Source organism: Phocoena phocoena, chromosome 6 (assembly GCF_963924675.1).
Source record: "Phocoena phocoena chromosome 6, mPhoPho1.1, whole genome shotgun sequence".
Taxonomy (NCBI): Eukaryota; Metazoa; Chordata; class Mammalia; order Artiodactyla; family Phocoenidae; genus Phocoena; species Phocoena phocoena.
In genome coordinates, this window is record NC_089224.1 from 10737850 (window position 1) to 10873137 (window position 135288).

Here is a 135288-nt window from a genome sequence, read left to right on the forward strand (position 1 = left end):
GCAGGTCAAATTTCACTTAGCCTTGGGCATGTGTGTTGCGAAAGGGTAGTGGATGGTGGGAGGAGACTACCGAAGCTGCCGAGTGAGGGTGGATTTACAGAAAAGGCGAAAGATGGGCTCAAGGCCTTTGGGTCGGCAGACTTAGCCTTGGTCAGGCAGCCGGACGGAAGGAAAATCGAGGTAGAAAGACAGCCAAGGCCAAAAAGGTGAGGGGACAGACTGAGGACAAGCCACACGCTGCCTTAAAACCTCGTCTGGTGCCTAGGACTGAGCGGGCCTTAACGATCGGTCTGGTGGAAAGCCCGCAGGACCAGACGGCGGGGCGCGGGCGGGGAGAAGCCAGCCACCCCGGCGCAGAAGCGCGTGCACGGCCCGGGGACGCGATTCCCATCCGCGGGCCGAGCACGACTCGGGGACCAAGAGGCCGTGCAGGCCGCGGGGAAGGCAGCGCGTCCGGGTTGCGGGGCTGCCCGGCCTCCACGCTCCTCCTCGCGTCCCCTCCGCTCTCCCCGCCCGCCGGCCTCGCGCCCCGAGCGGCGCAGGGAGGCCTCCGTGGGCCGAGGCACGTCCGCGCCGCCGCCCTCCTGGCCCCGCGCGCCCGGAGGCTGAGCTGGCGGGGAGGGGCCTCGCGCTGCCCCCGGGCCCGGGCGCTTCCGCCGGCCGCAGCCGGGGCTTAGGCGTTGTGCCCGGGCAGAGACGGAGCGGGGACGCCGAGCGGCTCAGGGCCTTGGCAGCCGTCGCCCCGCGTGGTCTGGGGGCGTCCCGGGCGCAGCTCCTCCGAGCGCTGACGAGCCGGGAAGCACGAGGCAGGACGCCCCGGCGGTGCTCGCATCTGGGAAGGAACGTGCAGAAGCCCGCCCTCCCCCGACGCCGCCCTCCCCGCTTCGCCTCGGCCTCTCGAATCTTCTTTCTCCAGCCTCGCTGGGCTCGCCTGAAGGACCCTGCTGGGGGCTTCAACACTTTTAAGAGGGGGAAATTAACCTGGAGGAAATTAACCTGATTCAAAGAATTGGGAAGGAAACTGAGAGGATTTGAGGTCGGTTTCAACCTCAGCCTGCCACCATAGTTACAGAAGTGTAACTTAATTTGACCAAAAAGAAAAAAAACAAACTAAAAAAACAGGAGCACCCATCGTTCCACTAACCACAAGAAACACTTGACATATGGGGATATTTCTTCATATGAGGCTATGTATATTTTTCTTTACATAATTGATAATTCTGTGCAAATTATTTATCTTCTTGTGCTTAATAGCCTTACAAACATTTCCCATTTCCTTGAACACATTTTCTGTGCTAACGTAAAATGTAACCATTTTCATTTTTTAAAATGAAATGTAACCATTTTCATTTTTTAAAGGTCCAAAGGATAAAAATATTTTTAAAGTTCCTGATTCTTTAATACTAAATTGTTCTCCACAAAGACTGTACTAATTTATTTTTCCAGTCGCACTGAATGAATGGCCAGTCTTAGTACACCGGTATGTGTTGATCAGAGAAAGACACCAGGGCCTTGATCAGGTAACCCCATCTCTCCTCCACCCAAAACCTCTGCTCTACCTGCCTCCTTTCGTTAAAAATGTAAAGAAAAATTCAAAGACTTTTAGACTCAGACATTGACTATTGGGGACTTTGGCCAGTTCTTGTTTTTCAGTTTCCCCCATCATTTTCTATTCCCCTAAAGCTTTGAAACGATACCACCCAATCAGTATCTTAAAGATGGAAGGGAAATCAGCCAGAAGGCTCTCTTCTAGAACCCTGCCCTCCTGCCTCCAAGTGAGGTTACTTCAGTGTGTTTCCTCAGGGTCTCAGCCTGCTAACGGATGCAGTGGCTCCCATGGGATCAGGCCAATAAGAAGTCAAAGCTCAGGTGTTAAGTAATTATTCCTATTAAGAATTCTCAGAATCCCTGAGAAACAACCTAAGTACCAGTAGAGGGATGAATGGCTAAAGAAGATGTGGGATATATGTATCACATAGAAAACAGATATATATAATTGGACCTTGAGGGCATTATGCTAGGGGGGATAAGTCAGACAGAGAAAGACAAATACTGTATGATATCACTCACATGCGGAATCTATAAAAAGCTGAACTGGTAAAAACAGAGTAGAATGGTGCTTACCAGGGGCTGGGGGCTGGGGGAGTAGGGGAGATGTCATTTAAGGGTACTAAATGACCCATACTTGGAACTAGCAGACTGGGGATCTAATAAGTCCTGGGGATATAATGCTCAATACAGGGATCATAGACAACAATATTGTATTATAAACTTGTTAAGAGACTAGATCTTACTTCGTCCCGCCACAAAAATGAAATGATAGTTTTGTGATGTGATATGATCAAAGTGCTAGCTAATGCTACAGTGGTAATCATACTGCAAATGTATCAAATCAACAAGCTGTGCACTTTAAACGTACACAATGTTATATGTCAAATGTATTTCAATTAAAAAAAAAGTCCCCATACAGCGGGAGACCTTAGAGAATAAAGTAGAGAGAAAAGAAGCAACCTTGTGCACAGAAATGACCTCACTCTCACCTCATCCCACGAAGAATTAAAATCTAAATGGACAAGTGCTATAATAAAGGTGAATGCAAAATGCCAAGAGGGGAGAAAAAAAATCTTGAAAACTGAGTGCCTCTCCCTTCAGGACTGCTGAAGGGACTCTGGGTGACTTTCTGGAGCTTTGGCATTGCATAATGTATAATAATAGAATAAATAATAATAGCCACTCTATTGAGTATGAGTTTGCATGCTCTGAGTGTTAGGTCATAGTCACCCTTTGAGGAAGGTAGTATTATGGCCCTCATTTCACAGATGAGGAAACTGAAGTCAGAGTGGTTCTTCCGATTCCTTGATACTCTGTAACTGATAGCATATGTTGCTTTCTCTTTTACCCCTTTGCAAAGGGGTAGAGAGAGAGTGAATATGAACAAGATCTGCACTTTTTCTTAACTTCTAAACCCTTTTGTACCATGTCAACCCAATCATAGTACAGCACTGATGGGATCAAACCACAAAGCTGCAGCAACCACTTTTCATGTTTACTTCTATTTGGCTGCAAATTTGTCACCACGTGGTTTTACCATATTCTATCCACTAAGTTGGCCTGCATTCCCAGCCCCATAAATTCAGCTCACTCCTGCACCCAGAGCCTCCTGTTCTGGCCTTACCTTTGAAGTTAGTTATATTCAGGTATTTGCCTTGCATCTCCCATCTGGGCCACTGGCCTTGTGATGTTCTTTTTTTTAATAAATTATTTATTTTTGGCTGCATTGGGTCTTCATTGCTGCACACGGGCTTTCTCTAGTTGCAGCTAGCGGGGTCTACTTCGCTGTGGCACACAGGCTTCTCATTGCGGTAGCTTCTCTTGTTGCGGAGCATGGGCTCTAGGCGCCCGGGCTTCAGTAGTTGTGGCACGTGGGCTCAGTAGTTATGGCCCGCGGGCTCTAGAGTGCAGGCTCAGCAGTTGTGGCACACGGGCTTAGTTGCTTTGCCGCATATGGGATCTTCGCGGACCAGGGCTCGAACCCGTGTCCCCTGCATTGGCAGGCGGATTCTTAACAACTGCGCCACCAGGGAAGCCCCCTTGTGATGTTTTTAAAGACTGCTTTAACTATTCTTTCCAGAGTGGATGTGTTGCTTACTTCTTCTCTGGGGTCTCCTTAAGACAATTAACCATTCTCTTAGCATCACTAACTCACAAAATGATTGAATCTTCAAGCTAGAAGAGACCTTATCCAGTGTCTACTCATCATTTTCAAGAGGAGGTACTCTCTGGCCACTCTGCTAGTTGAGTCACCAAGGCTAGGACACAGGCATCCCATGCTCTTTCCTGCAGCCTCTGATCACTGACTGTTTCCTTGGATTCAGGCTGTCCTGAACTAGCTTCACAATGAAAACAGGTAACCCATCAACGCCCTTAGATTGAGCAGAGGCCTCTGTCTCTTGGCTACTCGAGATGATTGCTTAGCCAATCCTGAATTCTTGAGCAATGTGGATTTTGCCTATATTAACTCTGCAGAATATCCTGATAAACTTTTTCTTCTTTTTTTTGCTGTGCCACGAGTCTTATGGGATCTTAGTTCCCCGACCAGGGTTTGAACCCAGGCCCTCAGCAGTGAAAGCGCAGAGTCCTAACCACTGGACCACCAGGGAATTCCCATAATGGGTCTGCACTGGACTGGCTCAGCATCTGACCCTCAGTAGTATGACAGGAAAAAGAACAGGGAAAAAAGAGGACCTTTCAAAAATCCCACTCTTTCATGCAGAAGGAAAGGAGCATCCCTACTCCTGGCCCAAGGCTTAAAGCTTCCTTGGAGCTGGCAAGACTTTTATTTTATTTTGTTTTTCAAATGCTTTAAAATTTATTTTGAAACCTTAACACAAACATACAGCATACTAACACGTTTACAATTTATTGTCAGGTTTTATTTTGTTTTTGTTTTTAATTTTAAAAGCATTGTTTGGGGACTTCCTTGGTGGTCCAGTGGTAAAGAATCCACCTTCCCACGCAGGGGACGCTGGTTCGATCCCTGGTCGGGAAACTAAGATCCCACATGCTGTGGGCCAACTAAGCCTCGCACTACAACTCCTGAGCCTGTGCACCTCAACTAGAGAGAGAAAACCCGCACAACACAACGAGAGAGAAGTCTGTACACCGCAACGAGAGATCCCGCATGCCACAACGAAGATCCCGTGTGCTGCAACTAAGACCCGACACAGCCAAAAAATAGAAAATAAATAATGAATAAATATTTTTTTAAAAAGCATTGTTTGTGTTATATTTTTATGTTTATGTAAGTTATATATCACTTCAATTCTGCGATTTGCTTTCCTCCCTTTTTGTAATTTATTTATTTATTTATTTGTACAGAGAGATGCAAATATCAAAAGTCTATAGCTTGATGAACTTTCCCAAACTGAACACACCCAGTTACTTGTATTCAGATCAAGAAACAACATTTCCTTCACCCCAGAAGCCCCCCTGTATAGAGCTTCTTGTTGTTCTTTCTTCCCTCTTTTCATAAATTTGCCTGACATGAAAACGGATTTTTATCTGATTTAAAGATGGCACATTCCCCAGCTTCCTTGCATGCAGCATGTGTGGAAAGAGAGCTACTTCTTTCCTTCCTAGTCTTGAGGCCAAGTTAAAATCAAGTGTATTAGAAACTTTGGCTTCTCGGGAGAAAGACTGAGGGTACATTCATAGATTCATACATACTTAAATCTGGAAGGGACTTTGGAAAGAGGAGGTTATGGTCAAGGTGTTGGACCTCTCAAGGGGCAGATCTAGAACTGGAGCTCAGGACTCCCAACAAACCACCATCATTCCTTGCATTGTTAATGTCATGTAAATAGCCACAAGGCAGAGTGGAGAGGCAGCAGGAAGGGCAACTTCTGGAAAATTCCCTGTGGATAGCTGAGTAATAACACTGTGGCAAAACTTGAATAAGGGTATAAGTGAGTCCCCCCTCCCCCATTCTCTGGGAGAGAACTCTGCTGCCCTCTGGCGGCTTCCTTAAACAGTCTCTAACAACAGTCCTCAGTCCCAGGTTCCCAAACTGTGTGCCATCTCACCCCAGGGTGCTGCAGAAAATTCACAGGGGCACCTTGGGATATTTTTACGTTGTTGAGGGAAACACACTGATGGGTAACACCGGTTCCACACTGTATGCATTACCGGTTAAAGGAAATCCACAATTTCAACATAAGGTTGCATGACAGTTTCGATGACATCCCGCGTTTATGGAGTTGGGTTTTTTGCGGCTGCTGTGTTAAAAAGTAAATTGATGGGGAAAAGAAAAAGAGGGTGGCTGTGCACATTCTGATTCCAAGGTCTGAGAAGTTTGCAGAGCCCCACAGGTGCACAAATTTCATGAGTACGTGATTGTAGCTGGGGAACTAACATCCTGCATTCGAACGGTGTGGCCTGAAAAAAATGAAATAAAATAGATAGGCCAGAGTCTAGGATGATTTTTTATATAGACAAGGAAATTAAGTCTCAGAAAGTCACTTGATGGAGGTCATCCAGATGGGGCAGATCCAGGTTTCACAGGACCTGAAGCTTATACAATTGTTGAAGTTCTCTGTACAGACAGTAATGCGTGATTAGGGGTTCAGAACTGGGTAGAGGGCTTGCCAGGGGCCTATGCAAGGAGGGGTCCTGATGCTTAAGATAAGAATAAGACTAGAAACGATAAGAATAGGAAGATAAGAATGGAAAGATAAAAATAGAAAACCAGGGATGTGAAAGCACTCCTAGAAATGTGAGCCTGGCTGGGTCATCTCCACACTTGACCCTCTGTAAGAAGGAACCTGAGAGTGGGAAGGCAATGTCTGTATCCTCTCACTGGAAAGTTGTGACAGGGGGACTGGAAAGGGCTTTGCCATCAAAGCTGAGTTTGAATTCCGGCCCCACCACTTCCAACTCTGTGATCTGGGCAATCATCTCTGGTGTTACTGGAGCAATAAAACCCACACCCCACAAGATTGTGAGGGTTACATGAGATATCACAGATGAAAGTCCCTGGTCTGCAGCAGGCACAGGCACTCAATCTCCCTCTCTTTCCTCTGCTCCCACACAGATATCATGTATATTTGGAGACAAAACAAATATAGACAAGCTGGTTGGTGGCGTTTCCCTTCTTGTGTGGGTAAATTAAGTAAATGCACATATATGGCAAGCAACTGTCTACGAAAGATGCAAATCAGACCAAGTTGGCAGATATTTGTCTGGTGTCTTGCCTTGGTGCAGCGCCTAGCTCAGTGTCTATTTTCAGGGGTTCCCGATCATCCACAGAGCAAGGCTGAAACTCCTTATCCTGGTATTTGAAATTTCCCCACATCTCAAGTTAACCTTCTGGGAATTCCCTGGCCGTCCAGTGGTCAGGACTCCGCCCTTTGGCTGCTGAGGGCCCAGGTTCAATTCCTGCAGGGGGCTGGGGGGGAACAAAGATCCCGCAAGCAGTGCGGCCAAAAAAAGGATTCAACTTAACCTTTTAGCATCCCCCGCTCCCCCCCACCGCCTTAACCCAACCCAAACCTGTCTTCTAACCAGACTGGTTTCTTCACTGACCTTTAAATATCCACCAGGGCCTCAGGGAAAGCCAGGAATTGTCTCTCCTCTCCACAGTCCTGAATCCTACCCATTCTTTAGGACCGGTCCCCTCTCTTGGAGTGAGCATTTTCTGACTGATCCCAGGCCCTGGGCATTGCAGTCCTCCCAACTCCTACCACTCCTCCCATTTGACCCCTGCATTCAGGAATTAACCACACACTGCCTTATTTTGTTTTATAGCTTTTAGGGAGTTTGTTTTTCCTTCCAATTGCGTTGTAAGTCCAGTGCAATGTCATGGAAATAACATCAGACGGAAAGCAGAGACTTGGCTTCTGTTTCTAACTTTCTGTATAACCCCGGGGCAAATTAACTCAGAAGTGAGGGGGTTGGATAGGGAAACTCCAAGATTCCTTTTCTTAAAATCAGGACCCTTCGGCCGAGGCCCAACTCAGTGACAGGCATGTTATACTTTCATTTAAAAACATTCAAACATTTGTTGATCACTTATTTCCAAAGCACTGAAATAGGTGCTAAAGGATGAAAAAAGGAGACCAAAACACAGAGCTTGCCCTCAAGAAATTTACAAGGGAGGATTAGATGCACATATTCACTTGCGGAATTTATTGAATGAGGGGTCAGGAGCTAAAAGGTCAGCAACCAGTGGAGTATCTATCTGACATTCTCTCTGGGAGTGGCCTTTGTCTCCCCACTGCACTGTTTGAATCCCCCCTCTGAATCCCAGCTTTCCCCCAATTCCAGCACCCCACCATGTACACCCTACAAGGGCAGAGCTCAGAAGCTCCCTGCCTCTGTCCTCACTCTGCCACACATCCTGTTCCCCTCCTCAGAAGTCAGCTGTGCTGCTCTCAACCTGGGGAGGCCCCAGCCAACATGGCTCCCCTGCCTCTGCCCTTCCAGTCGCTATCTGCTGGAGCCTGAAGTCACTCCTCTAAAGCTGAGCCTGGCCTGAGAGATTAATCTGCCTGCAATACACAGAGGGAGGCATCAGGAAAGAGAGCTAGGACGTAAAGAAACCCAGCACAGTGGCTAGCCCAGAGTGATTTCTTTGATGGCTTTATTATATGACAGGTGCTGTCCTAACTCTACTTATAGTAACTCATTTAATCCTCACAGCAACTCTAGGAGGTAGGTAGTGTCATTATCCTCGATTTTCAAGTGAGGAACTAGAGGCAGAGAGCAGTCACATGGCTTGCCCAAGATACCTAGTAGGGGGAAGAGCTAGGACTGGAATTTAGGCCGACTGGTTCCAAGTCCACGCTCCCAACCTCGAGATGAAACTGTCTCTCGGTAAAGGTTTTCTTTTCTGCCAGCTCTGATCTATTTCCTGAGCTACCCTGAGACGGACAGAAGGTAGAGGGCGGGTACATTTTCCCTGGGGGATGTGTGCGTGGGGAGATCTAGAGGGTATTAACTGATAACCAAGGCTGGAACTACCGGTTCAGGGTAGTCAGTTTGACCCTGAATTGCAGGAAAGGATCAGGGCAGAGAAGGCCCTGGCCACGGGAGGTCTGGTCTTGGTTCCGGATCTAGGAAATCTTTTCACTTTCTTGAACCTCAGTTTTCCCCACCTTCAAAGTACGAGAAAGGAAAGGGAGCTGGGCCGGGATAGGTAATGAATGGAGAGGTGTCGGAAGGCGGTACAACACAGCTCTGTGTGTGCAGGAGGACTTCTCTGCGGGTGCAAGCAGGAAGGCGATGTGTCTGTGCAGCAGGGGGCTTGTGAGTACGCAAGGCGCTGCAGACCGGGCAGGAAACTTCAGAGGCTCTGCCGAGTGGGGACTTGGGGGCGAGGAGTCGGGAGCGAGCCCAGCGGCCGGGCTGCAGGGGGAGACTGCGCGAGGAGGAGTAGTCACAGTGGCAAAGTCACTGGGAGGCCTAAGCGCTCGCCGGGCGAGGGGCCAGAGCGGGGCCCCAGCCCGGCCGGAGGAGGGGCTGGCGGCAGTCCGCGGCCCAGGCGGGCTCGCGGGAGTGAGAGAGGCGAGGCCGGACCCGCCCTCCCGGCCCCCGCGGCCCTCGCCGCCCGGGCCCACGCAGGCTCCGCCCACAACACGAGTCACGTGTGCGCCACGCACCCTCCCTCGGCGCGGGCTGGGGGCTCGCGGGCGGGCGGGGTGCGGGGTCCTGAGGGAGGCGGCTCCGGGGGCGGGCCGGGGACTGGGCCGGCTGCCCGGACCCGGCCGAGGCCGACGGACGCGGAGAGGTGGTGGGCTGGCGGTACGGGGCGGGGCCTGTCGCGAAGGGCAGGGCCTGTTGCTGGGGCTGGCGCAGGAAACGGGGAGAGGGGGCCGGTCCTACCGGCTGCCTGTCGGGCTGCTTGTTTACTCCTGGCGGGGGAGCTTTAACCCGAAGGGCGGGAGGGCGGCTGGGAAAACACGGAGCTGGATCTGCGAGCTCCCGGACCGGCAGTGGGGCGGAGGAGGGGCGGAAGGCGGGACGGCAACGAAGGTGCCAAGGCTGCTGCGTTCCTGGAAGGGTCCAGCTAAAGACGCCCAGGACAGTTTTGTTTTTTGTTGTTTTTTTTGGTGTGTGGGGTTTTTAAATCTAGCCTGTACAGCGCCCGCCGCCCCCCCCCCCCCCCGCCTACACACACATACACACACGCACACACACTAGTTGGTGAAGGGTGCTCGCCCGCAAGCCTTTCGGCCCTGAAATTCCTTAAACCTAGAATGGGCTCCCCTCCCCGGAGGAAAGGGCTGTGCAGACGTGCTCGTAGGGACTCCTGCCTCACGAGGTGGATGTCTGCGTGCGTGTTGTCTCGGAGTGGGTCTCTGCCACATTTCTTAATCCAGGAAATGATTCAGTTGCAGGATCGTCATATATTTTTGCGTGTCTGCGTATGGCTACAGTTACACAAATAAGTTAGTTTATATGCTAGGCATTCCAGCCTCTTGAACTTCATTTTCCAATTTGCACGGTAGATGAAAAAGCTTTTGGTAAAATGCTCCATAATGTATTCGTAAAAAATGCCCTCCTCAATTAAGTCAGTTTTCCATTATCTGAAAAATCACCTGGTACCATACAGAGATATTGTCATATATAATTTGATATTGTACTAGTAACTACCATGTAACCATTTTATACCTGAGGAACTGAGGCTCAGAAAGACGAAGTGGCATGTCCGAAATCACCCAGCTGGTAAAAGAGCACAGGAACATGAGTCCTTTGACCCCTAGATGCTCTCCTTCCTTTCCTCCCTCCCGTTTGCGTAGCGGACATATGTGATGTCTCTCTCCAGCGTTCATTCCTCTGGGACATCAGTCCTCTATTCCCTGTGGTTTTACTTAGGCTCAAAATCATAGTAACCCATCCGTCTGGCAACAGTAGTCCAAAGTGGGGCATTTTAACTAAGCAGAATCAATTAGAGTCTCTCCCTGGAACTAATATGTGAATAGTGAGAGAGAGAATTTTGTTTTCTGCTGGTGTTGCTAAATCGGGATGTCATAGTTGGTAGTTGCCAGCAACAGGCTTCCCAAATGTATGAAGGAAGCTCTTTTTTTTGCGCGGGGTGGGGGGTGGTTCTTTTGAAATAGGAGAGAAGGGGACTCACAAAAGGGGGCAAAGCAGAAAGGAGAGATTTAGAGCACAAACCCTGACAACTTTGTTTAAACCTGAGGTCTGGCTGTGTCTGTGGCCAGTATAAACTCCTGGATTTCCCAGTTAAGTGAGCCAACAAATTCATTTTTTTGCTTAAGTTAGCATGAATTCAGTTCCTGTCACTTGTCTCCAAAGAGAGGGCTGACTAATAAGTTTGGCACAGAATTATTTCTTTATCCCTCAGAAAATAATGGAAGTTGGGTGCTGGCCACAACTATCACTTCTTAAGTATTCTAGTTCCCATGAGTCATACCAAGTGTCCCATGGATATGGGTAGACAGAAGAAAATAGAATTCTTCCTCAGTAGTATTGTATGGTAAACAGGACACCAGCCAACAAACTCAAATTAGAAGTTGGATAGATAACATTTAACCTTGGGCTATTGTAATAGTCTGAATCACGAAGAGGATAAGACTGAGATTTTTTTTTTTTTTTTTTGCGGTACGCAGGCCTCTCACTGTTGTGGCCTCTCCTGTTGCGGAGCACAGGCTCCGGATGCACAGGCTCAGCGGCCATGGCTCACGGGCCCAGCCGCTCCGTGGCACATGGGATCTTCCCGGACCGGGGCACGAACCTGTGTCCCCTGCATCAGCAGGCGGACTCTCAACCACTGCGCCACCAGGGAAGCCCAAGATTGAGATTTTTGAAATGAGATTATTAGAAGGCTTTTAGTGAAAGGATAAAGAAAGAGGGTCCAGTAATGACTACTCTATTAGTGGATTCCAGCTGAAGCATGGGAAGGGGACCAGTCAGTTTCAGAGATGCAATGAAAAATGACACTGAACTACAAGGGGCAGTGGCCTTAGGCATCACGGGATCTTAGAGGCAGATGGAGTCCCTGACAGATCATTCTTCTTCTTCCTGAATGATTCTGGTGATGGACAGCTAGGTAGGCCATTGGGCAAAAGGTGGTCAGTGGTCCAAGGAGAGCAGGGAAAGATGAGCAGGTCCTTCACATACTTTTTCAGCTACTCTAAGGGTCTGGGGATAAAACTATAGAGGAACCTGAGAGACTGGAACTGGTCTGATACTGATACTGTTGTCATGAGAAGCAGAAAAGAAAAACATTAAAATTCCAATATATATGATACCAATCCCTTGCCACTCCCTGGCTTCCATGGGGAGGATTCTTGGCTGGCTCAGTCAGCTGCTAGGTCTTTGACAAAGTTCAGAGACAGAAGTCAGGGGCAGGCTATTTATCCATTTGAAGAAGGAGCAGAAAAAGGGAAAGGGGTAGTAAGGAGACAAAGAGAACAAGGTGAGGACAGTGGAAGACAGAAGGAGGAGGAGGGGAGAGAGACAGCTGCGTATGGGGGTAGGATTTGGGGGGACAGAAGCTTGAAAAGAGGATTTTTGGAAGCTTTGTTATGTGTAGTGAGATGAAATTCCTTCTTGGCTTTCCTCCTAAAGAAAATGTCAACAAAGACATATTATTTTTAAGGCTTTTATTGAACTGAATTGGTTTTTCTCCTGGCTGTGTCACCCAGATATCACAAGTCTGCTATCAGCATTTCATCACCCCTCTAACTCACTAAAGGTGCGATAGCATCTCACCTCCTGCACCTTTCCCAATGCATAGAAGAAATCACTGAGGATGATAACTTTCATTTATCAAGTGGTGGGTTAGCGTGTTGGCCGTGGGACCAGTGGATGCCAAAGTATGTGATAGTAATGATTTCCCAGCCATTTTGGCTTTTAGTATTCATGTCAAAGAAGCTTGGCAGGTTATTGGCTAGTGAATTTTCTCTTTCGGCGATTAGTTTGGATTGGGAGGACAGCCATGAAGGAAGAAGAGAAATATCGACAAATAACAACCTAGGGTGGTCTGGGACTAGATAGAAATCTGGTTCCTATATATGGCAGATCTTCACTCCCACGTTTGGATGCTAAATGGCTGAAAACCTAGGTGAGGTGCTAGCCACTTCTCTTGCCCTCAGGAATCATTGAAAGCTTATCAGGGGTGATCTGAGACGCAATCAATTATACTGTCAGATGGAGAAAGTTGGGATTTGGTGATTCGACAATTTATAAGTGAGAAGATTGTGAGTGGCCATGTCGAAAACAAGTATTGGCAAATCGGAGTGCTCCCAGGTGGGTAATGCAAAAGGATAATTGAACAGGATTTTGTTAACTCACAGGATTTCTACTGTAATGTATTTCTTTTTAATATTTATTTACTTATTTATTTTTGGCTGCGCTGGGTCTTCATTGCTGCGCGCGGGCTTTCTCCAGTTGTGGTGAGCGGGGGCTACTCTTTGTTGCGGTGCTCAGGCTTCTCATTGCAGTGGCTTCTCTTGTTGAGGAGCATGGGCTCTAGGTGCGAGGCTTCAGTAGTTGCAGCACTTTGGGCTCAATAGTTGCGGCTCGCGGGCTCTGGAGCACAGGCTCAGTAGTTGTGGTGCACTTGGTTAGTGGCTCCGCGGCATGTGGGATCTTCCTGGACCAGGACTCGAACCCGAATCCCCTGCATTGGCAGGCGGATTCTTAACCACTGCACCACTAGGGAAGCCCCTACTCTAATGTATTATAAGAATTCTTAAGGCAGGATGTGGCCTAAAGCTAGATGAATTGTAGAGAATCACCGTGAAAAAGAATCCCCATGGTGACTATATGGATATATTATCAAGGTAAGATTATGGGTTTCCTGGGCAAGTATTTGACTGACTTTCTTCAGAAAACCAAAGATCAGGAAGGCTCACCCTTTTCATCTAAATTAGTTTAGGCAGGTCTATGGAAAGAGGAGAAATTTTTTGTCACTAAATGATTTCAATTTGAAAAAATTAAATTTGAAGGAGAAGCTAAGTTTCAGACTTTATGTAGGGCTAGTATTTGAGGGGGTTAACAGCTTGGCAAAATGAAACTCTGGCAAGTTCTCCAGAGAAAAGGCCTCCAGCCCCGTCTCTGGGAAGCTGTGGAGTGGGGAGAGTACTACTGCCATGGGAGGGAAAACAAAAATAGAAGGCTTAAGAGCAAAATCACATGACAAAAAACACAGGGCAGGAAAGTAATTATTGTTTTTGTGGGGTTTTTTGGCCATGCCACATGTGGGATCTTAGTTCCCTGACCAGGGATCCAACTCTTGCCCCCTGCGCTGGAAGCACGGAGTCTTAACCACTGGACCGCCAGGAAAGTTCCAGAAAAGTAATTATTGTTGATTGGAACCTAAGAAACTAAAATAAGGGGTGGCACGGAGGTGCATTCACAATGCACACTTTTCTGGGACTGCTTTGCTTCTTACTGGTTGTTTTGCCTTTACTTATCTCTCTTTTCTCCCAATCTGCTTTTCTCATCACAGTTGTTACCTCGGGGGTGAGATGACTTCAGCCCCCAACCCCACTGGGGTGTGACCCAGTCCTCTTCAGTTTCACAGTCTAAGTTTTCCTGTCTTTTTCCACCTTATTTAATGTTGCTTATCTCTGAAACAGCTCTGTGTTATCTCCTGGAGTGGGAAAGCTGGCTGCTTCAGCCCATTTTAAGGACTTTCTATGAGAAGACTGTTTTTACAAAGGTTACACTGGGGAAGGCGAATGGAGAAGGACTCCCAGTGAAATTGGGAGCGGTTCCAATAGTATTTGTTGAGTTGACGGAACTGGTATTTTCACCACGTGATATTTTCCCGTACCTGGTATGCTTCAGCGTGAGAGCCATGCCTAGATAGTCTGAAGCCTGGGCAGAAAGTTTTTCCTAGGCCTCTCATTCCTGTGTCTCAGTTACTAGCATCTCCCCTGGGGCACCATGGAGGATGAAGTTGGAGCTGGTCCACCCTCAAATTGGTACTGTTCTGGATTTTATCTGCCTGCCCTGAACAGTGAGATGAACATACTTTTAATCCTCATTTTTTATGTCCTCACTAGAAAGCAGACAGGGTTGTTCCAGAATGGATTTCCTGTGTCATAGAAATCACAGAAGCATAAAAGGAAAAACCAGATGTGCACAGAGAGCCTGCCTGGGCTTACACATTCTTTCATACCCAGAGTTATAGGGCTTTATGGTCTGTCTTCCCAAAGTCAGCTCATTTTTTCCCCTTGTGAATATGCACTGTTTCTTGTATTCCCAGTTTCAGAGCTAGGAAGAAGTAAGCAAGGATCTGGGTGTTTATGCGCTGGGGTGTGTCTGTGAGTATCCTTACACATGTGGGAGCTTGTTTGTTAAAAAGTATGGCTGTGCAGATGTAAGCAGCTACTCCAGGGATACCCTTAAGCTTTGAACAGCCTACTTGCAACCTGTCAATCCTATCTCTTCAATGAAATGCAAAGCCCACCTTCTCCTGGAAAGCCTTATAGATTGGGTAGATCAGAGAGAAGATGCCAGTTGCCTCAGGCATAACTGCAACAGACTTTCTCTTTATTATTATTAAAAAATTTTTTTTCTGTTTGGCTGCGTTGGGTCTTCGTTGCTGCGCGCGGGCTTTCTCTGGTTGCGGCGAGTGGGGGCCACTCTTCTTTGCGGTGCACAGGCTTCTCATCCTGGTGGTTTCTCTTGTTGAGGAGCTTGGGCTCTAGGCGCACGGGCTTCAGTAGTTGCAGCACGTGGGCTCAGTAGTTGTGGTGCACGGGCTTAGTTGCTCCGCAGCATGGGGGATCTTCCCAGACCAGGGATCGAACCCGTGTCCCCTGCATTGGCAGGAGGATTGTTAACCACTGCGCCACCAGGGAAGTCCCTGATTTTCTCTTTTGAGTTCCTGAGTCTTGTGCCTTTTAGAATGAAAAGCTTAAACTAGGTGTTGGGTCTGTTTTGGTCACTAGGACACATTGTACTTTTTCTAAATCAAAAGAAAAGGATAAAGTCTGCTACAAATGCAAAATTTGCAGTATTATCCTTTTCATTTGAAACTCATAGCCTGGTTTGAGGTTGTGATATGGAAGCTGTGTTTCAAACTGTGTATCACTGAGGTAATAGATGTCCCTGGTCTAAGTGGATGAGAAGTAGAGTGGCAGGCGATTGGGCTGCTGGTATCCTGATGCCCTAATGTAGGAGAGCTAAATTCTGGAGGGACTAGTTGGGATTAAAGCAGTGGATAGGAACCTGTTCAGGGATAACGTTTTGGTAGTCTAACCAGATCCTTGATTCGTGATTCTTTCTTTCTTCTTTTAAAATATTTATTCATTTGGCTGCACCAGGTCTTAGTTGCGGCTCTCAGGCTCCTTAGTTGCAGGAGCTCCTTGGTTGTGGCATGCAAATCTTAGTTGCAGCACGCATGTGGGATCTAGTTCCCTGACCAGGGATCAAACCCGGGCCCCCTGCATTGCGAGCGTGCAGTTCTATCCACTGAGCCACCAGGGAAGTCCCTCGTGATTATTTCTTGAATGTTTACCATATACTAGACACTGTTCTAGAAGCTGGGGATACACAGTAAACAAAACTACAGTCTCTACTATCCTTGAACTTATAGTCGAGTGGGTGGAAACAGGCTGTCAGGTGGTGATAAATGCTAAGGGAAATAAAGCTGGGCCAAGGGATGGTTGGGTGGTGCTATCTAGATAGGTTAGTGAGGGAATGTCTTTCTCATAAGAGTGCTTTTGAGCAGGGACCTGAGTCAAGTGACGGAGCTGGCCATGTGGATATCTGGAGGAAGATCATTCCAGCCCAAAGGGACAGCCTTGAAAAGACTGAATTGGAAGTGGGTCTGAGGAAGAGCAAGGGGGCCAGTGTGGCTGGCACTGGGGGACCCAGGGAAGAGTGGTGGGTGGTGGGACCAGAGAGTTGACTGGGGGGCCTTGCAGTGAGGGAGGTGGGAAGCAGTTGAAGGTTTTGAACAGAATGGTAATGTGATCTGACTTAGGTTTTAAAAGGATCACTCTGGCCACTACGGTGTTGTGCAGAGTGTAAGGAGGCAACAGAAAAAGCAGGGAGAGCCGGTAGAAGTCTATTGCGGAAATGCAGCTCAGAGAGATGGTGGTCCACCTAGTGATGGAGGGCTGGAAATGGAGGGATGTCACTGATTCTGGATATATTTCCTAGATGGAATCAACAGGATTTTCTGGTGGATTCGATGTGTAGTAAAAGAAAAAGAAAGGAGTTAAGGATTAAAGAAAGGACTCCAAGATTTTCTTGTTTCTTTGTTTCCTGAGCAACTAGAAAAATGGAATTGCCACTTACCGAGATAGGGAGAAGCCGATTTGGGAGGGAAATCAAACTCTGGTTTTGGACGTGGACATTTGAGATCCAATCTGATATCCAAGTGGAGGTGTTAGGTAGATCATTGGTGTTCAAGAAGCCAGGTTAGGTATAGAGTGAGGCTCTGGTGGAACCTGAAAACTCAGTTCATTCTATAGGCTGTGTCCCGTTCTAAATAAGTGGTTAGAAAGTCTTCACCAGCCCTGACATCTTCTCAGCATGAGGCACGCTTCCAGCTAGGGATTGCCTGGACCGTGGATGGAAAAGCTCTAGTCACTCCCCAGGTTTCAACCAGCAATTCATTACTCACCAGTGTTTATCAAGTGCCTACCCCACGCCCAGCACTCTGCCAAATGTTGGGTATTCCATGGAGACAAGACACACTCCTTGTCCTCCTAGGATGTTCAGTGTTGTGGGAAATTAGGACAAGGGAAGGGAGATTTCGGTCCAATGCACTGGGCGGGGGAGTGAGTATAGGTCCTACTGGACTTAAAGGAGAGGCACCTAATCCAGCCTTGGAGGCGAGAGAAAGTGCTATCTAAGCTGACTCTGAAGGATAGCCAGATAAAGACATGAGAGAGGGGTCGGAGGGTGTTCGGGCGGAGAGAAGAGCATGGGTCAAGCAACGAAAACGTCTGTTCAGGCAAAGGACAGAAGTTCAGTTTAGCATGTATGGAGTGCAGAGTGAAGGGGCTGGAGGCGGAGAGCCGCAAGTAGTGGCTGGAGAACTAATTAAGAGCCCCACCATGAAGGATCTTAATGAGCAATGCTGGGACTTTATTATAAAAGCTACAGGAAGCCTTGGAGGAGTTTGAAGCAGAGGAAAGAGGCTGGTGTAAAGCATGGATTGGAGGGAGGCAAGCCTGGAAAGTGTTACATCAGGGGATGGGAGACTGTGACAATTTCAGACTCACAGTGCCCTGAAAATCTCCTCTAAATGTGTCCATATCACATGAGACGAGGCCTGGGTCTGCTTTGCTGAACCCCAGCTTAATGGGAGATGCTCTCTGAGAAGCTAATGACTTTGATGGAAAGGAGGTACCAGATGCCTACATTTTAACAGGGGGCCAAGGTAAGGGGCAGTTCTAGGATGGGACAGCCTCCAGGGAGGGCGAGCTCTACTCTGGGGGGTGGGGCTGGAGCCAAGATTGGAAACCAACCAGTTAGAGTTTTCTAAGCACCTCCTGCTTTATGTCCTGTGTGCTGTGCAGTATGTGTTTAGGACAGGGCCTGGAGTCCCTGTGGAGGTTCTGAGCGCTGGGTGTGTGTTTGGGAATGGATGCTTGTGAAGGAAAGTTCTCAGTCTGTTTTAATGTGCAAAACTGTGGAATGCATACTGACAAGTACATACCTGCAGTCAAAGGGGATATTCATTCAATATATGCTGTAAGAGAGCACATGCGTTTTGATGGCCTGTCTCAGACAGAACAAGCTCTGGGTTCTGTTCAAATTTAGAGACTCTTTTGGTTCACGCTGCACACAGCAGGCACTCACATAGTTGTCAAACGAATGATTGTTTCCATTTTATTAAAGTTTGATCGTTTTAGGAAATATACAGGTTGGGTTACAAGTTTGAACTGGATGTTTTAAGAAAAATAAACTCACAGCCAGGCACCAACATCCATTTACAGAGTCTAGCAGTTTAAATCCTGGAATGGAATTATATACTAGCTGGAGTCCTATCTCATGTCAAAAGCTTTTGCTATTTCATTTAATTCAACAAACATTTACAGAACACCTCAGCCAGGCGGCACTGGGTGTTGTTGCTGGAACTCATTTCCCTTGCCTCTGTGCCACCTTAGTCTGGGTGCTGCAATTAAAGCTTAATTATACGCTATCTTGTATTGTTCCTTAATTGTTGCATGTGCATTCATCTACTTCCACCTAGGCTGGATATTCCTTGGGGGCAGAGACTATGTTATAAACTTCAGGATAGGTGAGGGACTTAGCAGAGAGCTGAATCTGCGGAAGTGAGTAAACACCCACTGCTTGAGGAGAAAGGGAAACAGAACCAAAAGCTATTTGTGACTTGTAGTAATACATAATATATCATAAGATACCTTAATAATTAGGGCACATACATCGGTTGTTAATTAGGTAAAATATTCCTTTAATAATAAAATGTAAAATTCGAATCTGCATTTTCATGTTAAGGGCAGGCTTTGCATATTAATATAATTGCTGTGGTCCCCCAAATGCTTTCATTCTTGTGCTCTCGAATGCAAAACAAGAATGTTTCCTTGAGGATGAGAATTAAAAGGTAGAACCAGTCTTTGGTGAATTATTCGATGGCGGAATTAGCCTATAGCAGGATTTCTCAACGATGTCACTATTGACAATTCAGACCAGGTAATTCTTTGTTGTATGGGGCTGTCCTCTGCAATGCCAGACGTTTAGCAGCATCATTGGCCTATACCTATTAGATGCTAGGAGCACCACTACCCCCAGTTGTGACAATCAAAAATGTCTCCAGACATTACCAAATGTCTCCTGGGGGCAAAATCATCCCCAGTTGAGAACTAATGTCCTATAGGAATTTCTTTTTTAGATTTTTTTCTTTTGTAACAAACGGTGGACGGTGGGGGAAGGGAAATAATATCTTGTGTTTATTTGGTGTGAGCTAGGCACTATACCTATGTTTTTTATTTCATCTTACAGATAAAGATGCTGAGGTTCAGAGAGATAAAAGAACCTGCTGAAGATCATAAAACTAGTTCAGCAGTAAAATCAGGATTGCAAACCAGGCTTGTCTGACTGCAAAGCCTTTAGTCCTTTCCTACACACTCCCCACTGCCTCTCTGCAGGAAAAACAGCATACCTCAGATTGAAGGTGAACTGACTGCAAACTCAACAAGTATGTCCAAAAATATTTTGAAACTTCTGGGGGGAGGGGATTTATTTCTTTTATCCATTAAACTTATTTGAATATGACTCTATATGCTCACACATATCGGTACTGGGGCTTCTCACTACCGTGTGGCTCTGGTCTTATCTCTGAAAAACACAGAGCAACACAATGGCTCAGCTTCAATTCTCCTTGTTACAAATTATACAAAAGCCAGAGCCTAACGGTGCCAAAAGCAACTGGCATTGTTTACATAAGGGCTGAAGGCTAATAGTTAACTTTCTCTCACGTTAATTCCAGAAACAGCAAATAACGCCTCACTTTACAACTACAAACGAGTGAGATCGAGTAAAATGTCATAAAATGGAGAAGACAACATTAAAGCAAAGGAAGATGGAAAGGTTGGTTCCAGCGTTCCCTCCCTCTCGCCTTTCGCTCACGCTCGGCGGGTCGGGGCGGCGCGGCCTGGGTCTCGATCGCCCCCGCCAAGCGCCCGTCGGAGGTGCCCGGAGCCCGCTGGCGGCATTTCCCGCCTTGGGGCGAGCTCGGCCTCTCTCGGAGAAGCCCGTCCCGGAGCCCGGCCTGGAAAAACAACAGCAAGAAACTTTGGCTCGGTGGCCGGTTCAGTGAAAACAGGCTAAGACTCAAGTTTGGTTCGGGGCTGCAGCCGCCGGGTCCGATTTGGGGGTGGGGGCGGGGGCGTCACCACTCGGTCAGGTTCAAGTGCGCATGTGCGCGAGGAGTCGCTCGGGCACTTATTGAGCGCCCACTGTCTACGAGCGGCCGGGGGTGTGTACGCCGGGCGCGCGCTGGGGGGGTGTTGGGGCGGGGGCGCGGGCGCGCGTGACCGGCGAGGCGCGCGCAGGCGGCGTGCGCGCGCGGCGCCGGGGGAGGGGGCGGGGGACGGAGGGCGGTGGGGGGGCAACGGAGGGAGGGCGGCGAGGGGGTGTGTCCCCCGCCTCGCCCCGGCGCTCGCTGGCTGGCGCGCGCCTCCGCTCCCTTCCCGGGCGGGGAATCCGGGCCGGGTTGTGGCCGCGGCCGCGTACGTGAGCGCAGTGTGCCGGAGAGGGAGGGCAGGCCGGCCAGGTGGGCGCGAACGGAGCCTCGGCGGGCGGGCGGGCGGCCGGAGCGGAGCCGGGCGGTGGGCCGCGCCGGGCGGGCGGGGGCCGCGGCAGCCGCAGCCCCGAGCCGAGCCGAGCTGTCCGAGCGGGAGCTGCCCGGCCCGCGCCACCGCTCGTGGCGGGGCGAGGTGAGCTGCGCGGGGACCTCGCGGCGCTGCAGCCCGGGGACGGGGGCGGCCCGGGAACTTCCCACGCTCCGCACGCCCGTGGGGGCCGGGCCGGCGACAGGAGGGCCCGGGAGGCGGGCGCCGCCGGGGCAGCGGCCGGTAGGGGCGCGAGGGCGCTGCGGCAGTGGCCGCGCCGGCCGGGAGAGGGTGGCCGTCCGCCCTCCCGTGCGCCGCCTTGTTTATCTCGCCCGCCGCCGGCGCTCGCCGAGGAATCCCCTCCCCAACTTTGAGCGCTGGCCGGGAGTCGCCTCTCCGCCGGAGGGTGACCTGCCCCCTCCCTGACCCTTTCCGGCCGGGCCGCCGGCCCAGTTCTCCCGGCGCCCCGCGCGTTCCTGCCCGCTCCGCCGAGCGGCCGGACGGGCGAGTGCCGCGCTCCGGGACGCGCGGCGCGACACACCCTCCACCTCGGGGACTGGCCCCCACCCTCCCGGTCCCCTTCTGCCCTTCTGTCCACCCCCGCTTGCTTCTGCGCGTCTTCACCCTGCCTCTCCTCGCCGGCGGCCCCGACCCTCCTCAGTACTGGCACTGTGGGCATGTGCGGTGCCCGGGTGGGGGCCTGGACTGGGAGTTTGTCATGTGCAATCTCAAAGGCAGCATTTTCTTTTCTGCCTGGGAATTCAGGGCTCAGCGCCTTCACTTTGGGACGGACGCAGTAACCTAAAGAAGCCCACCTGCCAGGCGGCGAGGGGTCCCGCTGCCTCCTTGATTGCAGGCAGCCTGGGCCAATGCTCGGTGGCTTTGGAGCGCTTCTCGCAGGCCGGCGTTCTCATGCCAGGCGGCCAGGTGCAGGGGTTACCTACAGGCCACCAGTCCGTTCTTTACACCCCCTTTTCTAGAAAAGTGTATTTGGTGCATTTTGCCTGGAAGTGAGTGATCAACAGGTATTGAAGGCCTTTTCGACAACCTCCTAAGATGTTGTGTAAACAGAGGTTCTGGGTCTCAGGGAACGTGAAACACCAGGAAACATAGCAATTAAGTTCAACTCCACAGGTACCTCTGGGGGGCTGCTGCGTTCTCAGCACCATGCCAGGTTCTCTGGGAGATAAAAGACACTCAAGAAATCTAAGGCCTCAGAAAGCCTACTGACCAGGTAGAAGTGATTTGAGAGCTCAAGTTCAAGTTAATGTGCACAGACTGCGTAAGTGATTGCAAACGCTGGGGGACAGGGGGACTGTCAAAGGCAAGGTCAGGGTTGGGGAATGGACTTAGAGTCCCAAGTTAGGAAATAAGTTATGCACGTGAAGGATAACCGGCAAAGGCCAAAGGCACGGGAGGAAGAAGTAACCGGTGTGAGAGGTCAGAAAGGGACTATGGAGGAGAAGAGGTTCAAACAGTTATCTCAGTGAGGAGGATGCAAAAGGTACATGAGATGATTCCCTCCAGGGTTTATAACCTCAGGGGGCGGGGGGACAGAAAGACTTGAGCACGGGAAATAAGACCTCAAGATAGGGCACAATGACATGGCAAACTGCGAGGTGTAGAATAGGTGCTGTTGGCGTTCAGAGAAGGAATACGGTAGGAATCACCAAAACTGTATTTCTGGAGTGTGAGACCTTTGAGATGGGCCATGAGGTGCAAATGAACATGACTTTTCCTGAGAGACAAGGAGATGGCCTTGGCCAGACCAGGGGATGTTTCCTGAACAGTAGGAGATAAAGATAGAGAGGAACAATGGCTGAGGTTGTGAACGTCCTAGAAAGCCAGACTGGGGGATTGCATTTTACCTTGTGTGTACTGGGGAGATAGTAAAGGTTTCTGAGCCAGAGACTGATGTAACGAAAGGGTATTTGGGAAGATTTTTAAAAGTAATGGTAGGAGACAAATCAGTTAGTAGGCTGTTACAGTTGTGGAGTGTCCAGGGCTTGGACTGGGATAACTGGAAATGGAAGACAGGGTGGATTTTAGAAGCATTACTGTTGAAATAATCTGTTGACAGGGGCAGGGTGAAGGAAGGAGATGAATGGAAATTAATTCTTTGTGGAAATTGATTACACGCCAGGGCCTTGGAGCTGCTGTAGTTGGTAACTTGAGAAATCGGAAATGTGTGTTTTGGAGAGAAGTAATTGACACTCAGGCTGCAGGGAAGTTTCTTGTGTTTGCCAAGAAGTCGAAACATAGGTGTCCTGCTAGCAGCTGTGGCTCTGAGGTTGGTGGGAAACCAGGGTGTGTAGGGTGGAAAAGGCTGCCAAAGCCGGGGAGGGAAGGCACTCTGAGGAGTGTCTTCTTGGTCATGGGGTGGGGGGCAGTAGAGGATGCTTGTGAGGGGGACTGGGGGTCTGAGTTGGAAGGCTCTGTTCTGTCTTGCCATTCAGAAGATACCACCTGGTCCTGAACATGAATTTGGTAAAGCAACTCGGAGGAAATGAGGCTCCAAGGAGGATGGGCCACTTCTTCCGCTAACCAGGAGGGTGGGATTGGAGGTTGGAGGGAAGTAGAATAGAATTCACTAAGCACATACATTGCTGGGCTTTGAAATGACGTTGAATTTTGCTCTCCACCGAGACCTTCAGTCTAGTGCTGTTGTCCCCTTGTAGATGTGCATGGGGGAAGCAACAAGATGAGGGGGCAGCAAGATGATCTAAAAGAGGAAGGAGATTTTGGGCCTAGGGATTGTGCCTTTCCCAGGGCCAGGTCCCTCCTAACCAGGGAGAGCCCTTGCTAGTTCCCAGGAAGCCAGCGACCAGCCCGCAGAGTGGGAGCTGGGGTTTCTCCTGAGCTCTGAATTCTGCTCTCCTGTTGCAAGGGTGACTTAGGGTGATTTGCTGAACAAATTCCCTAAGCCTCAACTTGCAGCATCCGAGGGCTGGTGAATTTGAAGGGTGATTGCAAAAAGTTGCAGAATGAGCGAGAATGTAATTGCAGTTACTTAGCCTCCCTGTTTCTCTGAGATGCAGGATCAGTGAACTGGCAGGGGAAGCCGACTCCTGTGGGGAGAGGTAGCAGTCAGATATTTTTTTCTTTTTAGAGAATATATGACTGTCAAAAAAAAAAAAGACGTTGCGTGAAGCACTGGTGGAGCTAATCTACTCGTTAGAGAGCACTGTTTTCTACACTGTTTCGACCATGACCTACATTAGGAAATAAAATTTACATCATGACCTAGTATACTCAATCATGTATGTAAAAATCTAATTTGAGTTCATGAGTACTACCTCTTTTGCTTGGTGCAGTCTCCTCTGGTACTTTTATTTTCTATTCCATTATTTTTCATTTAAAAATGCTTATTGTTTCCCACTAAGTCGATGTAACCAGTCTGTAATGGATCGTAACTCACAGTTGGAAAAACAGCTATAGAGCATTTTCATATCTAGGAAGTACTTAGGAAGCTGCACCTGGGCAGAGCTACCCTTAGTCGTGCTGGAGGGGGAAGGAAGCATGAGGAAGGGACTGAAGGATAGGAGAGAGAGGATCCACCTGTGATTAAGGAGCAAGGCGAGATGACGAAAGGCCAAGATGAAAAATAAGTAGCGGTAGGGCTCAGGCGAAGGAGCCATACTTGTTTGGCTTGGAAAAACTTTCTGGAATAGGGAAGGAAGTCTGGGAAGAACCCTTTGGGGTGTCTCATGGTGCCACACAGGTGGGGTGTGTATCACGGGCCACAGCTTGGAGTTAGGGGTGTACATAGTGTGCGGAAGAGTGAAGAACAGAGGTCCTTGGGAGAGGAGGGAGCCGTCAGGCTGGAAAGGTCGGTTAGTATCAAAGGGCAGTGGAAGGGTTGTAAACGGGAGGCCCGAAGAATGTGTTCAAACCTTCAGATGAGTTGTCATTGGGACCACGCAAAGGTCTTCAAAAATTAGGAGCAATCCAGAAAACCTCTGGAGTTGGGGCTCTGGTAAAGAGAGCAGGCAGGTCTGCAGCTGAGTGACGGCTGCCCGCTGTGGGCGGGAGATGGCCCGGGGACCCCAGCCGTCCCAGTTCCCGTTCTCTCTGTTGCCTCAGTCCAGTCGAAGTCAATTCCCTGCTCAGCCCTGCAGGCCTTTGGGTTTGTGACCTGAGTTTTCAAGAGACTCGAAGGCCAAATAGGGACTTTGGGATCGCGTCCCTGGCTCTGGGTGGCCACCGCAGGGATTCGGGTAGGAGTGTGACATGGAATCTTAGAGCCTTGTGTGCAAATGATTTGTTTTGGGCAGGTGGGCAGGTGAGGAGCACTTTCTGAGTTGCTGCCGGCTGGCACTGTGAAATATTTTTCTGATGACTGGCATGGTACTAATTAGAGACGGCTTTGGGCTGTATTCTCTATGGTGAAGCCAATTTCTAGCGACCCCAAGATCTCTCAGGCCTTGCCATTTTCCACTTCAGGCTGACCTGGTTAGCTGGTGGCTCCTGGCACGTATCCTCTGAGAACGATGTCGGGGTAATAACTTGGTGAGATGTGAGTCATGGCTGCCAAATGCCGCAAGACATTAGATTCTCAGGAGCTTTGGTTCTGTGAGTCAGTAATAAAGGAACGGCAAGGAGAGGGGCTGTGTCACTTCTTATTTCCTTCTTCCTAGGATGGGCCCGGGGGTAGGCTTCCAGGATCCAGAGATTGAGAAGCCAGGATTCGTAGTGACCAGGGGATAATTGGTTCAAGGTGTGAATGCAAATCACTCCTGGAAAACTGGGCTGATTTGGGACCAGCTGAAATGAATAAGTTCAGATCTCTGTGGTTGGAGACAGTTTGGTTTACCCTGGGGGTCCATAACTACCTGTGATTCAGAGCCCTTCCCTGGGGGAGCCACAGGTGACAGGGACTGAATAAGAGCCACCCTGCTTTATACAGGTACGCAGTCTGATTATTTTAAAATACAGGTTTGGGGGGAAAAAAACGTAGAAACTGAAATGCTTTTTGCTTAATTGCTTGAAAAAGTGTGCCCTTAGGATGCGGGGATAATCAGAAGTCAGCCGGATCGTATCAAATTGAACCCATTTCCTGTTTTTTTTTTTTTTTTTTTTTTGCGGTACGCGGGCCTCTCACTGTTGTGGCCTCTCCCATTGTGGAGCACAGGCTCCGGACGCGCAGGCTCAGCGGCCATGACTCACGGGCCCAGCCGCTCCGCGGCATGTGGGATCCTCCCGAACCGGGGCACGAACCCGTGTCCCCTGCATCGGCAGGCGGACTCTCAACCACTGCGCCACCAGGGAAGCCCCATTTCCTGTTTTATATGATGGTTACTGGGTCAGAGAAATGGTGTAGCAGCTATAGTACACTTTGTCTTTAGTTAAGTACTTAACAATTTCTGAAGATATGAAGGTCCATATTAAATAAGTGGTAGAATGTGGGCTGAATGGTGTTATTAATTTAATTTGATAGTCATATGCAAAAACTGTTAATTAGTGGCACCGAGTCAGCCTGGAAAGGGGTCTGCAAATGAGTGCCATAGGGTTCTATTCTTGGCCTTGAGCTGTTCAACATTTATTCCAGTGTCATGGATCAAGATACAGAAGGTATGTTTGTCAGCTTTGTTGATGGCGTAGAGGTGGGAGGAATTGCTTATTTAGTAGATAAACCAAGGTTCAAAGACATCCAGAATGAGGGCCCAAATTTAAAAAAAGAAATTCAGTAAGGGATAAATGTAAAGTCTGATTTAGTTTTTAAAATTTGAATTGTAATGTTCATACATTCCGGTAGGATAATTCCACTTCTGGAGACCACATCCAAAATGTAGATGATGCTTTGTGCGCAGGGATTATTTAGAGGTTGTTTTTTTTTTCCTTAAACTATAATGGAAAATTGGAAACAACCTAAATATCCAATGGTGTGACTGGGCTGGAAGTAATCCGAAAGTGATTCCACTAATATTCCGTAATAGTGGAATATTATGGCCATTAAAAATAATGTTTAGGAATAATTTTAAAATAACATGGACAGATGTTTCTGCTAAAAGTTAAGGTGCATCTACAATATGATTTCAAATCTTAAAGAAACAAAGTGCATAGGAAATGGAAGGAAATACACTGAAAATTCTAATACCAAAATACTAATATTGGTTACTTCTAAATGGATGAGTTGAGTGACTTTCTTTTTTTACATTTTAAATTTACTATTTGTATTTCTTATAGTGTGTATGTATATCACAGTGGAAAAAACACTACCATATATGTAAGTATATCTTTTAAAATATACTTTATTTTTTAGACCAGTTTTATGTTCACAGCAAAACTGAGAGGAAGGTGCAGAGTTCCCACACACCCCCTGCCCCCCTCACATGCACATCCCCCCACCATCAACATCCCTCACCTGATGGTACATTTGTTGTAATTAATGAACCTATACTGACACGACATAATCACCCAAAGTCCATAGGTGACATTAGGGTTCACTCTTTGTATTGTACATTCTGAGTTTGGACAAATGTACCCACCATTATAGTATCATATAGAGTACTTTCACGGCCCTAAAATCCTCTGTGCTCTGCCTATTCATCCCTCCCTCCCCACAACCTTTGGTAACCAGTAATCCTTTTACTGCCTCCACAGTTTTGCTTTTTCTAGAATGTTATATAGTTGGAATCATACAGTATATAGTCTTTGCAGATTGGCTTCTGTCACTCGGTAATAGGCATCTAATCTTCTTCCATGTCTTTTCGTGGCTTGATAGCTCATTTCTTTTTAGCACTGAATAATATTCCATTATCTGGATGTCCCACAGTGTAGTTATCCATTCACCTACTGAAGGACATCCTGGTTGCTTCCAAGTTTTGGCAGTCATTATGAATGAAGCTGCTATAGACACCCGTATGCAGGTTTTTGTGTGGACGTAAATTTGCAACTCCTTTGGATAAATCCCAAGGAGGGCAGTTGCTGGGTCATATGGTAAGACTGTGTTTAGTTTTGTAAGAAAGCACCAAACTGTCTTCCAAAGCGCCTGCACCATTTTGCATTCCCACCAGCAAAGAATGAGAGTTCCTGTTGCTCTATATCCTCACCTGCATTTGGTGTTGTCAGTTATCTGGATTTTGGCCATTCTCTTAAGTGTGTAGTGGTATCTCATTTTAATTTGCATTTCCCTAATGATTTGTGATGACATCTTCTGTGCTGTTTTTGTTATCTGTATGTCTTCTTTGGTGAGGTATCTGTTAAGGTCTTTGGCTCCCTTTTTAAAATTGAGTGGTTTGTTTTCTTATTGTTGAGTTTTAAGAGTTCTTTGTATATTATGGATAACAGTCCTTTATCAGATGTGTCTTTTGCAAATATTTTCTCCCAGCCTGTGGTTTGTCTCTTCATTCTCTTGAACACTGCTATTTTAAAAACATTTTATCGTTCAAGGACAGGATGGGTAAAGGTAGATGATTCATTTAGTGACTAATCTTGAGTATTTACCTGCATGTGTCAAGCACTGACTAGGTACTGGAGTCAAAAAAAGAAGACTCAGTCCCTGACCTGAAGTTGATGATCTGATTGAAAGAGGGAGACTGACAGGTAAACAGACAAGCACAGTGTAACCCTGGTGGTCCTCCAGGTGCTGAGGAGGGGGCAGATCATGTGGGAAAAAGGTTTTTTTTTTGTTTGTTTTTGTTTTTCGGTACACGGGCCTCTCACTGTTGTGGCCTCTCCCGTTGCGGAGCACAGGCTCCGGACGCGCAGGCTCAGCGGCCATGGCTCACGGGCCCAGCCGCTCCGCGGCACGTGGGATCTTCCCGGACCGCGGCACGAACCTGTGTCCCCTGCATCGGCAGGCGGACTCTCAACCACTGCGCCACCAGAGAAGCCCGGGAAAAAAGTTTTGAGATTGTTCTATTCATGAGTTAAATGTGAGCCCTGAGTGGGATGAGGCTTTTTAGAAATTGAATCCCATTCATAATTGGATCAGAAATTCATCAGTCCAATCACAGGGTCTAGTTTTAATGACCTCTGCTGGTCATGTGACATTCAGACCACTGGGGAGCCATGATTTAAAAGAAACATGAACAAACAAGACTTCACCCACAGGAAGGAGACTAGGATGCTGTGGGGTCAGGAATGACCGGAGTACATTCATGGGGTGGGTACACAATAGCACTTTTCAAATATTTTCGTGGTTATGAGGTATAGGAAAGAGTCGACTTGTTCATTTCTGCTCTGGTGTTGGAGTATGACCAATGGATGGAACAACTGCTTTATCCTCTCTAGCTTCAGATTCTTCTCCTGTAGAATGATTGCATTACATGATTCCTTATCCCCTGAATGATTACACGAAGGTGATGAGCTTTAAGGTTCCTTTTAACCCTAAAGACTGGGAGAGCAGATTTCAGTTCTATCAGAAAAGGAATTTTCTAGCTGGCAGGCCTGACCAACAGTGGAAATGTCTTCCCATGGAGGAGTGAGCTCCCCATCATTGAAGGTATTCAGGTTGGACTGAATGCTGTGGATTCGGGGTGCTGTCGAAGAGAACAGGAATTAGGCTGGCTTCCAGAGTCCTTTCTAATTCTTGGGTTATTGTGTGACTTGTCAAGGCTGAAAGATAATGTGGAATATGGAATATACCTCTAGTGTGTAGTACTGGGGTCAAATCATCATTTTAAGCTCTTTAAAAAAATGTTAATAAGTGGGTCCTAACATTTTCAAGAGATCTTCTGGGGTTATTTTAGAAAGGAGGAAGAGAACTATTCCAAGATGGGTCAGGACTCAGTCTGTGGCCCCAGGGCTGCTGAAAATGGAATTTTGTCTTTAGGACAAGCAAGAAGGTGGGTGTAGGGTGGAAAATGGCAAATAACAATAAATAAAACAGATGGACATATGGAAGACTAATATGTTTATTGGCTGGTTGTATTCAGTATAACGAATGAATCAAGATGGGGACCTTTAACTGACTTTGGGTCCTCTGCTTGGCTGTGGAGGATCGAGGAGTGTCCTTGACCATCTCCTCCTTCATTTTCTCCACTGCAGATTTATATCACCAGGTGCAGCACGTTAAAAACCATCCCAACATCAGGGACGAGTCTGAACCTTGTGATTGCTCTGTAGGCTTAGTGACAGAGGGAACAAGAGACAGATTTAAAGAAACTTTTGTGTGGGATTTTCCAGGAATGCACATGTTTAGTTGCTATCCGACAGTAAATTTGTGGTTTGAATGAAAAATTCTTTTGTTTTTGCACTTTTATTATTTGTAGCTTACACGTGGAAGTTTAATTTTGCCTAAATTTTACTTACATATATGGTTTATTTAGAATCCACCCTGATTATTTAAAAATTTTAGATTTTCTTCCTGATATTTTTGGATTACTTCTTTTCCTGCTGGGGACACTGCAAGGGCTAAGTCACTTAGCAAACATTTCTTGGAGAAACTCCACAAGGAGAACAGAGGTTTATCTCATCTTTTGGAGAAGAACACAAGATTTCTGTCGCCAAGTGATTCATGCCTACATTTTGGCATTTGAAAAAAGTCAGTATTGGGCAAGAAAGTGCTCTCTTCATGTGGAGTAATTTCAGGGTGCACACCTAGGGGGCGTCAGTTTTCGATGTATGTAAAAAATGTAGGCAGAACTTGGTAATTGGAACTAAAGTTGGAAGTCTTTGTGCACTCGATAAAGGGCCCAGGCCGCCTTTATCTCAGTATCATTTGGACCTCACACAGTGTATATGGCACATCATCTGTGCTTTGTCGCATTGCTGTGAATCGGCTCCCTGGGCCACAGAACAGTGGGTATGGGAAAAACTTTTAGGGTATCATACTTTTTTTTTTTTTAAGGCAAAATATGATAAGAAGTAACAGCTCTCAGCCTTTTTTGTCCTTTGAGTACTGGGAAACCATAAAACTCTTTTAGTAAAAACAACCACACTCAATGGTTGTTTTTCAAAGTGCAGGGGGAATGAAAAACTCCCTGTCCTCTATTTTTCTTCTGCCGAAAACGAATTGCTCCTGGTGCGCCGTTCTTAAATTCCTGTGTCCTCTATCCATTTTAATCTTGTTATCTATTTTTATGGTGACTGTCGCCATGGTACTTGTGCTCTTTACATAGCACAACAGAGATTTCAGATGTCTGATACGACAGCTCGAAGTCCTGCTGCAGCTAGCTGAGAAACTGTACTGGGGTAGTTTGTTTTTTTTTTTTTTTAAATTGAGGTGTAATTTGCATACAGTGGAATGCTCAGGTCTGCAATGTGCTGTTTGAACAGTTCTGACAAATGCATTTTGAGACAGAACATTTCCGTCACCTCCGAAGTGTTCCATGGGACCTTTTCCAGTGAATCTTCCCCCCCCCCCCCCGCCCCCGATTGGAAGGACCACAGCTCTGATGTCTATCACCCTAGGTTAGTTTTGCCTACCCTAGGTCCTTAATATTAGAATTTTGTGTTTCTAAGGACTTTTCACGTGGTGTCTTGACGAGGTGGAGTCCTGGAGGAGTGTCTGTGTTGAAAAGTCAGCATTCTGTGTGGTTAGGTGGCCCTGGGGGAGTAAATGATATTTTGGAGCTTTTCTAATGTGGTGGTCAGAGTCTTCCTTCGCATTAGCCCACAGGATCTGAATGTATGTTAGAAATCCTGATTCCCGGATGGAAGAGTCTGAGGCACAGCCGGCTAGGCCTGGTGTGGATTACGTGTGGTTGGGCGAGGGCTGCCATTATTGGCAAGTCCGCGTGCGTGTGCATGTGCGTGCGTGCGTGGTGTTGGAGAGCTGGAATGCTCAACTAGAACTGAAATCGCTCCTAGGACATCCCTTTGAATTACCCAGAAGTCCCCTGACAGGCCTTTCTCTTTTTTCTTGCCTCTTCCTTGAGCTAGTGTATAAGTTGAACGGTCCACAGAGTCACAGAGTTGGGTTTCTAATATTGAAACAAGATCTGTGTTGCAGAGCCCACTGCTTTGCACTGCTGAGCGCTCAGCTTCCCAGGAAGCGTGTGTGAGATTGGAGTAGAAATTGCCCCCAAACACGTGACTGAAATGTACGGAGCAGGGTCAGTTTCTTTCTTTTTTAAAAAAAATCACATGGTGAAATGAAATTTTCATTACACAAGTACTACTTGAACACATTCTCTGTAGGGGAAAACAAAAAAATGCAAACCTTCCAGAGCAAACAAAATCTTCCTTGATAACCACTCCTAATCCCAGCCCTTCCCCAGAGGTTAACCACTGTTACGAGTTTGTTGGTATTCTCCAAATGCTTAACATACTTGCATTTATACCTAAAGAACTTAAAAGAAGCTAAGTGCACCGGGAGTAGTAAGTAGTGTGCTGGCCCCTTCCACCCCACTACATCTCAGGGATCGCTTCCTGTCAATATGTATAGGTCTTATTGATTTTGTTTAACTCCTGCATAGCCTTCCTTAGAATCAGAAGGCTAAACTGTTGGTTGATTTGGCCTAATTGACGGCCATTTAAGTTATTTCCAAATCCTCTGCTGTTACAAACGCTGTTACAATAAACATGGCCGTACGTGCCTCTTTGCCACACACGTCAGTGTTTCTCTAGGGTAGATCCTGATAAAGGGGACTTGCTAGGGAACAGGGTACATTAATTTTAAATCTTAATGAAAACCCATTGCAAGGTCAATTCCAAGCTTAGATTTAACGCAGGCCGGGCATACATGAGGTGGGCTCAGACACGAAGCAATTGTTTTCTAAGAATGGGGCAGGCTTTAGGGTGTGCGAGTGTGTGGCCCCATGCTTCAACACGGTTTGGCTGGAAGGGTGGGTGTTGGGAAGGGCTCCGCTTAGCCCCATAGTCAATTCTGTCTGGCCCCCTGAGGACTTTGGCCTGCGTGTTGGAAAAGAATCACTGGATGGATGAGCAGCCGTGGTGGACTCTGGATGGTAAATTCTAAACCCAGTTCATTCCCTAGCTGGAGATCTCCAACGCGTCTGATTCTTCTCCGTCCGTCCTTAGAATACAAAGTGTGGCCTCACACTAATTATACAGCACAGATCTATGAATGTCACTCTGGAGCGTATTAAGTGCCTTAATAAACAAGTGCTGGGTGTTTGATGCAGGAGAAGCTCAGCGAGGCCTAAAGTTCTCTAAAGTCAGGGTCTGAAGCTGAGGCTCCGTCATTCTTCTGTTCAGTTCATCGGCAAGAGCCTGCACATGTGTCGAGTACCGGCAGATCATTTAGAACGCTGGTGTTTTGGTTCTGCGGCTCCCCTTGCCCTGGGTTTCTGGTGAGTCGGTGCTGCCCTGTGTGCTGTGTAGGTCTGCACGGGTGAGTGTGGATCCAGATCTGGGACAGCTGGAACCCGGGACTGAGCGTCAGATTTGGGGAGTTCTCGCAGAGGCTGGTCATGCTCCGCCTCGGGGAGGCCTGCCAGTGGGCCTGGAGCCACCCTGGGCAGGGCACCAAGATGGAGATTTCGGCTGGAAGAGGAGGGCAGGGTTGGGACCTGTGTGCTGAGAGCAAGGTGAGCGGCCGGGTCACGTGGGCTCTGCTTTGAGCCACAGGGCAGAGCCGGCCGGCTGGGTGTTGAGCTCTCGAAGCAGGGAGCCCTGCGGTTGGTTCACCGTGGCCAGCTGGCCTCTAAATGGAATATGCTGGATTTCTCGGTTCCCCTGTCTTGCCGAAATCAGTTCTGTTGAGATTTCAGTTAATCAGCGGCTCACCCGTGGTCAACTTCTTGATTCCCTTTAGAGTCAGTTGTGTTACTGGTTCGGGTTGAATATCCTTTTGCAGCCTCAGTTTCCAGGTGCCAGCGGGCCAGTGGCTCCTAAGCTCTCCGAGTGGCCCACCGTGTCATTTAGCTGTCTAGTGCTGGTCTGAAATCGGGGAACAGGGGAGGCAACACATCTGTTGAGATCCTTTCACATGCTGGGCACTGTTCTCATTTTTCATGGCAAGGCAGGAAACTGAGGCCCCGAGGTGGTGGCTTGTTGCCGAAAGTCACACAGGTCAAGGTGATGGGCTGCCACGAGCCCTTTTCCTGGAGAGGCGTCCTCGGCAGTGTGCCCGGGGTTAGCTTCTCTTGCACATTCTGTTTCCATTTTGAGGAGCCAGTTTTAGTTGCTCAGGTGTATCCAGACTTTTTTTTCCCCTCAGCCACAGCATTCCTGGGGGATGGGAAGCATTCCCGCTGGTACTGGGGGAGATGCTCCAATCCCAGGAGATCAGAGCAGTCTCCCGGGAGAAGGTGATAGAGTGACAGCCTGAGGAGCCACTGCCATCCTGAAACAGAAAGCCTGTACAGTCAGCCGGGAAGTCAGAAGGGAGGGAAAAGTTGGATTAAAAGTTGATCTGTGGAAGCCTGTTATCGCCCTTCTGGCTAGACACATCTATTCCCTTGGCTGGTCAGCCATCCTGGTCTTGGAACGAATTCTGGCACCCAGCTCTTATTTCAGGTTTTTAAATGTTATCAGCCACTAGAATGTTCTGTCATCCCGACAGCACGTGTTTCTTATCTTGTGACTTATAACTGCCAAGATTACACTTTTATTTCCCACTGGCTGGTTTGGCACCGGTGGCTCCCAGATGAGACTTGGATTCTGGAGGGGTATTTTGGGCACCTTGATCCCTTCCCGTACCTGTTTCTCTCTTCTGGCTTGGTGTCTCGAGTTGGCCCATCCTGTCTGTGTGTGCATGGTTTCTCATCTATAATTTTGCATCTCCCACTCCTGGCCCGGCCCCCGGACCAGGTGGTTCCTTTCTTGGGCACCTGCAGCCCTGTGTGCTCTGATTATCCACCCCTGTAGAGGGCTGCTGCCTTTTTATTACCTATTGATTCCAGCCGGGAAAGTCACCAGGTGGCTCTCACCTTCCCTACAACTGCCACCCCCCCCCCCCACCGTCTGTTTATTTAGCATAGTCAGGGAATGTGATTATTCATTCAAATGACTGTTGAGTTCCGAAAAGTTTTTCTGCTTTAACCACTTCAGTGAAAAAACAGAGAGCGCCTGCATTTCTCTGCCTTCAAAGTGGGGAGAACATCAGGGGCCCTTTTCTTGTATCTCGGGGTGGGCGCCTCAGGCATCATGATCACAGAGCTTTTCTGGCGTGTCCACCACTCAGGGCCTTACCCTAATGGGCCCTGGACTGTTAGGCGTTTTAAATTCTCCCCTCTGTGTTTTATATTTTGGGGGGTGGTTCTTTTATTGCCAGCTTTCTCTTTTCATTATTGTAAGTGCCTCTAATAGATCCCTTCTTCCCAATGAAACTCACGCTTTCTCCCTCACAGCGTTCATTGTGAGGATGAGACAAGGCCATGTGAAGGCATTGGGGCTGGGAACTCTGGAGCCCTTCCAGCCCGAGCCCCTGTCCTGCTGCTGGGTCTCCCCTTGAGGGGAAGAGAGAATGAGTCCAGGGAGGGGCCGGGAAAGCTGCAGACACCCCAGCTGGCTAGCTCGGGCAAATCAGTGGCCTTCTGGAGGACCCTCAGTTTTCTGAGCTGTAAAATTGGGATGAAATTGTCCCTCCCTGTTTCCGTGAGTTGCCAGGAGGTCAGAAAAAAAAAGGAAGCCTCGAATGTGTGTATCAAAGTGACTGTAAACCCAAATGCCATTCAGGCATTCGTTGGCGGTTAACGTTCAGGTTGGAAGCTTACCCTGCAAACTGCTGCAGGGAACTGTCAGTTCTCGGAGGCTTGTTCTTGCGGAGATACTCAGCTCCTGGCTGGCTCCCTCCTTCCTGCTGGCTCTGGGTAGGATGCTGAGTCAGCAGTCATGCATCTCCGTGCCTCCTGCGTCTCACATAGTTTTGGTACAGCCAAATCAGGTTTAACCACAGTGCAGGCACCCACATGTATACACATGCACACGTGCCCCGTGCATGTACGAAAACAGTGCTGGATCATCTCTCCCTCTCACGTGGCACGTTTGTGGGCATGCTTTTACTTATCCCTGCTTCCTTATAAAGCATTCTCTACCTGTTTTCAAGAAAACACTGCTATCTTAGAAGCGAGTCTGAAACACTGAAGCGCCACTGAGACGCTATGACTGTTCTTCATTATTAGGTGAGCAGCAGGTCTTATTTCTTACAACACATTATTTTTTAAATCTGGGGCTCTCCTCACCTGTGGGAATAGCATCTCTTCAAAATCATAAATTTGATGGGATAAGCAAGGGCTTGCCGTCTAAGGGAGATGCAGTCCGTCGGAACTAATAGAAGTAGTTACAGATCACTGAGCCCTGTGTGCCCAGTACTGTGCTAAGAATTGTCTTGTTTCATACGGAGCAGTGTATGCACAGCAAAGCAATGAATAAAGGGCACTGGTGGTTTTGAAAGCAAATGGGGAGCTAGGTGTGAAGGAAGGGGAAGTGTAGTTCTGGGCTGAACTGTGAAAATGCTTTCCTTCCCTGCCGGCAGTGCAAACAGAATGGTCTCTTTTACTTGATTGATTGGCTGTTGTGCAGTCAGACCGACAAAAGTATTTGTTGATCAGGGTCATTTGTTATTTGCTGGAGAAAATTCAGTGTAACCAGATCAGGTGACCTATTTCTGTGGCCCATCTGCTGGGATATGAAAATAGCACGGCTCTTTGGGGCCCTTATTTTCTCCTTCCATTTTTCTGTTACATCTATTACTCAGATGATGGTAGTCTAAACTATTATACATCGAGGCAGTGTAATCCAGTTTTTTGGTTTTTTTTTTTTTGCGGTACGTGGGCCTCTCACTGTTGTGGCCTCTCCCGTTGTGGAGCACAGGCTCCGGACGCGCAGACTCGGCGGCCATGGCTCACGGACCCAGCCGCTCAGCGGCATGTAGGATCCTCCTGGACCGGGGCACGAACCCGTGTCCCCTGCATTGGCAGGTGGACTCTCAACCACTGCGCCACCAGGGAAGCCCTGTAATCCAGTTTTTAAAAACCTTCAGACGTGCCACAACTAAAGATCCTGCACGTGGCAACGAAGATCCTGCATGTTGCAACTAAGACCCGGCACAGCCAAATAAATAAATAAGTAAATAGATATTAAAAAAAAAAAAAAACCTTCAGAAGTAGACAACAGTTAGAATGACCTGAGAATCCAAATGGTCATTCTCTGAACAGCTGATTTAGAAATCTTGGTATTGAATCAATTACTAATGTGCTCAGTGCTGTGATCTTAAGCTCATATCATGAAAACCTAAAAGGCATACCACACATTTAAAAAATGGTGTAACAGGACCTGATGTATAACTTGAGAGACCTAGATGTTTTAGTGCAGGCCCTTGGCTACCCTTGGAGGTCTTTCTGTCCAAAGCCAGGCTGGGAAGAAAATCCTCTGGGAAGAAACGGTCAATATATGCTCAGTGAAGTGAATTTTTTTTTTTTTTTTTACTTTTTCTGGAGAAGACACCCCAGAAGAAAATAAGGCTTAAGAAACTATCAGGCAGCATTTGGGTGATGATGGTGGAGTATGACAGCTTACCTCTTTCTGCCAAGGTTCAGATAACAAGGACCACAGACGCATTTGCATATAGTCATCAATATGCTGTGGACAGACATGGCATCTCTCAACAGAGATCGTCCCTGGCCAAGAATTGCTAAAAAAGAATTGTTTTGGACAAATGAATTGTCCTATTCTCCACTGAGTTCTGTTATAAAATAAAAGATGTGGTGTGCTGTAACATTTTGACCTTTGCCTGAGCTTAGAATGTCACACTGAAAAAGAAATGAAGTTAAAACTTTACAGATTTAAAAGAAAATATTAGGGACTTCCCTGGTAGCGCAGTGGTTAAGAATCCGCCTGCCAGTGCAGGGGACACGGATTCGAGCCCTGGTCAGGGAAGATCCCACATGCCGTGGAACCACTAAGCCTGTGCGCCACAACTGCTGAAGCCCGTGCGCCTAGAGCCCGTGCTCTGCAATAAGAGAAGCCACTGCAATGAGAAGTCCACATGCCGCAACTAGAGGAAGCCCGCACACAGCAACGAAGACCCAACGCAGACATAAGTAAATAAGTTAATTAATTAAATTAAAAAGAAAACATTAGCCACTTTCTGATAAAAGATTAAGAATGATATGCAAAATATTAGCCAAAGAACCCAAAACTCAAATCGATGTTCTGTGCGGTGGTTACCAGGGGAGATCATAGAGTAGAAAGCTTAAGGTTAGTGGAGAACCTGAAACTCTTGGAAGAGGAGTAATGCCCGGCACCTTGGTCCCTAAATGGTTCATTAGAGAGGCAGCAAAGCTCCCATGTTTCGGCAAAGGGGAGTCTTACCCCAAACTTCACCCACCACCAAAACCCCCATTAGTTGTGTAATGAATCAGTTTGACTTTATGACCTGTGTCCTGGAAGTGCTACTCGGTGACGTCATGGCCCGATGCCACGGGAGGTAGGAGAGAGCACCCGTCGAGCGTGAGTGCATGCGCGCGCGCGCACACACATGGACGTGCTGAGACCTGGGATTCTCCGGCAACAGTGACATGTCAAATGGCAATTTGCAACTTAGAACCACAGAGAGGGTTTGTTTTCCTATGCTGTCGGTCCCAGTTATTTAACTGATGGCAGATGTCCTCATTAAGGGCTATTAGCGCATCAGAAGATGTTTGCTGAGCCTGGAGAAGGTCTAACCTCTTTTACATGGACCAAAATACATCTTCTCGGGTAGCCAACCCCTCCCTGTGGGTGACAGTGGTGGGGTGAGAAGCAAAGAGGACTCAGGATATCTTAAAACTATACATCAGCCAGGAAGTCTTTTTTAGCATGAGTTTATGTTTCGGTCAAGGACTTCCATAAGTCGAGAATGTAACGTTGTAAAGCTGGATTTGACTGTGTGTTGAAACACTGTTATTGTTACCCTGAAAAAGATGTTTCTTGATTTCTCTTTGCCGAACCTGAACCATATGGCAAGTTAGGGGCTGGCTGGTTATTATGGACCATCAGTAGCTCCCAAGAAAGAAACCAATAGGGGGATGAGTTGAAAGTAGAGATCAGGGAAGAAAGATTTGAAGGAAGCGGTGGTTACATTGGTAGAAACATGCTGGGAGGGGGTTGGGACCCTCAAGCTAAGGTATAAAGTAACAGGCCGTCCTGGAAAGTCCCTCCAGAGTCTACATTAACCTGGATCCTCTTCCTGCCTGCATGGCAGACCTCTGTAGGTGCTTGAATTCACTTCCAAATCCCCGAAGGACTTGAGGGATGGTGTTATCTGTTGAGCCTTGTTCCTAATGTAATGCTGATCAACGCACCTGGCCATCCTGCCCAGCCTACATTTAATCTAGATTCATGTTTTTTCACTCCCATGCTATCAATCCTCAGTGTAAATTTGGCTAAGATTTCCCTTAACTTTTGGGATTGATTACATTATCTCTCTGCACCCTCTCAGAGGGCAATATTGTGTATAAAGGTCTTCCCAAACTGCTAAATGATTAACAGTGACCTGGACTGTTGAACAAGGTTGGAGGAAAGCATTGGCCTTTATTTTGTAGGTGGGAGGCTAAGATGCAAGTGGAGAATGGGTTTTCAAGGAAAGAAAAAGCGCACAAGGAGACTTGCAGGATTGGGAGCTGTTTTTTTGTTTTGCTTTTGCTTCTTTTTTTTTATTTCCTGTAGAGGTTCACTGACATAGGGGAAAAAAATACAATGTAGCTGAAAAGCAACTTGAGTGTTTTATTTTGAGAGATCTCACACCTATTGGAATAATGGTAGGATCAGGCCCTTTGACACCAGATAGACATGAGTTCAGTCCCTAGTGGCTGCCTTTCCTGGTTGTGTAGCCTTGGCAACCTAACCTCTCAGTGGCTCAGTTTCCTCATCAGACATGAAAGACCGTATGTTTATCTTAAGTCGCTCTGAGGATTAAATTAGATACAATTTGCGAAAGCTGGTGCTATTAGGCATTTAATAAAGGCAGTTTCCCTTCCTTCTTTCTCTTCTGCTTTTAAAAATTAAGATTTGGGCGCACTATAAATAAAACAGATAATAAAAGGTATTTCAGGGTGGAATTCAGGCCAGTTAAAGGTGAAAGGCCAGAGAATGCATGTGGGAAGAAACCGGAAGTGGGCAGGTTCACCAACTGTGCAAATCCAGCAGGCTTTGGAAGGTGCAGCTTCACAAAGCAAATAAAAAGCGTTCTTTACATTTAAAAAAAAAACAGACTTAACAAAAACATCGTCAGAGTCTGTTAGCCAAATATTTCAGGCTCCGTCTGGAAGCCCAGGAATTTTGGAAATACTACCCTTTCTTCATTTCAGTGGTAGAAACCTCAAACTTCCTGCTGTGGAAAGTGGGGGTGGCCACTGTGTTTTTTTCTTTCTTTCTTTTTTTTTTTTTTTTTTGGGTCAAGATCAGGATTGTTTCTTTCTCTGGATGGATGCTGCCATCTGATGTCTCTAAGTGGCACTGTGGCTTCACTTCTAGCTCAGCGACATTAAACTGAGGGTTTGAGATTCTTGTTTCTGGCTTGAGGCTTCGAGGATGGTGGTAGGTGACTGAGTTTTTAAAACCAAATTAGCACCAAATCAGCTTGGACATTTTTTTTGGTAGTGGTAAAGAATTTACTCCTTACGTTTTTATTCCTTTTGATGACATACATAGTAAAGCTTTCCAATAGAGTGTTACTAAATATAAAGTCACCAGACACCTAGAGAGGAACTCTGTAGGATGCTGCGATTTTGACCTTTTTCTTATCTCTTTGCTTTCTAGGGAATTCATGGTGGAGATGCCATACTCTCTGATTCTAGCCCTTGAAGCTCTGAGTAAAACACTGATAAAAATGTACCAAACCCTTTTCCTCTGTATTTGCGACTTTATTCTTACCTTTTAAACTTATTTTTACCCTTCACGTTTTGTTATTGTGGAGATGTTTGCTGAGCATACTTTGCTGGGATGGTTGGGAAGGAGGCCAGGAATCGGGAGACGAGAAGATGGCATGGGACCCAAACGAAGCCCCGAGGTACTTCTGGACAAGGGTGAAAAGTAAAGAAGGTTTATGGAACTATTCAAAGAAAGTTTGAACCCGTAGCTGTGGTGCAGTTTTCTCCTGGCGTGGGTGCGGCCAGGGGCAGAGGGGTGGGAGGGAGGAGAAAGGCCGCTGGAACAGTCTCTGGAAATGCCAAGCTTAATGGACAGGGGTGGAGTTAGCCTGATGGGAATTCCAGGTAGGCAAACAGTGTTGGTATTGAGTCCATGAAAATCCTAGTATTTCACACCTGCCACAGTACCGGGGTTATGCTCTGTACAAATCAGTTCCTCGACTAAATACTGACTGGAGAAGTGAGTTACGAGGGAACAGAGCGCATGGGGCAGCAGAGATTCGGAGTGTGCTAGGGTGCCGAGAGGGAATGAGCCGCAGGGTGGCTGAGGAGCTCCGAGCGCTCTGGAGAAGGGGCAGCGTGAGTTTGCAGGGTGCCAGGTCTGATTCTTCCCCTTCCGCCAGCAGACCCAGCAGGCCTGGGAGCAGCTGTGCCCCCTGGTAGCGATCCACCCCTCGAGCCCTGTGCGGATTCGAGGGATTCTGGTTTCTGGGGGTGAAGGGACTGCAGAGTTCTGACCTGTTGTTGGGTGACCAGTGGAAGTCAGTTCTTGGAGAGGAGTTGGTGGGAATGAAGCTGCTGACAAGGGCAACCGGTAGCCTGAGGACCGGGGGAGGGAACCAGGGAGGAGGGTATGCCTGGGGTTGTGAGCACAGAGATTGACCCTCTGGTGCTGGGCAGTACCTTGTGACCCAGGTCGTGACATGCACAGCAGAGATGGAAGTCAGTGGAGTCCAAGGAGGTGAGAATAGGGAAGTAGAGGCCATAGGTCATGGGCCCCAGGCAGAGGGTGTTTGGAAAGAGGAGGGGGAGCATGGTGTCGTCCTAAAAAGACACAGACTTTGAAGTCAGTAGGTCCTGAGGGGCCCGGATTTGGCCTTTTACCCTGACCTTGGTCAAGTCTTTTAATCTCTCTGGGTCTTTGTTTTTTTTGAGAACAGAATAAGGATGGACACTAATGGTACCTGTGGAATGAGAGAATGCCAGTACCGCACTTAGAGTCTAGCACATAGGAAATGCTCTTCAGCGTTAGGTATGAATACAATGTCTACACATAAATGAGGTGTTAAGAGGTGAGCTGTCCAGTTAACCTGGGGGTTATATCTTATTACCTAACGGGGGAGGGGGGGAAGGGATTATTCATCATCTTTAAGAACATGAAAGGTTAGTCTAATACAGAATTATTTAGAAGCCTGTGTCCAGAGGGCTTCTACTGGAACGTTCTCATTGCTCCTTGAAGGTTGATGAGGGGAGTATTAGCATTGTGACTTACAGATGAGGAAACAGGCTCTGAGTGGGGTCCACAGTGCAGCCTGAGGGAGATCTGCTGTGTTTTCCCCGCATCCTGCTTAGCGGGGAGGCTGTGGATCAGGGGTGGGATTTCCCAAGAGCAAGCTCGTTGACTGTTTTGAATCTCTGGGGTCCCATAAGATTGACTTCCTCTTTTCTGGAATGGTATAGGCACCTGAAGGTCAAGGGGTGTCCCCCCACCCCCACGCCTGCCCTGGGGCTCAGAGAGTGCCGGCTCGTTAGAGCCCCGCCTCTCAGGCAGGAGGATTTTGACTAAAGGAGCATCACACCAAGCTTTCTGGTGTTGTCTCCTTCCTAGCTCTTCTTCCCTATAAAATGCAGAGGACAGCGCTCCCCAGTGCCCTGCTTTCTGGAATATTATGCGTGGGGGTGAGCTGATGCCTCTGAGCACGCAGAAATGATGGGTGCGGTTTCCAGAGCAGCTCCTGTCCATCGTGGGGTGACCGTGCAGAGGCCTGGAATGGTTCTCCTTGGTCCATGTCAGGGCTGTGGCCCTGCGTTTCCGTCAGCCCTGAATGCTCGAGTGGCCTGAGCCCGGAGCCTGTCGAGGGCAGGGTGCAGGCAGTTGGGAGGCGCTGAGAAGACCTGGGTTTGGAGTCAGGAGACCAGATCTCGTTCAGGCTCTGACACCAACTACCTGTACCGCCAGGAATAAGTCGCTTAAGCTCCCCCACATTAGTTCCCTCGAGTGGAAAACAAGGAATGGTTAGCACGGCTCCCTTCTGTGGCTGTTGGCAACTTTGAAGCCAGCTGAGCTTGAGAATCAGTGTCTGACAGACCCCCTCCCGCTCTGACTTAGTGCTGTTGTAATAGCATCCTGACCCGGGAAGCGGACGTTGGTGTGTGTGCTGAGATGCTCCCTGTGGGCAGAGCAGTTTCGGCAACACAGCCCTGGGTACAGCCCTCAGGAAGAAGAATAAGGAATCTGTTAAATTTGCAGTGATGCATCCGCCTAAGAAAACACTGTGTGACTTATAAAAGTATGATTGTAGGATAACATGTAATGATACAGTATAACCCACACAGGATAAGTGTAAATTCAGTTTACCAAACCATGATCCCATTTTTGTAGAAATAGAAATGTATAAACCTGTGTGTAGAAGAAAGCTTGGAATGCTTTAGGAACGTGGGTATCTGTGGGAGGCGGCTTCTTGAAGGATTTGTTTTTCTTTGTGCTTATCAGTATATTCTAAATGTCCTACTAGTAACAGGTGTTACTTATGTAAAAAGAAAAAAGTTGTAAAAGTTACTTTTAAATGTTTCATCCTTTTTAACGGACACTCACGGGTTCCGGCTGCGTGTAGGGCCTCCTGATGCCTCCAGATATGGGATAAAGGACTCTGTGTCCCCTTTGCCTCCCAGGAAAGGCAGCAGCATGGCCAGCGTTCTGTCCCGGCGCCTTGGCAAGAGGTCCCTCCTGGGCGCCCGGGTGTTGGGACCACCCGGGGCTGCCCCACCCTTGGAGCCTCAGGCAGAGCTGCTTGAGGGGGCGGCTCCCCAGCCCTTCCTTGCCTCTAAGGACACGTCCTGCCAGGAGCAGCCCAAGGAACTCCTCAAGGCTCCAGGCACCTCAGGCCTCCAGCAGGTGGCCTTTCAGCTCGGGCAGAAGGTAGGTTGATCCCCGTGTGGACAAATGTCTGATCTCTCCAGGCTTGCGTCTGGCGGCCCAGTGGTGCCCTGAGTGAAACTCTCTGGGCACGGGCTTTAGCACAGACCTTTTCCCTGCAGCCATATGAGCCCTTGGGCAGCAGGCTTCCCAAGGGAATGAGCAGCCCCAGGGCTTCTCCACGACAGTTCTGGGCTCAGGCCTGTTCAGAACCTCAGTTCAAAGCACGGCCAGAGCTGTTTCTCTTAATCTGTCTCAGTTTGCAACTTTACAAAAACAAGGGAAAGAATCTCAGACTTACAGGAGACAGATAAGATTGCATCTTTGAATTACCTTTAGATGTTTGCAAGAGATGAAGGTGTTTGTTTAGTTGGAATGCCATTTGGAGTCCCTTTTCCAGTGTTTCCTCCCCTGTGGCAGGGCTCAGGCATCACCTGTGCCTGATGTTGTCACTAGATCCAGATGCATGGGCTTCTCCTTCATTGCCTTCTCAAGAGCCTCTATGGCTCTGCTTTCTGCCTCTGTTTCAAGTCTTGTGTCGTCCGGACATCTCTTCCCATGAGGTGAGGCCACCTGGCAACTGCTAGGCACCCTTGAACGTAGTCAGCCTACTTCTTCACCACTACCATCGTGCTCCCAGGTAGACTCAGGATTCTCTGAAGGGAAAAATGCAGGGCGTGAGCAATTCAAGGCGATAGTTGGGGACCAGCAGATATATGGGACTTCAGAGGCTAGTCAGGGCAAGAAATCAGGAGGGAGGGACACAGATTCCAAATTCGTTTGATTTGAGAATTTAATCCGTTTACATTTAAAGTAATTAGTGATAGGTAAGGACTTGGTATTGCTATCTTGTTAACTGTTTTCTGACTGGTTTGTAATTCCTTTGTTTCTTTCTTCTTCTCTTGCTGTCTTTTCTTGTGTGTGATTTGTTAATTTTTTTTTTTTTTTGGAGTCCTGTGCGTTGATTTCTTTATCTTTTGTGTATCTCCTAGAGGTTTTTTCTTTGTGGTTACCATGAGGCTCACAGAAAACATCCTATAGTTATAACAGTCTCTTTTAAGATGATAACAACTTAACTTTAATTGCGTATAGACTCCAAGTTAAAAAAAAAAAAATCCCAGAAACTGACACCTTTGCTCTCTCCATCTAGAGAATTTATAAGGATTTGTTTTGGGAAGAACCAATCCACTGTGGCTAGTCTGGGTGTTCAGGTGGGAAGCGGGTACCTGGGAGCATCTGCTTGAATTAAAGATGAGTCGGAGAATGCAGTTTGTGGCATACGGCTCCCGGCTCCCAGAACTGGGGACACATGGAGTGAGAATTCCCAAGTGCTGACCACTGGCTGCTGCTCTTCTCTCCCCAGGTTTGTGTGTGGTATGGAGGTCAAGAGTGTACAGGACTGGTGGAGCGGCATAGCTGGGCAGAGGATAAGGTGACTGTCTGGCTGTTGGACCAGAAGTTACAAATCTGCTGCAAAGTGGAGGAGGTGTGGCCGGCCGAGCTGCAGAGCCCCATCCCCCAGGCTCCACCTCCCGAGCAGGGAACCCAGGCACCAGCCTACAGGCCTGTCTCCAGGAACATTGATGTCCCAAAGAGGTTTGTGTGACAGAACCTGGGCTCTGAAAGACACATGGGTGGTGAGGTATGGGGTTTTGGGATGTCTTGTGTTGGGGAAGGAATGTGGAACAACCAGGTGTCTAGTAGTCAAGATATCGGACAAATGGGATACAGTGAGAGGGCATCCTTTTGAAAAGACCCAGAAGGGCGTCTTTTCTTCCCTGTAACTCTATTATGGGTGATATAGCTTTGTCTGGCTAAGGGCTATTTTTTTCTCCTTTCATGCTCAAACTAAAATTAGGTCTTAGTTTTTCATGATGAGAGAGAAAAAAATGGCTTAGATCAGGAGTCAGCAAACGTGTTCAGAATGGGCCAGAGAGTAAATAACGTAGGCTTTGTGGGCCAAATGGTCTCTGTCACAGCTGCTCTGCTTGGCTGTGGTCACGTGAAATCAGCCACAGATAGTATGTAAACAGGCGGGCATGTCGTGCCCCAGTAAAACCTTACTTACGGACACTCAGATTTCAATTTCACGTCATCTCCATGTGTCATGTCAAGAAGGAATATTCTTCTTTTGATTTTTAAAACCATTTAAAAATTGTTAAGCCACTCTTAGCTTGTGAGCCAGGCTGGAACAGGCGGAAGGCTCAGTCTAGAGATGGCAGAGCCCTGGCTAGATATTTAAAACTATCGATGCTGAATGAAGTATGCTTACTTTGCTTTAGAATTTTTTTTTTAAATTATTTTTACTTTTCTGGCCACACCGCACAGTATGCAGGATCTTAGCTCCCGACCAGGGAATTGAACCCGCGCCCCCTGCAGTGGAAGCGCGGCCTTAACCACTGGACCCGCCAGGGAAGTCCCTACTTTAGAATTTTATGACATGATTTTTTTCCCCTGAGAATATGTATATTCTAATTTCTATGTTATATACTTTATGCACATTGATATTTTAAGATTAAAAAAGAAAATCTGCCAATGAGATTCTTTTCTTTGTTTAAAAAATAAATTTATTTATTTTTATTTATTATTTATCACTGTGTCGGGTCTTCGTTGCTGCATGCGGGCTTTCTCTAGTTGCAGCGAGCAGGCTCTACCCTGTTGTGGTGCGCGGGCTTCTTATTGCGGTGGCGTCTCTTGTTGCGGAGCACGGGCTCTAGGCATGTGGCCTTCAGTAGTTGTGGCACGTGGGCTCAGTAGCTGTGGCTCGCGGCCTCTAGAGCGCAGGCTCAGTAGTTGTGGCACACGGGCTTAGTTGCTCCACAACGTGTGGGATCTTCCTGGACCAGGGCTCGAACCAGTGTACCGTGCATTGGCAGGTGGATTCTTAACCACTGTGCCACCAGGGAAGCCCCTGCCAATGAGATTCTTATATACAGGATGTGTAAGCAGTTGAGCCCTGCCCCCTGCCCCATCTGTGTTTGTCTGTGAGTATTATTGTTATTGACAGTACACCCCGTGTCTCGAGACCAGACCAGAGCAACAAAATTTGTGATTGTCAATTCAGTGGAATACTGGCAAAGAATTTGTCTTTCCATTCTGTGGAAATAAAAATACAAATAATCATATAAAAAGGGGGATGCTGACACATTTAATACATTACTAGTTTTCGTTTAGCTGCTTCAAGCCCAGTCGTATATTTTAGTGGATCTGAATTGTAAAGAATGCATTGTATAATACAGTCCTTTGAAATAGAGGAGCCACCTAGAAATTTATTTCAGACGGACTTTTCATACTTTAGCATTAACTTATAGATAACTTTAATTTTATTTCCAAATAATGTAACTTTATATGTATTAAAAAAATTATGTGTAAAATTTTATAGAACTCTGCTGTATAAAGCATTGAGATTTTCACTGGAAGATTTATTTTAGTATTTCTGGGTGTTTCGCTCATTGGCTTATGTACCAGGTTCTGTTCACATTCAGAAGCTATCACAATACCTCATCATTAATCTTGGGGGGAAGGGAAGGAATTGGTTAGTGTAATTGTTCCCTCTTAAATTTAAATATAAAACGAGGAAAGGAAGGTAATTTTGGTGATTTTGAATTCTAGCTGGCCGTCTTTTATGCCCATGCTTTATTTCATTGCTTGGACTCATTTTCTTTTCCCCCAAATAAAATTCCTGATTTTAAGCTGCAGACTTAGAGTTAGGAAGGGAATTCAAGGGAGAATGGAACTGCCTCCAGGTGTCAGCAGTGGGATGGGGACCAGCCTGCTTCTGTGGGGGTTGACTGATATTATCAGTGTAGCTCAGAATTGAGTCTTTTTCATGAAGAATGAAGAGAGGTCTGCATGCTTTATTTAACAATATTACTTGAGCACACACTGACTGACTGGAGTCGAGGCGTGGAGGGGACAATCTAGGAATGTAAGATGCTCACGTGACCAGCTGTGTAGGGAAGTAACCTTTGGCTCTCACCTGTCTGAATCCAGGAAGTCGGATGCAGTGGAGATGGACGAGATGATGGCAGCTATGGTGCTGACGTCCCTGTCGTGCAGCCCCGTGGTGCAGAGTCCTCCTGGGGTCGAGACCAACTTCTCTGGTGAGGAACGGGGGCACGGGTGGGTTCTGGGTGCGGCAGAGGCCCACGACCGACCTCTTCTGCTTTGGGCGGATAATTGCCTAAGTCGCTGGCCTGGCAGCAGGGTTTCTGGAGTCTCTTCTCCCTGGCATCCCAGAGTGGCTGAGTGACACGGAGTTAGCCGCTTCCATTCTTTTTCCTCAGTTTCCTCCTCTGGGGAGAAGCTTCCTGGTGCATTGTGAAGATGATTGAGCACGGGACTGAGCCACACTGGCCACTTGAGTAAGTTCTTCAATGGGAGTAAGCGAGCGAGGCACTTGTGGGGCTGAACATGGCCAGTGGAGGAACATTGAGTTCTAAAGGTAGAAACTTACCAAATGGTCCCCTAGTGGCCTCAGCCGATTCACTCCCCCGTTACAAGTGCCTGATTCAGCCTTGTAAATTAGTATGGAACAAATGAGCTGAAGTCTAAAATAAATCTAATTGCGTAATACAAATCGATAGTAATTCACAGTAATCGATAGTTATTCACTATCGATTACTATCGATAGTAAATTGATAGACTTCACAGCAAATTTATAAATTAAAAGAAAATTCTAGCACAACCCCCAAAATACATCACGAGTAATATGGGAGGAAGGAGGGTTGCTGGATATTAGTGGCTTGATAAAACTGGTAGTGAACCTGAAGGGGTTTTGTTTTGAAACTTGTCATCAGGCTGACCTAACTTACTCCCAGGGAATAACTTTTTCATTGGTGAGATCTAACTGAATTGCGAGCTTCTTAAAAGCTTATAGGAAAATACGGAGTCAGCTCTGAACACATACCAGGAGGAAAGTGGCCTTTATAAGCATCCCTCATAAGTAATCTCCCTACATAGAAAATCAGTTGAAGGGGGTGATAAGGCAGACTTACTTGTTTCATCCAAGGCCTGTCGTCAATGGCTAGGCTGCTAGAGGAAGCTGTTGCAGTCTGACGGTACCAGTTGTGAGGTAGAGCATCACACACCTGCTCTGTGAGCACCTGGGGGCCACACAGGCAACGCAGGGAGGAACGGAGTCAATCTTAAGTTCTTAGGAAACTCTACGAGTTTAGGAGATGCAGGAGGTTGGTCAACAGGAAGAAGACCCAGGAAAGTGTCATAAAGGGAAAGAAAATCATTGACTGCAATTCCCATTAGGTTGCGTGTGTGTGTGTGTGTGTGTGTGTGTGTGTGTGTAATCCATCTACATATGTTCATACACACATCCCGACACCAGCATATACATATCTTAACTGATAATATGCCATGATATCTTAAGTCCCCTTTGATAAACATTTTTCATTGTCCATTAAAGACTTTTCTCCCCATTACAATATCTTAAAAAAAAAAAACATTGTGGATTGATTGATTGATTGATTTGGCTGCCCCGGGTCTTAGTTGCCGCTCACAGGATCTTTAGTTGTGGCATGTGGGATCTAGTTCCCTGACCAGGGATCGAACCCGGGCCCCCTGCATTGGGAGTGTGGAGTCTGAACCACTGGACCACCAGGGAAGTTCCAGTATATTTCTGATCTGACGTTGACGTCAGTGGAGAAATAAGGCCCCCTTGGCAGCTAATTATGTTGACGTATTCTGCAAGGTGAGGTCTCTACAACAACCAGAACCTTGCTCTGATCGTGGATACTCTTTGTGCAGAATCCACCCATTCCCTCTGGTCTCTGTATTGTTAGGATGGCTCTGCATGGGCGTGTAGAGAACAGAGGGGATTACAAGGATTTCTTAGAAGTCCACCATGCGTTTGCAGGGGAGCACTTTGCTTTCATGCTCTGTTGACCCTGCCCTAGAAAATCTTATGACCTAAGGTAGAGCAATTTATGTTCCTCTTACAGGGTATAGATTAATTTATGAGATTTATTTTTTGCTTTGTTTTGTATTTGTCCTTGTGTGCCAATGTGCCAGTGTCATTGTTGAGCCATTTGAATGGTTCCTCGGTGGAAGGCTGCTGTACTGTAGGGCGGGCCTGCCGTTTGACCTGCTCTCTTCTTCTGTCCTGATGCTAGATGTAGCACTTCTGCTCCCTTGCCCTTCTCTCCCTGAGAGGTTTCTTGAGTGGACGTGTGCAAACCCTTGACCTGCTGGCGGCTCCTGAGATCTTTCCTGAAGGGCTACCCTATTTTTAGCCCCATGTGTAGATTGTAAACTCTTGGTTTCCAGGAAGTCATTGCTTTGAGACTTGACAGTGACACTTAGGAAGGGCAGAGTTCATCTGTCCCCTTCTGTTTGGGTGGGCTTTTCCTAGCGTGTGAGACTTAATTAAGGAGAGCCTGCGTTGGAAACACGAAATGCTGGGTGTCTAGATCAGCCTAGAAGGGGTTTGGAATATGGAGTGGGATGAGAGAAAAGCGGTGGGATGTTTATCCCGGCCACAGGGGATGTGGTAGACCATCTCAGAATCCAGGGTAAGGAGGCTCCGTGGAATGCTGCCCATGTTGGGAGTTGGGGCTTTTGGGGACAAGGCCACCATACCTGCATGTGTCACAGTTTTCCCCCCTTGCTATTTCCACATATCAAAATTTCAGATTCTCCTATAGTAAAAATTAATACGGATTTATGGTCTCGGCATGGAAGAGTCTGGGTCCGGCCTAAAGCAGCCCGAAGAAAGGCAGCTTACAAACTGAAAATTTGACATGACTCACCTGTGACCTTCCTGTTCAGACGCATTGCTGGGAGCAGGGCAGCGGGTTTAGGCCACGTCGGCTGTGTGGGCCTCCTGTCATCTTGTGATGAGTTTGAACTGCTCTCAGAGCTCGTCTTTCCTTCTCTAAGCGTGTTCCCTGTGGATAACAGAGGAGCCACCTGGGCCACAGCTGGCTCTGGTAAAGGCTACACCTCCTGACAGCTGCGAGAGCTAGCTGGATGGTTTCTTTTCAGATGCCGGTTTTGATGTACTTGCCTGGGTTTAAATGATCAAACAGGCATTTTTCAAGAAAGCCTGGTTAACAGGCCCTTAACCTGGCCTCTCCATCCTACTCTGCTGCAGGGAAAGCTTCCCAAGTGGTACCCAGCCCGCTTGTCTGCGCTTGGGAGGGAGGCAGGAGAGGCTTTGCCCCTCCCCTCTCCCCCCTCTCCCCCTAACTTTAAAGTGACAAGTACATTTTAATTAGGTTATCTTTCCATTAATAATACAGGTTTCCTCTGCTCTCTGAAGGTAGAACGTTTCTGTGAAAGCTGAAATGGTACAAAGCGAAGCAATTACCTTAGGACACATGTTGCTAACAGATGCACAGAATAAATCAAGATAAAGCACGGTTGCTCACAGACACAGTTCAAAGCTATGGTCGCTAGGTGCTGAGGTGCCGAGTGTGGTTCCCAGGAAGGAGCTCAGTGGGGCCACTCTTACTGCTTGGGGTGCGCCCTGCCTCTGTCACAGCTCGCGGCAAAACCAACATCGAACGCTATTTTCACCTTTTTTCATAAAGTGAAAACCCTCCTCAGATTTCTTTCAGTTAATGAAAACAGATACTAATGTATGGTTGTCACTTGGTATTTGTGGAGGATTGGTCCAGGACTCCTGCGGATACCAAAATCCATAGATGCTCAAGTCCCTTGTATAAAATGGCATAGTACTTGCATGTAACCTACGCATATCCTCCTGTATACTTTAAGTCACCTCTAGATTACTTTTAACACCTAAAACAATGTAAATGCTGCGTACCATGTAAATAGCTGTAAATACAATGTAAATGCCTTTTAAATGTTGCTGTTTAAATGTTTAATTGGTGTGTGGCAAATTCAAGTTTTGCTTTGGGGAACTTTCTGGAATTTTTTCTTCCTGAATATTTTCAATCCACGGTTGGTTGAATTCTTGGATGCGGAAACTGCAGATTCGGAGGGCCGACTGTGGGTCTTTCATCAAAGGGGAATGGTGTAAAGCAAACTTCCGAACAGTGGAGGACACCCGCACACAAAATGCAGTTGCAGCGTGTCTGGCGGTCGGATTATCAGCATGGCTGTTGCCAGGAGGTGTCCGCTACAGCAGAGCAGGGCCACCCACAGACAGCGCTGCAATGAATGGACCCATTCCTCATTTTTACCGAAGCTCAGAAAGGGGAGGGGCTTGTTGGGGGGCGGGGCAACATTTTTTTGTCTTTTTGTTTTTCCCCCTTGGAGTGGCAAAGTCAGGCAAGCCAGAGCCAGGAGTTAGATGCGGGAACCCAGACTCCAAACTAGAGTTTCCTGGCCTCCGCCCTGGGCTGTCTGTGCGGAATCCGGAGTGGACCCAGGGACAGGCCCCTGAGCATCCTCTGTCTTGTCTCTGCCTAGCTTCCCGCGCGGCCTGTGACCCGTGGAAGGAGAGCGGCGACGTGTCGGACAGCGGCAGTAGCACCACCAGCGGGCACTGGAGTGGGAGCAGCGGCGTCTCCACCCCCTCGCCCCCCCACCCCCAGGCCAGCCCCAAGTATTTGGGGGACGCCTTTGGCTCTCCCCAAACCGATAACGGATTTGAGACCGACCCAGACGCTTTCCTGTTGGATGAACCAGCTCCCCGCAAAAGAAAGGTACACGGCGTGAGCGGGGAGCTCGGCCGTGGAGGGGACGGGCCCCCGGGTCCTGGGCCTTCTCAGGCTCCATCCCATTTCAGCTTTCCTTTGCCGCTTCTCTTTCCTCCTGGCATTCCCAGGAGCCTGTTCCTCCTCTCCAACGCCACGTCCTTGGCCTTCTCACCTCTGCCCCAGCCCTGCCTTCGTTCCTGCTCTCCTGTAGAGGCCTCTGGCAGGCCTTCCTTCCTCCCCACCAACCATCCCCACTCTAGGCGCCAATGCCGGCCCCCGGGACCAGCTGCCAAGTCCAGGCTCTGTGCCCCTGCTTGTCAGTGTCTCTGGTCCCTGGGAAACCCTTTCCTCGGCCTTCTGCTGGGTTCTGTTCGAAGGCAGCTAAAGCCCCCACTGGGTGAGGCTGGGAGGGGGCTGAAGGGGAGGACACGTCCCCGTTACCCCGTCTTCCTTTCCCCCAGAACTCGGTGAAGGTGATGTACAAGTGCCTGTGGCCCAACTGTGGCAAAGTCCTGCGCTCCATCGTGGGCATCAAGCGCCACGTCAAAGCCCTCCACCTGGGGTAGGTACGAGCCCAGGGCCCCTCTGCCGAGGGTGCCGTTCAGGCGTCCTCCACCTGCCGATTCCCCGAGACCCACAGTCCCGAATGCCTCCGAGAAACTGGCCGGCTGAGGGCGCCACCTGTCCCTGGCCTTGTGCCCTGCCAAACAGTCCCTTGGAAAGAGATCTTTGCCGGGAAGGAGGCCCCTCCTGCAGTAGTGGATGCTGAGGCTGTTGATGGGAAGGGAGCTCTCTCCACCTTGCCGTTGTGTCCTCTCACCTCACCGTAGGAAGGAAGGTGTTTCAGTTCTGGACAGATAGAGGGCGACTGGTGAGAGCTTGTTGCTTCCCCTGGGGAAGCCAGGGCTCCCTTTGCACTGACCCCCTGGAGCTGGGGCAGCTTATGGCCAAGGAAACTGACTCAGAGCCCTTTCCCTGAAGGAGAGCAACTGCGAGTGGGTGGGGCCCGGAGAGGACCCGGGGGTTGGAGATCAGAGTCAGATCTTGCGGGAAGAGAAGCCTTCAGTGATGGGGAAAACAATTCCTGTTGACGGGCCAGCATGTAATCCCCTGTGAGCCCACATCAGGAGCAGGGCTCCTGGGTGTCCTGCTGGCCTTCTTCCCAGACTCGCCAGGTGGCCCTGGGCAACTGCTCCCCTCGCGCCTCGCTCTCCCCTGTGTTTGGACCAAGGCAGCGTGTCCCTGGTCATCAGTGCGTCTCCCTCCCACGCAGGGACACCGTGGACTCCGACCAGTTCAAGCGGGAGGAGGATTTCTACTACACAGAGGTGCAGATGAAGGAGGAAGCTACTGCCGCTGGTGGCTCCACCGTCGACCCGGCTCCCACCCCCAGCGTGACCAGCCCGCCCCTTGCCGTTCTCCCTCCGCCTCCTCCCAAAGCCCAGTCCTCAGGCCCAGATCACCCTGGCCTGGAGTCCTACCTGCCCTCTGGTGCTCTCAGCAAGTCAGCTCCTGGCTCCTTCTGGCACATTCAGGCCGACCATGCATACCAGGTATAGGGTGGGGACCTGCTGGGAGCTTAGTCTGGTGGCCGTGAGGACTTTCAGCGTGTGACTGTCACTGGTCAGCCTGATCACAGGCCACTGACCACCCCGGCTGAAGGCTGAGTCCTTTGGCTGCATTACTAATCTCTGACTTCTACAAAGAAGAAAAGAAAAATGACCTCATACTCGATAAATATGGGGATTCCAGAGTTCTACCTCAGTGGCCGTCTTGAGCGGTTTTGAGAAATCTGGATGGATCCCTGGGTAACCAGTCTGATGGATTTGGGCTGGGGAACTGGTACATCGCTGGCTATAAAAGGGGATAGAAGAGTGTAGTTGGGTTTCCCAAAGCAAATCCCCAGTTCCCAGAATCGTGTTAAGAAATAATCTGGCACTCAGTTTTTCGAATACCTACTAAGCCTCGGGCTAAGCTTTACGGATAGAATAAGACATAGTTCCTGACCTTGTGAGGTGTATGCTTTAGCTGGAGAGAGAAATGAATGGGTAACTATGGTTAATTTTAAGTAATCAAAGTATCTTACTGGAGGCATAAGAAATTGTTGTGGGTACAGAAAGACCGAGCTACTACGCCTGTGGGGTTGGTAAAGCTGTCATGGAGGGAGTGGCATTAGGATGGACTTTACTGGACGTAGTAGGTACTGAACACCCTGCTTGCCACGTGTCGGTTTTCCTTAAAATCCTTGTATGCCTACAGCTTGGTTTTATCCGACTGTAGGCTGATTTGCAAGTTTGTAATTAAAAAGCAGTGTTTTCCATCAGAAAGCCTTTACAGATCGAGCCACCTCTTCTCGTTAGAATGAGTGGCCGCTTAGCTATTTCATGTCGGGCCAACTTCAGGTGGCCCTTCGGGCAGCCGGCCAACTCTGTGAGATGGGGCCTGGAGAGGGCGGCTGGTGTTTTTACAAACAACCCTCAACCTGGACGTGCCGCTTCCACGCGGTTGCCTGGGGACGCCAGACCCTTAGCGCAGCCCCAGAAGCTCCCACTCGGAAGGCTTTTGGACTTCTCGGGGGAAACTGCCTCGAGCGTGTTCTCGGTGGGTGATCCAGCCAAGAAGTTAATCCGTGGAGATGATTAAGTCATGAGGCTGGCGTGTACACCAGCTCCGAGAGAAGGGCTCCAAAAGAAGATTGGAGCCTGAGACTCAGGCGACCCCACAGAGTCGGTACTCTCATATTTCTCTTTGGAAGAGCGTTTCGGGGTGTCCCAGAATTCCCTAGTCCGAGGTGTACCTGCTGCTGCAGCCCGTGAGGTCACGGGGGGAGGGCTGGGCCCCGAAAGCTTCCTGAGCTGCGGCCCAGGCTGACGCTCTCTGATCTCCGGCAGGCCCTGCCGTCCTTCCAGATCCCCGTCTCACCGCACATCTACACCAGTATTAGCTGGGCCGCTGCCCCCTCTACGGCCTCCTCCCTCTCTCCGGTGAGTGTGCTCTGAGCCCGTCACCACTTCCAGGGACCTGGTGCCGGAGGCCGCCTCCCTGCGCACACCTCCTGTGCCCCAGCTTCTCGAAGGTCTTTGTGCCCTCGCCGCCCCCCCCCCGACCCCCTGCGGGTCACAGGCTCCTGTAGAAGGTGGGAGGGGCGCACCTGCAGAGGAGCGCCCAGATCAAGCAAGTTGATTGCCAAGAAGATCACGGGGCCAGGCGGGGTCTGCGCCCTGTTTAGCCGCGAGTGTCTGTGCGTGCTTGGTAAGGTTTTAATGCTGAGAGGAGAAGGGAGAGAACCTGGGAAAGCTGGAGAGGACGAGGGCGGGTGAGAAAGGAGAGAGGAGCTTGTGGGTGGGCTGTGCGGGTGGATCAGAGGTCCCCAGGCCACTGGGGACCAGCGCCTTAGGTGGCTTGCCTCTGAACTAAAGTAAATCGGAAGTCCTTTTGAACCGTGCTTGGTGGGTTCCAGTCTGAAACTTCTCCTGCAGGGAGGCATCACACGCTGTAAAACGTGCCTTGGAGGTGCCATTGAGGCAAGGCCGTGCCTCGTTTTGCCCCACATATGGTGGCTCCATCCAGATCTGCAGGGAGCAGGCCGCAAGGTGGCCACGCCAAGTGGCTCCCCCTTGCCCGTGGCCCCTACTCCCAGCGGGCGTGTGGCTTTCCAGGCCGGCTCGTCCCTCTCCACCTCCCCTCCCTAGCTGGTTTCTGCTCACCTCTGCCTGGAATGTCCTTCCAGAGAAGGCCTCCTGGCACAAGGCGGGTGTGGCCGGCTGTCCCTGGGGACGGTCTTCTCGTCCTCTCGCCTTGCACGTCTGCCCTCATGCTCACGCCCCTCCCCACCCCGTGCCCAGGTCCGGAGCCGGTCGCTCAGCTTCAGCGAGCCCCAGCAGCCTCCACCCGCCATGAAATCTCACCTGATTGTCACTTCTTCACCCCGGGCCCAGAGCAGCACCAGGTGAGACCCTCTGCTCCCGAGGCCTCCCTTCTGGCTTCGGTCCCCGCCCAACCCTCATCTGCAGGGTCAGAGTCCCAGGGAACCACCCTGGGTGCGGGGGAGAGGCAGCTGGTCCTCTGGTCCCGGGGGGTCCCACCCCTTCCCGCCACCGCTTCTGGCTCAGCCTCGGGCCCGGCCGCGCTCCAGCCAGTGCGTGACTGTCCCCTCGTTGCTCCGTCTTGCAGGAAAGCCCGCGGGGAGGCTAAGAAGTGCCGCAAGGTGTACGGCATCGAGCACCGGGACCAGTGGTGCACAGCCTGCCGCTGGAAGAAGGCCTGCCAGCGCTTCCTGGACTGAGCTGTCCAGCAGCCCTGCCCGACGGCCAGAGGACAAAGGCAGACGCCTCCTAAGCCCTCAGCAGAAACCTAAAAGCTAAAGCGTGGACATTGGGAGTTTGGGCTCTATTGGCTAAGGTTTAATACTTAAAACGTTTTTTCCTCCCTCACAGGAACGTTTTATTTAAAAAAAAAAAACAAAAAAAACCCATGAAAATATTTTTTTCCCCCCTAAAATAGAAGAGAGCCAAAACTGACCAAGGGTATTCTGCAGCGAACCAGAGACCAAAGAACTGATTCCGCTCCCCTCCCCCCGGCCCGTCTCCCTAGGGGATTAGTTTGTCCGTAAAGAAAGAAGGAACAGCTCATTCTGTTTCCTGCTGAGGTGGTGAATTCTTTGCTTTCTCCACTCTTCCAGAAGGGACTGTAAGCAAGATGGATTTACTTTTCTTAAAAAAAAAAAAAAAAAAAGAAATTTCTGGCTGATGACTCAGAGAGCAGGGCCTGCTGAGGCTGGTGGGGGGCGGGGAGAGTGGGGGGAATCTGGGGGCTTTGTAAGGTGCAGCCGGCCCTCTTCTCCGCCCGAATGTGGGAGAAGGGAGACCTTGTCCTCACCCGTCAGCTTCCGTGGAAGTCGAAGGAAAACCATTTTCCTGGTGATGACTGTTTGAATCCGGGTTCCCTGACGTTGAATTGCAGCCCAACCGATATCGTATGGCTTCTTCTCCAAGCCCAGACTCGTAGGTTTGTAAAGACTGTCCCCAAATAGCTGAGCCAAAAGGCTCAAAGGAATTCACGTTGCACGGTGTGGCAGTTAAACACTACCTTGATCACTCTTTCCTGTTTCCTTGAGGAGAGACCAGAGAGTACATATAGTATTTGTGAGAGTTCTCCCCTGTTCCCCAAGTGAATCCACTCCCCGCCAGCTCTGGAAGACACCCCAGAAACACTTTGTTTTCTGTTACGGTGTATTCAGAAGCCTCTTTCTGATTAAAGATCCCTTTTGTTTGGCTGAGAGACCCTGCCCTGAGGTGGGTTCCTCTTTGTCTCTGGTTTCACCAGGGATTTTCCCATGTCCCTCCAAGGCCGCAGGGCTGGGCTGGCGGAGAGAACAGACTGAAAGGTAGGTGGCAGCTTCCCCCATTGTGAGAGGGCGTTGAGTGGTCCCCAAAGGGTCCACTGGCTCACCTGCCCCTTTGGGGACCATCTGGTCTCCTTCCTGAGGTGACAAGTAGGACAGGACTCTTCAGTCAGTGCAGGAGACTTCTGGTTGGTCCAGGCAGTGTGATGGGGAGGGTCACTTTGATAACGGTGTCACCTTCCCAGATACCAGCTGAGCGCCGTTTCTGCCTGCCGGCAGGATGCGAGAAGTTAGGATCCTGAGGAGGTCACGTGAGGGGCACCGGGGTTGATTTAGCGGCTGCTGGCGCTTCTGGAGACCTCAGGAATGGAGGGGAGCCCGGACTGCGATGCTTGGGAGGTAAATAAGCCAAGCTATTCTTGTTGAGGAGGAAGGAGAGGGGGGTTCCGCGCCATGCCAGCCAGTGACGGATCAGGGCTGGGTGAGCTGGGCGGAGGGGAGGGCGTGTTTTTGTCTCGAAGCCTCACCTTTGTTCTGAGCGGGACTGGACTGGGGACTCCTCAGGGCCTGCGTCCCAGATGTCAGGGGCTCAGGGAATCCCACCAGGCCACCCCTCTGGGACCTGCACAGCGGTGTCCAGCCCTTGGCTGTGAGCGAGGCTGTCCTCCTGGTCCAGGTGGGATCATCTGGCTGCTGAAGCAGGAACCGTGCAGATGCCTTTCAGTCCGAGACACACCTGCAACCGTGCAGGTTTCCGAGTGTTGCAAACATGAGAATAGGGCTGTGAGGTTGTGAAGGGTGATAGTGACCTGGGTTTGGTGACAGAAGGGAAAGACACTCTTATGCATGAGTGTTTTTGGTGGTGATGGGGTATATTTTTATAATTTAGTCAAAAAAAAAAAAAAGTATGTGGAATTCTGTCCCTTGGTAAAGCTTGAAACCAGGCCAGCAAGAGGTGCCCTGGGTTCTTCCTGCTCCCCCTTCAAGCTCCCTGATTAAAAGCTAATGCAGGGTGTTTCTGTGCTGACGCCTCACTTCCCACCCTGTGCATCTTCAGGTCCTCCCCGAGGGGGGAGGGGCTTCTGAGATGGGGGTGGGGGGAGGCTCAGCCCAGCAGCCTCTTCCCTTCCCTTCTTAATCAGAGCTCTTGCTGGGTCTCGCCTTTAGAAAAGCTGTTTTAATTTCCCCCTCAGTTTGGACCGTGTAGATATAACTGGATATAAAGATTTTCTCTAAGTAAGGCAGGCTTCTTATGTCACTGGTGCACAGGGCAGAAAAGGAAGAGAGAAGAACTTGATGCAACGATTTAAAAACTGAGGTCTTTTTTTCTTTTTTTTTTTTTTCCTTTAATGTTCTGGTGCGGCTTTCCCCATCAGCATTTGCTCCTGCCTCCTTTCTGGTGGTGGCGGCCTCCTCTGGCCGCCCTCCTCCCTCTGCCCCATCTGTGGCTATCGTGTTGGTTCTTGACGTGTGGTCTGTCCTGGGGTTGTCCCATTCGTCTCTTCTCGGGGGTGGGGGTGGGGGTTTGTGAACTGATCCCGCGATCACGCCTGTTTTCTTCATCTCTGTATCTCTCCCTCCTTCCCGGCCCACCCGGGCGGCAGAATCTGATAGGAGGTAAGAGGCCGCAGGTGCGCACTGGAAACTAACAGGACGGATTGGCAAAAGCAGGTGTCTTGGGAAACTATTCCAGGGACGTTTCCCTTATTCAGAATATTTCTGGAAGTACCTTTGGAGTCTGTGGTGCCTGCTCTGAACAGCCTTAATGATACCAAATCTGCACCCGTGCTCGCGCATTCAGTGCAGAGAGAGACCGGCGAATAGTAGCTGTGGGCAAATGAGGTCACAGGTGCAAAGCATAAGGACCAACGTGCTAGTAAAATGGCTTGGATTTAATGATCTGACTTCTAAGCCGGCTGCGAAAGCAATTGTGTAATTTCAGAATGCATTCTGAGCGACGTCCTCATTGTTGCAGTCAGCCCGCGTTGTTGCAGTCGGCACGCGCGGCTGGACTTCTTGGAGGACATAATGAATTTGGTTGTGGAAACTCCGATTTGTTTGAAGAAATCTGTCCTGTTACTTTCTGGTCCTCCCAGGTTCTGACTTTACCAGGGGCAAATAAAAAAAAAAAAAGGAGAAGGGGGAGACAAATCCCATCTGTGAACTTGTCTTCTTGGCGCCTTTTCCCCCAGCTGTCTTCCAAGTATTATTTTTACTGTCAAAAAATTTTTTTAAAAATGTGAAATGTAATGTTTTTACAGCAACAATATGAAATATATTTTATAAGGAATAAAATGGTACATTGTCTGATTTAATGTGTGCCTGTCCCTTTGCCCTCTCCCCCCTACAAAGGATAAGGTTATCATTGTCCTTGGTGTTAAACAAGTGATAGCCCTGGGGGCGAAGGTACACACTCATTTGCTTATAATAACAACAGGCAACATTATCAGGGACCCAGCCAATTGCTTTCATGGATTACCTGAATAACTCACGAAGGAGTTACTATTGTCAGTCCCATTTTTATTTTATTTTATTTTAAAAATTTTTTATTTTTAAAATTTATTTTATTAATTTAATTTTTTTTCATCATTCCCATTTTACAGATGAGGAGATTGAGGCCCAGAGGTTACAAAAACTTGACCAAAGTCATCATCTGGGAAATAATGGCACTAGGATTATAATCTAAGAAGTAACCATTTTCTTTTATTTTTTTCTTTTTAATCTCCAATTTTTATTTTTACAGTTTAATGATTTATCACAAAGCAAACACCAAAGTATCTACCAGTCATTGAAGAAACAGATCATTGCCAGCATTCCAGAAATTGCCTTTGTACCTCAAGCAAAGTGCCACTCCTCTCTTCTGCATAAAAGCAACCACTATTCTTTGACTTTCTATGTCAGTTACTTTCTTGCTTTAGGAAGTAACCATTTTCTCTCCTGCTTGTATTGACAATGGGAGATGTTCCTGGCTGTGTACCTGAGTTTGTTGGGGAGTGGGCAAGTGACTAAGGAGAAAATGAGTCACATTCTGCTTATGGAGTGAGCTCTGACCCTAGGGAGTGACATGGGCTGCTTCCTGAATTCATGGGTTCCGTGTCCTATGATTGCCCACGTAGCTGGTGCAGGGCTGGCGTGGGTAGGAGGGGAGCTGGTGCAGAAAGCTGTGTCTCGTTCTGGTAGCTCAGGGACTGCTCAGAAATTGGAGGCATTTCTGGAACGGTGAGGCATCTCTGGGAGGGGGTTCTAGGGCCCCCTAACAGCACCCAGTGGGGAGGGTGAGGCCACTTGGAGAAGACCCGGGGGACTACATTACCGCCGAAGTCCATCAAGCTCAGCAGCCTGTGGAGGAGGTTGTCCTTGGCCTTTTCCTCACCTTGGGGTAGAACAGAGGGCTCCTTTCTCCCCCTTCCCTTGTCCTTGCCCCACTTCTCTAAGAAAGCCCCAATAGAATCATTGCTCTGTTGCAGTTGACCCCCTTTCCCCATCCCTCCTTTAAATCAGAGTTTACTGTCTTTGGGCTGGACATTGTCCGTTTGCGGCCCTGGGCCCTCCCAGGCCCACCTTTGTGGCTGCATCCGAGGACTCCCTAACTTTCTGGCTTCCAGTTGGGTTTGACCAACTGGAGACAACAGGCTGGAGCTGGAAGGGAAAGGAGGAGAGAGGAGTTGGGGTATTTGAATCTCGCCGACCTCTACTGCCCTGCACAGTGAGTGGCCGTTTCCCTACTGACCGCTAGAGGGAGCTACAGTTCTCACTGGGTTCCAGTAATCCCTCACCAGGGCCCCCCAGTTCCCCAACAGAGCGCCTTATCCTCCCTCCCTTACTGATTTCCCACAGGCCCGTCTACTTCTGTAGATGTTTGACTCTCTGCAGGCACTCCGTTTGGGTGGACCCGAGGTTTCTTGGCTGAATTAATGATTACACATCGTAACATGTTTCGTGTTAATTGCGACCCAATCCGGGGGTCCCAAACCCGCAGGCTCTACATCACCTGGAACTTGTTAAAAATGCAAATTTCTAGTGAGTCAGAAACTGGGGGTGGTGCCCAGCAACCTGGCCTCCGCTATCCCGCCCGGTCCAATCACGCAGCTGTGTGTGGGCTTGCATCTGGGGACCCAGCACAGTCGCGTTGTTTCTGCTCATGTATCTCTCCCGTCACACTTTACATAAAGCAGAGCCTCTCTCTTTTTGCCTCTGCCTCCCAGGAGAGGCAGCTCTGAGCGTGTGTCCGGCGTCTGTGCTTCTCACTTCACTCAACAGCCAACGAGGGCTTCCCTGGTGGTGCAGTGGTTAAGAATCCACCTGCCAACGCAGGGGACTCTGGTTCGAGCCCCGGTAAGGGGAGATCCCACATACCGCCGAGCAACTAAGCCTATGCACCACAACTGCTGAGTCTGCATGCCACAACTACCAAAGCCCAGGCACCTAGAGCCCATGCTCCTCAACAAGGGAAGCCACCGCAATGAGAAGCCCGCGCACCACAACTAGAGAAAGCCTGTGCGCAGCAACGAAGACCCAGTGCAGCCAAAAATAAATAAATAAAATAAAAAATAAACACATTTATAAAAAACAACAAAAAAACAGCCAACCAGTTTCTGCTGTGCAGCGGGGTGATCCGCTTATACATATATATATATTTTTTTTCATATTCGTTTCCATTATGCTTTGTCACAGGATATTGAGTGTATTTCCCTGTGCTATATAGTAGGACCTTGTTTATCCATCCTATATATAATAGTTTGCATCTGCTAATCCCAGCCTCCCACCCCTCCCCCACTTTGCATTTCGGATCATATTCCTGGGTAATTTCTGGATTTAAACATTTCTCTTTGTCTTTTCTTAAAAAAATTATTTATTTTGGCTGTGCCAGGTGTGAGTTGCGGCATGCATGCGGGATCTAATTCCCCCATTAGGGATCAAAACCCAGCCCCCTGCATTGGGACCGCGAGTCTTAACCACTGGATCACCAGGGAAGTCCCTTTTTGTCCCTGTTTTTACTCTCACTAAAGGCTCTTCAGGAATAAAAATGCTCACTCTTTAAGAAAAAAAAACCAGCCAACCAATTTGCTAACCATTTGCTCAGTATAAGTTTAATGGAGAAATATCTGTTTAAAACAATAGGTCAAAAAGAACAGCTCTTTTACAAACAAGTTATGGCAGTGACGAGTCAAAACCCCACTCTTGATTTCCTGTTCCTTGAACCCACCCCTAGAAGAGGGAAGAGGTGGGTGAGAAGGAAAGATGGGGCTGTTTAAATGTTAGCTGGAAGAATTACAAAAATACACTCTGATGTAGTAACAGGGTTGTCATGAAACATGCCATGGGGGGAGGGGCAGGAAGGAGGGGGGAAGGGAAAGACAACCAGATGGGGCTGGGCCCTGTGGGTGGAGGCCTGGAGACAAGGCCTGCCTCAGGGCCTTGGGGAGGAAGGAATCCTGATTCCCAGCCGGCAGGTCTGGGGCTGGAGACATGCTGATTTGTGGATCACCCGGACACCTGGGGAGACAGAAATGATTACAGGGGCAAATCTGACAGTTTTTCTGACCCTTCAGTTCTGTTTTCCCTAGTGCCTGAGACAGGAGGCAAAGAAAAGCTATCATTCACATAATTAGTCCCAAAAGCAACAAGAAGGGTTTCCCGTCTCCCTCTACATACCTGCTTTCCTGTTCCGCCCCCCACCCCCGGGTCTTGTGGCAGGACCAACAGAATGAAGGGAGGTCTGTGGGCTAGGGCTTCAAAGTCAGAAGGGGAGAACTGCCCAGAAGCAGTTCTCTCATCCCTGGAGTTTGGAATCTGTGTGTGGTAATTCATTTCTTCAGGCTAAAGAGAGCCCTCATTTATGGCTCTCTTTTATAATCCAAGTGCTAACTTCACCAATTTCTCACCAGGAGTGAATCTGCTTACTTTCCACTGTCTAGAAGTTCAAGGCCAGGGACAGCAGAAGAGAGGAGGGAAGTATAGGGCCAGGGAAAGGGAAGGTATGTACCACGACCAGTTGTGCACTTTTCACAGGTCTGTCTAGAACTGGTCCTGCACCTCAGTGTCCTTCCTTTCTAGGACATCATTATGTAATAGGGAAGAACTTTTGTATCCTATTACATGTTAATCACTAAAGGGTTGTTGCCTATAAGCTTAAGTTATACGTAAAGGCCCATCTCTGGGAATCCTGCTTCCCAGGTAATGAGCATTAAGCTAAAATACCTTGGTTTAGCTCACAGGAAACATCCTGACCAGGCCCACCTGTGAATGACTGCAGGGAGGAAGAAATGAACACATCCCCTCTGGAGGCTGATGGGAACCAGGAAATGTTGGACCTTACTCCCTCCCCTTTTAGTATAAAAGGAGCCTGAATTCTAACTCAGGCAAGACAGTTTGGTTTACCGTTTTCTCGGTTTGCTGGCTGCCCGCATAAAGTCATTACGCTTTGTCCCAACACCTCATCTCTCAGTTATTGGCCTGTCGTGTGGCCGAGCTTAGACCCAGTGACAATTATACTTTCTGAATAAGGTTTTGGTGTTTTCTTTTTAAATTTTTTGGCCGCACCGTGTGGCATGTGGGAATCTCAGTTCCCCGGCGAGGGATTGAACTCACAACCCCCTGCGTTGGAAGCGCAGAGTCTTAACCACTGAACAGCCAGAGAAGTCCCTGAATAAGGGCTCTTTATCCCGTGTGTTAGGTGGCGCCATTTCCTCCAGCCTTCTAAATATAGGTTGGTGTTGGATGTCTCAGGAGTTCAGAACAGCCCGGCAACAGGAGTCCCCCAGCCGTGGAGAAATCTCAAGCATGTGTGGGGCTGGTTGGAGTATGTATAGGCGAAGAAAGACAGGCTTAAGGGACTCATAAATACACATTTGCACTGGAACTCAGCAACCATGAATGTGTGGAAAAAAGAATGAGTGAGATGGTCACAGAAGGAGAGCAATCAATAACACCCAAATGAGCAGGTTAATATCTGCAGTGTTTCCATCAAGAACTTTACATCTTGAGCAAAGCCACAGACAGAAGCTGGTTACCAGTTATGTTTCAGTGCCGCTCAGTGAAGCTTAATAGATAACTAGAAAAACCAATTACCTGAATAGGGGCTCAACTAGTTTTTGTTTTGTTTTTTTAAATAAATTGATTCTTGCTAATGTGACTGATTCTGAACTGTCTTTAGGTAAAGAAAATGGTTGCAGTTCAGAGTTAGACATGTCTTCAGTGTTCCTTGAGGGTCCCTTTAAAGGAGAATATCTTTAAGATTTGAAAGAATTCAATCCATGCTAGCTCTGAAAGATTTACCGTTAGGTCCTGTGCAGGAATGGCTTAGGAAAAATAGAATGCTTGTTAAGGATCCAAGAATATGACTTCAGAAACAGTGCAGGTTAATTCAGGGCCTTCGGAGATTAGTCATTCTGCTAAAATAAACACGGCGGCCTTCGGCTCACAACTTAATACACATACCCGTATTTGGTAATGGATGTTTTGCAAACAAGCCAGCCTACCTGCAAAGCACTACGTGGGCTGCCTCCCTGCTAAAGTGTGGATGCCAAAGATTCACACGTGTATTCATATACTCTGAAAGAAGATTTTTAACAATCTGGCTACCTTTGACGTACGGGAAGCAAAATAACACAGCACGTGCAGATTTTTTTCCTCTTATGCCTCCGAGTCAGGGAGAAGCCCCCACCTGGGTAACAATGTCTGGGGAGAGTTTTTGACCAACTGATTAGTTCTTTCTGTTAGGGGAAGTCTCTAGACTGTTTAAGGAAAAATATGAGATCCTGCAGATAAATCATATTCCCACACATGAATTAAGGCATATATGCTTGATGGTTGGAATTTTCTTAGATTTCCAGACAATTCCACCGTGCTGGTTCCCTGTGCCACTCAGAGTTACGTATAAATTGATGGGCTGAGGAAAGCTAGTTTGTAATGCCTGGGCAATAAATTAGCATCTCTGATGTTTATCATCTGGTCTGCATTATAGGTACATGTATAAACATGTCTATGGGGGTAAGAACATACCAGAAGGGAGAGAGGAAAAGGACAAACAAACACAAAACAACAATGGCACCTGGAAAGAGGCAAAAACTGAGAAGAGATGATGATCCCTTAGTCCCTCTTCCAAAAGCGACTCAGGTCACTTGGGCCAGATTCTCAAAGCCTTGCTCAGGTTCCATTGGCTGCAAAGAATCAGCCCGTCTCTGGCCAAGTGGTCAGATGGACGAGTGATGTGTGGAAGAAAGAAAAGCAGAAAAGTGTCCTGACAAGAATTGGTCCTAACCAGAACTCCTTGACTGGGGGAGATTGGGAAAGTTTAATGGTTTCCATGGAAGCCAGTCACCTTGAGATACAGGGGGGGAAGGGAAGGGACAGCTAAGCCATCTTTGAAGGTGAAATAGCAACATCACAGCCACAGAAATCAGACTCTCTGCGAATGGCTAAGCGTAGGTCCAGTTCTCCGTTCTTAGTCTCGGAGGAAAGGTGAGTGAATGGTTTCTATGGCAACCAGATAGGAGGATTGGTCCACTTAACTGTCCCCATAGAAACTAAGCTCCTGGAGAGCTACAGAGGAATTAGTTATCTCAACACACTATTATCCCCATGGTAACCAGTCTCTTAATGGCAGTGGTCAGCGTCGAGAGCACTCCCAGGAAAATCTTTGCTCCCAGAGAGAAGGTGGGCAGGTGGTAGAGAGGTGGGTTTACCTCCCAGGCCTCCCAGGAGCTGAACCCCTGGAGGTGGTGTAGGGTGTGTGTATGTGTTTGGGGGCCAGTGTGCTTCCCCAGGCCAGGGAGGATGGCTAAGGCAGGGGTAGAGAAGGTTTCTTTTTGCCCCCAGCTCATTCGGGCCCCACTCACTCATGGGTTGAAGTGGACGGTACAGCTGGGAGGGGCTCCCCTTCCGGCTACGCATTACCATTCTGGTTCAGGGTGCGCCGGCGCTGGCTGGACTGCATGCTCAGGACCAGGTACTGCCTCATAAACTCACTGAACCGCTTCTGGTTGGCCAACTTCCGGGCCGACTTCCGGGCTCCGGTGAAACCCCCGAACCTCTTCTGCAGCTGCCTCTGCTCCATGCCCCCCACCTCCTCCATGCCGGGCTCTGTCCCTTTCTGAGCTTGGAAGAGGCTCCTGACACGGGGCATTCTCTTCAGATGCTGCATCTCAGAGGCTCTTGGCTGGTCAAGAGCAGCTGCCACGTGGTCTGGGTCAGCAGGGCTGAGCTGCCAGGAGCCCCTCGCCATGACCTTGGTGCACGGAGTCCAGAGAGGGCCGGAGAAAACCTTCCCTTCACACTCGAGGATGCACACCTGCAAAGATGGAGGTGGAGGAGGGAGAAAGACGAGGGACAGCTATTGGTCCAAGGCAATGAGGAGATCAAGCCCACGAGGAGATCCAGTCCTTCTGTCGTCTACTTTGGTGCCAACGCAAGTGCTCCTGAAGCACCCATTTATCAAGTACCGTGCAGCAGTTTTACATGCAGTTATTTAAGTTCGTAGAATTTCAGAATTGGAAAGAAGCAGAAAACTAGCCCGGCTCTGTCATTTCACAAAGAAAACTGGGGCTCAGGGAGGTGAGGTTAACTCACCACAGGTGACACAGCAAGTTAACAGAATGAATGCACCAAATCTGCACCGCGTTATAGCCTTCGTCGGGTTTTTGGAGCCAAACACAGTTCATCAGGGTCACCCATAAAGAAGAATTTTATTTTGTTCTCTTATCAAGCTTAGGAGAGGTCAGATCGGTTTAAGAAACTGGGGATTTCTTAAGTATGTAGTATGTAGTATGTAGTCACGTAGTTAAATCTGCATGGTTATTTTAAGGTCACCAGGTAAAGATCAACCTTGGTGTGATTCATTTTTCACCTCACACACACTAGTCGTCACTATCTGTGCATCAGTTACAGAAAATGGGGGTCAAACAGACTTGTGGTTGCCAAGGGGGAGGGAGAGTGGAGGAGGGATGGATTGGGAGTTCGAGGTTAGTAGATGCAAACTATTACGTATAGAATGGATGGATAACAAGGTCCTACTGCATAGCACAGGGAACTGTATTCAAAGTCCTGGGATAAACCATAATGGAAAAGAATATGAAAAAGAATGTATATATGTGTATAACTGAGTCACTTTGCTGTACAGCAGAAATTAACACAACATTGTAAATCAACTATACTTCAATAAAAAAATTTTTTAAAAAAGAAAATGGGGGCCAAGACCTTGGGATGTAGGCAGGTTGGGCATTCGGGGAACATCGGACACAATCCAGTAGACCTGCCAGCCCCCGAGGAACTCCTGCTGCTTCTCTGTCTCTCCAGGCCTCTCCATTTCTCATCTAGACTACCAACCTGACCATGATATCTCCCACCCTCCTGACTGGTCCTGGCCTTGGCCCTTTCCTCCCACGTTCCGGTCTCCGATTAGGTCTCCTGGAAGCCTCTGCCTCCAACTTTTTTTTTTTTCCTATTTGCTGTTTTGACTTCACCCTGAATGCTCCTCTTTGTGTTTCTGGCCTTAGCCAGATGGAAACCGCCTTTCAACCTGACCTTGACATCATGGTCAGCAGGAAGCGGCAGAGCCCTTCGTCAGACCTCGGAGTCTTTGCTTGGCTTACAGGGCATCAAGAGTTACTGCTCTGCCTGGGCAGGTGTGGGACGTGAGAAGATGTGTGTGTGCCTCATTGGCCTTACCTGGGGAGCAAAAACATCCACCCAGGGCTTCCCTGGTGGCGCAGTGGTTGAGAGTCCGCCTGCCGTGTCTTCTATCTCCATCAAAATGTCTGACCAACACATTAAGTACACTTTGTTAAGAATAAAGCCCACCTTCTCTTCTGGGGCAGAGGCTACCACCTGCCCATTCTGTACCCATCTCCCCTCTTCCTTACTAAGAGAGCACTTCTGGGACTTCTCTGGTGGCGCAGAGGTTAAGACTCTGCTCTCCCAATACAGAGGGCATGAGTTCGATCCCTGGTCGGGGAGCTAAGATCCCACATGCATGCCGCAACTAAGAGTTCGCATGCCGCAACAAAGGAGCCTGCCTGCTGCAACTAAGACCAGGTGCAACCAAATAAATAAATAAATATTTTCTTTTAAAAAAGAGAGAGAACACTTGTTTTCTTCCTGAAGGCCACATATATGTTTCCCAACCTCCTTTGTAGCTGCAGAGTGCTAACCACTGGACCACCAGGGAAGTCCCTCAGTCTTATTTCTGAATCTTCCTCTCAACACCCCTCATTGCTTCAGGCATATGAGGTTGCTCTTAGTGCCTCAAACACAGCGAGCTCCCTCGCCTTCCCCACATGTCTTTTCTCACTCTGTTCCTTCTGATGGAATAACCTCCTTCCATCTATCCTTTGGGGCCAGCCAGGCTCCAGAGCTACTCCTCAATGACACCTGCTTCTGGCTCCCCGGCTGGAATTGCTCTCTCCTGCTTCTGTGCTCCCACAGAACTTTGTTCTCCACTTGTGGAAATTTGAATGCTTCGTATAATCGTAGCACCTTACAAGACAGAATATGACAAGTTAGGGACCACATCTTACTCATGGAGGAATCTTCTCCATCCAGTAAATAGGAGGGTTTCAAGTAGAGGTTTGTTACCCTGAGCTGTATTAATAAAGAATTCACTTTATATTTAGCTAAGCGTGACAAAGGGAAAACTTTAAAAAAAAAAGAAAAGAGAAAAGATGAGAAAGGGAGTCCCTGGAAGAACAGGAGCTGTAGCTAGTTGCAGCCAGACTCGAACTCCTCTGGCATTTAGCACATGCTTCTGATGTAGTGCTCGTCACCCTGTTGCAGCTCTTTGTTTCGTCTGTCCCATTAGACCAGGGTTTTTCGCCTTTTTTTGGGTCATGGGCTCTTCTGAGAATCTAATTATTCTCCATAAGGGATTCCCTCCCTTTCACTGTATAACTGCACATTCATGTCACATTTGCGTATAATTTTAGGGGGTTCATACATCTTCTAAAGCCTAGCCATGGACAGGCATCCGTGAACTCCAGGCTTAGGACCTCTTCACTTGGCTGCTAGCTGTGCTGTAGGGAGAACGTGTATGCATTCCGGGCATCTCATAGCTGGAGTACAAAGTGGAGTCCATAGTGAGGATGTGAAATGAAGAGAAACAAGAGGAGGAAGAGGGGTTCTGCAGCTGAGGTCGCCCAATGGTCACACCGGGAGATGCCTCAACTCTTCCTGTGTGCATCACCAAGGCATTGCATAGACTCCTTGGGCACCACCTGGTCCAATGGGTCCTACACCTGGGTGTGAATCTGAACCATCTGTAGAACTTTTTAAAACACAGAATTTCACAACCCAGTTAAACCTCTGAGGAATAGAACCAGGGTTTAAAGCTTATTTTTACAAGGCTCAGGTAACTGTGAGATTTGTCCTGGTTTGGAAACGACCAGTGTGGTCCATGTTCGTATGTTATAATGAGGTTCAGTAATGGGTCCAAAACTACATGGTGAAATAACAGTATAACCTGAACAGAACTCCAATGTTTCAAGTCCCAATCCAGGACACCTCCTAGTCAGCGACTTCTCTGTGCTTGCAATATGAATTGGTGGAAACTAATGGGAAAATAAGGATTCTATGAGACCAAAAAGTAAGGTTCTGATGGGGAAATTGCTCATTTTCTGCTGGAACAGAGAGAAGAAAGAGGTGGTATCCAGTGGGAGTGTTACTCTCACTCTCCTTCGCTGGTAAGGTTTCCAAGGAACACGTTTGCCCAGACCACCTGCTGGCCAGAGGTGGTGAGATTGGCCCCTACTGATACACAAGATTTTTTCGAGTATGTCTCTTCCATTTAGAGTTTCCTCAGAGATGCTGACAACTCAGTGAGATACATAGAGAAACCAGTTTTTCACACCCACAAACTCACTGGGGAAGAAAGAATGATGGGCAAATTCCATAGATGGGGAGGGTGGACTCTAGAACAATGGAGCTGCAGACCTGAGCGGTCTTTATGAACCCCTACTGGGGTTTTTTAGAGTGCAAATTCTCAATCTATACCCCTGGAGATTCTGATGCAGTAAACTGAGGGTGGGGTCCAGGAATTTGCATTTTCAAGCATCCCAGGTGATTCTGAGGCTGGATTACACTTTGAGAAACCCTGCTTTGGAGCTGGCTCTGAGGAGGAAGAAACCATCATGGAACATGGTGGTTGGGGACTCCTTCAGAGAGTCACTCGGGTCTGCACTACGCCTGCTCCTGAAACACTTTGAAGGAAACTGAGTAGAACCAATTTGTACTTTGTTCTTTTAGATCACCATCCTATTGGGTTATTGCTCTACAGCAGTGGGTCTCAATTGGGAGCCATTTTGCCCCCCAGGGGACATTTGGCAATGTCTGGAGACACATTTTGTTGTCACACAGTGGGTGGGAGCAGGGATGCTACTGCTATCCAGTGAGTAGAGGCCAGCTGTTACTGAACACAAGGTTGTGTGCCCGACGCACAGTGACGCCAGACAAACCGAAACACTGGAGTCTGGAACAGAGAAAGGTTTATTGCAGGGCCAAGCAAGGAGAACAGGTGGCTCATGTTCAAAAATCCCAAACCCCCTGATGGTTTTCGGGGAGAAGTTTTTAATAGGCAAGATTTGGGGTGAAGGCTGCAGGGTGTGTGACTTTGTTCTGATGTGTTGGTGGTGAGGTTTTTAATAGGCAAGATTTGGGGTGAAGGCTGCAGGGTGTGTGACGTGTTGGTGGTGAGGTAACAGGTGCTCCAGGAATCTTGTGCTCAGCCTGGAGTTACCATCCTCCTAAGGATGAGGGCCTTAGTTCCCACAGAAGAACACAGAGGTGTTGTTATATGTATCCCTTGAGGAGGAACCCTGCCCCAAGTCTGCACTATTGTTTGATTGCTCCCCCCTTGCCCCTGATTAACAACTGTTTGAACCTACCCTTTGGAACTCAGGGAAAGTTCTGGAGGCTGGATGAAGCCTATTTCCCACAAAAAAAGAAATGGGGGACACAGAAGGATTTGTACCCAGGAGGGTCCCACAGAGTCCTGCTCTGTTCCACAGGGACACTAGCAAACATCCTACAATGCATAGGACAGCCCTCTCCTCCCCAACAAATAATTATCCAGCCTAATATATCTACGGTGATGAGTCTGAGAAACCCTATACTACAGAGTCAAGGAGATAACAGGAAAGCATAGGTAGCACTGGGAAAGCCAGTAGAAGTGAAACAGGAGGGAAGGGAGCAGGGCATAACCTCTCAAAGAATGACATAGCCCTAGAAGATATGACATAAACAGGTTAGAACCAACTAGGTCCAAGACGGTGGAAGATTCGACTTCCAGTGGAACGTTGAGCCTCATTACACACTCACTGTAATACATTAACATCTAAATGACACACCTACAGGTGCCATGACAGTTCCAGGGCTGACCGTAAAAGGTCAAGGAGTGGGTGGTGGTCCAATTCCTGGACGTCTCCTCCCTCTCTGCAAAAATAGTTGGAATAATCCTCCCATTCATTAGCCTGTGAAATTACCCAGCCCATAAAAACTAACCACCCCATATTTCGGGGCCTCTCTCCTTATGAGATGGCTCACCATCTGTCGGTGGAGTGTGTTTCTCCCAGGGCCGTTCTCACCTTTTGAGACGGACGGCATTCTGTCTATGGAATGTGTATCTCTCGAAATAAATCCACTTCCTACCTTTCACTTTGTCTTTTACTGAATTCTTTCTGTGATGAGACATAAAGAATCTGAGTTTCATTAAGTCCTGAGACCAGGTGTGTGATCTCAATTAAAAGACCGTGGGTTCCAGTCCCAGCCCCCAGCCCCAGTGTTTCAAGTCCCAATCTGAGTTGTGCGGTTTCAGAAGTGTAGAAGTGTAGAGGTGAAATGGACCTTTGGAGCACACTCGGTGGGATCCTCGCAGAAGAGGAGCCTCAAAGTGCTTGCTGTATGGTTCTGCTCCTTCCATTTACAGAAACAGGTGGGAGCTGTTAAGCCCAGAGGCTATCAGATCTCCTGTGAGCCCCTGAGTTTCTCAGCCCAGATGGTAATTAGGTTGTGTGTCAATCAGAGAAAATGAAATGCTACCATCAAACCAGATGCAGAGCCCACACCGAGACTCAACATACTATTAGATGAATTAGGTACTAACAAAATGGTCTCAATTCTTGATTTAGGAGAAGGTTTTGGGCAAAAATGAGGAATCCAAATTTGCGACAGCTTTTGTAGCACCAGATGGGCCTATGAGCTTAATGCCTAAACTCTCTGGTCTGAGGGACCCACCAGCTTCTTTCCAGAGATGGGTTAATGGCCCGTTAAGTGAGCTGGACACATTTTCACAGCCCACACTGATGACATTGCTATATTAAGCCACAGTGCCCAGGAGCATCTGGAAAGTCCCAGATTGGTGCCAAATTGATCTGTAAAGCTGGGCTTGGGAGGAAACTGAGCAAAAGGCCGTTTGGAGGTCTGGGATCGAAGATTACGGAAACAGGCCCACGAGCCCATTGGAAGGAAAAGAAGCAGCTCATTGAGTTTGTCACGTTTCTGCCACTAAGGAATCCAACCACTTCTGACAGAGAGACATTTGAGATCTATTTGCTTTAGGAGGTTCTGCCAGAATATGAGGGCCAATGCAAGCGGGCCAGCAGAGGAATAGTACAAAAGAAAAACGTATTGGGAACTCCGACTGCAAGTCAACGATTAAGAATTTTCATGTAATGAAGACAAACTACTAGCAGAAGGTAGTTTCTTCTGCTTTTAATAGAGTTTTAGGGAATTTAAATAAATTTCCCCAGACCTTTCTTGGGAGTCACCTTCTTCTTTGTCTCTGAAACAACTCAGTGAATCTAGTTTTTTTCTTCTTCAGCTGAGGGTGTAAGTACCGTTCACAGTTTAGCTGAAAGCCCAGGACATTGTAATGGTTTGGGGGGGTGTGAATCATTTACTGACCAAAATGATAGTCTACCAAAAAGACAACCATACTTGGACCATTGCCCTGGAATGAGAAATAAAGAAATTTTTGATGAAGCCAAGGGTCCTGGGAATAGCTCAGGATTACACCATTTGGTGGAGGGATTGGGGAGCTGACCCTTGCCTAAATATCTGAGTCCCCCATCATTCACAGAGTGGACATACTCAAGGGTTGAAAGATTTGGAAATGAGATGTGGTTGCCTCAATTCTAGACATCTCATAAAACTTTAAAAAAAATAGGTTAAAAGTGAATACAAGCTAGAAACCAAACAGGCAGCCAGGTCCTCTGGGGGTCAGCAGGCACTGGTAGGGATTATCCCTCACTGTGAGGCTAGAACTGGCCATGTTCTAAGTGTTGTCTGGACCCCAGAGATTGAAGATGCTATGAAGAAATGGAAACAGGCTCCAATTTCTTTACTGGCTTTGAAAGACACCAGTGTAAAAACTGTGCAGTGCCTGCACCTATTAGGAGACTAAAGGTCTTGCAATTTTACAATTTCCATGGGACCTCTTAACTGAGTACTGCTCTGTGGCACACACTGCAACATGCTGGGGATACCCAGAATAATCAGCAAAGAAAGCTCATACCCGGTGGTGAGAGACCAGCTGATGCAAGTAATCATCAGAGAGCAAAGGAGCTAGGGGCTGGCTCGATTGGGGCCAGGTGGAGAGTCAGCAAAGATTCTCCTAAGAGGTGAAACCTAACCTGGGTTTTGAAGAATGAGTAGGATTTATTGGCCGGGGGGAGGAGGGAGAGCCATGAGCAAGATAGCAGGTCAGGTTCGTGGAGCCGTGGAAAGGGAAGGGAAGCCTGGATTTCCCGGAAACTATGGAAAGTGATGGAAGCCCAGCAGAGAGGAGGTGAGGGGTGTACCTTTGGGCGTTACCTGCTGTCTGGGGAGAGCGGACGGCCTGGAAAGTGGATGCGGCATCTCAGAAGGAGGTAAGAAGCAGGGAATCTTGGCGATTGCTTATGTTCAGGGGGCAGGAAAAGGAACAGGACCGCAACAGGAGGCAGAAAAGGAAGAGTCATAGTGGGGAAGAGAGCCGGGTTCACCCAGAGGGGACGAGGAGAGGTAAGCCTGCACATCTGCTGGGGGTTCTGTGGTTAGGAGCTGCTGGTGACCTCCGAGAGCAGCTAAGGAGTGAGGCAGAGGCAAGGGGCTGGAAGTCACAAGTGTAGATACTCTTTCAAAAACATGACAACGGAGGGAAGGAAAGAGCAAGTGGGAGAGGGGAAAAAGGAGAAATTCCCAGCAGGAAAATCAGTGGTACAAAGGAAGAAGGAAGCAAGGGCAGGAGGACAGATCCTGAGATGGCAATAAGGAGGCTGGAGAGAATCTGTCCCTGGTGGCCTCTGTTGTCTCAGAACAGGGCTCCCAAGGTCAAGGTGTCCCGGGAGTGGGAGAATCATAGCGCTTCCCAGTCAGGTGCGATGTTTGTTACAAACAAATCCCCTAAATCCATGAATGCTTTACTTCGTAAAAAATAAATTAGAGCAGACTTAGGGTTATCCTTACAGTTGAGGTCCTAACACTTTTTTTTCTATTGTGAAATACACATATCATCAAATTTAGCGTTTGAACCCTTTTCAAGTGTACAGCTCAGTGGTATTAAGTATTGATATATTCACATTGTTGTCCTACCATCACCTCCCCCAACCATCTCTAGAACTTTTTCCTTTCCCCAAACTGAAGCTTTGTACGGGTTAAACACTAACTCCCCTTTCCTCTTTCCCCAGCCCTTGGCAACCCCCATTCTACTTTCTGTTTCTGCGAATCAGACTACTCTAGGAACCTAAGGTAAGTGGAATCATACAGCATTTGTCCTTTTGTGATTGGCTTATTTCACTCAGCATACAACTTCAGGGCTCCTCCATGCCATAACATGTGTCACAATTCCCTTCCTTTTAAAGCTGAATAATATTCAGCTGTATGCATAGACCATATTTTCTTTATCCATTCATCTCTCGATGGTCGGTTGAGTCATTTCTACCTTTTGACTCTTGTGAGTAATGCTGTTACGAACACGGGTGTACAAATATCTGTTCGAGTCCTAATGCTTTTTTGAGTGGGAGATAAAGGGTTGCAGTTAAAGCTCGTGATTCAGGAATTGTTCACAACTTTCAGTCTTGTCTAGGCTGCAACCTCAGAGCCTTAAAAGTGTGGCGATTATGAGATTATTACTTAATCAACTCCTTCACTGGTTTACGTGTAAACTAGTTGTCTGCTCCGTTTACTAAGACCAAGGGAAAGGTTTGGTTTTGGGTGAAATTTTAAGCCTCTCTGGGTTGCACAGAAAAGGCAGGTGGGCCTTCTGTGTTCTAGCCAAACTCAGCTTTTCTCAGTTCCTTAATTGCCACTCCAGTCCCCTGGAAGGCATTTGCACGTGTGCCCCCTCCCCTCCCCCACGCCTCCCTCCATTACCTGGGCACCTGGGGCTCTTCTTCCCTGCCTCTTCACCTCAGATCTTCTTTCGGTTTCCTTAAAGACTTAGTTCCTCCAAAAGCCCCCTCTGCCCCTCTAGACTAGGTTGGGGTCCCCTGTTCTTGCTTCCCCGGGGCTCAGTAATTACACTCATGGAGGGATTGGGGGTTCTTCTCTCCCACCAGTTGCAAAAGCCATCCATCCGCTCACCTCAGGGCCCTTGGCCTAGTTCAGTGCTCAGCACATAGTAGGTGCTCAGGAAACCCATGATGGCTGAATGAGGAGGATGGATGAACTTTGAACGGGTTCTCTGGGGATGCGCTTCATGATTCGGTGGTTATTACTGTTCAGAAAAACAGACTTGGAAACCACTGAGCTGGTACAGGAGGAGCTTGGTGTTTGGGTGCGTCGGGGGCCGTGTCTGCTCACATTAGGGTGTTATCCCAGCGTGAGTACTTGGTTCCTATATTTGTACACTTGCCTTAAGGAACAGTAGGCGAAAGTTTGTTCTTAAAGGTTGAGGAGTTTCAAACATGGCATCTTTTGAAAAGAGTTTACTTGACTACAAAGAAAAAGTAATTGAGTTATATTGGATTTAATAGGAGAGGAATAACTAAACTATAATGAAAGCAGTTGACAGAGCAGCTTACTTAGTAAAAAGAAATTTAGTGCTCAAATCAAAATTTAAAATACGAGAGAGCACTTAGGTGTTCATTGTAGAACTGTCTATAATATCAAAACTGAAGGGCAATATACATGTTCAACAGGAGGGGATTGGTTAAGCAAAGTATACTGTATTCATGGGAAGAAGTAATTTCAAATAATGTTAATAACGGGGGAAAATTATCCTTGTGTAACATAGCAAGTGAAAAAACTAGGATTCTTTCTCTGGTGGGATTAAAGGTGATTTAAATTTTTTTTTTTTAATAGTTTTTGAAATTTTCAAATTCTCTAGAATGAGTATGCATTATTTTTTTATTTTTATTTTTTTGCGGTACGCGGGCCTCTCACTGTTGTGGCCTCTCCTGTTGCGGAGCACAGGCTCCGGACGCGCAGGCTCAGCGGCCATGGCTCATGGGCCCAGCCTCTCCGCGGCATGTGGGATCCTCCCGGACCGGGGCACGAACCCGTGTCCCCCGCATCAGCAGGCGGACTCTCAACCACTGCGCCACCAGGGAAGCCCAGTATGCATTATTTTAATGATGGGAACAAAATGGCAGCATGGGTGGGTCTTTATATGAGCGTGGTAAACTGGAAGGATGACAGGGTTTGCTTTCAGAAGATGCTCAAGTCCACATCTGTTTCCTACAGACCATCTGACACTAGGAGAGTCACGTGACCTTGGGGGGAGGGAGGGGAAGACAGGCCTGCTCCTGGACCTACCTCAAGGTTGAAGCTGTTAAGAGCGGGGCGGAGCTTCTCTCTGCAGGCCATACAGTCCTTCTGACAGCTGCTGGACACGCTGGAGAAGAGGCTGAGAAGCAGGAGGTCACAAAACAGGATTTTCATGGTGCAGGAGCTGGAAGCAGGATGCTAAAACACAAGTGAGGGCGGGTGGCAATTAGCACAGCCCTTCTGTGGGGGCCAGTAGGGGCTGGAGACCCTCACACAGGGGATGCGGGAAACACACTCTTCTGAGGGGACAGTGCAGCTGGGCCTGAGATTCCACCTCCCAGGAGGGAGTGGACTGTTGAGAGCACGGGTGGCCCAGGCCTGTCTGCCAGGCGTAATGTTCATGCAGGGCTGGTGTCTGGGCTCCTGGGGGGAGCACCCCTGCGATTCCTGCCACTCAGCTGACCTCCACGTGCACGAACCCTTCCAGGGAGCTAAAGGCCTCACTTTGCAACTTACCAGTGTACGGCCTGAAGACAACGTCTCCCAGCCTCAGTTTTCATAACTCTAAAAGGGGAATAGTGGTACCCACCTTGTCCCAGGGCTACTGCAAAGATTAGACCCATAAGGGACGTTTTGCAAAGTGTGGTGATGAGTGAGATGTGTGAAATAGATTTACGTGTGACCGATCCTCCCCAGACTCCCCTGCCTCTGCCAGGAATGCCCGAGGCCCAGAATTCACTCTTCCAGGACGGTTCTGCTAGGTTCCTTGTCTGTTTCTCCTGCTAGACGTGAGCCAGCTTCCTGAGCACAGAGCTAATATGTTCACCTTGCTAATCCGTGCGAAGCACAAGACGAGGCTTTGCAGAACCAGGCTTTGAAGTTATCTATTGAAAAATGAACAAAGAGGGACTTCCCTGGTGGTTCAGTGGTTAAGACTTTGCCTTCCAATGCAGGGGATGTGGGTTCGATCCATGGTCGGGGAGTTAAGATCCCACATACCTCACAGCCAAAAAACCAAAACATAAAACAGAAGCAATATTGTAACAACTTCAATAAAGACTTAAAAAATGGTCCACATCAAAAAAATCTTAAAAAAAAATGAACAAAGGGACTATTCTAAGGTAATAGCTCTACTAGTTATTAGTTAGATCAGTTGTTTATATTCTTTATGTAGGATTGTCTCAAAGATGTACAGTTCTTCCTGTTTCCCTTTACATTTTTCCTGTGATCGAGTCTCCTGAATCAGAAAGCTATTTTCTTGGACTACATCGCTTTGGGTCCCTGTAGAACCATCTTTATTTGGAGGATTAAATGGAAAGAGGAACAAGGGAACTTTCTGGAAATGTGAATGTTCTTGATTGAGGTGTAGGTCACAGGGGTGTATACGTTTGCCAAAACCCCACTGAATTGTACATTTAGATTCTACTGAGAGAACGTAAAAGCCTCGCTGTTCAAATGCAGTCCGCAGATAAGCAGCATCCCCTGGGATCTTGTAAGAAATGCAGTATTTCAGGCCCTACCCCAAAACCACTGAATCTGGATCTTTTAGTGAAATGGAGCAAGTTAATTGGAGAAGGAGGGGCATCCAGTGCCAGTGGCCATGTTGGGAGACCACCCCAGCTCTCCTTGGGCATTATCCAAGCATTTCGTACCAAGAGGATGTCGAATGAAAGATGCTCAAACAATGTTAAGTCAATGAGGTGACATTTGAGATGGCTTTTGAATAATGAGGAAGAGTCTGCCAAGAGGACAGAGAAGAGGGCGTCTGAGAGACACAGAACTACCTCGCTTTCAACTAGTGACTCCAACTTTTCAAAGGCTTGTTGGAATCGGGATCACAGCCTTGGGGGTGGGGGTGAGCAGGTGACTTTCCTGGGGCCCCCTCCCTAAGGGAAGCACTTGCTAAGAGAGAAAGGGGCTCGTCTAGATGAAACAGGGTCATGTTGGCCATCCTAAAGGGTCTGACTTTTACCCGACAGATTGGGATGTCTGGGGTTAATGAACAAGGAACTTGAACATCTATTCAGATAAATATGTCTCAAATGCGTTTTCCTCCTATACCCCCAGGGCTAGCGCCTTAGCTGAGATCTATTGCCTTGGTTACTGTGATCTTGCCCTCTAATTAGTCTGCCTAATGATCCGCCTCCCCGACCAAGCCATCTCCACATGTGATGATGTTACTTATGCTTAAAATAATTCTGTAACCCCCAGCGGGAGTCAGCACTGCTCCTGCCCAGCTCTCTGGCTTCAGCTCCTGTCACTCACTCTTGAAGCTCCTCCATTTCTAGTGAATCACGCATAATTCCCAGCTCCATCGGGTCCTTAACGCCTACTGCGCTTTGGCCCTTGCTGTGTCTTCTGCTCAGAATACCCGCCTCCAGCACATACTTCATACACACCTCAGGAATTATCCCCTCTGGGAAGCCTTCTCCAAGCCCTGGTCTGGGTTAGATGAGTCTCGTCTACTCCTGTGGCTTCGCAAAGCAGTACATCACACAGGGAAGCAAGCGAGGCCCAGGGGCCTGTCAAATAGGCACAACAGACCTCCGAGACGGGGTTGTTGGGATTCACGTTTTCTCATCTGCTGATCGCTAAAGACGTGGGTTCAGATCCCACGTCTGCAAGTCACCCTCTCCGGTTCTTATCTGTAAAATTGGGATGATAGTAGTACCTATCTTATTGGACGATTAATGGGTTGATGTTTTTCAGCAGTTAAAATAGCACCTGGCACAGAACAAGTACAACGTAAAAGCTTGTCAGAGAAAGAGCCTAGGACATAGCCTTCACTCTGTGATACTATCATTGTCTTTTGCGCGGCCCTTAGCACTCTACGTGGTAAGCTTGGACTTGTGTATCTATGTCTCCCACTGGCTGTGAGTTCCTGAAGGGCAGAGATCTCTGTTCTATATGGTTCTCTGAATTTCCAGCACCCAGCACAGGGCCAGGCACTTAGGAGGTGCTCAAGAAAGTTTGATAAGTGACAGTGGAGTATCTCAGGAGCCCTCTCCCTTCTCCTTCACAAATGGAGAACTGGGGAGTGTCTGGGAGCACCGGCCCCCCGGGGGCCCGGGATGCTCATGGCACGGGAGCCACTTCAGGACCTGTGTCAGTGACAAAGGGTCTAGTAGCTAACTTGTTCAGCTTGGTGGGGAGGGGGGGGGTGGGGGGTGGGTTGACGGGGAGGAGTGGGAATGAGTTTTGCTCCAGATCAAGGCAAGATGCCATCCTAAGCTGGAACCCCATGCCTGTTCTGGAAGAAGACTGGTTGCCAGTGGCCGGGAGGCATGGTTGTAACGGTTAGCTACGTGCTAAGTTTGCACTGGTGCAACGTGTTGGTAGACAACCCAGGGAAACTCATCACCACTTACAGGCTCTTTTGAAGAGAACACGTATCTTGAGTTCCAGACAGCCACCATATAAGCAAAGGTCTTAAACTGAGGACCGCTTGGCTAGATCTTTTGTTTAATTTGGTGATTGCCTTTACGTTTCTTGTTCTACTCAATTTCATTCTAGGCGGGAGACGGTTTTGTAGGATTTGTCCAGCATGCTATGCTCTCTATGGCCACATGATGGCAGTGTCTGTACTTCACAGAAGACGGAAAGGCGGGGAGAAAAGGGACTGTTTGCTTCCTAATACAAGATTGCAACACATGTTTGCACGGGCTGAGCTGATAAGTTGTGGCAGATGTTAATGAAGTGCTCTCCTGCCGAGGTTTTTCATGAACTTCATTAACCGTGGCAACTTGCACATTCAGGAAATGTTTGATGGATTGACTGCTCCTGTTATCTCAAATTCTGGGTAAATGGGTTTTTAGGATGAGTTGAGGAAAGAAGATGAACTCCTGGGACATTGAGCATGTGTTCCATTTGATACGTTTCCTGCATGTAAAATGTGGGCCTTTGTTGGTCTGGCACTTGGAAAACCTTATCAAATCTACTTGGCATTAGCCTGGCCCTCCTTGCTGGTCCAAGGTACACTTACCTCTCTTCCCATCTCTGACCTCCCTATCCCTCCACGTCCTACCCCGCGCTTCTATCTATTTAAAAATTTAAAATTTAAAGTTGTATTTTTTTCAGAAAGAAGAAAGTCATTTTTATTCAGCCAATTTGCTTATTCCATTCCCCAAGGCTAATCAAGGCATGTGATTAATAATATTCCCTTAAAATTGCATCGTGGGAAGTGTTTTCACTTAGACTTAATGAAAAACACTTGGGAGCAATTGAGTGCTGGGGAGGCATGGCTGGTTATTATCCTTGTTTATGAATTAGCATGAGTTTAAAGAGTATTTGATGCTGAAGGCTGAAGTTTTTATTTCTTTTTCATAACAATGTTCCAGTCACACTGAAACAGAAAGATTGATGAATTTCAGTAGGCATTTAGCCTGTAAAAGAAGCCAGAAGACAGAGATTTCTACCCCTGGCTTTTAACTTGTAACTCCACCTAGTAATTAAAAACCAGTCATTACTCAACGTTATTCATTCTCTTCTGCAATTCAAAGAATCCTTAAAATGGGAATCACCACACAGTCCAACTCAAAGATGGTTTCTCATATTTAAATGAGATGAATATAAATAAAGGCTCAAAATATATATAATAATCCTTATAAAGGGGACGCTTTGTCCTTTTTGGTACTCCTCACAACCCTCGAACAATTGTGTTCTAGATTAAGACTAAACTTTCTTGAAAACTCAATAGAAGTTTTTCATTTTTGAGAAGACTTGACAACATCTGTGTGCTTTGTTGCTCTGTGTATCAGTTAATGTGAAGTAAAATCAAGGTGAGTAATGAGTTAATTCCCGAGTTATGTTTGATCTTTGCACTCTGTGTGACTTTGGGCAAGTTGTTTCACCTCTGAGGGCCTCAGTCTTCTCACCTGCAAAATGGGGGTAACAATAGTTGTTGTTATTGTTCAAAATTGTACAATAGAGACCATCAGTAAATAAAACTACCCTAAGTGTGTTTGAATTTTACATGGCTTGTATTCACTTAGTGAACCAAACTCAGCTAACCCTTCTATGTGGGGATGCTGTGGGTCTGGACATCTTGTATTGAGTAAAGAAATGTTTAATTGCCTTTTATTTCAGTAATAACACCTCATAAATTAATCGTGCCTCACTCTTTATGAAGATAAAATACCACTGTGTTTAGCTTAATCTATTTGCTTGTAATCTTGCTTCCAAGGGCAATGTCATTAGTTGCTTATCTGTTTGGAGGATTACATATGAAGATTTAGCCAAAGCTAAAAGTTAATTGAGTTTTGTCTTATGACCTATGAGAAAGCCTGTAATTTTAGTGCTTCTAGTGGAGAAGAGAAGATGACAGATATGCCTTTCTGCTAGAGGTATATCTGTTCCCGTCCTTCTCATCAACCACATATATAAATATTGTTCTTGTAGGTTACAAAAGAGTTTTATATTCTTATACAATCCTATAACCTGGGGTTAATATTATCGCCCCTTTTGAGATGAACATATGTTCAGAGAGGTTAAGCAACTTGCCTAAGGTCATCCAGCTTATACAAGAACCAGACAAACTCAGGTGTTTTGACTCTAAAACGTGTTCTGGGAAACCGTAAGTTCCACACACTAGTCCTGCTTTGGAAAGGTTGGCAAATTCTGGTGGCATCTCGTTGGGATGGTCTCTGTTTGCATTTAATAGTAATCACATTATTATTATATTTAGCATCTTCTGTGCCAGGCACTGTGCTGATTGCTTTATAAGCATCTACCCTATGGGGTAAATGCTGTTGTCCCCATTTTACAGTTAAGATATTGAGGCTTGAAGAGGAGAAATAACTTGAAGTGGCAGAGCTGAGAACACAACCCATCTGATTTGCAAGCTCACGCTCTCACCAGACCTCTCAGTGATCTCGGCAGGGGAATCCCCTGGTGGTCCAGTGGTTAGGACTCTTCGATCCCTGGACAGGGAACTAAGATCCCACATGCCGCAGCCACAAAAAAAAAAAAAAATAAAGATTTAGGCAGTTTTCTGTGTTCATGTAGATGAATTCATTGTAAGGAGCTCCTTTTGTCCTGAACTCTGGGCTCCCCCTCTCTGATGACACCCTCTTTATTGTTGCCTCTCCCCAGTTCCTGGAGGAGTGTTTCGTTGCCCACCAGTACGGGGGTTTGTCTTCCACACGCCCCATTTCTTTAACGCAGACGTGACTCCTACACTGAGCTTTTGCTTGTTCACCAGCTATGACTGAGGCCCCTTTATTTCTTTTCCTCCTCTGACGAATACACTTGCATCCAAAAAGGTCCCTCTTCTGCTCTAAATTTCCACCTGGGAGGAGAGGATGGGCACAGAGGAGGTGAAGGGCAAAGCACGCCCCCGCCCTGCACAGAGCGGGTGTGCCTGGAGCTGGTGAGCAGTGAATGAACAAAAGCCCTCTGCTTGGAAGCCAGAGGCCTGGCTCTGCCCTCACCTGTGGGATCTTGAACAAGGCCCTTTCTTTCTCTGGGGCTCAGTTTCCCCTTCTCCAAAAAGAGGCAGTTATAATAGATTAGATGGTCAATATTTTTGATATTATAAGTGGCCAGATATTTGTTACAGTAGCCCAGCTGGGGCTCAGGAGAGTGCCACATTTTCTTTCTTTTTTCTTTTTTTTAAGTCTTTGTTTTTATTTTATTTAAAAATTTTATGTTTTTTAATTTTTGCTCCCACCCTCCTCCCCCCGCCCCCTGCTAGGGATTGAACCGGGGCCCCGTCGAGGAGTCCTAACCACTGGACTGCCAGAGAAGTCCCAAGGGACACATTTTCTATCAGGGTTGCCACAAAAGTGGAAAGGTGTCATCGCTCTTAACTTGGATCTTCCTGATTCTGGCCCACGGTTCCACATATACTGTCAAAATAACTTAAATGGATTTTTCAAAGCTTTTATTTACTTTTACAATAAAGCCTCTTAAGGTTCCTTTCAAAAAGATTAGAAAATACAGATAAGCAAAATAGCAATGGATCTAGATCAATAATCTTCAAACTTCTTTAACTTTATACTTCTAGCAATCAGACCGTCTTGAGCTCACCTTCCCAATTTACTTAGAAAAGTTACATACAATATAAATCCCACTAAAGTGCAAATTCAGAAAGATAAGATAACCACATAGAAAATTAAGCCTCAGTTTCCCAAAGCCCAGTGGTCTGTCGGGCACCCACGCCCCTTTTGGAGACCACTTGGCCTAGACTCGTTAACATCTAATGACATTGGCCACAGCTCTGAGGACAGGCTGCCAGGTCTGTTTTCCTGGCACTCGGTACTGCGGGCTCCTATCAGTAAGCGAAGCACGTTTCTCGGCTGAATGAATGAAAGGATGAATGGGGACTTGGTGGGGGAGGAGCACAGGACAAGTGTGAGCTGAGGGGAGGTTGGCTCTGAGCCCTGGTGGCAAGGCAGAGCCCTGGGTGTGTGCTGGTGATGCGCTGACATTTTCACTGAGACCCAGGACTCCTCGGGGGCCAGTTCCACAAGTCACATGCCGAGCCAGGCCCTTCAGAGCTAGCGATGCTGTGTTTCTGCAACACTGAGGCAGCAACCAGTATTTGAACAATCACAGGATCGCGGAAAATCAAGACCGAACGCGATCACTGGCTATCCTCGGGAGATGCCCAGAAAATCGGCTTGCCCCCCAAACTGGTGTGCCCTAAATCTCACAGCCAGTGTGTGGTGAGAAGGAAAGCAGCGGGTGGAGGACCTATAGGTATTTACATAGAAGTGTTTAGAACATCCAGTTTGCCTAATGAACTCCCAGCCATTCGAGCCACCGCAGGCTGTCATCGCTGTGACTCCTGTTCTCTGGGAGGGGCCCATCCCCTCCCTAGGATATCTGATGAGTAGTTCCACCCAGATTCACATCAGGTAGATTTCCTTCATGGGAGCTCTGGGGCTGGGGGCGTGAGGCTAACTGAACCGTGGGGATGAAAGCGTAGAACACTCACCCTAAACCTCCCATCCCTACTGTGCGTGTGTGTGTTAGCATGAAATAGGCATGTAGACAAGTTTAGCTCACTACCTGGCACATAGTAGGTTCCAATAAAGGTTCATTTCTTTGACCTCCTTTTGTGCCCTTGTCCCGGCTGCCACCTCCCTCTCCAAAGCCCTTGGCTCTTCCAGATTCTACCTCCTTCCCTGCCCGGTTCGAATCCCTGGAATCTCTGAGCAAGGACTCCTTCCCCCAAATTCCTCCAGCACTTGCTGTCTGGACCACGCAATCCAGGACTTAATTACACCCAGCCTCGCATCATCCACGAGTTGTTTCACTGTGTGTGTTGCCCCGCGCCCACCCCATTAGTTTGTAAGCACCCCTGGCTCGAAGAGGGGGATGCAAAGGAGCCAGCAAGGCTGAACTGAGTCCCCTCTCTGCCACGTCCTCAACAAATTATTTAACCTCTCAGCTTCAGTTTCTTCAGCTGCAACATGGAGATAATGATACCATCTCTCACGGCTTGTTGCCAGGGCTAGTGGGTGTGAAAGCGCTAAGATGTAAATCGTTGTATGAGTGTAAAGGGCTGTTATTATCACCTCTGTTGGATCCACCCTGCCTGGTGGATACCTGATTGAATACAGAATAGCTTTGTGACAGCTCCTGTCTTGGGCTCCAGAGAGCACCCGTTTGCGCCTAATCCTGCAATTATTCCCTTCATTGACAATGCAAAATCGGCAACCTCTAAATCCCCCAGTACCCTCAGCCTTCAGCTGATAAAGCCAGGGCTGCCGCCCCTGGGAGAACAAAACTGCATCCCCTGAATGACCCCAGGCTGCACCACAGCGCCCTCGATGGGCAGCACAGGGAACGGTGGAAGCTGCTCCTTTTACCAAGATGGTGGTTGGGGGCAGTCTTTCCAGGGACCCTCCCCGGCAGAAGACTCAGCAAGGCCAAAGGAACACGAATGCTTTTTGTGAACGGTATCACAGCAGCGGTGGAAGCGTGCAGACTTTTTCCCTGCCACACTTTATAAATGAGAAAGAGGAGTGTGTCTGCAGTAGCTACCCCCAGGAAGCGAGAGAGCAGCAGTTTCCCTGGGAGGTTTTGATAAGAAGCCAAGCACTTACTTTTCCCCCCCTCTATGTTGAAAACTCCGGTTTAGGCTTGCTGGCGAATGCCATGAAAAGCTCATCTTTTGTTAGTCTGCCAACCAATGTTATTGGTTATAATTGGGACAATTATGGGCTGCTCAAGGAAACGAAACACAGATGTTGAAGCCCAGGATCGGGGTATTCAAGTCCAAAGCTGCTTGCTTTAAATAGTCCATTTCCCGAATCATCCTGCCTTACTTGAAATTCCCCCAGAACTTGTCCATGTTCAGAATGAGATGGGGGAGGATGGGATGGGTAGCGGTGGGAGGGGAAGGCAGACGCGAAGGGAGAGCCGCACAAAGAGAGAAGGAGGAAAAAGGCTGAGCCAGAGAGAGTTTGGATGACTTCTGAACATCGTATTCCACAGGACCCCGGCAGAGACCTTTAGGTGGGAGAGACGGGCAGGAGGAAGAAAGATGCAAAGGAAGAGAAGAGACCTCCAAAGGATTCAGCGTCTGGAGACCAAGGTCAACCTTGCAGAAATCTACGCGGAATTCACACACAGCGACTGCGATCAGCCACTTAACTGGTGGAGCACAAGACAGGGTCTGATTTCCCCCGCATCATTACTAGCGATTTGTATTCAGTGCCTAGGGGAGCAGGGTTCCCTCAGGATTAAAAACCCAAATCTGAATCAAGTTGAGTGACATGCTGAAAACAGCCTGCACGCCCTATCAAAAGAAGTCAGGCGCAGAGAGAAATCACTCACAAGGGTGCTTGGAGGGCTGGGGGCTTCTGGAGGGTTGCCTTGAAATGCAAGCCCTCACTCCCACCCCCAAGTGCCTGCCGCTCCCCTAACCTCACACCTATAACCACCTTTTCGCCACAGACAGCAGCGACAAAGTAGGGGCCACAGCTGGGGAATCAAAACTTTTCCTCATCTCCAAGTTCAGCTCTTCTTCGGCATCTCTCTTCAGGATAAAAGCATCAGCCCTCCCCTCCACCCCCCATCCGAGCCCAGAAAAGAAGACGAATGAAGGGATAATCTCACAGGAGGCCAGCAGCATCCACACTGGACAAAGGAGAGGGGCTGGGGAGAAAGCCCTGCCGCCCGGCTACTTCCCCAGGCTCTCAACAGCGTGTCTTGGGGCTGGGGCTTGCTTGCAGTCACCTACCTGGGAGCTGTCAGTAGCCAGGCTCCTTCGGATGTGAGGCTCCCCGGTATCAGCCACACCAGCATATATACGCTCCCCCCCCCCCCACCGCGCCCCACACAGCCCTCCCCTTCCCTGCCCACCTCGATGACACAGACACACGCTGACCCCCTTAATCAAGCGAGCAGCAGAACCTACCATCCTTCCTGGCTGTTCCCCGCCCCCCTGGCTCTGTGCTCAGACCTGTGACATCCCAACCTCCCCGTCAGTCCATTCCCAAGCCTGCTTTACCTGGGCTCTGCTCAGCCTGGATCCCACAGCTGCCTTCCCTTTGCTTCCAGAGGCGCTGCGAAGACTGATGGGGAGCTCTGGCTAGTCAGGAAGAAAAAAAGCCTCCTGGTGACAGTGACAAGGCAGACCCCAGTCCTGGAGTCTCCTTGAGCAACCTTTGTGCCTGAGGAATGAACAGGGAGTGGGCAGAAAGGGGGGAGCTCCCACCGGCACCGAGAAGCCCAGAGCTGAGCTCAGATGAGCCCCCTCCTGCTGTCACCACCCCACAGGCAGCAACAACTAGGCCACTCAAGGGAGTGGCTCCACCTGCCATGGGCCGGGGCCAGAGATGCCTCACAGGTGCCCACCCCGCAGCACAATGGAAGATGCTGAGATTTTAGACTCAGCATGAAGTGTCTGAAATTCTGGTTAGAGCAAGTTCTCTGTGTGAACCTCAGGTCCTCCTTCTGTAAAGGGGTGAAATATCTCCCAGGACGGTTGTGGGTAGAAAAACGAGATTCTGTTTGTATTTGGAACCTTTGAGACATTTAATAAATGCGAGTTCGGCATCCTCTCCATCCTTTCACATAAATCATTCCGACTGGATCTGAAACTCCTCTCCCAACATCTACCATCACAACAGAGTGTTTTTAAAGCTGCTGCTCTACTTTAGGGTGTCACCACCAAGCACCCACCCCTCAGCGTGGAGCCTCCTTCCCTTCCCTTCCTTTCCCTGTGGGAAGGTAGCCTCAGGGTCAGCCCAGGCAGGGAATGTTTAGATTCTGCAGCGTCCTTGTGGAACCCTCCTTTCCCAGCTGTAGGTGAATTACAACATGACCTCCTCCTTGGCCCTCCCAAGAAGATCCACAAAATATTCTAGAATCCCAGGGTTTGAGCCTAAGTGGTCCAAGGATCTTCAGCGCTCTCTCATGTGGCGAGTCTGGCTCTCTGATGGACCTGAGACTTGGTGGAGAAGGATTAAAGAAAACATCTGCTCTGACTGCTAATGGATATGGGCTTTCTTTTTGGGGTGATGGAAATGTTCTGGAATTAGATAGTGCACATGGTTGCACAACATAGTAAATATACTAAAGCCCCACTGAATTGTATGCTTTAAAATTGTGAATTTTATGGGAAGTCTATCTCAATAAAAGCAAAACAAAACAGGAAGAAAGCAAGGAAGAGAGCAAGCAACACCTGCCCCAGGTTAAGAGCAACACTTTCTAAGAACAAACTTCTCTTCCATCTGTATTCACTACAGAAGGGCCCAGGAGACTGGCACACTCACGATTTTCCACTTAGATGTCTATTGCCCAAATCTTACACTTTGTTACTACAGGGCAAAGCCACCACTATGAACTCTGAGAAGTCAGCATGACATGTGGTCAGTTTTGCAGCCTGATGTATGTTGGGGCCTGGGGCTTGATTTTACACACGCTGCAGCGGATGTCGCCGGCTGCCTACTCAACACCCATTCCCCCGTTCCTCCTTACTACACAGTCTACTTGATTTTATTCTAGGTGGCAATGTGCTCCACTGAAAGGCTACCTTTCCCAGCTTTCCTTGCAGCCAAGGGTAGCCAATAAGAATCAAGCTGCCAGTCATTGGGTGGGGCTTCCAACTCTTTTAAAGGGGAACAGTTCAGCTAGAAGAGGCCTCTTATTTGCCTTTCTTCCTTCCTCCCTGCCTGGAACACAAATGTGATGGCTGGAGCTTCAGCAGCCATGTTGGATCATGAGACAGCTTTGAGCCTGAAAGCCATGAACTAAAGATGGTGGAGCATCAGTATAGAAGGATTCTGGGTCCCGGTTGACTATGGAGCTGCCACACCAATCCTGGATTTGAAACCTCCAACTTTTTTAAGAGAAAAGACTCAAATATTTATTTCAAATGTCAGGATTCAGTTCACTGTTGCTTCATAACAAACCACACCAAAGTCAGAGGCTTTGTTAAACAACAAACCATTTATCTGGCTCTGATCCTTCAGATTGGCGACTCAGGCTGGGATCAGCAGGGACGTCCTGGTCTCAGGCACCTTTGTGAATCTGCAGTCAGCTGCATGTTGGCTGGCTGTCGGTTGGAGGCACCTTGGTTCTCTCCCAAGGGTTTTATCCTTCTTGTGTTTCTCACATCCCCTCAGCAGGCCTGGTCTGGCATGGTCTCATAGCAAGGCTGAGGTGCGAGTGCAAGCAAGTACAATCAAGGTGCCAAGCAGAAGCACATAGAATCCCTGGACGCCGAAGCCTGGCGCTGGCACTCCCTTTGCTTTGGCTGCATTTATTGGCTAAAGGTCATCCCAAGGCCAGTCCAGAGCCAGGTTGGGTGGAGACCACAGGGTCAGAGGACAGAGGGGTGGCTATACCGAGGCTGTTCACTGGAGCCATTGCTAACTTTAACCACCACATTTTGTTTAAACCCTTCTTGGGTTTTCTGTTACTCGCAGTAGAAAAGCATCTTCCATGATCTCCCTGCCCTCGAGCATCTCATCATTCCCTGGGTGTTGGGGGACCAGATGCTTTTCTGTCCTTGCAGTAGAGGGAAAGAAAAAGTAAAAGTGAAAAGCCACTTAACTTCTCTGAACTTTTCTTTGCTCCTTTACCAAATGGAAGCGTTGAACCGAATGAGCCAGACGTTCCTCTTGGGTTGAATGAAGCTGCCTTTTGTGGGGGGTTGTTTCCTGTACCGCCTGGAGGGGAGGGCAAGAATGAGCCCAGAGGGAGTTTACGGCCACAGTTGTGTATGTGTGTGTGTGTGTGTGTGTGTGTGTGTGAGAAGCTTGCCTCTCGGAACAGCAGGAGTGAACTAGCAGGGGTGCCAACTGGGTGCTCAGGGTCACTTAAAGTCTTTCTCTTCTGCACTTGGTGGCTGAATCAAGACACCTTGAGGCCTGTGGGCTTCCCTCGGGGGTGGGACCTGGTCTTGGAAAAGCAAGCTGCCCTCTGCTCTTCTGACTGACAGCACATACTTATTCAAATCATTGGAGAGGAAAGGTCACCTCTGCCCATCCCAGCTCCCCATCCTCTTGCAGTCAAGGGGCCCGAGCCAGGGTGGCTGCAAGCATTAGACTCCATTCAGTTCTTTTTTGAAAAACATTTTAATTTTATTTTGGAGTATAGTTGATTATCAATGTTGTGTTAGTTTCAGGTGTACAGAAAAGTGATTCAGTTATACATATACATGTATCTATTCCATTTTTGTCGTTGTTTTAATTTTTAAAATTTATTTATTTGGCTGCACTGGGTCTTAGTTGCCGCATGCGGGATCTTTAGTTGCGGCATGCAGGATCTTAGTTCCCCGACCAGGGATCGAACCTGGGCCCCCTGCATTGGAAGTGCAGAGTCTTAACCACTGGACAACCAGGGAAGTCCCTATATCTATTGTTCATTCAGTTCTAACAGGTAAGTTTGGAGGCAGATCTAGAAGCTCTTAAAACAGCCGCTGGCAATTTTCGGTGGAGGGAGTGCAGGCGGAAGGGACAGCCAGAGCTGGGCTTCCACCATGAACTCCTCGACCTTCCACCTGCCCAGCACTTGTCGCTCTCAAAGGAAAGAGGCCCTCATCATCGGGGATTTGGCTGCTCAGAATTTAGTGATTAATTACAGCACCTAGGCCAGTTGGTCTCCTTAGTAACCATGCTAGCAGGGTCCCAGCTGGAAAAGCTGCTTCGTATTTTCAAAGAGGGCAAACCCTCTTCACACTGTAAAACACCCTAAATCAGAACACAGATAGATTTTTGAAAATCGAGAGACTCCCCTGTTTCTCCCCAACCTTGCTTCCCCAAATGGATGGGCTTTTGGGGTATCGGGGGCAAGTTGAGTGGTGGTGATGGTTTCAAATGAAGAGTTAGGCAAATCCAATGTCAAGGCAAAGAGCCTGTTGTTATTGTCACAAGGGTAGGTTTTGTGACCCAGAGCATTCAGCCCAGTGCTACGCCAGGTGACAGGAGAGCAAAAGGGAGATGGACTCAGGTGTCCCGCCCTTGAGAAGTGAGCCTGCGGGACAGGACAGCACACACTCCAGTGGCTTAGAAATGAGAGAATGAGAGCGCACGTAATAAGGGGCTAATCACAGATCCGCCTGGAAGTGAGAGAAAAGTTCGGGTGAGACGGGAGAGACAGGATATTTGTCTTTTTTTTTTTTTAAGAAGATGTTGGGGGTAGGAGTTTATAAATTATTTATTTTTGCTGTGTTGCATCTTCGTTTCTGTGCGAGGGCTTTCTCTAGTTGTGGCAAGCGGGGGCCACTCTTCATCGCGGCGCGCGGGCCTCTCACTGTCGCGGCCTCTCTTGTTGCGGAGCACAGGCTCCAGATGCGCAGGCTCAGTCGTTGTGGCTCACGGGCCCAGTTGCTCCGCGGCATGTGGGATCCTCCCAGACCAGGGCTGGAATAATCCCCTGCATCAGCAGGCAGATTCTCAACCACTGCGCCACCAGGGAAGCCCTGTCTTATTTTTTGAACGAAACGTTAAGAAGCTGAGGGTCAGTTGCAGGTTCTGAGTGGGTAGAAAAGGGGCAGCAGGGCTTCAATCTGGGCATCAGGATTGGGGGTATATTGGTCTGCTCAGGCGGCCACAGCAAAGCATCACATACCAAGTGGCTTAACGACAGACATTCATTTTCTCACAGTTCCGGGGGTTGGATATCTGAGGTCAAGGTATCAGCAGGGTTGCATCCTCCAGAGGCCTCTCTCCTTCTGTATTCTCCTCCCTGTGTCTTCACGTGGTCTTCTCTCTCCGTGTGTCTGTGTCCTCATCCCCTCTTCTTATAAGGACACCAGTCATATGGGATCAGGGCCCACCCTGATGATTCTGTTTCACCTTTATCCCCTCCTGTAATGACCCTTTCTCCAAATACAGTCACATTCCGAGGTCCTGGGGATTAGGACTTCCACATACACATTTTGGGGATGTGAGAGCACGATTCAACCTGTAATGGGGGAAATGATACTGTGTCCATCAGATAAAGGGGATAAAGCCCCAGAAAGGGAACTAAAGGTCACCATGGGACACCGGGTGACTCATGTGCACAGTGGGTTCCTTCCCCTGCCCCCCACCCAGGCCCCCAGACCCAGACCCTGGTAGCCCCAGACAGCAACCCCTGACCATACATGTCCTGCTTTGCCGTATCATGGTGCGCCCGGCACCCGTGCCATTCTCAGGGCCGTGTCTTAGAGCCCCATCCTTATAGGGAGGTGTATCCTGAAACTTGGAATGTGAGGATCGTGGAAACGTAAAGGGTGCCACGCTCAGAGGAAAGGCCTCCAGCCACTTCAGGTCAGTATCTGAATGCCGGGGCGTGGCTCCGGCATCCTTATGTTCCATCGTTTCGTGTAAATAAATGCTATGAAACCCCTCTCGAGCTGGTCCCTCTGTTAAATTAGGCACAAGTTTCATCAGTGAGCTTATTTCCTTGACCAACTCGGGGGACCCTTAGGTCTCCCTCAGCCCAAAGCTTCCCTTGGACTTCCGGTGACACGTTGCCAGTGCCTTTAGGAGTTCTCACGAATGTCACCTCGATGCCCACAGGGACGCTGTCCTATCTACTCTAGCCCACCCCCCTCACCTTTCCAGTGTCGCGAACAGCATCCTCACATCCACTCAGCCCTACAACCTGAGTCGTCTTCCACCCCCTTCTTTCCCTAGCCTTTGTAACCAGGGTGTTATCAATTAATCTTTATTGCCATTTGTCAGAGCTCCCAACCGCCCCCCCCTTCAATCTATCCTATACAGAGCAGCTTGCCGAGTATTTTTTATTTTTAAAAATTTATTATTTTTATCACTTTTTATATTGAGGTATAATTGGTTTACAATGCTATGTTAATTTCTGCTGGACCACAAAGTGACTCAGTAATACATACATATCCATTCTTTTTTTTTTTTTTTTTTTTTTGCGGTACACGGGCCTCTCACTGTTGTGGCCTCTCCCATTGCAGAGCACAGGCTCCGGACGCGCAGGCTCAGCGGCCATGGCTCACGGGCCCAGCCGCTCCGCGGCACGTGGGATCTTCCTGGACCGGGGCACGAATCCGTGTCCCCTGCATCGGCAGGCAGACTCCCAACCACTGCGCCACCAGGGAAGCCCCATATCCATTCTTTTTTTTTAAATATTCTTTTCCATTACGGTTTCTCATAGGCTGTGGAATATAGTTCTCTGTGCTACACAGTAGGACCTTGTTGTTTATCCAGTTTATATATAAAAGCTTACATCTGCTAACCCCACCTCCCATCTCCATCCCTCCCCCAACCCCCTCCCACCAGTCTGTTCTTTATGTCCGTGATTCTGTTTCTGCGCCCAATATATATTTTTAAAATTTATTTGTTTTATTTACTTCTGGCTGCGTTGGGTCTTTGTTGCTGTGCATGGGTTTTCTCTAGTTGCCGCGAGCGGGGGCTACTCTTCGTTGTGGTGCGTGGGCTTCTCATTGCGGTGGCTTCTCTTGTTGCAGAGCACGAGCTCTAGGCACGCGGGCTTCAGTAGTTGTGTCACGCGGGCTCAGTAGTTGTGGCTCGCAGGCTCTAGAGCGCAGGCTCAGTAGTTGTGGCACATGGGCTTAGTTGCTCCGCAACATGTGGGATCTTCCAGGACCAGGGCTCGAACCCGTGTTCCCTGCATTGGCAGGCGGATTCTTAACCACTGCGCCACCAGGGAAGCCCCCAATATGTTTTTAAGTGACGTTTTCATTTTGCTTCACTACCTTGTTCCAAAATTTGAATTTAAAGGCAAAGGATGATAGAGTCGGAAGGCAGTGGGGGCCCAGTGAACTTGAACTCCAAAGACCGAGGTTTGAGTCCTAGCTTTGCCCCTACCCTGCCATGTGACTTTGGCCAAATCACTCCTGCTTCCAGGACCTTGTCCTCTTATTCTTTAAAATAGTAATCCCTAACAACAGCGGTGTGACATTTATTCAGCCAGTGTAAGTGAAGGGGCTTTGAAAACACTAAGGTACCACACAAATACTACAAAATATAATTACCCCTCAAGACCATCTCGAGCACAACCACTTCTTACAACTAATTAAAAGCTGGCCTTTTTCTTTCCTGAGCTTCCCTAACCCTTTTCCCCGACAACTGCTTGTGGTATTCAGATTTGCAGTTTGTATTGCATGGTGCGCCCCCTGCTGTTCTCTGCCGGTGTCACATCTTGCCTGTCCAGGAGGATTGTAAACCACTCGAGGGACGCGCTTACATTCTCTCCTGTTCCTCTCCAACTGAGCAGTGTCAAGCACACTGAAGTCAACCAATCCCACGTACATTGACTGAGCATCAGATATTTGATTCACACAAGGCACATATGAATAAGCAAGAGAGTCAGTGAACTATAATAAAAATCTCTGCACTCAAAGAGCTTACAGTCTGGCTTGGAAGATGACCTGTAGGAATGGAAAAAGATGCATAAGACTGTTACAAAAGATACGTGGGTGTTTAGGGGTGATGGATCCCCCTCCAGCTGGGGTGGTGGGAAAGACTTGGCCAAAAGGGAGGATTTGGCTCGGCTCTTGGACGATGGGTGAGATCCGGATAGATGGAGATGCGAGAAAGTGGGTTACAGCGAACAGGCCAGCTCACCTGCAGTGGAGGAGGCTTTGCAGAAGAGGGCGGTCAGAGAAGGGGCTGGACAGGCCGGCTGGGTGAGACAGTCGCAGGCCTGGAATGGTGGCCTCAATGATTTGTGTTCTGTCTTGGCGATCGGAAGACATGGAGAGTTTTTGCTCAGGGGGTGAGAGGCTCAAGGCAGTCTTTGGGGAGCGCTAGGTTAGGGCAGATGGGAAATACTTACTGATTGGGAGAAAGCGGGAGAGTGTCTGGGCCCCTTCTTCCTCCCTCTCCCCAAAGTTCACAGAATGCCATTTCACGAAATTGTATTGTTTTTCACACAAGATGACTATCTTCCCAAAGCTATTTCATGGTTTCGGGAGAGGAGAATTCAAAACAGATATATATATATATATATATATATATATATATATATATATATATATATATATATTCTTTCTTTTTTTAGAAAGGAAATTGTTTTCATTCTTTGCAAAATGAAATAATAGGTCTCTAAGTCCAAGTTTACTGCATCAATTAAAAGACATTTCCTGGGCTTCCCTGGTGGCGCAGTGGTTGAGAGCCCGCCTGCCGATGCAGGGGGACACGGGTTCGTGCCCCGGTCCGGGAGGGTCCCACACGCCGCGGAGCGGCTGGCCCCGTGAGCCATGGCCGCTGAGCCTGCGCGTCCGGAGCCTGTGCTCCGCAACGGGAGAGGCCACAACAGTGAGAGGCCCGCGTACCGCCAAAAAAAAAAAAAAAAAAAAAAGACATTTCCTAAGAACCTCGTCGTGACTGTCTCCCTCCCTCATGTCCTCTACCCGCCCTGGGCCTCTGCCGGCCACACTCCCTTGCACACAGCTGGTACCTTCAGCTCTGTCTGCCATCATTACAATCAAAGAGCTTTTCCCAAGCACCCACATGAGCTGGTGCCATCAGAATTACTCGCAAAATGTATCTCGTTGAATCACACAAGCACAGCGCCTAAAAAAATCCAAACCCTCATGGTCGGTTAAGGTAATGGAATTGTTCCTCTGAGGGAAAGGTAGGAGATTAGCCTCTTGTGTCGTATATAACAAAACCCAGTGCAGACCTCCAGGAGGTGAACTATTCCAGACACTAACTGGGGCTGGCCAAAACTTGGCTCCGTTTTACCCTCCGATGGTGAAGAGTTTCCCAGACCTGGCTCGGGGGGCTCAGGCTCCTGCCCTAATGACAGATAAGACTAAATGAGAATGGCACTCCCTCCTGAGCCGGCATATCTGTATTCTAGGCTGCCACGTGGCCTCCACGGGGCTGCATCCAGGACCTGAATGTTTTATGGAACCATTAATAGTGAATTTTCTGCTTGGATTCCCTGCAGCTTGGAGACAAAAGACACCAGAGGGCTCTGAGTCAGGGCTCAGGATTGGGGTGGAAACGTTCTCATTTGCAATTCCATAGCTTTGCACGTGTGCTTGGTCTAAACACACACAGACCATCCCCTCCCCCGCCAACACAACTGTCCGTATTCCTGTTCATGCATTCGACAAACACCGACTACTACTGACCTCCTCTGTGCTGGCACTGTTCTCGGGGCTGGGCACACAGACAAGAAGGAGACAAAATCCCATCTCTAGCGCACAGTAACTGTCAAAGCTTGAAAAATGCATTTAGAATGAACACAAAGCAGAACATGCTCCAGATGTGAATAGATTCCGGAGGGTTTTAAATGAATGAGTTGATAGATTCTGAAGAGAGAATTAAAAGGAAGGTCAGGTGATTACAACTGGGTAAAATGATACGGACACAGATTGGGTGGGGGGGGGGCACGGTGGGAAACAAGAAAGAAATCAGCGTGGTGATTTTTCCTTCTTTTCAAACTTTTATTTCATGTTCTTACAGTAATATTTATAGCGTAAAATAGGGGGAAACAACATAAGTTTAGATGAGAAAACCTTCAAGATATATCTGGAGTCTTTGCAAGCAATACAATATTCTCTCATACTGAAATGTTTGCTAAATGAATGAATGTTTCATCACACAATTATTCCAGTAATTTTCAGGGATGGAATGACCACTTATGGAACAGAAAATGGTATTTTCCCCCAAAATGAAAATAGTTTTTTTTCCCTGACTATATAAACAATGTGTGTTCATTGTAACAAATAATATTTAGACTATACAAAAAAAGCATAAAAATAAAAGTAAAAATTTATCTGGAGACCCACATAGATATAGTCAACTGATCTTTGACACAGGAGCAAAGACAGTCTTCTCAACAAATGGTGCTGAAACAACTTGACATCCACATGCAAAAAGAAAAAGAAAAAAATCTAGTCACAGACGTTATACTCTTCACAAAAATTAACTCAAAATCCATCATAGACTGAAATGTAAAACACAAAACTCCAAAACTCCAAGAAGATAACATGGGAGAAAACTTAGATGACCTTGAGTATAAAGGTGACATTTTAGATATGATGACACCAAAGGAATGATCCATAAAAGGAAGAATTGATAATCTGGACTTCATTCAAACTAAAAACTTTTCTGCAAAAGACAATGTCAAAGAATGAGAAAACAAGCCACAGACTGAAAGAAAATATTTACAAAAGGCACATCTGATAAAAGACTGTTATCTGTAATATGCAAAGAACTCTTGAAACTCAATAATAGGGCTTCCCTGGTGGCGCAGTGGTTGAGAGTCCGCCTGCCGATGCAGGGGATGCGGGTTCTTGCCCCGGTCCGGGAAGATCCCACATGCCGCGGAGCGGCTGGGCCCGTGAGTCATGGCCGCTGAGCCTGCGCGTCCGGAGCCTGTGCTCCGCAACGGGAAAGGCCACAACAGAGAGAGGCCCACGTACGGCAAAAAAAAAAAAAAACACTCAATAATAAGAAAACAACCAGAATAAAAATTGAGCCAAAGAGTTTAAGAGGCACTTCACTGGTGGGAAAGCAAAATGGTACAGCCACTTTGGAAGTCAGTTTGGTGGTTTCTTATGAAACTAAATACACTCTTACCAAATTATCCAGCAATTGTGCTCCTTGGTATTTATCCAAAGGAGTTGCAAACTTATGTCCACGCAAAAATCTGCACACAGGTGTTTAAGCAGCTTCGTTCATAATAATTGCCAAAACTTGGAAGCAACCAGGATGTCCTTCAGTAGGTGAATAGATAAATACAGTGTGGTATATCCAGGCAATGGAATGTTATTCAGTGCTAAAAAGAAATCGGCTATAAGCCATGAAAAGGCATGGAGGAAGATTAGATGCATATTACCGAGTGACAGAAGCCAATCTGCAAAGGCTATATACTGTATGATTCCAGCTGTATTACATTCTAGAAAAAGCAAAACTGTGGAGGCAGTAAAAGGATTACTGGTTACCAAGGGTTGTGGAGAGGGAGGGGTGAATAGGCAGAGCACAGAGGATTTTAGGGCCGTGAAAGATATCCCTAAGTGCAGAACCCAGCACCCCCTACACATTCCAGCTCATCTTGCTTGGCTTCCACATCAACCAGTGGGGCTCCCAGCCACTCAACGAAAACTCTCATGCAGCATCTCCAGAGACACTCTGGGCTCTAATCATTACCCCAGGCCTTCCAGCCAAAGTTGATTTAAAAATGTGAAAGGGGCTTCCCTGGTGGCGCAGTGGTTGGGAGTCCGCCTGCCAATGCAGGGGACACGGGTTCGTGCCCTGGTCCGGGAAGATCCCACGTGCCACAGAGCGGCAGGGCCCGTGAGCCATGGCCACTGAGCCTGCGCGTCCGGAGCCTGTGCTCCGCAACGGGAGAGGCCACAACAGTGAGAGGCCCGTGTACCGAAACAAAAAAACAAAAAAAACTTTTTTCCCACATGATCTGCCCCCTCCTCAGCACCTGGAGGACCACCAGGGTTACACTGTGCTTGTCTGTTTACCTGTCAGTCTCCCTCTTTCAATCAGATCGTTAACTTCAGGTCAGGGACTGAGTCTTCTTTTTTTAACTCCAGTACCTAGTCAGTGCTTGACACACGCAGGTAAGTACTCAAGATTAGTCACTAAATGAATCATCTACCTTTACCCATCCTGTCCTTGAACGATAAAATGTTTTTAAAATAGCAGTGTTCAAGAGAATGAAGAGACAAACCACAGGCTGGGAGAAAATATTTGCAAAAGACACATCTGATAAAGGACTGTTATCCATAATATACAACGAACTCTTAAAACTCAACAATAAGAAAACAAACCACTCAATTTTAAAAAGGGAGCCAAAGACCTTAACAGATACCTCACCAAAGAAGACATACAGATAACAAAAACAGCACATAAGATGTCATCACAAATCATTAGGGAAATGCAAATTAAAATGAGATACCACTACACACTTAAGAGAATGGCCAAAATCCAGATAACTGACAACACCAAATGCGGGTGAGGATATAGAGCAACAGGAACTCTCATTCTTTGCTGGTGGGAATGCAAAATGGTGCAGGCGCTTTGGAAGACAGTTTGGTGTTTTCTCACAAAACTAAACACAGTCTTACGATATGACCCAGCAACTGCCCTCCTTGGGATTTATCCAAAGGAGTTGCAAATTTACGTCCACACAAAAACCTGCATACGGGTGTCTATAGCAGCTTCATTCATAATGACTGCCAAAACTTGGAAGCAACCAGGATGTCCTTCAGTAGGTGAATGGATAACTACACTGTGGGACATCCAGATAATGGAATATTATTCAGTGCTAAAAAGAAATGAGCTATCAAGCCACGAAAAGACATGGAAGAAGATTAGATGCCTATTACCGAGTGACAGAAGCCAATCTGCAAAGACTATATACTGTATGATTCCAACTATATAACATTCTAGAAAAAGCAAAACTGTGGAGGCAGTAAAAGGATTACTGGTTACCAAAGGTTGTGGGGAGGGAGGGATGAATAGGCAGAGCACAGAGGATTTTAGGGCCGTGAAAGTACTCTATATGATACTATAATGGTGGGTACATTTGTCCAAACTCAGAATGTACAATACAAAGAGTGAACCCTAATGTCACCTATGGACTTTGGGTGATTATGTCGTGTCAGTATATGTTCATTAATTACAACAAATGTACCATCTGGTAGGGGATGTTGATGGTGGGGGGATGTGCATGTGAGGGGGGCAGGGGGTGTGTGGGAACTCTCTACACCTTCCTCTCAATTTTGCCGTGAATCTGAAACTGCTCTAAAAAATAAAATCTTTAAAAAAATGTATCTCTTAGAGATAACTTCTATTAATATTTGATTGTATAGACTACTGAACTTTTCTTTATGCGTGTATCTTTAAAACCCTACACCATGTTCATAGCAGCATTACTCATAATAGCCAAAAGGTAGTCCAGCAACAATGAATAGATAAACAAAATGTGTATATACATCCAATGGAACATTATTCAGCCTTAGAAAGGAAGTAAATGCTGACACAGGCTACAACATGGATGAATCTTGAAGACAGGATACTAAGTGAAATAAGTCAGTCACAAAAGGACATATACTGTAGGATTCCACTTATATGAGATAACTACAGGATTCAAAATCATGGTAACACAAAGCACAGTGGTGGTTGCCTAGGGGGTGCAGGAGGGTAGAATGGGGAGCTGTGGTTTAATGGGTACAGAGTTTCAGTTGGGGAAGATGGAAAAGTTCTGAAGATGGATGGGGGTGAAGGTTGCACAAGGTGAATGTATGTAATGCCACTGAACTGTACACTTAAAAACGGTTAAAATGGTCAATTTTATGTTATGTAGTTATATATGTATTCTTTTCAAATTGAAGTATAGTTACTTTACAATATTGTGTTAGTTTCAGGTGTCCATATTATTTTCTATTATAGGTTATTACAAGATACTGAATATAGTTCCCTGTGCTATACAGTACCTTTTTTTAAAAAAAGTATTTAATTTATTTTATTTTTGGCTGCGTTGGGTCTTCGTTGCTGCGCCGGGGCTTTCTCTGGTTGTGGCGAGCGGGGGCTACTCTTCGTGTGGTGCGTGGGCTTCTCATCGCGGTGGCTTCTCCTGTTGCGGAGCACAGGCTCTAGGTACACAGGCTTCAGTAGTTGTGGCGCACGGGCTCAGTTGCTCCGTGGTATGTGGGATCTTCCCGGACCAGGCTCAAACCCGCGTCCCCTACATTGGCAGGTGGATTCTTAACCACTGTGCCACCAGGGAAGCCCCTATACAGTAGTACCTCGTTGCTTATCTATTTTAGTAGTTTGTACCTGTTAATCCCACAGGCTATGTATATTTTACCACTATAAAAAATGTTCAGTTAAAATAAAACCCTACCACCTTCTCCTCACCACATAACCACCACCCCTACCACCACCACTTGGTTGCAGGTAACAGAAAAACTCACTCAAATTAGTTTCAGCAAAAGGAGGACATGAGATATAGGAATGTGTCCGAGAACCCAAGGGCAGGCATGCGGCTGGCTTTTTAGACTGGGACCAAGAACTAAAGCTTCAGAAACAAGGAGATGCTCTTATCAGTCTCTCTGTCTTTGGGGTTGCCTGGTCGCTCTTTTCTGTAACATTCTGGACGTCTGTTTCTTCCGTTTCTCCATCTGGGCTGTTTTCTCTGTTTTTCCGAGCATGTGGTAGAAGGTGGCTGCCCTTAGTTCCTGGATTTACATACTTGTCTTCTTTGAAAAAACAAAAAAAACCCCGCCCCAAACTCAATTTTTAGGTTGCATTGATCAACCTAGAATGACATTTCTAAATGCGAATCGCAAATTCCCAGGAAGGAGATTATTTGCTCCCAAGTGTATCTTGAAAAATTTCAAACCCATAGAAAAGTTGAACGACTAGAACGATAAACCTTCAATCAATCAGATTCATCAATTAACATTTTGCCATGTTCACACGCTTTCTCTTTCTCACCCTATACACACACACGCGTGCGCTATTTTTTGACTAAACCATTTGAAAGTATGGTAGATACTATGATGCTTCCCCCGAATTCTTCAGCACGGCCTCCTAAGGTAAAGATTTTCTTCTTCTGAGCCACCATACCCTCATCACACCTAAGAAGATTAACCACAATTCAACAATATCATGTAATGTCCAGTATATATTCAAAATTTCACAAGGGTCCCAAATTTCCCTTTATAATTTTTAAAATCGAGGATCCAGTCAAGGGTTGTTTTAAAATTTTTATTTTATATTGGGGTATAGTTGAGTAACAATGTTGTGTTAGTTTCAGGTGTACAGCAAAGTGATTCAGTTATACATATACGTGCATCTTTTCTTTTTCATATTATTTTCCAATTTAGGTTATTACAGAATATTGAGCAGAGTTCCCTGTGCTATGCAGTAGGTCCTTGTGGGTTATCTATTTTAAATATAGCAGTGTGTACATGTCAATCCCAAACTTCGAGACAATCCCTCCCCCCTACCCTTCCACCCAGTAAACCTCAGTCCCGTTCTCTAAGTCTGTGAATCTGTTTCTGTTTTGTAAGTAAGTTCATTTGTATCATTTTTTTTAGATTCCTCATAAAGGGATATTATATGATATTTGTCTTTGTCTGACTTACTTCATTTAGTATGATAATCTCCAGTCAAGGTTATTATGCTGCATCTTTTTGGTCATTTAGAAATCTAGAACAGTCATTCTGCCTTCTTTCATGTTTCACGACGTTGACCATTTTGAAACCTTCTGGCCTGTTGTCTTATAGGATGTCCTTCACTCTGGATTTGTCTGGTGTTTCTTCATGATTTGGTTTAGGTTAAACATTTTTTGGTAAAACAGTGAACTCGGTGATGTTGTATACTTCCTATTTCACACATCAGTAGGCAATTTCTGGTGAGACTAAACTTGATTATTTAGTTAATATAGAAACCGCCAAGTTTTTCTATTGTAACGTTACATTTGGCTTTTCTAATCCATAAGCAGTCTGTGGGGTGATAACTTGGAGGCAGTGTGAATATTCTGTTTCCCTGCAACTTTTACCCAATATTCTTTGATGATCTTTGCCTAAATTAATTACTATGTTGCAGGTTGCAAAATGATTTTCTATCAATCCTTCCTTATTTTTACATGGCAGTCTTATAAAGAAGAGTTTGCCCTATTTTCCTTCTCTTTCCTCCTCTTTCTTTAGGAGCATTATAGAATTTATATCTTTAAAAAAAAAAGACCCTCGGGCTTCCCTGGTGGCTCAGTGGTTGAGGGTCCGCCTGCCGATGAAGGAGACACGGGTTTGTGCCCCGGTATGGGAAGATCCCACATGCCGCGGAGCGGCTGGGCCTGTGAGCCATGGCCGCTGAGCCTGCGCGTCCGGAGCCTGTGCTCCGCAACGGGAGAGGCCACAACAGTGAGAGGCCCGCGTACCGCAAAAAAAAAAAAAAAAAAAAAAAAAAAAGAAAAGACCCTCAATACTTACCGTAATTACTCTTTTTTTGATATATTGCCCCAAATTTGGCCAGTGGGAGTCCTTCAAGTTGGCTCCTGTGTCCTGAGCTAACCCCGTGAATACTTTGTGTTTTCTGGCACAGAATGTTCCAGAATTATCTTGGACTTCCTCACCCCAGATCTGGGACCAACCAAAAGAGAGAATCTGAATGACTTAACACGAATATGTTATCCCTTATCCTCCACCCCAGTGGCTATGTAGGGGGCTGGGGTGTGAGGTGAGGGGCCCATGGAACAAACCTTTCTGCCTGTGTGTGTGTGTGTGTGTGTCTGTGTGTGTGTGTGTGTGTCTGTGTGTTGGCGGGGAGGGGATTCCTTCGGGTACTGGAAAAGTCTGGAAAGTTTAATACTCCAGGACATCAAGACTGAGACCAAGGGCCTAGCCCAAGCCTTCTGCGTGTTACCTTTTTGAGACATGTCCATCCCATTTTTCTACTTCAAACCGACCTCTAATGTTTGTTTGAACCCAGGTTTACCCATATGAAAATGTTGGTGGGAGCAAACAGTTTTATTTATTGGACCCCTTACCTACCTAGGGGTCCATATGCAGACAAACTCTCAAAATTCAGCTAATATTTACTGATCTCCCATTATGTGCCAGGATAGCTAATGTCACAGGCAGTATCTCATTTATTTATTTATTTAAAAATTTATTTATTTATTTTTGGCAGAATTGGGGCTTTGTTGTTGGGTCTTCGTTGCTGCGCACGGGCTTTCTCTAGTTGCGGCGAGCGGGGGCTGCTCTTCGTCGCGGGGCGCGGGCTTCCCGTTGCGGTGGCATCTCTTGTTGCGGAGCATGGGCTCTAGGCACGTGGGCTTCAGTAGTTGTGGCACGCGGGCTCAGTAGTTGGGGCTCATGGGCTCTAGAGCGCAGCCTCAGTAGTTGTGGCGCACGGGCTTAGTTGCTCCGCGACATGTGGGATCTTCCCAGACCAGGGCTTGAACCCCTGTCCCCTGCGTTGGCAGGCGGATTCTTAACCACTGCACCACCAGGGAAGTCCCAGTATCTCATTTAGATTTCAAAACAACCGTGCCAAATAGATACTATTATTCTGTTTTTACAAAGAGGGAAGGAATGTCAGGTTAGGAAACCTGCTCCAGGTCACATGCTAGTAAGTGGCAGAGTCCAGACTTGAACCAGTTCTTCAGACCCCAGAGGTGGCACTTTCTCTCTTGTGCTGTATAACCCTGTACGTGTAAACGACTGGTACCCTGCTACGGTCAATCAAGTACATACCGAGTACCTACTATGTGTACGCCATTGCATCAGGCACGTGCAAGGATGTAGCATTTATTAAGCACTGACTGTGTGTTAAACTCGTTCATGTGCAAATGAATGGAAGACATACTTCCCGTTGTTTAGGACGTTATAATCACACTTGGAAGTGAGGGGAAACACCAGGAAAGACTTATACAGAGGAATAGGTGCATGTTGTCTTGAAGAATGTGAGAAAAAGTGCCATATAAATGTCAAATGAGTCAATTCTGTAACAACTGTGAAATGTCATTTCAACTTGTTTGAAGGACTTTGTGAAAAAAGTATTGACCCAGGAGCTAAAAGACTTTAATGATAATTTATACTTTTAAATTGAGCATCTACTGTGTGCCAGGTATGTTATATATGGTATATGCTCTAATCCTCATAATGTTTTGTTACGGACTGAGTTTTGTCCTCCCAAAATTTATATGTGGAAGCCATAACCCCCCATGTGACTATATTTGGAAATAAGGTCTTTAAGGAGATAATTAAGATTAAATGAGGTCATAAGGGTGGGGCCCTATCCAGTATGAGTGGTGTCCCTATAAGAAGAGGAGGAGACACCAGGGATATGTGTACAGAGGAAGGGCCCTGTGAGGACACAGTGAGAAGTTGGCCGTTGGCAAGGCAGAGAGCGAGGCTGCAGGAGAAACTTTGCCACCACTTTGATCTTGGACTTCCAGCCTTCAGAACTGTGAGAAAATGAATTTCTGTTTTTAAACCCCCCCAGCCTGTGGTATTTTGTTATGGAAGCTCTAGCAAACTAACACACACTTACTCAAGGAAGGAACTAGGACCGCCACTTCTCAGATAAAGAGAACAAGGTTCAGAGAGGCAAAGAAACTTTCCCAAGTTCCTGCAGGTAGGAAGTAGTGATACCAGAATTCAAATCCAGGTCTGTCTCACACTGAAGCTATGACGTTTTTCACTGCACTCCCCCTTGGTCAGTTTCTGGCATTGCCGCAGCTGAAGCAGGCACCACCACGAAGGCAAGGATGATGTGTCATGTGCTTACTGTTGTGTCCCTGTGGCCTGCTGCAGGGCCAGTCCCAGCACTCAAACATTTGTTGGCTGAATATCTTTGCCCTGAAGAGCATTATAATTTGGTTTAGGTAAGAAACCAAGCAAATGTAAAAATCACATGAAACTATTGTTATGGTGGAAGTTTGGGGACAGCAGTTCTGGAAAGGGAATATCAGGGTGAGCTGGAACAGAAGGGAGGTTTCCAGGAGGTAGATGGAAAAAGTAGTCACCACCAGGGTCCAATGGTTTATTTATTTTTCTTTTATATTTTAAGTCCCTCTATGAATACTTTATTGAAGTGAACATAAAGGAATAGTGAAAAACGACTTCATTAGAAATTTTAATAAGAATTCAAACATAGTAAACCTCTTTGTATCAAGTAAATTTTGAGTCACAAACATCATAAAAAATGAAATAGTGCTATCACATGTCGTTTTAGCAAAATGGGATAGACCAGGTGCTTGTAACAATTATCCATCCTTTGACAGACTAACGATGAAAATACCGTATTCCCTTTTGTCCTTAAAAATACACTGTCCACACATTGGTTCATAAATTTGAGAAGGATCATGAGGAGGCCATCGTCTGATGACCTGCCGTCTGAGATTTCGCTTATAGGTCATGATTCTAGTCTAGAGAGCTGCTATCTGTCGCTTTTCATTTCATTTTCTGGTTTGTCTAATAATTTGAAATGTCTTTCTTTGTTCGTTTTCTTTTCTTTGCCTTTAAAGGTAGGAAATTGAAAATTCCAAATTGTCATTTGTGTTTAATGAAGGCTGAGAGCAGACTACGAAGCTTGTGTCCACTGCCTTCTTCTATACCGTCTTAAAAGATGATGTATTTCTTTTGGCAACAAGAAAACAAAAGAATGATGATTTCTTCACTTTGCACCATCTTCCTAGGCAATGCCATCATCCTTCCATTTAAAAATTATTTTCGTCTTTTTTAGCATAGTTGGGAACAGTCGATGAGTAATCATGGGGAAAGATGAGCAACAATATCCCAGGTAATGGAAGAGTAACATGTTTTAAGATGTAGGGAAAATAAGATCATTAAGATCCCACGTTGTATCTTAGACACATTACCCATAGATAAAAGGGTTCATGTGGTAATGGCAAGATAGAAGTTTTTATTTAATTAAAAATATGGGGAAAAAAATATGGGAATTCTCTTTTTGTTCTTTGGAAGACCTCTAAGAAAGAAGATAGTCCTAAAATATCAATCCTTATAAATAGTTAGGACTCAAAAAAGAAATGCAAAAGGGGATTTGGAAAAGTGGGTGAAGATGGACAGACACTCCAGCTTGGAGGCAGGGTTGGCAAACATATGAAGGGGAGAGGCAACGTAGCCCTGTGTGTATGGGAATCAGAAAGTAGATCCTATTTATCACATCTGACCTTTTGTTGAGAAGTAGGGAGCATCCAGTTGGAGGTCCAATTGTGGACACCATCCATTTGAGCAACATAGACTTGATTCTGCAAGGCAAGGCATAGTAACTCTTTTTTTTTTTTTTAACATCTTTATTGGAGTATAATTGCTTTACAATGGTGTGTTAGTTTCTGCTTTATCACAGAGTGAATCAGTTATACATATGTTCTCATATCTCTTCCCTCTTGCGTCTCCCTCCCTCCCACCCTCCCTATCCCACCCCTCTAGGTGGTCTCAAAGCACCGAGCTGATCTCCCTGTGCTATGAGGCTGCTTCCCACTAGCTATCTATTTTACGTTTGGTAGTGTATATATGTCCAAGGGCATAGTAACTCTTAAAGGTTTTGAAAAGAAACAAAAGGAAGGAAAAATGTATTCACAGTCCAACCATTCATAGACAACCTGTTTATATATAAATATTTGTTTATACTTTTCTAAGTTCTTTTCTTTTCCTTTTTTTGTTATACTTTTCTAGACTTAAAGAATACATTTAGTTTCATAAATCGCACGATGGTATTAATAATTATTTTCTAGCCTACTTTAATCAAGTGGTAGTATGTTATGAAGAACTTTCTAAATATCAAGTCACTTTATTTTTCTAAACAAATGAATAACATTTCATATTATGGAAGCACCATAATTTGACCAGTAAATTGAGGGACATCTACATTGTTTTAAATACATTTTGTCAGCGTGGTGACTATAATTAACAATAGTGTATTATGTACTTGAAAGTTTTTAAGAGAGTGGATCTTAAATGTTAGCACCTCACACATAATAATTGTAATTATGTGAAGGGATAAGAGATGTTAACTAAGTTTATTGTGGTAATCACTTTGTGATATATACATATATCTAGTCATCACATTGTACATATGTCAATATATGTACATATGCACATATGTTATATGTCAATAATATCTCAAAGGTGGGAAAAAATGTAAAAAGTCACACACACACAAAAAAAGGTTTTCCGCAGGGGTGGCCTGATGCATGCAAACATTTTCTGGCTGTTTTGTATTATACTATGAATGTGATGCTTTATTCCCAAGGAAAAATTTTAGTTTTTAATGTGTAATAAAAATCACACATAAGAACCTTAGCATTCAGTTCAGAGCATTATACGTTTATTTTCAAGTACTCCAGTATGTATTACCTTCGTTTACACAAATTAAAAACCCGCATGCTGTCTTCAAACTCGATTAAAACCACACACATATTAACAAATAACCTACTAACTCCATTTCATTGGGAGTTTGCACTGACTTCACAGGCCTTGAGTGTTTTAGGTGCCATGTTTGTTTGCCAATGGGGGATGTGATGAAAAACACCAGACTTCTCAGTCTGGAAAGGTTAAATTTGAGAGCGAATGGGAATGTAAGTTCTGAAATGTTTAATTGCAGTACAGAAATTGAGTACACATTTGTTTTTCAACTTCTGGAAGTGTTTCATAGGCAAGAAGCTTATGGAACTATTATCCCAAGAGGTGGTATTGCCTGAAAATGTAATTTCAAAGATTAAGATAAATGTGGAGGTGACAGTCATAATTGGCTATTAAAAAAAAAACTGAATATTTTGAGTGGCCCTCCCCTAAGGCTATTGTCAGGGCCATACATTTCTAGCCGTGTAGGCAATGTCACATTTAGTGTGCTCCTTCTTACATCCTCGGGAAGTAGTCTGTACCAAGAAGAGCATCTTGTTTTCAGAACACATGCCCGTTGACTTCTTCTTTTTAAACAAAATGATCACTTACTGTTGACTGGGCTTAGGAGGTTCTCACTCAGAGTCTCTCCTGAGGTTGCAATCAGATAGTGACTGGAGCTGGAGTCATCTCAAAAGCTGTCTGTTTGTTAGGACCTTGATTGAGGCTGAGGATTGAAAACCCTACACTTGGGCTCTCCATTGTTACCTGGGCTTCCTCACATCATGGCAGCTGAGACTGAAGAGCAGGAATCCCAAGAAAGGGAGAGCTAGGCTAAAGCACCTTTTATAACCTAGCCTTGGAAGTCACACAGTGTCACCTCTGCTGCATTCTCTTCATTAGACGTGAGTCCCTAAGTCCAGCCCAATACACGGGTAGGGGAATTAGACTCTACCTCTTGATGGGAGGCCCTATGACTTTTAGGAAAAAATGCTGGTTTTCATTCCCACATATTGATAATAATCATACCTAACATCTCTCCCTTGCCATTCAATCAGTCAATTAATTATACATTCACTCATTTAGCAACTATTTATTATGTTGGGCATTTTGTTCCTACTTGACATCTGAATAGGGCTTTATAGTTTCAAAGCAACTTTACATCCATTATTCTACTTGATATTCTCAACAACCACGTGTAGAAGGCTGAGTGTACTTTATTCCATTTTTTCAGATAAAGCAAGGGGAGACTCAGGAACTCATCCAAGTCTCTGAGCTGGTGCCTGGTCCAGGGGTTACTCATTCCCAAGTCTGTCCTGGGACCGTGTTCTTTCCACTCACCACCTAGAGCACCACCATCCCTCTCTCTCGGCATGGCCAAGTTTGGGGAGGGGGTTAGACAGACAGAGACTTACTGTGAAGTCACATGGCCTTTATACTGGGTGACCTCGTTATCACCAAACTGGGACGCTTGAGAGTGAAACATCATGCTACTCGCTAATTATACCGTGATGGCAGGCTTAAATCAACAGCTCCAGGTAAACCAGACCTATGGGCACTCTACCCACAAATAGTCAAACTTCGCTGGAACGCAAGTGTTTTTCCACCAAAATCCTGCCTTAATTTTTAAACTTCTCTTTTATTATTTTTTATTTTTTTGTGATTCGCGGGCCTCTCACTGTTGTGGCCTCTCCCGTTGCGGAGCACAGGCTCCGGACGCGCAGGCTCAGCGGCCATGGCTCACGGGCCCAGCTGTTCCGCGGCATGTGGGATCTTCCCGGACCGGGGCACAAACCCGTGTCCCCTGCATCGGCAGGCGGACTCCCAACCACTGCGCCACCAGGGAAGCCCTAAACTTCTCTTTTTTAAAAACTGTATTTCATTTAAGTATAGTTGATTTACAATGTTGTGTTAGTTTCAGTTGTACAGCACAGTGATTCAGTTCATATATATATATATATATATATATATGTTTTCAGATTCTTTTCCCTTCAAGGTTATTACAAAATATTGAGTATATTTCCCTGTGCTATACAGTAGGTCCTCGTTGTTTACCTAGTTTATATATAGTAGTGTGTATCTGTTATTCCCAAACTCCTAATTTATCCCTCCAGCCCCCTTTCCCCTTATGGTAACCATAAGTTTGTTTTCTACGTCTGCGGGTCTACATCTGCTTTGTAAGTAAGTTCATTTGTATCTTTTTTTTAGATTCCACATATAAGTGATATCATGATATTTTTCTTTCTCTGTCTGACTTACTTCACTTGGTATGATATTCTCTAGGTCTATCCGTGTTGCAGCAAAATGGCATTATTTTGTTCTTTTTTATGGCTGAGTAGTAGTCCATCGTATATATGTACCACATCTTCTTTATCCATTCATCTGTCGATGGACACTTAGGTTGCTTCCATGTCCTGGCTATTGTATCAATAAATAATGCTGCTATGAACACTGAGGTGCATGTATCTTTTCGAATTAGAGTTTTCTCTGCATATATGCCCAGGAGTGGGATTGCAGAATCATATGGTAACTATTTTTTTTAAATTTCCTGTCCCTTAAAGCAAACCCAGCAAATGCTAAGGGAGCCATAAATACATGAGCAATCCACACGCCCCAGGATAAGGGGCATCTTCACATGCACTTACACGCAGCTGCTTTCCCAGCTCCCGGAACCTGGCTCATCCCACGTGAGCTGAGGCCCCTGTGTGTGGGTTTGGGCTGGTGGGCAGAGGCCTGTGAGGAGATGGTCCAGCTGTCCTAAGCTTCTCTTCCGCTGTGCTGTGTCACTGATTTTGGAGAGGCAGGAAGACCACACGCCAGAGAGCTGCAGTTCGGGGTCAAGGGAAAGACTTGGGGTACAAAGTGAGGAAAGAAAGGCTGCCTGAATTGGTGGCCTACAGCTCAAGCCTAGCATTAGGATGGGCAAGTCAGGGAAGAACAAATCGAGGACAGGGGGCCGCCAGTTGAGTGTGGGGTGGCCTGGCCTGGGGTGTGGTGTAGGGCAGGTCAGGTTCTCCAGAAGCAGGTACTGAGGAGGAGTCTGGGGTGTGAGAGGTGTGTCTCAGGGATCAGCATCTGTGAAAGAAAGGAGAAGGAAACAAGATCGGGCAGAGAAGAAGTCACAGTGTGATGTGGGTCTGATAAAACCCTGGTTAGCCCGGCAGGAAGCTCTGGAGTGAATATTGCCTATCTGCGCTGCCCCTGTTGGGCAGACATGGCTGGGTCTTTACACTCTGCCTCATTCAGTCAGTGGATGCAGGCTGCCCAGGGAGGGTGTGACCCTGGGTGGCACAGGCTTTTACAGTGCAGTCAGACCTTGAAGGAACTGAGAGCCGGTGGCTGTGTGCTGACCGCATATGCATCCCACAGCTGGGCCACAGTCCTTCCTGAAAGGGAGTCCGGGGAGGGGGGGTGCATCCCCACATCCATCCCAGGCTGTTACAGGAGGGACAGAAAAATAGGAAGAAAATTTCTATTTTAAATTAGGGGTGGTCTCAGATTTTTGTGTTTTTTTTGAAGATGAGAAACTTTACAGGAAACTGAAAATGAGCAAAGCAAGGTTTGTTTGTGGTGAAGGATATAAAGAACATAAAAAAGTGTCTTCAAGATTTTTCATGGAACATTATAACTGATCAAATTAAGGTATCCATATTCTCTAACAAAAATTAACTGATCTGAGGAAGGGTAATGCAAAAGTATTCTAATGTATTGCTGCCCAGTAGAGCTTTGTGACGATAGAAATGTTTCACCATCTCTGTGGTGTCTAATACAGAATCCACCAGCCACGTGAATACTCCCAATGTGGCTAATATAAGTGAGGAACTGAATTTTTAATAAGGCTTAAATATAGCCACTTGATTTCTATTTATTTTTTATTTTTATTTTTTTGCGGTACGTGGGCCTCTCACTGTTGTGGCCTCTCCCATTGCGGAGAACAGGCTTCGGACGCGCAGGCTCAGCGGCCATGGCTCACGGGCCCAGCCACTCCGCGGCACGTGGGATCTTCTCGGGCCGGGGCACGAACCCGTGCCCCCTGCATCGGCAGGCGGACTCTCAACCACTGCGCCACCAGGGAAGCCCAAACTTAGCCACTTTAAAAAGTGCCTACCGGGACTTCCCTGGTGGTGCAGTGGTTAAGAATCTGCCTGCCAGTGCAGGGGACACGGGTTCGAGCCCTGCTCCTGGAAGATCCCCACATGCCGCGGAGCAACTAAGCCCGTGCGCCACAACTACTGAGCCTGCGTGCCACAACTACTGAAGCCCGCATACCTAGAGCCCGTGCTCTGCAACAAGAGAAGCCACGGCAATGAGAAGCTTGCACACCACAACGAAGAGTAGCCCCCGCTCGCCGCAACTAGAGAAAGCCTGTGCACAGCAACGAAGACCCTACGCGGCCAAAAATAACTACATAAATAAATAAACTTATATATAAAAAAAGTGGCTACCAATTGAACAGCATAGTTCTAATGCCTCATAGGTCAAAACAGTGGTTTCTTTGGGGGACTTCTTTAATTACCGCTGAGGGGTAGCGGGTTAGGAGTAGAAAGAGAAGAAAACTCTTAACAGATCTACTTAGGCACTTACACAAGACCTCACATTCTCCACAGCTTCCAGAAACAGTAGGTGGGACAACCTGCTGTAAGGGGTAGGAAGGAAGGATTCTTGGGGAGGTGGTCTCAGATTTAAGGGACCCAGACCTGGAGCAGACTCTGTCACTAATGAGCTATGTGACCGCGGGCATGTCTTTTCTCCTTTCTTGGACTGAAGAGTCTTGCCTGTCAAAGCGAGAGTGCTTTGACAGAATTAGGCTTGGAACCAGCCTCCGTCCTGGCTCACAAAGTTACCTGGGCTGGGCAGACTTTTCTGCCCCTTACAGTGGGTTGAATTAAGCATTTTTGCTCTTGGTTGGGGTATTTGTCACAGGCTATTCAAGGTAAACTAGAATACCCCCTGGAGAATGTTTTAAATGGAGCTACAGAAAATTTATTGTGACTGTTAAGTGGCTAAAGAACAGAGAATCCCTGAGGAGTGATCAGGTGCTACTTGTCGTACTTGGAAAAGCTTTAGCCTTTCCGTTAATGGGAAAGAGTGCGCGGAGTTCGGTGAATAACTGTGGAAGGTTTTTGTGTCTTTCCTGTCCTTTGGATTTTACTTCCTTTCCGAAAATTCTTCCCTGGCCTCTTTTGTGTCTTGAAGGTTTTTTGAAACTAATGGGTTATCTGTAGCTTTCCCTTATTCTTATCTCCGGTTTCCAAGGTAATTAAAAGATGGCTGCACCACTGAGTAATTTCAAGCGCTTTATTCAGTTATCTACAGTATCTTTCTCTGCCTGGCTGATTATCCTCTTTTCTTTAGTTGAAGAAATCTTGGCACCTTCCCTGTTTCTGGCAGATTGCTGGCAGGAAGGGGATGGTAGGTCATCCAGGGACCTGAGAGTCTTCCTGGCGGTCAAGTTTCAGTGAGGTTGAGGTGTCCGTGTCTTAAAATATTCTGCCCCCTGACTCCTTGGAGAACAGGCAGAAGGTAAAGGGGAAGCCAGGGACTTCGGATGGTGGACATCTCTGCAGCATGTACAGTTCTGTCAGGAAGAGATTCGGGGAGCCTTGATTCCCACCAGGTCGGGGAGAGTAGAGGGGGCATGTCCAGTTGATAATGGTCATCTGTGTGCTACTCTCATGTTTCCTAGGGATGAGTTCCGGGCTGGATTTTGAAGAAGGAGAGGGGTGTAGACGGAAGGAGGGGAGTCGGGCAAAAGACATAAGGAAATAAATACTAGCAGCAGCAGGTCTCAGCTGGTCACTCATACATGATGGAAAACAGGCCTTGGCTGGCACCCGGGCCCACGTGGGGGAAGAATGTGGATGAAATAGATCCACTGTTAATAATCAGAAGTACTTCCTCTCTGTTTTTTGCCAGGAGTCTGAGGGGTTGAACTGGGAACCACTTCAGGTTCTCCAGCCAGTGGGAAAATGTGTTTGGAGTGTGATTCTAGTAGCCTCTTGGGAATGGATCACAGTAAAGACTGGGTGGTAGGGGAGTGACACCTTGAGGGAGATGGGATGAGAGGAAGGAAGGGGAAGTGGTGTGGAAACTCAAGTGCTGAGCAAATGTGTCCCCTCTTGCTTAATGTCACCAATGCCTTCTAGAAACCTGGACCTCCAACCCTGGGGACATCCCGAAGAGCCCCACACGCACCATTTCCACTTCACTGTCCTGCCCCTACCCGAGCCCTTTGATAGTGTGAACTTGGACCATTATAAGAGCTTCGTTGGGCTGCCCCGGTGGCGCAGTGGTTGAGAGTCCGCCTGCCGATGCGGGGGACACGGGTTCGTGCCCCGGTCCAGGAAGATCCCACATGCTGCGGAGACTGCGCATCCGTGAGCCTGTGCTCTGCAACGGGAGAGGCCGCAACAGTGAGAGCCCCGCGTACCGCAAAAAAAAAAAAAAAAAAAGAGCTTCGTTCCTGAGCTTCCTGCCTCAATCTCTGCTTCTGATCACAACCTCTTCACAGCCTCTGGAGCAGTCTTACTAAAACACAGCTACAATCCTCTCCTCTGGCTGAAAACTCTCCAAATGCCCCCAAACCCTCCAAGGGCAGCTGATTTCCTTAGCAAGCCTTAGCCTTCAGCTTGCTTTTTTCCCCTTATCTCCTGTATCCCCTTTCTTCCTCATCTTATAGAAACTCACAATTTTAATTTGGCTGCTTCTGTGTATTTATTTATAACTTGTCTTCCTGGTCAGAATCTCTTCCTCCCTTAAACTCATCTGTAGAACTCTTACCATCCCTGAGACAAAATTCTGATGCCGCTTTTTTCAAAAAGCTTATCAAGACTTCTCCGAATCCACCTTGTTTGTTCTCTTTGCTGGCACAGCACTATTATTACACGTAACCCAGTTTGCCTTGTTTATTGGTTGTTTTTCTGCCTTCCCTGTGAACTGCTGGTAATTAGGGGCAGGGAAGGTGTCTGATGGTTCTGTGTATGCCACATGGCATCTGGGCACTGAGAGACAAATTGTTATAACTGTTACAACTGTTATAACTGTTATAACTTGTTACCTTGTTAACGAGGTTCTCCCTCCCTCGAACCTTGGGCATCATTGATTCTCTTCCTAGAAGCTATTCCTCTTAGGGACCAAGATCCCTTCCACAAACTCCTGTGTTTTATTCTCTGTAGGGCCCATGCTATTCTGCTTCCAAATATTCCGGACGGCGTAATAACAGTTAATATCATTAGCCCTTTCCTGCGGCAGGAACTGTGATTTCACAAGAGCATTGTTTTCACTGTCCCGGAACCCAGCATGGTAAACCACCAGGGTCAGAAGGACTGAGTCGTTGGGTAAGGCCCATGTCCCTATTTTGCAGATGTTAAAAATGGAGCTCAGTAACTACTTCTCAAGGGGTAGTAACGATAAAAATAAAATCGCTGGCAAATGAGCGCTTTGTAAAGGAACGTTTAAACCTCAAGGTGAAACGTTCAGATGATCTTTCACTCATTACTTGACTTTTGGATGCTGTTGAAAATATCAGTTCACCTCCATCCATCATCTGTAATGTTATTATTATTTTTTACATTAATTAGTTAATTAATTTTTGGCTGTGTTGGGTCTTCGTTGCTGCGTGCAGTCTTTCCCTACTTGCAGCGAGCCGGGGCTACTCTTCGATGCGGTGCTTGGGCTTCTTATTGTGGTGGCTTCTTTTTGTTGTGGAGCATGGGCTCTAGCTGCACAGGCTTCAGTACTTGTGGCTTGTGGGCTCTAGAGCGCAGGCTCAGTAGTTGTGGTGCACGGGCTTAGTTGCTCCGCGGCAGGTGGGATCTTCCTGGACCAGGGCTTGAACCTGTGTCACCTGCATTGGCAGGAGGATTCTTAACCACTGCGTCACCAGGGAAGTCCATCGTCGGTAATGTTAGCACTAAGGGTTCTCAAAAATATTTGTCTGACCCCCTGGAGCAAGTGAGGGGTGGACAGAAGTTAAATGACTGGCCCAAGGTCACACAGCTAGTGGGTGCCATATTATATAATATATATTACACAGCATTCACCCAAATATAGAAAGAAGAGGAAGTTCTGCTTGAAGCTAGGGATGCTGAGGGAAAGGAGATTTTCTTCCTGAACAGATAGACTTGCCATCTTCTCAATACATTATCAAGTTGATTGCTAAGGCCATAGCTAGCGACTAAATGGGTCACCTGACTCAGTCACCCATACTTCTTTCCAAAAAGATACAAATAACTATCTCAGACTCTGCCTCTGTGGTATCACGCTGCAGCTATCTCACCAACACTGCCACTAGAGACAAGAGCAGTGTGAAAAGGCATGACCAGAAGGGCATAAACTCTCCTGTGGGGCCAGCTGGAAGAGTTGTTGGACGGTTACTAGAGATAATGGCTGCAAAGCACACCCCGCAGCTCCTGACACAGAGTGTGCATTTAATATCACCCACTGCTGTTACGTTTATTCATTCTACATCCCAGAACTGTAGTATGAGCTATGTAGAATATACAGCTGAAAGAAATGTTCAGATCTCCTAGCTGAACCTCTTCAGTGAGGAATTCCTGACAGATGGTCTAGACTAGAGTCTTGGTACCCACTGAATCAGACTTACTGCATTTTAATAGCATTTAAAAAAATAGAGGATCCTGCTGAAATAATCTAGATATGCCTTAAGTGTCTCTAGGGCCAGGGAACTAACTATCCCTCCATTGGTCAGCTTTGTTAGTTATTCCTTACTTTGAGTTGAGGGTCTTCCTCTGGTGATGAGCACCCCTTGGTTGGGGTTTGGCCTTCTGGTGCAGCATGGAGAAAGTCTCTCCTGCTTTCTCAAGGGCAATCTTTCAGTTATTTGAAGACAACCATTGTTTCTCCCCTGAGTCATCTTTCTGCCTAAAGGAGTCATTCCTTGTGACCCATGACTTTCTGAGCCTTCACGATCTTGCTTCCCTGCTTTAGGACAATTTTCACATCTATAATTAATGCAGAGCCTCCTTCCTGAAAGGATTAGAGGTGGCTTATGACAACAATAGCAAAAACACAGCAAGGTTAGGCTTTATTCCTAACTGAAATGGGAAATCAGGACCAGGAAAAATGAGGAAACAAATATGATAACTCTAAGGGTTAATGAAGTTGATGTGACCCAGCGTGGAATTTGGCTCTGAGCTTCTGAATAGCAAACATAAAAATAAGGACAGTAAGTTATGGGAACTTGTTGTTAAAACAGAGGAATGCATAGAAGACTCTCTTGGGAGCTGTGTTTTTTCTTCTAAGCTTCTCATGTAAGCTTTTTATCCCCTAAATACATATTTTATTTTGGAATAATTTTAGATTTACAGAAATGTTTCAGAGATAATACAGTGTTCCTGCAGACTCTCCACTCAATTTCCCCTAACATTTACCAAAACTAAGGAATTAACATTGGTACATAAATATTAATTAAACTCTAACTTTATTCAGATTTCACCAGTTTTCCCACTAACATCCTTTTTCTCATCCAAGTTTCAGTTCTACTATCTGGGTGTCCAAGATTCAGTCCTGGTATCCAGGTATCCAGGAGAGATATAAAAAAAAAATGAGATTAAAAAAAAAAAGAATACGCCTGCCAATGCAGGGGACGTGGGTCGAGCCCTGGTCTGGGAAGATCCCACATGTCGCGGAGCAGCTAGGCTCGGGCGCCACAACTACTGAGCTTGTGCTCTAGAGCCCGCGAGCCACAACTACTGAGCCTACGCACTGCAGCTACTGAAGCCCGCGTGCCTAGAGCCCATGCTTGGCAACGAGAAGCCACTGCTATGAGAAGCCCACAGACCGCAACGAAGACCCAACGCAGCCAAAATAAATAACTGAAAATAAATAAATACCCTTTTTAAAAAAAGAAAAGAAGTCCCAGCTTGCCAGTTTGTTTGGCTCTGACCTACAGAAGAAGCAGTTTCTTCTGAAGCAGTCAGCTCCCCACTGCCTGCAAGAGCCCAGCATCCTGACTTGCATTAAGTGATGCAAATAGGCGAAGAAAGCCCCTGAATCATGTAATGGGCTCAGTAGCTAGAAGGCAAATCTAACCAAAACTAGAATAGGGAGTTCTGACACAGCCTTAGGAAGAAATTAGAGATTAAAAAAATTATCCAAATCTTACTATATTGCAAAGGAACAGTCAAATAGAAAAAAAAAAAACATTTCTGGAAATACGAAGTCGTTTCTGAATTTTAAAAAGTGAACAGAACACCTGAAACAAGGGAACAAACATGATTGATTTAGTTATCCAGAAGATCGAAAGGGAAACCAGACCTACTGTGATTATTGTGATCCCTGCCCAGCTATCAAGTGATTCACGGGGATTTTCAAAAGAAAAAAACAATGGGACAATATTATTCATCTGAGTTTTACAAATTATAATCTCAGTTATAATTTTAACTAAAATCTCACTACATTATTGTTTGTCTTCTTAAACATCTTGTATTTATTACAAAATGTATTGTGTATTTCCTCCAATTTTGCGATATCATCTCATGTAAAGTTTCAGTGAATTGAATTCAGTTCATCTAGCTCATCGTACTTCCATGTCATTCGTGAGTTATTGTATACATTTGTTGAAGTTTGCATTTGTCATAGTTAATTTTTGTAATGTCGAGAAAACCAGTGAAGTGGAGAACAGGAGAACATTTTATATCAAAACCGGTTGGAAACAGTGAAAGCAACATTTAAGGGAATATTTCTAGTTTAAAATGTGTTGTAGTATTTCCCTAGTTTGCAAAGAAAGATAGATGGCTTGGAAGTGGTTCAAGGAAGCATTACAAATAGAGGTGAAAACAATAATGTAAACAGTACAACTCAAATGTAGCATGTGAGTCTATGTGCTGGAACAAGTAAGACCACACAATTTGTCAAAAGAGGAGTGCAAAGAAGAAGTGTGATAATAAATTAGAAATTGGATTTTGTTGGACAGGTCATCTATTTCTCCCAGTCCCTCATATATGTTGTCTGAAACTTTGTCAAGTAGTGAGAGGGAGCCATCAAATTTCTTGCAAATGAAGCACAGAAACCTCCTTAGTAAACCTTGAACTGATTAATTTTCTCATTAAAAGCAGAAGGGAGACCAAAACTAGAGGCATCATTCAGAACTGCTATCCTCAGAGCAAAAAGAGGTATTATTTATGTTATTGAAGGGAAGCTTATAAAAACAGCTAAATATGATGACAAGTGTACTCAGAGAGAAAGCATAACAAGTCATTGAAAAATTCTTTTAAAAAATGATGCTGTTGGGACTTCCCTGGTGGTGCAGTGGTTAAGAATCTACCTGCCAATGCAGGGGACATGGGTTCGAGCCCTGGTCCGGGAAGACCCCACATGCCGCAGAGCAACTAAGCCTGTGCGCCACAACTACTGAGGCTGCACACCTAGAGCCCGTGCTCCGCAACAAGAGAAGCCACCGCAGTGAGCAACCCGCGCACTGCAACGAAGAGTAGCCCCCGCTCGCCGCAACTAGAGAAAGCCTGCGCACAGCAACGAAGACCCAACGCAGCCAAAAATAAATAAATAAATTTTTAAAAATGATGCTGTTGAAAAATGATGCTTGTTGGATATCACAGGCAATATGAAAGAGCAATTATCATCATGTATGGTTGGACGAAACTACTAATGTATACAGAGTGAAATAGCTCTTGGAATACGTGTGATGCAAACATGAGGGAGAAGTGTTTAGAGACTTTTTATCTTGTTTCTCAGTCAAAAGGCATGTGCTGCAGAAGAGTTTTCACCTAGATGCTGATTAGCTCATGAGTGATGGTGTAGACTAGAAAATAAATGTTGGGGCCTTCCCTGAATATACATAGCTGTGTGTAAAGCAAGGAGGGGCATTCCGGATGTAGAAAACAAACTTACGGTTACCTGGGGGAAAATGGGGGGGAGGGATAAATTGGGAGGTGGGGATTGACATATACACACTACTGAATATAAAATAGATAACTAACAAGGTCCTACTGTATAGCACAGGGAATCTACTCAGTACTCTGTAATGGCCTATATGGGAACAGAATCTAAAAAAGAGTGGATATATGTATATGTATAACTGATTCACTTTGCTGTACAGCAGAAACTAGCACAGCATTGTAAATCAACTGTACTACAATAAAAAATTTTTAAAAAGAGAAAGAAATGAAGAAAGCATAGAGATTATACCTGAAAAATAAAAAGTCCTCTGTAATGTCATGCCCACACTGCTCTATTTGCTGAGAATAATTGTTGGCTAACAGTATGCATCCTACCTTCAACGTGTCTTTTATTGTCTGTGTGCTGATGCTTTGACATCTGGGGCCTTGCTGACACTGGAGAGACTACCCCTCCCAGGATAGCTAATTCCTAGAGAAAGTAAATGAAAATCACCAGAATTGCCTTTTATATACAAACCAACCAATCCAGAGCCCATACCTCCAACCACCTTCTTTATCAGGCTCTCACACTCAGGGCCACTATCCATATGCTCTAAAACCTCCAAGACAACATAGCAGAAATTAGGGACAGTTCCTATGCTATGCCCCAGGGCCTGCTGAAATTTTAATTTAGCCAATCCTAAACCAATTTACCCTGCCTCACATATTCCTTCCCATGGGAACAGCAGTAAAGGCTATTGCTCAGGTTTCTCCTTCTCCCTCTGCCTTCCCCGCCCCCTCACCGGCCACAGGGCATGTGGGATCTTAGTTCCCTGACTAGGGATTGAACCTGTGCCCCCTGTGGTGGAAGCTCAGAGTCTTAACCACTGGACCGCCAGGGAAGTCCCTCTCCCTCTGCCTTGTGACCAACCCTGGTGTTTCCTCATGTGGCCCCCCTCATGGTATGGTGTGCCCTTACTTTTTGGGATCCGTATAACAAATCTGTTTTTTTCAATGGCAAGCTTCTCCTGATCTGTTGGCCTCATCGTACCTGAATAATAATAAAACCTGCATTTTCAAACACATCTTGATCTTGATTCAAGGTTAATAGAAATAGTGAAAACTGTGAATCCATTCAAATTATACCCACTGACAACATATCTTTTTAATGTGGGATGTCAAGAAACGGGCACCTAGTACAAGACTTCTTCCATACTGAAGTACCCAACTGTCAGAGAGAAAGGAGTGCAAGGAATTTTGAAGTCAGGAAGGAAATAAAAACATTTCTCTGCGACACTGATAAATGTCATAAACTCCATTTCTAGGACTTCAAGTGTTTCGCTCAACTGTGTATTTCAGCAACGTGTTTATTGTCTTGAGAGCCTGGGCCTACTGCCTCAGGGCTGAATGATCATAAATTTTAATTTAATACTGAGGGTAAGATACCAGAATTTCTTCATGGTGCAAATAGCTCAGTTGCAGAAAGTTTGTCTTTTCTCCAGCACTTGCTGATTTCCTTCTCAGGGAGAAGAAATCAATGATGTATTATTGGCCGTATTTTAAAATCATGTCCAAGGGCTGCAAGGGCGCGTGAAAAGCTACTTTCCAAAGAGTCGATTAGGAATCCATTCAGCACCGATTCCCAGAGCTGCGAGTCATTCCTCCAGCTTTTGCGTGTGATATGCTTATTGACTGAGCAACTGATGCAAAGCTGAAAGAAGACGTCAGTGAGTCATCTCTCCATGATTTCCGTGTCCCTGTTCAACCCAAATACCTAGCATTATCTGACAGAGCCTAACTCTTCCTGCCATGCTCAATAACTTATAATTGGAATTTAGAATTTTATAATTAGGTAGAAAAAAATAGAGAGGAGAAACCAATTAGATGTGGAATCTGGTGACAAAACTACGTCACCAAGCCAAAGAGCGAAAGATTTCAAAGTCTCAACCCTTTCAATTGATATGAAATAAAACTATTGATTTTAAAGGTCTTTATGTTTATTATTAAAATCACGATGACTCTCTTTAGAAATGACCTAAAATTTGGCTTAAGTGGTCTGTGGATTTCAAAGTCAGAGAAATCCTCGTTCAGCATAACAACTCTTCTTAAAGAATTGCCTTTCCTTTTCTTACTAGGTCAAGTACATTTCTTTATTCCCCGAGGATCATTTCTCTCTCAAGGGGGTCTGTATTAGCCAAGGTTCTCCAGAGAAACAGAACAAAAGAATATTCATTCATTCATTCACTCATCCATTCATTATTAAGAAATTAGCTCACATGATTATGGAGGGTGAGAAGTCCAAAGATATGCAGTCTAAAGGCCTAAGAACCAGGAGAGTTGATGGTGTAAGTTCCATACGAGTCCAAAGGCAGAAGAAGACCGGTGTTCCAGCATGAACACCGTCAGAGAGAGAGAGCGCACATTCTAGCTTGCTCAGCCTTTTGTTCTATTCAGGCCCTCGGTGGATTGGATGTGGCCCACCCTCACTGTGGTGTGCAATCTGCTTTATTCAGGCCCTCAGTGGATTGGATGTGGCCCATCCTCACTGTGGTGTGCAATCTGCTTTATTCAGGCCCTCAGTGGATTGGATGTGGCCCACCCTCACTGTGGTGTGCAATCTGCTTTATTCAGGCCCTCAGTGGATTGGATGTGGCCCACCCTCACTGTGGTGTGCAATCTGCTTTATTCAGCCTCCTGATTCAGATGCTAATCTCATCACCAAACACCCTCATAGACACACTCAGAATAAGATTTAACCAAATGTCTGGGCACCCTGTGGCCCAGTCATGTTGGTACATAAAATGAGCCATCACAGGGTCCTCAACTCTCCTGAACAGAGGATTACGTGTGGCCATTCCATCAGTCTGCCATACAAGATATGGATGAAGTCCAGCAGAGAACAGAGCTTAAGTTCTCTTTCCAAGAGGCACCACAGCCCACGTGATTCCTGTACTGATAGGCTTCTGACATGACTGTGCCATCAACTTTCCAGGTATGACTAGAGCCTAGATGTTTCTGGGTCTCTCATCCTCAGGAAAGGACTCATATACCAAGGTCCTTGGTTGCAAGCAACAGAAGTTGATTCTCATTGCTATTAGTAGCAAAGTCGTTTCTTAAAATCATATTGGGAAGGGAACCCTTGTGCGCTGATGATGGGAAGGGAACCCTTGTGCACTGTTGATGGGAAGGTAAATTGGTGCAGCCACTATGGAAAGCAATATGGAGGTGCCTCAAAAAGTTAAAAATGGAACTACTGTATGATCCAACAATTCTTCTTCTAGCTATTTATCTGAAGAAAACAAGGTTACTATCTTGAAAAGATATCTGAACTCCCATGTTCATTGTAGCATTATTTGCAATAGCCAAGACATTGGAACAACCTAAATGTCCATCAGTGCAAGAATGGATAAAGATGTGGTCTATTCACACAATGAACTATTACTCAGCCATAAAAAAGAAGGAAGTTTTGCCATTTACGAAAAATTGGATGGACCTTGAGGGCATTACGCTAAGTGAAATAAGTCAGACAGACCAAGACAAATACTGTGTGATCTCACTTGTATGTGGAATCTGAAAAAAAAAAATGGAATGCAAACAAACATAGAACAGATTGTTGGTTGCCAGAGGTGAGTGGTAGGGGCTGGGGGAACTGGATGAAGGTGGTCCAAAGGTACAAACTTCCAGATATAAGATAAATAAGTCCTGGGGATGTAATGTACTGCATGGTGGCTACAGTTAATATTATGGTATTACATATTTAAAAGTCAGTAAGACAGTTAAAAAGTTCTCATCTCAAGAAGAAACAATTGAGACTATGTGAGGTGATGGATGTTAACTAAATTTATTGTGGTGATCATTTTGCAATATATACATATATCAAATCTTTATGTTGTATGTCTAAAACAAATACAATGATAACTGTCAATTATAGCTCAATTAAAAAAGAAAAAAATAAACTCAGTAATGAGGTAATAATTATTCTCATAAAAAGGTATTGGGTAGCTCAGAGAAGCACGTGGGGGAAATGGCTTGGAAAACTAGACTTGGAGGCTATACAGCCAGAGGTCAGGATCAAAATTACTGCTGTAGACTGGTTCTATCTATCTGACAGACTGACTCCACCACCAAACACTGCACGTGTGGGTAGCACCATTGACTCTGGACAGGGCAGTAGGAGTTCAATCTCAGTAGTTCAATCTGGGTACAATGCCACTGCCTCCAGAAAACATTCTCTGTGATGTTTATTTCTTTACAAAATGCCTACTGGCTTAGAGTCTGGGGCAGTTGCTTCAGATTGATGGAGTCTAGATTCTATACTCATGACTGACCTGCAGGGGGCCTGGGGAGTTGAATTTCTGGAATTTTCCTGATGCTTCTAAAATGGCGGTTGGGTTCTGCCTTCCACTAGAAGCCACAGATGGGAAATTTTCTGAATATAGCCAATATAGTGAGGACAATATTGAGTAGTAGTTAAGAGTGTGGACACTGGGATCAAACTCTCTGGGTGCAAATTCAAGGTCTGTCACTTACTAACTGTATGGCTTTTGTTAAATTATGAAATGTCCCTGTAACTCAGTTTCCTCATCTGTAAAAGGAGGAGAATAATAGTACCTATCTCATAGGGTTGCTGTGAGGATTTTATTAGGTAACATAGACGAAGCATTTGAAACAGTGCCTGACACATGATAAGCACTCGATAAATCTTAGCTATAAAAGTGGGGAGTTCAAATGCTGTGTGGCCAAAGAGATAGATAAATGTCCATCAGAGTCCGCCAGTATGGTTGTCCAATGTCACATACACACGTACGTCTTCCCATATTTACATTTTCAAATAGAAATTTAACAACTCCAGACTCACATAGGGCAGCATTAGTACAATAGAAAATGCATCCATCCCTCCCCCAAAGAGGAATGACCCAAATACTCATCAATTACCTCTTTGGTCCCATTATAGTGTCTTGGGATAGAAGCCGTTCTTGTAGACCACCTACTGAAATCCTTTATAGAGTGATGAGGAAAAGGGAGATGGACACCAGGGGTAACATTAATTAAAATACATAAATGTTTCTTTGACACATTAGGAAAAAAGTTAGGGGGAGATGTTACAGTTCTTGTTTCTAGACTACTCATGAAGCCATGGTTGATAATTGGGACTGTCCTTCTGCAGCAACCCTTGTTCTCTTTGTCAGTTGATTGGGGTTTGCCACTCCATACGGTGACCAAAATCATCATTCCTGAGAGTCTGAAATCATGGTGGCCCTGCCTGTGTCAGGTGGTTCTGGCTCTCCATTGACTTAAACCACTGTACATGCATGTTAGTTAGGATGCTTTTGTCTGCAAGTAATAGAAATCCCAATTAAATAGTTTAGAAGAAGGTTCATTCACTCATTTGAAAAATGTTTATTGAGTGCTAACTGTATACTAGGTACCCATCCATGTGCTGAGGATTCAGAGAACAAAATTTCCTGCCCTCCTCTGGCTGGAGGAGGTAGAAAGGAAGAAAATAAACCAATAAATTATATGTAGAGTATTAGATGGTTATAAGTGCCAGGGAGAAAAACAAAGCAGGTTAGAGTAACCAGGTAAAGCAGGGTTTGCTATTTTTAATAGGGTGGTCAAAGGAGTCCTTGAGAAGGTGACATTTGGGCAGAGACCTGAAGGACATACTTATGGGAGTACCTGGGGGAAGGAGTTCCCTTGTCAAATTTAGGTGAGTCAGATTATTTTGACAAATTCTGTTTCTGAAATTAACTAAAAATGTTGGGAAAACAGAAAAATCACCAGGCTAGTACAGAGAGTGCTGGTTTACCCCTCACCCAGTTCCCTTTATTGTTAACATCTTGCATAACAATGGTACATTTGTCAAAAGTAGAAAAGTGGCATTGGCACATTACTAATACATAAACTCTAGACATTATTCAGATCTCATTAGTTTTTAAACTAATGTCCATTTTCTGTTCCAGGATCTAATCCTGGATACCACCTTGCATTTAGTTGTTATGGCTCCTTAGTTTCTTCTGATCTTGCCTTCTGATCAGGCTGCTATAACAGGATACCATAGACTGGACAGCTTATAGACACAGAATTGGTTTCTCTCAGTCTGGAGGCTGGGTTGTCCAAGATCAAGGCACTGGCAGGTTTGGTGTCTGGTTTGGGCCCACTTCCTGGTAATAGATGGCTATATTTTCTCTGTGTCCTCACATGGCAGAAGAGGCAAGGCAGCTCTGTGGGGTCTCCTTTACAAGGGCACTAATCTCATTAATGGGGGCTCCACCCTCATGACCTAATCCCCTCCCAAAGGCCCCACCTTATAATACCATCACCTTGGGGGTTAGGATTTCAACATATGGATTTTGGGGGGAGGCACAGACATTCATTCTATAGCAGATCTGTAACAGTCTTTGTTTTTCATCATTTTGACAGTTTTGAGGAGTACTGGTCAGGTATTTTGCAGAATGCCTCTTGCACTCCCCTTTGCACTCAGATTAGTTTTCAGGTCTGTCTCCCTTTCCCCCCTTACAAGATCTTATTTCCTTAGGACAGACTGTAGGGACCTGCCTTGGTTTGTTTCTTCTTGTTACTGCTTGTTTTGTCCCCTGCCCTTGACCAAATGATCGATGATCATGCTTCAGGACCTTGTTTGTCCGACATGTTGGTTTTCCTTTCTCTGTTACTTATATAAAAATAATTTATCAAATTATTGATAAATAAATAAGCCTGGGTTATTGGTATTGGGGAAGAGTACCAAAGAGGAGAAGCATGCTTCTTGTCACTTCATATCACAGGGTACACAATATCAACATGATTTACACTGGTGAGGTTAACCTTGATCAAGGTTGTGCTTGCCAGGCTTCTTCAGTCTCAAGTTACCTTTCCCCCATTTCCACACTCTGATATTTGGAATCACGTCATAAATCTGGTCCACGCTTGCGGTCAAGAACGTGGGGGTGGGCTTCTCTGGTGGCGCAGTGGTTGAGAGTCCGCCTGCCAATGCAGGGGACATGGGTTCATGCCCTGGTCTGGGAAGATCTCACATGCCGCAGAGAGGCTGGGCCCATGAGCCATGGCTGCTGGGCCTGCACGTCCGGAGCCTGTGCTCCGCAACGGGAGAGGCCACAACAGTGAGAGGCCCGCGTACCACCAAAAAAAAAAAAAAAAAAGAATGTGGGGGTGAAGGTTGAGAGTGGTGGATTAAACTCTACCTCTGGCATGGGGCATCATCTATATAAATTATTTGGAATCCTTCTGTAAGGATGATTTGCTTCTTCTTCCCCATTTATTTATTTATGAAATGTTTTACTTTGGATTATAATCCAGTATTATGTTATTTATCTCACTGATCAAATTGTTCCAGCCTTGGCCATTGACATGCCCTCTTCTGCTAGTTTTTGAACAATTTCTTACTTTCTGGCACGACAACGTACTCCAGACTCATCTTGTGTTTTCCATTCCTCAGCCCTAGGCAGAGAAATGGTATTTAGATAACAAGATTTGGGGGCTGGGTGTTCTTATTGCTACTTGGGTGTTACTGCCATTGGGCTTTTTTGTGGGCAGAGCTAGGAAATATATGTGTATATACTAATCCATGTGTACACATATATCTATAATCATTCTGTATCTTTTCAACTGTATTATATATCTGTATCTGTAATAAGGTTAACATGCGTTCATACTGATGTCTTCAACTCTTATCCAGTACCACACGGCTCACCATAATCTCCCTTTTCTACCTGTAACTTCCGTCTGAGACATCAGGAAACTGGGCTCGCAGTTGCTTGGTCCAGTCCTGCATGTACCGCTTTCTTCTGATGATGCTGAGCTCCTCCGATTTTATGGCTGCTAGGTGGTTCAGAGAATCTAGTTCATAAACACTTCATTGCTATGGCCTCCTGGGGCCCCCCATCAGGTGTCTCTTCCTCAAAAGGAAAATGGTTATGTACTGAAGAGGGAATATGACTTTGCTTGACAACTTCGGGGCTTCTGCTAAGATTCTCCATCTTGGGCTTGCTGTGGCCCCAGAGCATCCATTGAGGTCTGTAATTAGGTTAACATGAGTTTAGCCCAGGCACATGGAACAGCATGGGTCTCACTGGGTCACAAGGCAGGCCAAGTGGCCTTGCTGCTTCCACGAAGTGTGGGTGGCTCTTCCTCTGAGACCTGGGGCTCTAGTATTGGGGCAAATAGGGGAAATTCAGGATACTAAATTGTGTTAGTTCATTTGCATCTAGATTTCAGCAAAGTCCTACAAAAGAGGGAATAATTTAGAGCAGAGATAGAGAAAAGAAAATAGAAAATTTTAAAGAGAGATCTTCTTTTCCTATAGCCTGATGTCTACATTAACTGAAGTTTCTACAATTGGAGCCTAGAGGGACTGGGAAAGCCAACTTCTGTAGGCCAAACGGAAGCCAGTGTCAGCATCAACCTTACTCACTATTGGCAAGACTAAAGGTTATTTATCCCTCAATCCATTTCCCCTTCCTCTTTAGTAACACATTGTAGAATATGTTGCTTTCTGGAATAAAGGACTACATTTCTCAGTCCCTTTGCTAGGGTTGAACATGGGATTTATGTTTTGTCAATGAGACATCAGAATTTCTGGAAAGGCTATTTCAAAGGGAGATAATTCAGTTTTATAGGTTCCTTTTTGTCCTTTCTTATTTTTCCTTCTTCTGCCTGCACCTTAGCTGTGGTGACTAGCACTCCAGTACCCATCTCGGACCATGAGGTGACCTTGGGTTAAAAGTCAAGTGTGTAGGGATTCTCTGGTGGCGCAGTGGTTGAGAGTCCGCCTGCCGATGCAGGGGACACGGGTTTGTGCCCCGGTCCGGGAAGATCCCTACATGCCGCGGAGTGACTAGGCCCGTGAGCCATGGCCGCTGAGCCTGCGCGTCTGGAGCCTGTGCTCCGCAACGGGAGAGACCACAACAGTGAGAGGCCCACGTACTGCAAAAAAAAAAAAAAATCAAGTGTGTACCACTTGACTTTTTACGGCTGTGTACTACTAAGCCATAAAAAATAATGAAATAATACCATTTGCAGCAACATGGATGGACCTAGAGATTATCATACTAAGTGAAGTAAGTCAGACAAAGAAAGACTTTGTGATATATGATATCACTCATATGTGGAATCTAAAAAAGTGATACAAATGAACTTATTTACAAAACAGAAATAGACTCACGGACATAGAAAATAAATTTTTGGTTACCAAAAGAGATAGTGAGGGGAGTGAGAGACAAATTAGGAGTTTGGAATGAACAGAAAGACACTACTATATATAAAATAGCTAAACAACAAGAACCTACTCTATAGCACAGGGAACTATATTCAACAGCTTGTAATAACCTATAATGGAAAATAATCTGAAAAAGAATTGATATATATGTATATACATATATATAATGGAATCACTTTGCTGTATACCTGAAACTAACACAACATTATAAATCAACTATACTTCAATTTAAAAGATTTTAAATGGCTTACGTGTTCATATGGCTCAAATACAAAAGAATGGAAACACAGTGAAAAGTTTTGCTCCCAGTCATGCTTACAGCCACCCAGCTCCCTTCCCCAGTGGCAACTTTTGTTATCTGTTTCTTGGGTGTCCTCCCAGAGATGTGTGACTGTCCTTTCTTTCTGACTCAGGTGACACTTAACTCTCTTATACAGTTTTGCACCTGTTTTTTAAAATTTTAACAGTGTTTCTAGGAGACCTAAATTAAGAGCTTTATCATTCTTTTTTTATAACTGGATAGGATGTCATCGTATGGGTGCGCCATGCTTTATTTAACCATCCTTTATTGATTGTCATTTAGGTGGTTTCCAATCCTGTGCTTTAGAAACACAGCTGCAGTGACTAATCTTGCAGAAATGTCATTTTATTTGTGTGAATACATTTGTGTGATCAATTCCTAGAAGTGGAATTAATCAAAAGATATTGCATGAGTAATGTATATGTATATAACCAAATGTATATAGATAGATAGCTATATATATCTCAAAATTACTCATATGTACTTATGAGTAATATATTTAGTCAAATTGCCCTCCATGGAAGGAGCTGAAGTTTATGCTCCTGTCAGCATATATATGAAAGTGTCTGCCAGTACTGGCTTGCCAATGCAGTGTGTTATCAGAGTTTTTGATCTTTTCCAATCTGTTAAGTGAAAGATGGTCTCTGATATCCACAGAAAGAATTGTGCAGAATATACATAGTAGTCTTACTCATAATAATAAAAACTACTTGCATCAATGTTAAAAAGACCATGAAGGCCATGCACCTCCCAGAAGGCTTCTTCCTCAAGGCCCACCTCAGAGGGGGCTGTGAGGACAGTGGGCCTGGAAGTTTCTCTCAGGGGCCAGGACAAGGGATCACAGAGGCTAGGGGACAAAGAAGAGCATTCCAAAAGTAGAACCAGGGATTTCTGGGTTAACCCACAAAGGAACTCACTGTTCTGCCAACCAGAGTACCTGTCCTATTCAGTGGAATATGGCACATGTAAGGACTGGTGCTTGCTTTGTGTTTTCCATTCTTCCCTTTTCTGCACAATGTTGATTCATTTATCCTATGCCTTCCTTATCACTATTTATTGGGTGAATTCAACTGAGTGAATTAAATAATGTGTTTTGAAGCTTCCAGGTCACAAGATGTTGAGAAGTCATGTTTGGGTCTAAGATCCTGGACTTTGAGCTCGATTGTCACATATGGAGATGTTGGCTGGTCTCATGCATAGACTGTGGCACACACCATTGGATCTTTGATAAACATTCATCCCACTTTCCTTTGGCTTTTCCTTTCTTGCTTATGGAACTCAGATTTTGTTGGAGGGGTGGGCATGGGAGGGATTGTCCAACTACAAGTAATGAGTCATGATGGACTCATTGCTTGAGGCCCTCAGAGCAATGTTTTGCTTTTCTGATAAAAACAAAGGATGATGGGTACAGTCCCTTCCCTCTGCTTCTTACCCTAATGCAGACAAGATGTTTAGAGCTGCAACAGCTACCTTGCAACAATGAGGTTATGAATAAGGACAACAGGGCAGAGTGTGAAGAAGAGGTCTAGGCCTTTGACCTCATTGGATTTCCATGCCAACCCTGGAATTCTTACTTCCAGAGTTCTTTTTAAAAAAAAAAATTATATATATATATATATTTTTTTTTTAATAAATTTATTTATTTTTGGCTGCAAAAATATTTATTTATCTTTGCTGGGTCTTCGTTGCTGCACACAGGCTTTCTCTAGTTGCAGCAAGTGGGGACTGCTCTGTGTTGTGGTGCACAGGCTTCTCATTGCAGTGGCTTCTCTTGTTTTGGAGCTTGGCTTTAGGCATGTGGGCTTCAGTAGTTGTGGCACGTGGGCTCAGTAGTTGTGGCTCGCGGGCTTAGAGCACAAGCTCAGTAGTGGTGGTGCACGGGCTTAGTTGCTCCGCGGCATGTGGGATCTTCCCGGACCAGAGCTCGAACCTGTGTCCCCTGCATTGGCGGGTAGATTCTTAACCACTGTGCCACCACGGAAGTCCCAGAGTGCTTTTTATATGATATAATTAAAGCCTTTATTGTTTAAGCTACTATTGATGCCATAAACTCAGCCTCTGTGCACTGGTGCTGAATTGAATCTTACAGAGTTTTGGGTGAAGTAGAAATGAATAGCTTTATTGCTTTGCCAGGCAAACGGGGACACAGAGGGCTCCTGCCCTTGAAAATTGTGTGTCCCAACCTGGGAGGATTTGGTGAGTTTTTTTTTTTTTTTTTTTTTTTTTTGCAGTACGAGGGCCTCTCACTGTGGTGGCCTCTCCCACTGCGGAGCACAGGCTCCGGACATGCAGGCTCAGCGGTCATGGCTCAGAGGCCCAGCCGCTCTGCGGCATGTGGGATCTTCCCGAACCGGGGCACGAACCCATGTCCCCTGCATCGGCAGGCAGACTCTCAACCACTGCGCCACCAGGGAAGGCCTGGTGAGGAGTTTTTATAGCAGTAGTTCAAGGGTGAGATTGCTGGTAAAATTAGGGTGTGTACAGGGCCTGCACTCCTTTAATCTGGCCTCAGGTAATCTCTTGATGAGCTTCTCTGGCTCCTTTAATCTGGCCTCGGGTGGTCTTCTCTGGAAGAATGCTAACTCCAGTTGTTGGGGGTTTTGTTTCTGCAAAGAGCTCAAAGACATTGTTATGTGTATTCCTTGAGGCAGAACCAGGACCCTGCCCCAGGGGTGCACTGTTGTTTCGTGGCTGCTCCTCCCTTGTCTCTGCATCCCCTCCCTCCTCTGTTCCCTACAAACAAGGAACTTCTGTGCCCAGGAACCCCACAGGGTCCTGCTCAGTTTCACTATTAACATGAATATTCTATGACTTAGAGCAGAAAGTGTTCCTAATGGAATCACATGAACTGCTGAAGTCCCTTTTGTTAATGCTAGTGGGATTTTTTACTGTCTTAAGCTATGACCATTTCAGATAACCAATCCTATTTTCCTCTCCTGGTTTCCTTGATGGTCCATTTTCCAAACCACCCGACTTCCTGTATCAGTTGTCAAAAACTGAAAAGTCTGAGATTTTATCCTACTTGCAAGCTAATAAGTTAGCTCTCCCAAGTTTCATAGATGCTGGCAGAAGACATGAAACTCCTTCCTTGGTCACTGTAATGTCAATAACCAAAATATCAAGATTTCCACCAGTTTTCTGAGCCTCAGTTCCCACAGGGTGGTACAAAGAGGTCCAGATGATACCTCCACACACAGTGGGGTGAATTTCAAGAGAGGAGCCCTAAGCTTAAGTAAACTGTATCTTTTATAATGGACGTGAGCCTCCCTGACTTTTGTCCTAGAAGGAGACATTGTCTTCATTAAACTAGACAATAACAATCTGTCCTCCCCTCTGCTCCTGTAGGAGACCTTATCTCTGTTTCCCGAGGCTGTTCACTATACAAACATTCTTAAAAAGATAGTCTGGAAAGAAAGACAGTCAGAGCCTCTGCTCTAAGACATGCAGAAATGTGGGAGACCCATGGATAATTGTTTCCCAGCATCCCTCTGCATTCTTGGTTACAAGTTGACTCTAGCTGGTTTAAGCAGAAGAAGAAACTTGGTAAAATGATGTAAGATACAACTCCTTTAGAGGACTAGATATATGACAATAACTAGGAGACTTGGAAATGCTCATATGGTGTGACCCAGCAATTCTACTCCTAGAAATATACCTTGTGGAAGCCCTTGCACACACACACACCAGAAGACATGTACAGAAGGGTCTGTAGCAGTAGTATTTCTATTATCATAAAATTAGGATAACGTAAATGTCTGCCCATAAGGGAATGTATAAATTGTGGCATGTTCATTCAGTGGAATTGTATAACATCACAGCAGTAAAAATGTATGAACGAGTAGCCACATATATCATCCTGAAAGGATTCCATAATCACAGTGTTGAGAGCCAGTTGCAGAAGGATACATACAGTATGACATCATTTATGTGAAATTTAAGAATAAACAAGATGATTACCATCTAGTGCTCAGGGTTACATACATGGAAAGTATTAAAGATGCTTGAGAATGAGAATACCAATTCAGAGCAGTGTGCTTGCCTGGCTGGGAAGAGGTAAGCGGGATTTAGCTGATTTGTCAAAGATTTACTTTTGAGGTTTATTATCTTTGTACCCACTATGCCTGACACCTTGCTCACTGAGTTAAACTGTTATGAGAAATTATATCAGCTAGCCCCACTTGGAGTGGCAGAGGCACATAGATGTGGGCTCTGAGGCCATCAAGCCAGGATTAAGGGATAAAATCTCAGGCCATTCCAACACAGAGCTGGCCTGAGGAGGACGCCACCGCTGTCCTGCCGAGTACTGGGCCATCTCTTGCAGCACCAAGACCATTGGCCCTGGACTCAGGCTGCCACCACTAGTACTCACCACTCTTACTCTTGAGACTGAATATTCAGTCTCTGTGTAGTGATGCTGAATCGAATCTCGGAGACAGAGTTTTGTGTGAAGTAGAAAAGAATAGCTTTATTGCTTTGCCAGGCAAAGGGGGACACAGGGCTCCTGCCCTCAAAAACCGTGTTTCCCAACCTGGGAGAATTTGGTGAGGAGCTTTATAGCAATAGTTCAAGGGTGAGGTTGCTGGTAAGATTAGCGTGTGTGCAGGGCCAGCACTCCTTTAATCTGGCCTCAGGTAATCTCTTGATGAGCTTCTCTGGTTCCTCTAATCTGGCCTTGGGTGGTCTTCTCTGGCATGAAGAATGCTAACTCCATTTGTTGGGGGGGTTCGGTTCTGTAAAGAGCTCAAAGACATTGTTATGTGTATACCTTGAGGCAGAACCAGGACCCTGCCCCAAGGCTGCACTATTGTTTCTTGACTGTTCCTCCCTTGTTTCTGCATTCCCTCCCTTCCCTGATTAGCAACTGTTTGAACCTGCCCTTTGGAACTCAGGGAAGGTCATGGAGGCTGAATGAAGCCTATTCCCTACAAACAAGAAATGGGGGACACAGACAGGCTTCTGTGCCCAGTCCTGTTCAGTTTTGCTTGAGGACCTCAATCTTGTTAAACTTCCAGACAGAATCATCTGTGGTCCTTGCTTCTTCACCTCATTTGCTCCTGTTTCCAAGTCTGTGGTGAGTATGCCTGATTGGCAGAACTTGAGCTGTGCTCTAGCTGCAAGGTAGGCAGAAGGTGACCAATTGACATTTTTGGCCTCTGAAGTGGGAGGTGGGCTCTGCCTCTCACTAAAATTCATAAGGTTGGGAATTTCCCAAATGTTGGACAGAGTTTCAGATTCTGGGTTGGTCCAAAAGTGAACACATCCATGACAAACCTGCAAGGCATGTGGTCCGGTAGAGTGAGTAAATAAAGTATCCTGGGTAGAGGAAACAGAAGAAATGAGAACATTGACATGGTGTTTTTCTAGAAGGTAGGAAAAAACTAGTAGGAGGCAAAATTTAATAGGCTAAA

At 46.7% G+C, this 135288-nt stretch overlaps 2 protein-coding genes and 1 non-coding gene across 4 annotated transcripts; 1 reads left to right on the forward strand and 2 right to left on the reverse strand.

Annotated features, from left to right (window-relative positions):
• The first annotated feature begins 19962 nt into the window (after nucleotides 1–19962).
• On the forward strand, nucleotides 19963–56959 carry ZNF395 (zinc finger protein 395). Of its 2 annotated transcripts, none has more exons than XM_065878802.1 (10): nucleotides 19963–20043; nucleotides 43382–43628; nucleotides 44989–45221; nucleotides 47619–47728; nucleotides 52014–52249; nucleotides 52705–52805; nucleotides 53517–53796; nucleotides 55135–55227; nucleotides 56089–56192; nucleotides 56417–56959. In XM_065878802.1, the coding sequence occupies exons 1-10, from the start codon at nucleotides 20006–20008 to the stop codon at nucleotides 56526–56528; spliced, it is 1554 nt and encodes a 517-aa protein (XP_065734874.1). In that variant the 5' UTR covers nucleotides 19963–20005; the 3' UTR covers nucleotides 56529–56959. The 2 variants fall into 2 exon arrangements, with proteins under 2 accessions (XP_065734874.1, XP_065734875.1); XM_065878803.1 differs by lacking the exon at nucleotides 19963–20043 and adding an exon at nucleotides 20691–20891.
• A 5704-nt stretch (nucleotides 56960–62663) lies between these two features.
• On the reverse strand, nucleotides 62664–87640 carry PNOC (prepronociceptin). Its single transcript, XM_065879495.1, has 4 exons — nucleotides 87451–87640; nucleotides 77310–77459; nucleotides 66428–66879; nucleotides 62664–63083 (listed from the first exon to the last, which is right to left on the reverse strand). The coding sequence occupies exons 1-3, from the start codon at nucleotides 87628–87630 to the stop codon at nucleotides 66475–66477; spliced, it is 735 nt and encodes a 244-aa protein (XP_065735567.1). The 5' UTR covers nucleotides 87631–87640; the 3' UTR covers nucleotides 62664–63083; nucleotides 66428–66474.
• Nucleotides 87641–90989: 3349 nt separating this feature from the next.
• TRNAG-UCC (transfer RNA glycine (anticodon UCC)) lies at nucleotides 90990–91062 on the reverse strand. The gene has a single exon. It is a non-coding gene; the product is annotated as a tRNA-Gly (tRNA).
• Nucleotides 91063–135288: the final 44226 nt, after the last annotated feature.

What these genes read in the sequence shown, in the direction of transcription:
- ZNF395 (XM_065878802.1), top strand. Translation starts at nt 20,006, where the DNA reads ATGGAGAAGACAACATTAAAGCAAAGGAAGATGGAAAG. An exon ending in CAGCTCCCCGCAAAAGAAAG is followed by an intron (nt 52,250 to 52,704) that starts GTACACGGCGTG and finishes CCTTTCCCCCAG; the next exon opens with AACTCGGTGAAGGTGATGTA. An exon ending in CGGGCCCAGAGCAGCACCAG is followed by an intron (nt 56,193 to 56,416) that starts GTGAGACCCTCT and finishes TCCGTCTTGCAG; the next exon opens with GAAAGCCCGCGGGGAGGCTA.
- PNOC (XM_065879495.1), bottom strand. Translation starts at nt 87,630, where the DNA reads ATGGTAGGTTCTGCTGCTCGCTTGATTAAGGGGGTCAGCGTGTGTCTG. An exon ending in TGGCTACTGACAGCTCCCAG is followed by an intron (nt 77,460 to 87,450) that starts GTAGGTGACTGC and finishes CTTGTGTTTTAG; the next exon opens with CATCCTGCTTCCAGCTCCTG. An exon ending in TTAACAGCTTCAACCTTGAG is followed by an intron (nt 66,880 to 77,309) that starts GTAGGTCCAGGA and finishes CCATCTTTGCAG; the next exon opens with GTGTGCATCCTCGAGTGTGA.